Source organism: Gordionus sp. m RMFG-2023, chromosome 3 (genome assembly GCF_954871325.1).
Source record: "Gordionus sp. m RMFG-2023 chromosome 3, tfGorSpeb1-WG-v2, whole genome shotgun sequence".
Taxonomy (NCBI): Eukaryota; Metazoa; Nematomorpha; class Gordioida; order Chordodea; family Parachordodidae; genus Gordionus; species Gordionus sp. m RMFG-2023.
The window spans coordinates 45,308,102-45,431,333 of record NC_088777.1 but is presented as its reverse complement, the minus strand read 5'-3'; the positions used below and the strand labels follow the sequence as shown (position 1 = coordinate 45,431,333).

At 26.8% G+C, this 123,232-nt stretch overlaps 6 protein-coding genes across 10 annotated transcripts; 3 read left to right on the top strand and 3 right to left on the bottom strand.

Moving 5' to 3' along the window:
• Positions 1-2,304: 2,304 nt before the first annotated feature.
• On the top strand, positions 2,305-9,156 carry LOC135925820 (vesicle transport through interaction with t-SNAREs homolog 1A-like). 3 transcript variants are annotated; one of them, XM_065461319.1, is made up of 7 exons: positions 2,308-2,468; positions 2,508-2,569; positions 2,610-2,720; positions 2,763-2,828; positions 3,215-3,361; positions 7,357-7,418; positions 8,676-8,918. In XM_065461319.1, exons 1-7 carry the CDS (start codon positions 2,378-2,380, stop codon positions 8,764-8,766), a joined length of 630 nt encoding a protein of 209 aa, XP_065317391.1. In that variant the 5' UTR covers positions 2,308-2,377; the 3' UTR covers positions 8,767-8,918. The 3 variants fall into 3 exon arrangements, with proteins under 3 accessions (XP_065317390.1, XP_065317389.1, XP_065317391.1); XM_065461318.1 differs by lacking the exon at positions 7,357-7,418 and having other exon boundaries at positions 2,305-2,468; positions 2,766-2,828; positions 8,676-9,156; XM_065461317.1 differs by lacking the exon at positions 7,357-7,418 and having other exon boundaries at positions 2,306-2,468; positions 8,676-9,152.
• An 8,123-nt stretch (positions 9,157-17,279) lies between these two features.
• Positions 17,280-43,807, top strand: LOC135927033 (uncharacterized). The gene is made up of 22 exons (XM_065462969.1): positions 17,280-17,420; positions 21,645-21,696; positions 21,824-22,081; positions 28,478-28,619; positions 28,674-28,798; positions 29,118-29,909; positions 30,050-30,091; positions 30,167-30,346; positions 31,436-31,579; positions 31,822-32,170; positions 35,356-35,576; positions 36,296-36,526; positions 37,225-37,540; positions 37,934-38,142; positions 40,243-40,365; positions 40,473-40,543; positions 41,387-41,507; positions 41,645-41,758; positions 41,802-41,935; positions 42,017-42,121; positions 42,194-42,339; positions 43,756-43,807. The coding sequence occupies exons 1-22, from the start codon at positions 17,280-17,282 to the stop codon at positions 43,805-43,807; spliced, it is 4,068 nt and encodes a 1,355-aa protein (XP_065319041.1).
• A 1,534-nt stretch (positions 43,808-45,341) lies between these two features.
• Positions 45,342-49,833, top strand: LOC135927478 (tRNA pseudouridine(38/39) synthase-like). The gene is made up of 6 exons (XM_065463477.1): positions 45,342-45,459; positions 45,499-45,647; positions 45,687-45,812; positions 47,898-48,078; positions 48,163-48,832; positions 49,491-49,833. Exons 1-6 carry the CDS (start codon positions 45,416-45,418, stop codon positions 49,689-49,691), a joined length of 1,371 nt encoding a protein of 456 aa, XP_065319549.1. The 5' UTR covers positions 45,342-45,415; the 3' UTR covers positions 49,692-49,833.
• Positions 49,789-67,792, bottom strand: LOC135927477 (aldehyde dehydrogenase, cytosolic 1-like). 3 transcript variants are annotated; one of them, XM_065463474.1, is made up of 12 exons: positions 67,736-67,771; positions 66,273-66,377; positions 59,684-59,824; positions 59,512-59,638; positions 59,402-59,463; positions 59,120-59,248; positions 58,880-58,993; positions 57,007-57,109; positions 56,598-56,788; positions 55,983-56,150; positions 53,191-53,348; positions 49,789-50,116 (listed from the first exon to the last, which is right to left on the bottom strand). In XM_065463474.1, exons 1-12 carry the CDS (start codon positions 67,754-67,756, stop codon positions 49,969-49,971), a joined length of 1,467 nt encoding a protein of 488 aa, XP_065319546.1. In that variant the 5' UTR covers positions 67,757-67,771; the 3' UTR covers positions 49,789-49,968. The 3 variants fall into 3 exon arrangements, with proteins under 3 accessions (XP_065319546.1, XP_065319547.1, XP_065319548.1); XM_065463476.1 differs by having other exon boundaries at positions 49,988-50,116; positions 53,258-53,348; XM_065463475.1 differs by lacking the exon at positions 66,273-66,377 and having other exon boundaries at positions 67,736-67,792.
• Positions 67,793-70,084: 2,292 nt separating this feature from the next.
• LOC135927032 (basic proline-rich protein-like) lies at positions 70,085-71,144 on the bottom strand (the record flags this gene model as incomplete). Its single annotated transcript, XM_065462968.1, has 1 exon — positions 70,085-71,144. A coding segment is annotated over one exon (1,050 nt), but the record flags the coding sequence as incomplete, so codon positions are not given.
• Positions 71,145-74,270: 3,126 nt separating this feature from the next.
• LOC135927031 (uncharacterized) lies at positions 74,271-80,843 on the bottom strand. The gene is made up of 11 exons (XM_065462967.1): positions 80,717-80,843; positions 79,374-79,435; positions 78,077-78,233; positions 77,830-77,963; positions 77,592-77,769; positions 77,249-77,331; positions 77,020-77,177; positions 75,333-75,487; positions 75,007-75,098; positions 74,872-74,956; positions 74,271-74,317 (listed from the first exon to the last, which is right to left on the bottom strand). The coding sequence occupies exons 1-11, from the start codon at positions 80,841-80,843 to the stop codon at positions 74,271-74,273; spliced, it is 1,278 nt and encodes a 425-aa protein (XP_065319039.1).
• Between the last annotated feature and the right edge of the window lie 42,389 nt (positions 80,844-123,232).

Here is a 123,232-nt window from a genome sequence, read left to right as displayed (position 1 = left end):
AAAACAATTTTTATTAAAAAATAATTATAAATTATATTATAAAAAAATAAAATGTATATATTATTTTTAAAAAGTTTTCGTTAAACCCAAAAATGAAATAAAGAATTTATCAGGTTTCAATTAAGGACAAAGTGTACAATTTTGATAATACCCTTATTGTAGCCCATCTAACTCTTTAAATCCTATCTCTTTCTGCAGCAAATTGATCTCTAAAAAATTGGACTTTGATAATATAAGCGGTCCGGCTCGAATTTTGATGATATTATTTTTACTATCAATGCTTATTTTTCAACAAATTCTCGTGAAACATCTATCAGCGTCCCCTCCTAAAATTTACCCCATAGCTCATCTTCTATTCTCTTTACCTGTGATAAGGGAATTAACTGTCTGAAGTCTTTAAAAAAAGGACGACAGGTTGTTTAAACTGGTTCAGAGCAAGTTTTTGCTTATTTAATCCAATGATTTGATAATGGTTCTAGAAGAAAATCATTAACTGCATTTAGAATAATATGTTCATAAGCGAAGTGGTGCACGCCTTATTTCATTGACCAAGCTGGATAGTTGTATTTGAATAACCATTTGGTCATTCTTTCGTCGTTTACTTGCCAAGGTCATAGTGAGCTGCATTGGCTCTAAAGCCATCTTCCTCCTATTTCTTTCTCAGTCAGAGTTAGAGATGGTTGTAAAGTGCCCACTTTGTAAGTATATAAATAGGGTGGATAAAATATTTTGATATTTGTACATTAGACTTCAGAAAACCCTTCAACATTCATCAGGAGTTCATTCCTACATTCTTTTTAACAACATTTACCCAAATATAATTTTCTTAATTCCTAATATAAATTTCCATCGTTACTCAGATTTAAGGAGTTTTCCATATCTTCCCAAAAGGGTGTGTTGCAATCTATTCTCTAGAACTCTTGTTCTTTATTGTAAGTATTAAAAATTTGGTCAAAATCTAAAGCATGATTTCAAATTAGATTTAAATTTATGGTATCTTGACAATGGGTCTTTTGGTGGATCTATACCCAATGTCTTACGATGATAGAGTGTGGAAGCTACGAAAATTGGTCTTTCCTTAAATAGATAAAAAAGCGAGATATCCTTCATCAACAATTAAGATATTGTCCCTCCCTCAGACTTTAAAATCTTTCCTTACCTATGACTTTTAAGTTCTCCTATAGTCTTTTCAAATTCCTTTTGTCAAAATTTTTTTAAACGATAAAATTCCTTTTTAATTTGCTAAAAAAATTTCCTCACCTTCTCATGCAACGGTTTTTTTCCTCATCAAAAAGTGATTTTCATATCTAAATTCTTTATTTTTCCTTTCTTAAGCCCTTTGAATTGAAATTTAAACATTTCATCGAATTGCTTTTAGTCCTAAAGCTTTCTTAGTTTAATGGGAAATTTACCTCTATACCTGCTTACCAAATAGGACTTGGATTTTAAATCGTCATTTTATGCCTCCCTTTGTTTTAAATATCTTCTAACGCCTACTTCCTCGCTTATCGTTATGCGATCCACTTCTAGATTCGGACAAACAATATTGGCTGACTTTACTCCAAGGTTCCAACCATCCCCTTTTAAGAAATTTAAAGAGCTTTATAGTTCCCATGTTTCAACGTGCATTTCAAAAACTTTGTTTGCCTATTGATCGAATTAACCCAAATACTTAAAAACAAAAATATATTCTAACTGCCATGAATGGCTTTACACGATTTCGATTATGGGAAATGAGATGTTACCCACTTGCGAGTTCCAAGTTGCCATTGACTCTAGGCTAGGATGTCTTATTCCGTCCGACATATACCTAAAGCATATTGATATAATTTATAGGCATTATTTTTCTTCTCTTAAAGTTAACGGTCCAACCAGAATTGGTTGATCGGCAAATCTTTGATTTCCTTCGGTTTCCCCTTAAATTTATGCGTACGCGCTTGACTTAAGTATTACCTTCGTAAATTAAAATATAAAAAATTTATTTTAAAATGTAAACTAATTGGAAAAAAAGAAAAAAGAAAAAAGAAAAAACAAACAAACGATAATAAGCTTCTTAAGATAAAAGGTTTCAAGGACCAACTTTACATTTATAGGGAACCTAGATGCCTCTGGAACAGGACGCTTATAGACATAATGTTATCTTCCAAGGATATATTTACTGAACATAAGACTTATTTTTTTTTCTTAAATAATCTAACCAGGTGTCGGGTACATTATTATTAATAATAATATTGTTATTCACATGGCCTTCTGGACGCTACAACTCCTAATGTTTGATGAAAGCGTGGTAATGAATGAATGAATGAATTTTTTGATTGTTTATTTCGATATTTTGATTGCATCGAGATATTAATCTTTTAACAATGTAGTTTATAATATGCTCAGTGCAAATATAATACAAAGTCATATTAAAAATTTTGAAAATTTATTGCAAGTCATAAAAGAGCGTGTAAATAGATCAGCTTTAGGTAAATTTCTTAATATATTTATAAAATCATTTTATTCAGTTAACGAAAGATATGTAAATTTGCCTGAGGTATCTAAATTGTTAGAAGAAGGCCATGAACTTGTAATAGATGTTTCATTGTTATATTTAATATATTCTTTAGTTGGAACAAATTGATTTAGAATCAAATGATTTGCCTATGAATGAAAAACAACATATCAAATATTTAAGTGATCAATATAAAACACAATTAGATGGGCTAGACAAAACATATGTAAGTTTTACTATATGTGAAAATTTTTATATCATTATAAAGAAGGAATTAAAAATATCTCAGAAATCAAATGACTATTTAGAAGGAGATAATTGTAAAGATGAAGAAGTCAGTTTATTTTTTAATTATATTGCCATTATTTTAAATATGAAGCCATGAATTATATATTTAATGCTCAGTTTATTTTTAAATTATATTGCCATTATTTTGATTATAAAGCCATGAGATATTTAATGTTTGACATGTTGTTAAACATTTGCCAATGTGTCACAACATAACAAATCATATTAAAACTGTTAATAAGATTAAGAAACCTAGCATTTATTAAGGTATTAAATAATATGCTTTAAAATATAAGTAATAAATAAAAGTTAATGGAGTGTTTTGTGTGTTATCTGTATCCTATATTTTGCCTGTAAATTGATTAATATGACAATTTAATATTTGATTTAATCTCCTGTATATTCTTAAATATTTAATATTTTATTATATAGAAGCAAAGTCTTCTAGCCAATTTAGACAGATGTACAGATAACATTGATCATGGATATAGAGTGGCTTTGGAGTCAGAAAAAATTGGGGCAGAGATTTTGACAGACTTAAAATGGCAAAGGGAATCATTAGAGCGATCACATGATAGAGTAAATTATTACAAACTCAAATTGTATATGATTTTAAAGATGCAATACGAAAAATACATGTATATAATTTAATTATTGGCAAACCAATATAAGAGATTACAAAATCTCTATTAATTTTAAGTGAATTTAACTATAATTTTAAATTACTACTTTATTAAAGATACTAGAAATTTAAAGTACACATAATATCAATTTTGTATTATAAATTGGTTTTGACTTTGATAGGATTCATGATTATAGTAAAACTACTCTTGATACCATTGTATATGTATATATAACCCCTATAATTTGTATATTCTAAGTTTATAGTTTTTAAACTGAAGGAACTTAAAATTTTAATATATTAATGTTAGATTTGGTAAAGACACTTATTTCTGATATATGGATAAATATTGTATTTATGAAACTCATTGGGTGGAATCTCTAAAAAAAATGTTGTAATGATTACACCAACTATAATTAGGAAGAGACTGTAAGGAAATGGAATATGGTGTATTCTTAATTATTAAAAAATGATTTAATTAGTTTCATATTTAAGGTTTTTGATAGGAGGTTTTTTATCATCAAATCAAATTTATGTCCTATTATAAACCTATGAATATCATTAATATATGTGAATTATCTGGAAAATATGGAATTTTACTCTGTCCTGCACAATTATGAAAAGAAGCTTCAGAACATAACGATTTTATCATGACTGGCGATTTTAATTCTAGAGTTGATTTCTCCACTATTTCACAACATGATTGTCTAAGTATGGCAGCGTTTAATTAAATTTCTGACACTGGAAGTAAACTTCTCTTAAAATTATGTAATGATCTTGATTATTAGCAAACTTTTTCTTTTAACAATCCTATAACTCAATATAACTCCTGGTCCCAGATTGATTTTTTCATTTATTCTAAAAACACTCACAGACTGATGGACAATGTTAAAGTTTTAAATAGGTTTTAGCTCAGATCATAAAATATTCATAAGTATTTTATAAACATTGATACTATACTAAGCTCTGGTGCAGAAAAAACAGGAGATATGAAATCAAATAAAACTATAGTATAATATGGAATCACTGAGTGATCCTCAAATTAAGGAAAACTTATTAAGGACAACATTACAAATATCAATGGCTTGTAGGATCACACCAGGAGTCTATTTTCCAACTTGACATCACACTATATCTAAGGTGGTATTGCCCTGACTGGATTTCCTTTGATTCAAAAAATCACTAGACTAGTAAAGGCATGCTTCTATTGTAGTAATAAGATTAAATATAGATTACTTGATATAAGCCATGAGCTAAAACATGATAAATGAGCGTTACTTATAAAAAGGGCTACTAAATTCAGCATTCCTTCATGTCTAATGACTTCTTTAAAATTTTTAGTTGTTAAATCTTTCACATCCTATAAAGCAGGACAATATTCCAAGACTTTTTATCAATTAGAATAATAACCAATTAAAAGAAAGGACTCACTATTCAAACATGTTTTCAACATAACCCTTACCAGATCCTAGAACATTCTCATTTGATCTTACCTCCAAAAAGGACCACAATGCTGTAGGATTAGATGGCATTTGAAGTGAATTTTTGAAGATGGACCCCTTAGTGATTGTTATTCCTGCTATTGATAAAATATAGTTGGAAATAAAATATCTGGACAGATATTATCTTAATTAATTTTTTTTAGATTATAAACTCAAGAAGTTTGAAAATTGGACTTTCCCAACTATAAGTTATTAACTTACTTTTTTTCTTGACCTTGTAAATCTGTACACTGTACCTAATTATGTTGATTTTATTACCTCTTCCATGAAAAGCCACAACACTGTGGAAGCTATAATTGACCTATGCTTGAAATAGCCCTGATGTTAAAGAACCAACTTTACATTGTTGCATTAGACATTTAACCAGTTTTTGACTATATAATACAATTAATTTGGAAGTCGCCTGATATGACAAACGTTCCTGAACACCTTCTGATAAATATATACCAAAATAACATGATACCAATAATACATCTGGACTAAAATCTATAAAAATCCTGATAAAGATTGGCATGAAACAAGACTGTTCTCCGCCTGTACTGTTAAACGTCACCATTAATACTATTATACCAAAGTTGGTGTTATAGAAGTAGACAAAATAAACTTTCTTGCTTTCGCTGACCAATTTTGTATTATAGCGGCTTCTATGTAAGACCTTCAATACCTTTTTTATAAAATAGCTTCGAGGACAAGAGTATTTGGCCTTATACTGAATACTGACAAAACAGATATGATGTCCGAATTTACTAACTATAAATGGAATAACGTGGAGAAGTCATGTGCATTATATATTTAGGAGTTACCCTGGATAATAAAGGAAATACATAAGGATGTATCAAAAAAGATGACAGCAGATGGATTTAAATATTGCTCACTTAGGAAGATATGGTTATCAAACAAATATCGACTTTGCTAAAAATGAAGGTTATATAAAATTCTATTCTATACTCCCTATACTACCATGGCATTGAGGCATGGAACGAGGCAAAATCCAAGCTTTTACCAATATATACTTGATTGTACCTCACTCAATCCTACATTCCAAATTATTCAACCAACCTACTTTGGGAGAAATGTAGTTATCTTCCAATTACTTTAGTGTTGAAGTTCAGGAAGCTCAAACCTATGGGTCATATCCTAAGATATCCATCTAATAATTTGATTTAACAAGCCTTAGATAAAAAATATTCAGTCTATAACCTTTCCTGCTGTACAAGAGAAACTGGTTCAGCAACTAAAACTTTGGATTATGAAATGGGAAATACTTGACATTCCTTTAACGCTTCAGCTAAGAATAAATGCGTTTCCAAAAAGCTCTTTATTACGTAATACTGCCACTTAACAGCAAACAGGAAAAATTACAAATGCAAGTTTGGATTTCTTTATTCAAGTTTTATAAAATTGGTTTTGGTTTTTTTTCTCGATAATCAATTTCTTCACATCAAAATTTATTGATAAATTAATTTTTAGCAATATTATTGCTATTATTAGACATTTTAGATTAATTATTGATATTTAAAAAAGAAGAATCTTTTTTATTGGCTTACTCAACTCTTATTTTTTAAACTTAAAATTGCACAATACAATCGCATGATTTCCTCTTTATTAAAAAAATAAGCAATTTTTTATTTACTTTCCACATGTATATTTTTCTAACGTAGTAAAAATCATATTAATTTTTTAAGCTATTAAAATAATAACGTAGTAAAAATAGTATTTATTTTTTCAGTGTAGCATAAAAAATATATTAATTTTATTATTTTTTTAAAAAATTTTTAAGGAAAGCAATGCTTTCATTGCTTCTATGGACGCCCAGTTCTAAGTAGTACAAGGTTTTTTGGTATCCTTGATAAAAATAACCGGCATAATTATGCAGAGGTTAGGTCCATGTGTAATTCACGTTTGCTCATTTTTAGGCAAGTCACAGACCAACGTGTTTAGATTAGATCTGGTATAATTAATTTTGGGTTAAATTAAGGGGATATAAAATTTTTAGTTAAATATAAGGAAATATTCGAAGTCGGATCCTCTCTTTAAATCGATGTACAGAATAATATTAAGCGTAGCTATACTGTACTCATGAGATGGAGACTTAAGAAGGTCAAAATTAGTTTATAGTTATATTCTAATTTTTTTATAGTTATTTCTTAAAATTAACAAAAATAGATTCCATAGTCGTGCGTTAGTTTGCCAAAAATTAAACTGTTATAACATACCATGTTCTTCAGTTTCAATTAATAATTCACAAGATATTTGATATATTTTAAAAATATCTTTTTGATTCACTTATTCATTATAAAAAAAGTAGTATTAAATTTTTTAGATTTTTTTAAAATAACTATTATTCACTGTTTTATTTTAGATTATAATTATGACATTTGATAAACTTTTAATATTCTCCTTTTGGAAATTTTTTTAAAAATAAATATTATGTGAATATGGTAAAATAGTTAAGAGAAATGTCAAGTGATCTGGGGAAAAGTTCAAGGATATTATCTGGAATGATTAGGAGGTTACAAAAATGAATGTTAATAAATAATTTTAGTTGTATTGACGGATAATTTTTTAAAAATTATCGACTATAAAAGAATCTTTTTTTGGTCGGGCTATTTGGGGGATAAATAAAAAGAAATTGGATCAAGATTAATTTAAAATGTAGGCCCAATGCAGATCTCTAGCGTACGTTAGATTTGCAGTTTAATATGATATTTATTTAAATTATATATTTTCAACAATTAACCCTTTCGCGCCCGGAATATTTCCCATGAACAAAAAATACTTGTACTTTGATATAATAAAATAATGATTTTGACAGGTTAAGGATAAATAATAAATAATGTTTTATAAATTAATATCCTAAGTACCAACCATTAGTTTCTTTAAATATAAAAATTAATTGATTAAAAATTTTGATGACAAATGATCTCGCTGGGCGCGAAAGGGTTAAATTAAATTCTCGAAAATAAAGTGATCAATTTTGTTTAACTTTTTTAAAAAAAATTATTAACCAAAATTAAAATTAAGAAATGATATTTAGGATGAAAAATCCTATGAGGTTGAACAGGGATTTCAAGATTTCATATAAAACATTTTTCACCGCTGCAAGATCCTAAATTTTTTTAAATAACCCCACTAGGTTAGTACTAGATTCTATAAAAATAATTATTCGATAATATTTCGTTTTTATTCACCTAAAAATGATTTTTTGGGTGTAAAAGGGAAGATTTGGGCCTCCACTGATACCAGATCTGGTACATATTTATAGAAATCCTCATCTTTTAGGTTCTCTTGTTTTGCTCAATAATATCTTTATTTATTTTACACCTTGCTTCTTGCTAAACTTTTTATATATTTTGAGAGACTTATGCTTAGCCTTTTTTGGATATTTTGTTTAATAAGACTATGAATCGTTGGAATTAAAATATTAATTTGAAAAAAATAAACAAAAAGTTATAAATTAAATACCACAAGAGATTATTAGATTACATTCATTATTTAATAACATTTAATGGTGTTTAAAAATTGAGCTTATTTTGCTTTTGAGTCTATAAAAAAACATTATCGACTAAGACTCTAATATATATAGGTACTATAATTCCCATAAAATGGCGGTTTTACATATCATAATTTATTAATCCCCTCTTAATTTAAATTTCACATAAATCAAAAGTCATTAATAAAGTATTTGAGCAACATAAACTTAAGTATATATATATAATTTTTATATTTTAGTGTAAAATAATGGTTAATTATTTTATTTTAATCAAAGAATTTTACAAAATCGGTTTATAGTTGCCGGTGTCATCATCCTTATGATAATAGTGATAATAATAACCTTTTGGTACGCCAAAAAGAAATGAAAACAAAGACTATACGCAAAAAAATATTACTCCTCAGTAGAAGCTATATTTATAATAAATATATTATAATATAATTTAAAAATATTTATTTCAATGGACACTATTATTTATAAATGATGATATGTAAATTTAATCAAAACCATATTTTACTTTTAACATGTTTATGGGATGGACATGTTCATTTATTTTAGTCATTTAAATCGAATTTATTTATGTAATCTAATGTTTTTGTAATATTTTTATTTATATAATATATTTTAATTTTTAAAATGTTGTATATACTTATGTAATTTTTGTAATAATAAATGAACAAATAATTTTTGTAATAATAGTTCACAAAGAAAACCAGTAAATATTATAAAAAAGTTTATTTTTAGAGCAAGTTGACAATATTTACTGAAACTCATTAAATTTCATTAATAAATTAATGATGGGAACATTTATAAATTATAAAACTAAACTGTGTTACATACACTTAAATGTTAATATACCATCAAGAAGTTTATATTATAAAATACAAATTTATGAAATGCCATGGGAAAACTCATCGAATAATCATATTAAATTTATTGTTGGTTTACTTTAGTTACACTAGAACTACAAACAATGAGCGATTAAAAATCGCAACTCTGTTTAGAAATATATATTTGAAAATGAATATATATATGTATATATTATATGCATAAGAAATTTAAGAAATAATTATATATAGCAATTTCTATCTATTTGGATATCTGAACATTTCATTGAGGTTTTATTATTAATAAAAGGGCTTTATTTGAATGAAATTTTCCAGTCCAACATTTATGGTTAAAACAGAATTTTTAAATTTACAAAATCCTTTCGATAAGTTATTTAAAATGTAGAAATTCTTAATCCCCATTGAATCAATATTTTAATACGACATATATATATATTATAATATTAATTATTTTTAAAATTAGATTTCTACTTTCCAATAAATTTAAATAGAAAAGTTATGAATAGTATAAATATATTATAACATATTATTATTTTCAATTTGTTAGAACTTTAAATTTTCGTGAGATAAAATATTAATATATAAGAAATAAATATTTAAATTAATTTTAACTTTTTGCTAATATTTAGAATAGTATAATCTATATGAAATAAAAGCCTTTGCAATTCACAATTTATGAAGCCGTTTTATATTTTTCCAAAAATTTACTACTAAAGGGGGGGGCTCTCCCACCCCCAGCTGGCTACGTGCCCGAGCCCTTCTATATTTAAAAAAAAGGTGTAACCTAAAAAAATTTTATAATCATCATTTAGATATAAGATAATTTAAATTCTACAAAGAAATCATCCATTTTTATTTTAAAAAATGGTCTTGGTGATTTAGATAAGGAAAAATTTAGAAATATATACAATTAATTAATGTAAATACCAGGGATCCGATCCGTAGCGAACGTATTTAAAACCCGGTTCGAGCCTTATGCCATTTAATCAATGAAATTATAAGCATGGAGATGATAGCCGTTAAAATATATAGATATATTTTTATAAAATATATGTATCCAGATGATTTTTAGCGGTATCTATTTACAGACACATTTAATTGATATATTTTGATACAACCAGAGACCTGCAGGCCCTTCTCTGTTACCCGGATAGGGCCGTTTTTAAATATACTCGGGTCGGGCCGGGCATGTATTTTTTTTTAAAAAAATATCCGTGCAGGGCTGCTTATTTTAAAACCAAATACTTGAAATCGCCATTATTAGCTATAAAAATCAAAAATAAATATAATATATTTTAAAAAATGCCGGGCCGAAAAAAATATTTAAAAAAAATTCGGGCCGTGCAAATAGTATCTCTGCAGATCTCTGATTAATATGCTAAACATACATTTTTAGTTGATTTATATAAGTGTTATGGGTGAAAAAGAAACAATCACCACAGTACATTTTTCAAACTTGATTAGACTGATTCAAACACATCGACAATATTGAGTCATATAATTATATTTTAAACATTCTCTTTAGTTAAATTTTATCTATTTGGAGTGAACATAATTTTTTAGTAGCGAGCACTTCTATTACCTTTCAAAATATCTAAAAATGGCCAAAGAATCTTTAAATGGGATTTTAGCATTGCAGGGTAAAAATAGAAAAAGAAAGGAGTATGCGTTAAGTGAGTTGTAGTATTTTTTTTGATCCCCAAAAATTGTTAAAGGATTGTAATCATAAATCTCAAGAAAATTAAAAAAGTGAAGACTTGAAGTATTTTCTGACATAGTTACTAAACTGGGGGGGGGGGGGTTTAAGTTTACTAATAAATAATATTTAAAATATATTTCTTTCCCAAAGTTCCCAATATTAAAAAAAATCCGTTAATAATAAAAAGAAACATTAGTAAATTAATTTAAAATAACAAAAAAATAATTAAAGAATTGGCTAAATTAAGGTTAATTGAATTTTTAAATCTTACAAAAGTTAAAACATAAATTTTTTTAAACATATTCTGACATCTAATGTTGGCCGACTTATCCCATCCGAGAATTTATCTTTAAATATGAGCAGAATCTGATCTAAAAATTTAATTTAGAAATAAATAGGAGTCTAATCTCATCCGATTATTTGTTGAAAAAGTATTCAACGAAATCAAAAAAATTATAAGCCCCATAGTAATATTTTTAAAGCTGCTCAATTTTTAAAAAAGGCTAACCCAATTTTTTAGGCAAAGAACATTATGTAAGTCTGAAAATTTTCCTCACCACAGATATAGGAAATATATATATTAACGAAATCTCTAGGCGTAAAATTAGAATTTTAAAATTGGTTAAATTGAGCCATTTAACAATATACCCCAAAGATATTGGTTATTCGTTATTCCTAATAATAATTTACCACCACTTAGATTCGCGTGAACAAGTTAATTATTAACCGAATTTTTTATTTTATTTTCTAATTATTTAATTCCAAATATAATATTTATTTTTTTTTATACGAGAAACATTTTACTAAATTATTGATTCCAAATTTTATCTCCCCAATCTATAACAAAAAAAAAATGATCTATAATTTTATAAAGAAAACAAAAATTTTTTTTTTATTAAAATATATGTATATATATTTTTTTATCGTCCAAAAATCACAAATTAATAAATCAGCTATTTTATTTTGGAACCAATTATTACGATGCTAGGAATCAACGTCAGATTTTTATTATTTCTAATTACAAATAATGCAATTTTTAAAGAGTAAACTTATATACTAAACCTAAAAATATATCATTAGGTGGATATGTTATTTGATATGGATAAATTCTATCGAGTGAATCGATTATCATTATTTAATGTTATCAACATAAATTAATTCTATGGATATATACATCTCTTTGTTAACGATGATAATTCTACTTAATATAGGTAAAATATTTATTTATTTTTATTATAGAAATGTTTTAAAAATAAATAATGTTTTTAAATTTAAAATTTATACTTCTTTCCTATATTTATCGTGACGATTAGAGATTGATAAACATGATTTTTTTTAAAGTACTAAAGTCTTCCTTTATCAGTTTATTATCCTTCAACATTGATTATAGCTACTATATATTTTAGAACTCCATCGATTACCGATCATTACTGATGCAGCATGCTTTTATGCTAAAAACACGAATTGTACCCATAGCGCGGGTTACTTTGCTATACCATTATTCATAGGAAATGTAAGATTAACTGATTGCTTATAATAACTTGACTACTCAATTATGGCCAATTGCAATCATGAAAAAAGAAACACAAAATTAAAATTTTTGATAGTTATAGTGGTACAAAACGTGTACAGTTTATTTAAAATACTTTTATTTTAATTATTTGAACGTTTTAAATGTGGGCTTTTTTAAAAATAATGTATTATTTTGAAATATCTAATATAAATGAATATTAATTTATTTGTTAAATTTGATATTTGGGGTGTAGAAGATTGGATAAGAAATGTGTCGAAGAAAATATTATAATCATCTTGATTTTCAGGATGGTAGGTTATAAAAACAATCGTATAATATTAATTAAATAATTAACTAATCTAATTTAGACATAATTAATCTTTTTTTAAAATTTTGTCAAATAACCAAACATTTTAAAAATGATTAGATTGCTTATTTGATATTTTAATATTTTGTTATATACAATTAATTAATCCTCAGAAAAAAAGGTTAATTAAACCATATTTATCATTATCTAATTAAAGAACTAGTCTCTATTAAAAAAAAGAAGGAAAGAGAGAGAGCTTTAAATTTTTTTGGGACATACTAAACAATTGCCACAAAACTTATAATTATGATCATTTTAAATTAAGGGTATTAACTAGTGATGTTAAGGTAACTAGTTACTTGTAACTAGTTCTGTAACTAGTTACATTTTGGCTAAAAAATAACTGTAACTAGTTATATTTTTAAAATTGTAACTAGTAACTGTAACTATTAAAATTTTTGAAATGTAACTGCCAAAAGTAACTAGTTACTTTTAAAGATATATTCAAATAATTAATTTTATTTTTAATATGTTGTGATAATAAATTTTAAATTAAATTTATTTTTTAAATTAAATTTATTAATTTAAAATTTTGTGAAAATGTCTGATTGTTCCCAACAATAACACAAATACTTATGTGTATGGCAGATATGCAGGGATTAAAATATTGTCAACCTCTAAAGGATACTATATTAGCTAGTATTGAAAAAAATGTAACTAAAATCAAATAATTATTTATAAATTAATAATATTATGTTATAGGTTTAATAATCTTTATGATAATGATAACATCATTGCTGCAATTCTTCACCCTTTATTTAAAACTGACTGGCCTTGGATTAGGCAAGAAAGGAATAAAGCAAAAAAGGAGGAAATTTTAAATTTAATAAATACCTTAATACCTCAAAGTGAATCCCAGACGAATGTATCATGCTCAAAACCAACATCACTTGATGTAGTTGGATTTTTTGACCTAATGCACCAAAATATTCTGGATAATGAACTTATAGAAAACTTTATCAAATCCAATAACAACACTTTTTCTTTATATAACGATTTTCCAAAGTTAAAATTACTCTTTATTAAATATAATGTTGTTCTAACATCAAGTGCTCCCGTAGAGCGCTTATTCAGTCTAGGTAAGCTAATTTTTAGAGATAAACGAGCACGTCTCCTAGATAATAACTTTGAAATTAATTTGTTGTTAAAAGCAAATAAACATTTATTAGATTCTAATTTTAATGAAAAATAAATGTTTTTTTTTCAATGCAAATATATGTTTTTATATTCGATGTAAATATTCAATTTTGCGATATTTTTTTATATAAATAAATTGTATATTATTTTAAATAACTAATTATACTTTGTTTATCCTAATTTTTTTTGTATTAAATAAATGCATTCAATAAATAAATAATGCGCATATGAAGGATGTATAAAGTAAGTAACTAGTTACTTTTGAAAATAACTGTAACTAATAACTAGTTACTTTTGTAAAAATTTAACTAGTAACTGTAACTAGTTATGTTTCAAAAGTAACTTTTAACATCACTAGTATTAACGAATATTTTAAATTTGGCTAACACCAAATTAGGAAATAACGGTAGCTAAAATTAAAAATAATAAAATCAACTATTATTTTATTAATCAAAAAAAAAAAAATTTTGAATTTGATTTAACAGATTTATTTGGAGATATTCATAATAGTATTCGTTTAAGAAAATGAATGATTTTTTTCCGACTCACTGATATCGACTTGCACATATCGAAGTTTGATTGAAAGTCGGATTTTCATTTGACAAAATATCAAATTAGCTCATGACTTATCAATATATATTTTTTCAATTACCTGACCGGATCTCAAGCATTAGCTTTTTACCCAGTCTTAGGTCTCATTTATGGTAACCGTGAAATAAGGCGATGTCGCTCAAGAGATGCGCAGATTATAACTAAACGATAGCATAGCTGCTAAATTTATTAAAGATTAAATTATTGGTTTTCATAAAATAGCGAGAGCTCAACTTAAAATAAATGAATAATAGTAGTTTAATGCGCTAACTTTCAAAAGTATCTTTTAACAGTTCTATTATCGGCTCATCACTAAATTAAGATCAATACCCTTCTTTTTTTAACGCAATATTATAATTTTATTTATATATAATTTGATTTTTCTTACTTATTTATTCCCTCAATCAATATTAATACGATCTATATACCTCAAGTTTTAATAGATATTGTGATAAATAATAAATGAACCCCCCCCCCCCTCACCAAATTGATACCAAATAAAGTTTAATTTATTCAATTTTAAATATATTCTATTAAAATCACGTTAAAAAAGTATATAAAATAAGCAGCGGCATAGACGGAGAGGTTGGGCGGGAGGGAGTTTCACCATTCGGAAATTTGCCTATCGTCGTAAATACCATTATAAGCTTATAAAAAAATTTCCTTTAAACTTCTCCTATCCCACCATATGCCGCTACAAACAATAAATTAAAAGAAGAATAAATAGTTAATAATTTTTAGAAATAGCGGCTCTACTATAATTCCAAAATCTCAGGAAAAGAAGTGAAAAATCAAATCTTGGCGCCTATGTAAAAGAACCCGCAATAAAAGAAGCAATTTATATTCTCACTAATATAGAGTTTTTATTTATATTCATACTAGTGAAGGTCAACGGTCCGGTCCTATCGGTCTTAGACCGGACCGAACCGATTGTCGGACCGATCTTTTTTAAGGACCATGGTCCGGATCGGTCTTTTTATTTTTTACGGTTTAGACCGCGGTCCGGACCGGTCTTTTATTATTATTTAAGTTTGCTTTACTATTCAATTAATATAATTTTTTTTTATATTTTATTTTATGATATTTTTCTAGATGAGTTATTTTAGATTTTGTTAATTTTTATTTTACAATACGAAAACCATAAGTTTGTCCAAGAAACATTTTACTTATAGTCCCAATAAAAAACATAGATGTGTTCACTGCAGTACCAAATTTAATGTATCGTAGCAACAAATAACAAAATAATTGTTTATATTTTTTTAAGCAATAAATTAATCGAAATAAGCAGTATTATTATTAAAATATTTTGGTTATTATTTATATAGTTCTAATTTTTTTTAAGAAACTGTCTGAATAATTTATAGTCAAAATAACTTAACCTTATTCTTAATAAAATAATTAAGTATCTTAAGCAGACATCTGATAAAACATAAAATATATACTTATAATGATGAAAATGGAAATATCTCAAAAACACAATCTACTCTTAATTTTAATATGCCCTCCACAAGCACCAAATCACTTTCTTCAATACCATTGGATAAATTTTATTGTTTATATAATACTCTTATATTTAATAAAATGATAAAACAAATTAAATTAGGTTAAAAAAATGTGTTTTTTAAACAAATAAAAAGACCGGTCCCGGTTCGCTCTTTTTATTTAGGACCACGGTCTAAATCGATCTTTTTCTTAAGGACCGTAGTCCGGTCCGAGAGTATCGGTCCAGTCCGGACCAAAGACCGGATCGTGACCTTCACTAATTCATACCGAATCAATTAACCAGATAGTAATAAAACTATTGAAAGAAAGGGAGGGAGTCCCTCTTTTCCACTACCCACGTCTAATACGATATTTTCTTTGAATTTTACATATTTAAATATTGCAAAAAAATATTTTTATGACGATATTTTTGAATAAAATTTGTCATTTTTTCTCCAAATAAATGATTATTTAATGTTTTTTACAAATTTTATCAAATTCTATCAAAAGGGTCCAAAGTTATGCACATTCAAATTTGGACAAACAATATTCGATCTTTATTTAAAAATTTATTCTTTCAATTTATTCAACTTTTCCTTTAAGCAGACGATAATAAAACAAAATGGTTTTTAGTAAAGATTATTTGGGTTTGAATAAAATTTTAAGGCAGGAGAAACATTATTGAGCCAACATGTTTTTGAAGGAATTTCCTCAGTCTTATATCGATATGCCACCTGATCAACAGAACAATTTTTCAAGTATCCCGAGAAATTGACCCGAGAAACTGATATTTCACGAACTTCATTACATCTGAACCGATGGAATAAAATTGTCTTTGTAAGTACCAGGACTTCTACGAAAATACCCTCAAAGGTTAGTTAATTTCATGTAATTCACGGATAAAAAGTTATTAACAATAATTACACCAGTAAATCTGGAAAATGATATAGTTTACTTTGCAGTTACAACCTTATTGCAACTACGTCATGGTTTAGTCGGGGCAAGTTGGGCTGCACAGAGCTTATCTTTATGGATCCAAGGGTCAAAATTAATAGTGCATACTAGCATGACGTTTTACTCAGTGAGTACTTATTGCCTGCTATTTAAGAATTGTGAATTTTTCATATTCCAACAGAACATTGCTCCAGCTAGCCGTGCCTGAGAAACTATAGATCTGCTATGAGAAACACCAGATTTTGTTTTACCCACTCATTGGCCCCCAGATAGCCATGATCCTAATACGATGACTACAATATATGAAGCGATCTTCAAGAACGTGTTTATCAAACCTTCAAACACCACGTTGAACATCTCAAAAGCGACTTGTGGAGTATATAAACTTTTTAATAAAGGAAATGTTGATCGTGCAATCAATGAATCGCGAGTTCGTCTTAAAATATGTATTATAGTTAATGACGGGCATTATAAACATCAGCTTTGAAGAACAAAATTTGACTCAAATTAATTTTAAATGTTGTCGTTGTTATCATGTTTCTGCCGAATTGTAAAGTTAATATAAAATAAAAAAATGAATTTTTACATGTTGGAAAGTTTGAATTTTGTTTGTCCAGCTTTGTATGTATACATAATTTTAAAACTGCTGGTATAATTTGATAAAATTTACAGAAAATACTAATATCCCTCTTCTAATCTTTACAATTTTATAGAATCATTTAAAGATTGACGATTTATTGATAAAAAAAAAGGGTGTCAGCTCGATATGAATACAGTGTATAATGTATTTAACAATTTGAATAAATATTTATCATATTTTAGACTATTTATAATTTTGAACCTTCCCACCAAGAGCGAATATAGAATTTAATGCAGTCACATTGAAGAATACACTCATTAAATATTGGAATAAAGATTATATTATATACAAAAAAAAGTATATTGAAAGACTTCTCTCTACATCCTTTTAAAAACGAAATTAGCTAAATTAAAAAAAATTTTTAAATATTTATTATTCATTAATTTTTAATTGTTGAAATTATTAATTTAACATTTAATTTCAAACCATGAATATATTTTTTTTTTGTATACTAATTATAACGTTTATATTGTCAAATTATAATTTATTTTAATTTAACACTTTGTAATTTATTTATATCTTACAAACTTTTTAATTTTTAAACATAGTAATATAATATTTCTAAGGATACCAGTTTCCATGGTATGTGATATGATAAGCTGAGAAACTTGGTATAGCTATTCAGTGTCGATATAAAGGCAGTTTACATTAGTTATCTGCATCTAAAAAAATATTAGCGCCTTGTTTCTTGCGAGAATTTTAAAATATATTAAATTTGACAAAATGCAATCTCATATTTAAAAATATAAACCCGACACGACATGGCCCAAAAATTTTTTTAAAAAAATTAAAACCGAAATTATTATTTTTTATAGACCCAGTCCGGTTCGAAACCCGTTCGGGTACGGGCCGGGATTTGTAGATCTCTAGTGTAGATAACTTGTGCATTTTTTGAATAACCAACTAAGTGTGACCAAAATCGAATATTGGGACATCAAATTTAAGGTTTTTGTGATCTAGGATGAGGTGTCTTATAATTTTTGCTTCACCTTAATATTAACGTGATTCCAATATTGAATAAAGGTGGGTATAGAATAATAACTTGGTCTAACGGTGAGAGTAATAAATATTTTTATAGAATTATTGTTGATTAAAAGATTGTATTCTTTATTACGATTCTCAAATCAATATTTAAAATAAGAGATATGAAACTAAAATGACAAGATATATTAAAATCAATATGCCATTTCATTTGAATTAGGTTTTTTTTTTGATATAAGGTCTCATTTTTTTTTCACTGATTAGATTAATATTGTGTGTTCGCTAATATTTGTTTTTATAATAAATATTTTTACAAAAATTATTCAACTTATTATAACACATCCACACATGCTATCTCTTAGAACATTTAATTATTATATTAAGGAATATTTTAATTTGAAACTTTGAATTAATTGTAAATGCGAATTATTCAAATGAAATATTACAATAAATTTTATCGCTTTGATATTATATATATAAATCATGTTTTAACTAAGATTAACGAAGATTGCTCATACATATGGTTACCAGGTCAAAATTTTTATATAGAGGTAGAAATTTTTATTATATATAAATACAGAAGGGTGGCTGGGTTCCCAAGGGCTACTCAATGATATAAGTTTCAGTAATTGATCCTAAAGCCATTCCACTAGTTTCAAATTTTCACACTTTTCTTGTTTTGCTTATAATTCACTAACCCTAATTAAGCACTGTCGAACCGTGGCATTTATTATCAATATCTTCATTTAAACTCATTGCTTAAATGTGTGTATATAATAAATTTATTGACATAGATTAAGGTTACAAAAATATGGTTATCGAAAATATCTCAAAAATATGGATGAATTGCATAAGTAACAAATTTCTCTAAGCAATTAATTCATTATTCAGAAACCCTCAAAATAAATATTTAAAAAAAATAGCATGTCCAAAATATAGGTACAAAAGATTTTTAGGATACGCGGCCTGACTCCACCCACAGACCGGACTGAAAATGTTTTTTTTGTTATTTTGATAACATTTTTATATACATTTTTATCATTTTATTAATTATAAAAGTATTTTATGTCTACAATATCAAATAATATTACTAAAATAGAAAAGTATATACAAAGTATCAACAAAATAATTTTAATACATTTTAAAAATAGAAAACATATACTTTATTAATTTAATATAGTGTTTTAAAACAATAAAATATTGTAGAAAAACGCATTAAAATTATATATTATGTGGTTTTTAATTTTTTTTCCCCCTATAAATATAGAATATAAATTCAGGAAATAATTATAAATTTAATAAAATATATTGGCGATAAATATATATTATAGTCGTAAAATAGCTCTTCGAATATTATACCCAAATCAAATGGTAGGACAAGAAGACCAATATAATAATATCAGATGAAAATTTATAATTTCTATTTAAATATTGGTAGGTTGTTAGTTACCACATCATAGGATTAAATCTAGCTGAATGTATCTATTTTTAAGGTTTTTAGGATTCCTTGCCAATAAAATAATCTGCGCAGTTGTGCGAGAATGGGTCTCGTACAATTCACCGTTCTCGGGTTGTAGACCAACGCGCTAAATGTAGGAATGAATCATTTAATCAAATCTACAGTATTATAATTCAAAAATCTAAATTTAACCTAAAATATAGCAAATTATTAAACATTAAAGTTCATTTTCATCTTAAAAAATTAATGCTTTTTACGCAAAATAAATCAGCTTTGAACACCATAGGATTTATGTATAATTTTTTTTTTCAAAAACAAATTGCATTTTTTATAGCTATAGGGGGGAAGGAAGAGGGGTAGAAATGCTGGGGCAAATTTATTTTCTACCTCTCCGCTTCACCCATAATTGTACCTTTGTTTTTCTTTGAATTTTATGTTGACTTTTGACAAATACCAATCGGTTATTTATAAAACCAGATAATATAATCCATTTATTGCCTTGGCAAAATATCTTCACCATGATTTTCTAAAACTGTTATTCTTTTATTTCTAGATTAATTATTATTATATTTAATATTAGTCTATTTCCTTGGAGATTTGTAAATTATTCATATTTTGAATATTTAAAAAAAAAAAAATTATATTTTTTGGATTATAACTATAAAATATACTCTTATATAATACTAAAAAAAATTTAAAGTTTATTGATTGGATTTTAATAATAAATATTTAATATTATTTTAAAAGAGATAAAGTTGGAATTAAATTAATATAATATGAAAAAAAAGTGATTTAAATTTCAAAAAATATTTCACTATTTTTATGTAAGAATTATATATTAGGTTAAAATGGGTTATTAATAAGGAGGTAGTATTTAAGAAATTATATCTTAGTATCTTAAAATAATATTCACTTCACATATTAATAATTAATACGTACATAAATAAAACTCATATAAATAAAAGACGAGGTATTAAAAATATTTTTCATTAAATTGTTTATTTTTATTTATTAGGATCAAAGGAAAACTTTACATTTGCCTCTGATTGTCTAGATATCAAAGCAAAGTGTTTGGAACAGGTTAATTCTGTATGCTCAACCCTTCTATTATATTCTTTTAAAACGTGCAAAACAACTACAACAAGTAATAAATATAATGGAACTTTTAACATTTTAATCGTTAATAGCATTTTTCTAAAATTTAAAGACTTGATTTTACCAGAATTGTATCAAAACATAAGAATTTCAGATAATTTTGCCATAATATTTTGGGTTAACTTATAATAAAATTTATGAAAATTCTGAAATTCATGGGTATAATAAGCACATGCACCATTTTTTTTTATAAGTATGAAGATTAATCAATTTTTATTCCAAAAAATATCATCGTCCAATTAAAAATATCATTTTCCCATAAAAAATATAAAGTGTAATATTAAAATTATTTCACATAATTCCTTATTGATTGATGTATATATAAAAAGAAATTGCAAATCTGTAACGATAAGCACACGCTGAAATATAATTCTGATTAAATAAAAGCACTTTAAATCATATTATTTAATTTTTTTTAGATGTTAAAGGTTCCGGTATACATACCCCGAATTCCTGATACCTTACAACATTGTAAACTCAATATAATAAATTTTATAATCAAATAATTAATTTCCTCTCTTCCTCCCCCATCGCGAACTTTTGACTTATCTAATTTAATTCGCATGTTGATCTAAAAAAAACACACAAAATTTATAAGATTCCCAATGTTACTCAAATCGGATATCACATTGTCAAAAAGCTTTGAAAGCTTTGCATTCTAATTCTATCTTTGAGCCAGTTTGCAACTGTGACGATTTCAAACTTCATCGTAGGTATGTTAATAAAGAAGACGAATGGGAACCCAATCAATATTCGATCAACGATTACAAGGTTTATCAGGACTCTTGCTTAGACTTTAGGAATTTTATTTACAATCATCCTTGTCTGTACATGAAGTCAAAAAGGATTAGTCATGGTATATTTAATATATTTTTTAATAAATTCTTCAAAAAAAATTTTTCATATTTTTAGAATTAGGATTTATAAAAGTAAATATCTCTATATTTCTAAGAAATGCTTATTTGTTTTTATTTTCTAAATATTTTATTAACAAAGTAGACCGACCAAACCAATACTATACCATTAATATTGAAACAATATTAAAATTAATTAATATGAAAGGGGAAAAAAAGGAGTGAGTATGAACATTTCGTAATATTCTTTGGTGTATTGTTTCTTAAGATTTTAAAGAGTTTCGTCATGCCATCGAACTCAAACTTAAATGGAAATGCCCTACTATTGCACTTACTATTTAATACTGGTTAATTAGAAAGGCAGCCTCAATCTATGTAAAGTAAAATATATAAAAACTACAACAATGCCTTAAAATTCGTTACTATCCTATTAACATTTAAGCCCATCGGACTTTGTTATTGGGAAAGTAAAAGTTCAGATAGACATGATTCTTTGGAAGAATTGTTTTTTAATTTTATAAAATTTCGTGCGTTGTTCCTCCTAACACTTTTAACGCAATTCATGATGCTCTAGCCATGCTGATAAAAAATTTGCCAAGTACCTCTTAACGATGCCCGTCAATTTAAAAAGTTTATCTATATAGGGACCAAGCTAATCACGTTGGGTTCCCATCCCCTAGTCTTTTCCAAGGACTTAGAACAGAAAATAACTATCAGCGCCTAAGATCCAACAAGGAATTCTACCTTTAAATTCAAGTTTCTCTGCATAATATTGTCTCATCAACTTAAATTACAAATCCCATTTTCTCTAAATTTAATAAATTCAGCAATATTTTTTATAATAAGTATAAAATATATTTATTATCTGAAGAGATAGAAATAATGGGGGCACAGAATAGCTGCTGTTAAAAGAGTTAGTCTCTAAGATATACCTTTAAGATAAAGTTGCAGAGTGGTGGGTTATGTTATGACAAACCAATAAGCTGTCATTACTCTTCACTTTACCCTAGTGAAGGCCCACATAATCATAACCACACATTAATCTCTTCACTCTTCTCGTAATATCAGAATATTTTATAAAATAGTATGACAGAGTTATAATTGTCATGTCCCAGACGCTGATCCTGTTCTTTAACCTGCACTTATATCATATAAAAGGGACTAGAATATACTTGCATAGCATTTATTAAATCATTTCGAGTTTAGAGTAAAGTTTGAGTGATAATTCCAATTTTGTGTGTATTAATAACTTTCTGTTGTTGTTGTCAAGGACTTTTTTTCATTGGGAGGATGAGGGAGGGGTGGTATGAAGCCAGACCGTCATTGAAGTTGGGGTGGGGGGTAGTTGATCGAGTTACCATTTTTGCTAATTTTCATTTGAAATAGAATTGAATTGATAGAATCAAACCATTTTTTTTAACATTACATGCCGGCGTGGCCCGGATCGAACCGGTTAGTTAAAGTTTTTGAAAAGGATTTTCTACCCTGAAAAATAACTTTGTACAAGCCAGGTTTGTAAAAATATTTTGCACGAGTTGTCCATTCCGAGACTGTGCCGACATCTAACTAACATTACAAAAGAAATAATCAAAAATGATAAATTTTCAATTCCAAATTTTATTTTAAAATAATCCTCTATAATATCCCTCCCCTAACTCCCCTTTTTTTTCAACACCAATTCTTTTTTTTTTATCATTTAAAAAAGTTATTAATTCTCACTTGTGCTTCTCAAATATCAAAATAAACCCCAAGAAAATCAATAAGTATACACAATTTTAAATATTTAGATTAAAATGGAAATTTTTTCTTATGTAAATAACTATTTTTTTTTTACGAAAAATATATATTATTATAATTAATATTATTATATAAATAGAATATAGTAAATTTTAGGAATTATAATCAAATTTTATGAATATATTTTTTTAAAATATCCAGAAAATTATAATTCGTCGGCGGTGCCAGTTACTTAAAAAAAATATCTGAAGCCATATGGAAATTTTATTTTACAAAAATAAACCCAGACAGAATGGGTTATTAAGTATTAAATAATTTAATAAAATAATATTAAATATTAAACTTAGATAAATCGTTAAAAAAAATTAACACTTTTTAAATATTATATTTATAAAATCTTAAATTCTAACGATGTTATTAATTAAGGAGAACATTTTAGAGTAAATAGATAATAAATGCAAATATAAATGGGATAATTTGGAAACAATGTTAAAAAAATCCATAAGATCTTATCCATGTTCTCTATTCAATCCTATCTAAAATTTCTGACTATCATCATATTGCTCGAAGGTAAAAAAATATATATAATAAATAGATTTTATAAAATATTAATTAGAATATAGACTTCTTTTTTTTTGTATTAGAAAATCATAAATATAATTATTAATCAGAAATCTGAGGGGGTCAAAATTTTAGGCCCGTCCCAAAATTTTTTGGAAATATATTTGGCCTGGTTAGAATTATTTATAAACATTTTGGCAGCCCGGTTCCAGAATTTTTTGATTTTGAATATTTATAATTCTATTTTGCAAATTCTTTTTCAAAAATGATTTTGAATTTATGCGCAGCATTAACTGAATATCGAAATCTTCCATTATACGCTTTTCTAACATTTTCCAACTGAGAAATATCGCCACTCCCGATTTTTAAAATCTTGCTATTTTTGGACAGTTCAGGCTTGAGTTTTGGACCGTGAAGGTCTCTTTTAATATATCATTTATGGAGTGACAAAAAATAATAATTTTTTAAAATTAATGATTATTTATATATTTTATTGTTACATTTATACCCCCCCCCCCCCCCTCCTTGTTACTTATGTATGAAAAATAAAATAAGGAAATTTAACTTATATAGATAAAATAAGAAAAATAAAGGTTGAAAATCTTATTATTTATTATATAGACACAAATTTAAATATCTATTTTGAATATCGGGCACATATTCCCAAGATATCCAAGTTTCTTTTGGCTGCAATTTCTCCTGAGTCTTCTTTTATCTTTGACTAAAATCATTAATGTCACTACTCTCTGCCGGATTGAGATTGTTTCTGGAAAGAAGATTTTCTACTATTATAAATTTAAAATGTTTCGCTAATAGTTTACTGTGGATGGGAAAAACTATTTAAATTTACAAATACTTATGGCAAAAATATTGAATTTGTAATGGTTATGATTAACTCATAGTCGATCCAGAATTTTTCTAAGGTAGAGGCATGGCTACTATCATAAGTTTATTGGAGGACCTTAGGCCCAATATTTATGGCGCCCTTTAGCAGGGTTACATTTTAAAGTTTCACTTTTATATTTAAAGTTAAAATTTTCTTTTTCTTCTGACAATTATATTACACTAATTGTTTTTATAAAATATTTATATTTGTATCAAAATATCGCACCTTAACACATCATCATTTTACCATTTTTTTATATTTTTGTAAAATTTTCTATATTTTTTAATAAAAAAAATTAAAATTGTGAAATTGTGTGCACTTTAGCCTATTTAAAAAATCTAGTTTCCGCCAATCAAAGAGCTAGGGGGGGGCATAAAGTATAATATAAATAGGCAAAATTTTATACACGTCACTTATATCGGGGGCTCCTATCCCCCTTCCTACCAAACTTATGAAACAAAATACTAGCCTAGAATAAATCCTCCCCCCCCCCCTCCAATAATTATATAAAATTTGTTTACGCTTTTCCCGCCTCAAATTACATACTCAGAGAAATATAATAGAAAGTCGTTGATATTGCACAATTTAAAATAAAATATAATTAGAAATTCTGATTAGAAAAATTAATGTTGATGTAATTATATGAAATATAAAAATTAACTAAACAAGGTGTTCTGACTGTGCATAGTACCATCTGTGGGGGGGGGGGGTTGATTAAGAAGACCAAAACCCATTTTGAAGAGAACCCTGAGTTAGCATTTTAAGATTATGGTTTTTTTTAAATGTATTTTTTTTTGTTGCTAATTTTAGGGTAGAATTTTTTTTTATAGCTAACTAAGCCCTATCAAATTTTAAAAAGTTAGCAACACCACTGGAAACTAGTATTTGATATTTACTTTTACATTCAGAATAAACATATTGTGTTTTTATTCGTTATTGGTATTTGATGATATGCCAATTGACAGAATGATATTTGAAAGTGTTGTTAAGCCACTCGTTTTGAGCCGATTTTCAAAAACGGCGAACTTAATATTTCATTCAGAATAATATTACGTAAGCCTGAAGATTTTGTTTGTAGAAGGAACAAAGGTTTGGACATCTATTAGCAAAATCTCGAGGCCTAGGCATTATTTTTTTGAGTAAAATATTGAGTTAGCCGTTTTTAAAAATCGGCTCAAAACGAGCTGTGTAACAACACTATTTGACTGGTAATAAAAAATATTGTCCATTTAATTAAACGACTATTTTTGAATAAAATTATTTTTAAATTCTAAATTCAAAATACAAAAAAAAAATTTTTTCTACCTTTTTAATTACACAAAAATCTTAAAATGTTTTAATTTATTATCATACCTGAAGACTTTAAAACCTACAAGATTTCTGGGACTAACTGCAAGCGGCAAAGGATGCTTTTTTAAGGGGAGGAAGATTATTAATGAGGTGGGGAGGTGGTGGGTGTAGGTGGAGTGGGTTTTCGAATTTTTATATTTGGATTATCGATATTGGCAAATTATTTAATAACTTCAAAAAAAATAAAATAATTATAGATTATAATCTATATGAATAAACTTAACAATTTAATATTTTGTTTTAAAAAACAATTTTTTTTTCTATATTCGCACCCCGCTATCATATTTTTTTTTTATTTCGAATATAAAAAAAAGATTATCGATTCATAAATTTTTTTTTTAAAGTTAAATTGGAAGTTTTAATAATATACGATTTAATTATTAGAATTTTGATGAATACAAATAAAAAATTTAATTTGATATATATTTTTTTTTTAAATTAAAACGCAGAGAAAGAAGGCTGATTATGATAAGCCATTTTTTTTATTTAAAAACAACCAAAAACGCATTTATATAATAATTAATTATGACTTCCCAAAATTAAACGTTTATTTAATTAGCGTAAATGCAATAAAAAGTAATCATTTATTTTAATTATTGGTTCATTAACACGGATCTCAAATTTCGTTTAAAAAAAAAGGAGTAAAATGAATAGCGGCCTCAATATGATTAACTCAATATAAAAAGATTAAGCAAGCCTGAAGATTTTCGTCATGGATGGCACAAAGGTTTTGGGACATCTATTAGGGAAATGAGTCGAGGCTTAGGCGATATTTTTTTGGTTAAAATATTGAGTAAGCCATTTTTAAAAATCGGCTCAAATTCAGCCGTTTAACATCACTAATCTCGATTATGACTAAATAATCTCCCTAAATCTTATATACAGTAAGTAACACGGGTGGATTTCTCACAATAACGCCACTAAATTGATTGGAGATAGGGGGTATTTTAATGTAACGAAGGTAGACAGCATCTCAGATAAGCTGGAGACCTATTCTTAAAAGAAAACAATTTTAATATTTTAAAAATATAGACGATGAATGGGAATCACATTTAAAGTGTTGATAAATGAGTTAAACATTTTATCATAAACAATAATGTATTATTGGATGCACCTGTTCTATAGTTTTAGTTTGATCATCATTTCTTTATTGCATTATTGACTTTGGAAAAGTAAACCAGCCTTAAAGATAAACCTTAAAATAAAGGCATTTTAATAAAAAACATGTATATTGAAAAGACAAATATAAATTCGTAGCGAAGAATACCAAAAAAAGGACCTACAACCCGATATTTTAGTTTTTCTTCACTAGTCTTTATCGTCCCTTGTCTATGAGTTCAGATTTTGATTTTTTTCGCTCTCCTAATTTAAATAGAATTGTTGTTTATATATAACGGTTATAATTTGAACGTAGTTAAAAGTTTGAAGTTCAGAATTCTGTATATTTAGGCACATAACATCTAGTTTATTATTTAGTGTACGGTTAGAACCATGTTAAATGAAACTTTAATTAAACTAAATTTATACTCGTTTTCTCAGTGGCGTGACTAAACCTTTTAGTTTGCCGTCAATAGATGCTCAAAATCTAAAAATATTTAAAACCAACATTTTTTCCTGCAAAATGTGTATTTTCAAAAGAAAATTGAGAGGGGATTCCCCAATAACAGCTACGGAGAAAAATAGCATTTCCCAATGACCAAATATAAATCTTTGCGAAATTATAATTGATGGAAAATACTAATTTTTTGTTAAACAGCGAAACCCTCGAATAATTAAAAAGTCCATGTCCTATGATTGTATATAATCCAATTTCTTTGATTTAAAATAAATAAACTATCTAAAACATTATTATTTTTTATTAAAGATAGGTTATTATCTGCCAAAGATCTTTCTTGCACGGTAGCCTACGAAGCCTGTTTCCAGAAAGCTTCTTGCAAAAGCTTATTCTTCGATTATCAGTATAACTGTAGAATGTTGGATTCCGCTATTTGTGAAATGGAAAGCAGGTTCAAAAATTTGTAAAATATTAACGTTGTTTTCATTTATTTTCTCTCTTCTAGCCAGGATTGTTGGTATTCTTGGCTCGAAATCAAATCAACTACGCTATATAACTGCACGTGTATCGGCAATTTGGACATCGCTTGCGACAAAATAAATAAATTGTTGCACGCTAATCCATGTATAAGTAAATATTATTATATACCATATATTATGATAAAACATTTTTGCGTTTGAAACCTTTTTTGTATATATTTTACTAGTGTAGTTAAAACAACTAACTAAATAACATCATTACCTATTAATTTCTGTATTATTGTAATTTTATTTGGATTTTTACTTTGATTGAAATTTGTTAGTAAAAAAAATTATATTAAAAATGATTAGTATATAAATAATTTTTAGAATATAGCTATAATTAATAACAGGTTCCTTTAAAAAAAAATATAAATAGTTACCTTTTCAAGGATGAATAATATACTTTTTTATATTTATATTATATAAAGAAAGGCTACAAAATATAATGAATTTCAATAAATCGTCACTGTTAAATTCGATTATGGTACACTCAGCCAACTTATCTCACCCAATTTCTTTATTTTCTCCGATATCCTTTGACGATATTTTAACGAGTTATTTTATGAATACCGACTTTATCCCCGGTAATTATTCCACGTTATCAAATGCAACCTTTTTATTACGAAAAGCCTTTAGAAATCAGCATAATATGTTTAGCCAAAACGTGTCAGATTCCGTTTTAATAGATAAATTAAGAAGGCAGGAAGATATCATATGGATCTCATACATGATAGCTTTGTACTTAAAAAATTTGACTATCAATTTCAAATGGCCTACGACTGAATTTAAGGCTTCAAATATTTCTACATCATTTTTATCCAGCGATTCTAGATTACTCAAGGCCAACACGCTAATTCCAAATTATACTCTACCATCCTACCCCGACATGAATGATACTATTTATTATGTTAATGATAATCTGTCATCCTATAATGGAACTAATGTTATTGATAGTTTGGGCGAATTTTCTTTGGAATATCCGTACTCGGGGTTTAACAATGATTCAAAGATAAGGATCAAGCACGCCACTACGACGAGAAACGCCAATTTGATTAATTCCACTCATATATCCTTGTTCGAAAAATTGATAAATTTGACACTCAGCACGCGTTCCTATTTAAATGAGATTTACGGGAATGATACGATTAACGTTTGTTCATCTTCAGCGTTAGGAAAAAATAAATTTGATGTATCATGTATGATGCATAACTATTCTTATAGTAAGTCAAATTATATATATATATATATATTATAATTATGCAGATATGAGTTATTTATTATATATATTTGATAAATTGATTTTGTGTTCGGATCAGAGTTTATTTTGATAAATTTAAATTTTTTCTATTTAAAAAAAAAGGAAATCCCGTTTACTTTCACACTACACCCATTCCGGATGAAGGTAAAATACGGCAATAAAATTTTTCTGCGAAAATAAAAATGTTTATAAATTTCCTAATTTGAAAAAAAAAACAAGACATAAAATGCAGCAGCGTATTTCTAAAATGCAATACTGACTCTAAATGTGTTACCGCAATGTCGGACATCATATCAGCTTGTGCTTATTCCAAAAATTTAGAAAATTTGAAAGAAGATGTTGAAAATTATGAGAATAAAGTTCCCGCGATTTTGAGACGAGCATTGAATGAGAAACAAGGTATTTATTATAGTAATATTAATGTTTCTTAATTTTTAATTATTTTTGTTAAACGATATATTTTATTCTTAAATTGTTTTGGGCAGTATACCATTTTAATCATCCAGATTTTAAAATAAATCGTTAGATACACTCTAATGCTATATAAATATGGGGTATGTTAATAACTTCTGTCATAATGAGAGCACAAGAGTTGCTCACTGCCAAGGAGTTAATATTTGTGGATTCTACATCTTGTTGTGATCTAATGCTTACTATATATATATATAATGATGATAATGGATAAAAGTTACCCATTATAAATTTTTTTCCGAATATAATGAATGATACACTCCTCTAATTAATTAAATGGTTTGCGGTTTACAATTTCGAACAAAATAAACATTCTAAAAACCTTTTCCCTCCTGACCTCCTGACTTATTCAAAAATGAATAAAAATCTGATAGTGGCCATATTCGTATTCGATTCGTTTATTCTTACGAATAATAAATTTTACTATTTGTATTCGATATACGGAAATATATTGACCAGAAATTTAAAAAAAATTTTTTTTTTTACTGCACGTCGTCTAATTTTTAAAATTAAATTATTATAATAATATGGTGATAAAGAATCATGTTATGAAAGTGTAATTAAAACTTAGAATGCGTATTAATTAAATTTATAAACTCAAGCCAATTTTTAAGGCAAAGAGTTTTTTTTCTTTTTATAAGACATTATGTAGTGTTACCGCCCGATTTAGATCGATTCTTAAAAACATTAAGATTTAAGCCAAAATAATATCATGCAAGCCTCACGATTTGGCAAATAGAGGTCTAAACCTTTCTGCCATCTATGTTCAAAATCTCCAGGCTTATTTCTTTATCATGCATAATCACAAAACTAGTTGGGGTCATGACCGGTCATAAGCCCGGTTGAGAAAGGAAGAAAGTTTGCGTCTACTGATAACAGGCAGCAAAAAACTTCACCGCCAAAAATGACAAGTCTTAAACATTTGAACATTATCTTCATATATTATCAAAATTTGTATTGCTATTTCAATTTCAAATATCTCCTTTTCATCAAAAACAAATTATTATTTTTTATCAGATATTACGAGGAAAAATAGAAATACTAGTGATAAGATACAAGACAGAAACATTTTAAACAAGCCTTCTGTTGGAAACGAAGCCGGGAAAATTATTAGAAAGAAGTTAAAAAATAAGGATCCCATCACCACTGAAAAGATTACAGGTACAAAAAGTAACTTTTATTATAATATGTTTTTTCCTCAATGTCAAAATAAATTTGGTAATTTTTTTTTCTTTAAATTATTTTGTTTATCGAGATAGGCTAATTTAATTATACATTATTTTAAGAGATAAAAGACGACCATTTTTTTATTCGCTTTTAACCTTAGCAGATAAGTTTTAATAAAACAATTTTCCCAACTAACGACTTACAAACTAAGAATAATCTTCATAACCTATTATTAGATGGAAAAATCGAGTCGGTTACAAAAATTAAATTGTCCACAAAAAAACGCCCTCTTTCGGCATTACAATGCGACAAAGTTGTGTGCATGGGAGCTATACGAAACTTTTATCAACAAATTGACCCTTATTTTACTCATCCCCTCGTATTCTGCACGTGCGAATCTAATGATGTAAAATGTTTAAGAATAAGGGAAGCCATATATCCTCCATGCGTGTCCGATAATATAAAGAACAAAGCCGACAGTGATATGAAAGACGCGGACTCGGAAAAAAGTGGGGAAAGCAACGAGTTCGGATTACCCTCATGTCTTGAAGTCAAAAGATTGTGCGAATTCGACTTTTTTTGCAAGTTTTCTTAAAATATAAAATGTTTAAAAAAATTATCATATTTCTTTTATCACATCATAGTAGGGCTGGGAACCAATAGTAAAAACCCAATATTAACAAAATATTGTATTGGTATTGGTATTGGGTCTAAAATATTGGTATTGGTTTAAACAATATTTTCTATTTCTTGTATTGGTATTGCTATTGGTATTGGTTTATATTGGTAACTATTGGTTTATATTGGTATTGGTTTATATTCAAATTACTAATTAAAAGAATAGAAATAGTGATTATAAAACCCTTAATTTCTAATTTTAGATAAACATGGGGAAAAAAATCATGATACCATAAAATCAGGGCTAAGAACCAACTCTCAAAATTTTACTGAATTCAAATTCTTTTTTAAACTAGGAATTTATTAGGTGATGTGAATATAAAAAATTTTAATTTAATCATGTATTTTTTGTATCAACAATAATAAACGTATTGATTTTGAACCATTTTATTTATCACAAAGAACATAGCAAAATAAGTAAACTAAAAATGTAACATAACTGTCTATTTATATAAAATATAATGCAAAAGAATGATATAATTTTAATATAAGAGGAAATAATTTTATGTATTTAAGAAGAATCTTGCATGCGCATCCAACTTTTTAGGCACAGGCAAGGTTGTATAGTATGCTCATCTAGTGAACAACGTTGGTCTGTTATAACACCGTCCTTCTGAAAAAGCCCTTTCAGAGCTAGATGAGGTGGCCTGAATTGCTAGATAATCTCTGGCAATATTTGATAATACTGGATATCTATTTTTATTTAATTTCCACCAATCTAATGGATTTGTATCATTGGAAATTGTGGCTTCATCTACGTATTTACTTATTTCTAAGTTGTTATTATTATGATGTTTCACCTGATAAATTTTGTCATAAAAGGACAATTTTTTGTTATTTTGTGCTTCATTTGTAAGTTCCGCTGAATTGTTATTATTTATTTTATAAATATTGTATTCATTAGTAAGATATCCAATAAGAGTTTCCATATTATTATGCTTTAATAAATGACTTGATAGTTTAAATCTTGGGTCAATCATTGTTGAAATAATAAAGAGGTGTTTATTAAAATTATAGTATTTATTAAGTTTTGTTAAGGCAGCTAAAGAAGCTGTCTTTAAAATAGCATTAGGATTATTATTATAACTCTCCACATGCTCAAAAATACTGGAATATAAAGGAATAATTGTTGAAATTGTTGGAGTATTAGCACATGAGGCCATCTCTGTAGCAAAATTAAATGGTTCCAGAAATTCTCGGATTATTTCTATATTATTCCAGGCTAAGGCACTAATATAATTTTCTTGATTGGTATTTTGTAAATGATTGGTATATGTTGTCAAATAGGGTTTGAGCAATATTGTTCTTTCAAGCATTTGGTATGTTGAATTCCAACGTGTTGGTACTTGGTATATCCAAAATTGGGTGAGGAAATTTTAAGTGTGGATTTTTTTCAAGATATATTTTTTCGAGTTTATTAGAAAGTTTAAAAATTTTTTAAAAATTTCTTATTTTTTTTAAAGTTGTATTTAAGGGTTCCAATGCAGCCATGACAGCCAAATGTATAATATGGCAAAAGCATTTGCACACATTATCAAAATTATCTTTTTGTTTTAAAATTTTTAGAAATGCTAAATTATTACTTGCATTGTCTGATGTAATGCAAAAAAAATTTCAAATTTTACTTTTAATACAGAATTAAAAATATTAATAGAATTATGTGCTGATTTAAAAGGAATAAAATCTAATAAATGATTATTTAATTTAAAATCATTATCAATATAATGAATTGTTATGCCCAAAAGGGTATTTTATTTGGAGAGGACCAAATGTCCATTGTTAAGGAAAATTTAGATGTAATGTTAGAAAGTACAGATTTTAAATTGATAAAAGAACTATGATAATGTTTCATAATTTCTATTTTTAGCGTTTTTCTAGAAACTAATGTTAGTATGCTATTAAATTTTTAAAAGTGATATCCTCAACTATTGAAAAGGCTAAATTATTTTGAATGAAAAAGTTTATAATTAAATTAGCTTTATTATTTATATTATTAAGTAAAAATGATTTTATTGTCTTGATTTTTTTACTGCCAATATTTATTTGCTCACATTTCTTATATAATGTTGGGTGGATGGATTTAAGATGTGTCCATAATCCTGAGGTTCCAAAATTAAGAAGTGATATTTTTTTTTACATTTATTACAAATTGCCTTTTTTTATTATCACAAGTAGTATAAAATTCCCAGATTTTTGCTGAATTTCGTCTTTTATTAGATATTGATAATTCTTCTTGTTCATTATCGCTATTATTATTAGTACCAACAGCATCATTATTTATTAACTCTATTTGGTCTTCATTTATTATAATATCCTAAATAAATAAATAAAATTGATAGATATCATGTAAAAAATTTACTTCCATAATAAAAATAAACTATAATTATAAATAAAAGAAATATTGATATCACAGTAGTATTTGGAAGAAATAACAGATGTAATCAGTTTTTGCAATGAAAGTAAAAAAAATACCACGATATAATTATTCACGATAAACCCAAATAATTATGTTATTTTTAATATTGGTATTGGTATTGGTTAAAATTGTATTTAAACAATATATCAAAACCAATATATTTAGGTAATTGGTATTGGTATTGGTTGTAAAAGCAATACCAATATTTATATATATATTGGTTTATATTGGTATTGGTATTGTAAACCAATATTATATTGGTATTGGTCCCACCCCTACATCATAGCAGAGTTTTAATAATAAATTTTGAGCAAAAATCTTTGAAAATTTAATTTTTACATCTTTGATTTCATATTGAAAGTTTTTTTTTTATATGCGTGAAAATTACAAAAGATCTACTCATAAAAGAGACATTTTTTTAGGTAGAATTCAAGAATATCTCTTTTTTTTAAAAAAAAATTCTTCAAAGATTCTTACTCAAAATTTAATTTTTTGAAGTTTTTTTTTCAAACTCTATATCTTAGTGTGGGGTTTAGTTTATGTTTTAGAAGAAGAAAAAAATTATCACTACTGTTAAATGACATTCTATATGTCGAAAACATTTTTTTTTAAGAAAATCATATTGTTTAGATTTAAAAATTTAAATAACTATTTTTAAAAAAATTATGGAAAATAGAGATAATTTCGCAAATTATCGTCAATATTGCAAGATGTCAAGCACCGATGGTAAATGTAAAGAAGATTCAAGTAAATGCCGAGAAGCGAGAGTAGGTTTAATGGGCACCGAATTAATGGTTAAAAATTGTACCTGTGATTTGCCTTCCATTAATCTTGACGAAAGCATCAAATCGAGTTGCTTGGATATTTATCAGATTATATTCGAAAACACTTGCTTAGGTAATTTACTTCATAATATTTATTTTTTTTATTACTAGAATTTCATTTTTAAACCTTTTAAGTATAATTTTGTATATTTAAAAACTCGTAACTTGTGAAATGATATTTTTACAAATTTTTAAATGAACATATATTTTGTTTGAAATTTACAAGTTTGAGAAATAATACTTTATGAGGCAAATAAAATGTTTAAAAAAATGTCACAGTTTGGAACTTATATTTTAATTAAATATACTTCAAAATAAATATTTTCCAAAAAAAGGAAAATTGTCTCAGAAACCCATTACATAAATACCGGTTGCACCTAAAAATCTCATGGAATTATAAAAAAAATGAAAATAATTGAATATATTTGATTTTGTGGTTCCTATTTAATGGCTTTAAATAAAAACGGAAATTCTAAGAATATAAATTTGTAAAAAACACCCTCCCCCCCCCCCCCCGCATTTTTTCACCATTACTTTTCATGACATTTCCCACCTCCTTTAGCGTGATATTTAATATTTTAATAAAAAATTTAATGAAAAGGCTTATAATACATTATATATAAAAAAAATTTTTTTTTGCCCGTATCTTTTTCTCAACAGCAAATAAAGATCAAAATTTGTATAAAATTTAAAAATATTTTTGTAAATAATAAATAACGAAACGCTAAATTTTGCCAGTAATATTTTCTATTAAATTAACAATTTTCAAAATGAACCGCAACATAATTTTAGAAGAAGCAGCCTTAGATTACGTGAAGAACCCCGTACAAACGACTAGCACTACAATAAAAATAACGACCACGACTGTCTCTTCTACTGCTAATGTAGGCGTAAACGTTAGTGACATTAAAAATGTTCCAAGTTTAAGCGATGTTTCAACCAAAATGACAACCATTTTTGATATAAAAGAAACTACTACTGCTAAGGCTATATCAGATATCGTCATCAATGAACCCTTGAAAAGTATTCATTTTAATATTTAATGCTAAATTTCAATGTGCTTAATTATAGATCATTGTGACAAGTCACTTGATCAAAATAATTTTTATAATTTTAATATTTTATACCTTTTTAAAAAAATGTTCGTAACTAAATTTATATTATACTAGAATAAATAAAATTTGTTTTATACAAAGTCAAAATGGTGATTTTTTTTAGTAGGTCGGGTGGGTTGTTATCTCAGAAGTTATTATCTTTATAAATTTTTGGGTAAAATTTTTTGTTTTAATTTTAAACGAATTTAATATTATACTCGGAGTAGTCTCATCTATTCTAAACGTATTTTTCTTACTGATTCTCGATGATTTGACCCTATCAACTAATCCCACTAAAACACTTATGAATGGGATAGCACTAGTTTATATAATATATTTTTTTAAAAATAGGTTTATTTTATAAATAATATAACCGCTTTTATTTTAAGCAAATTTTTTAAAAAAAAATGAGTATTAAATATAAATATTGTTATTTATCGATCAAGTGGCCTGTAATAAATTTTTCAGATTATATTCATACCATATATCTAGTGTTGTTAAACGGCTCGTTTTGAGCCGATTTTTAAAAACGGCTTGCGTATACTATCCTGGATGAAATACTGGTTGCGTAAAATCGGTAAAACGGCCTTTAACAACACTATATATCTCACTCAAATTTAATAATAGAAGAGATAGATTGCAGTCAAATGCATTCAGAATGCATCGCAGATACCGAATGCAAAACTAAATTGAATGAAATGTTATCGGAATGTTCAACTATCGGTTCATGCGACCCCAAAATTTGTAAAGAAAAGACGGCCACATTTTATCACCAAATAGATCCTTATTTTACTTATGCCATGGCATTTTGTCATTGTTCACCTAAGGATACCGCCTGCAACACTTTTAAGGAGGAATTAGATTTCAAATGTGGTTTCATAACATCTATTAAAATCACTTGCACCCAAATGTACGAGAGTTGTGCCAATTCTTCCGCTTGCAAGTTTAAAATTGATATAGTTATTTAGCATATATGTTTTAGGAAGTTTTAACATAATGAAATACTTGATTTGTCTGAAACATATTTCAGCAGGGTATAGAGTAACTCCATGTAAATTTCCCACAATCTTAAATTCCTAAATTAATATAAATTAAGGAGTGGCCTAAATGCTCACCACAAAAGTGTCTGAAATTACGATTCCGGCAAATTGATCGTTCAAAAATATTTTTTAAATAAACACGTGCTGTAAATAATTTAAGTTTTAAAAATTTGCTAAAAAATACGAAGATTTGTTAAACACCTTACCAAAAACATTATACTATATTTATTTATATTATACTTTAATCATATAATTAAATTTGTTATGTTATATGTGATGATGTACTAAATCGGAAGAAAACTATTGGCTGAGTTGGAGGTCGGCTGCAAGGTTAATCCAGATAAGGGTCAGTGCATGCAGGACGAGAGATTATGTCAAAAGACTTTAATCAAAATTAAAGGGAGCGACTTGATGCTCAGAAAATGTTCCTGCGAGGAATACACTGGAACCGCAAAAATTCGGTGTATGGATTATTTTAGCGTTATGGTTAATAACTCATGCATAGGTTTTTTTTATAACCCTTAATTTAATGTTGTATAATTAATCATTGAATGACTAAGATATTTTTGAATATTACGAATATTAAAAAGTTTATACGTGTGGTACTGGAATACTATGAGGATTAGGAGTACCAATTTCTTTTTTTTCTGGAATGTTAAAAATCATGAGGATTTAAAATGATTATAAAGGCGGCATTTTAGACTGATCATTCGTTAGGCTTTATTGATTCAATGAAAATCATAATCTTTGAATGAACCTGGACAATTATTTTATTTAAAAAATGGTTATCAAATTATTATTTTAAATATAAATTTAGAGTTGTTAAATCTTAATTGACATAATTTTTTTAGTTTATGACCTGAATATAAAAAGTTGTCTATAACATGTTAACGTTAGGTGGCGCTGAAACGCTTTTAAAATGTAAAAAATTTTAATAAATTTAATTTTGGATCGGATAAATGTTTGTCACTAGATCAATGTTAAAAAAATCTTTTAATATAGTTTGAAATCCATAGTGAGAATTTTTATTACTCCACGTTTGGCCAGTTTTGGTTAGAAGATAAGTATTACAAAGCCCATCTAGAGTAGTTTGAAATGAATAGAATTAATCTTCTTTACTTTAAGAGTGGAAAAAAGTTATTTTAAACAAACTGAATTTTTTTAGTCCAATGACAAATTGTTTAAAATAAATTCCATTAATGGACTAAAGAAAATTGGCACTATCAATTTCAAACTATCCTAAAAATAATTTACTAACTAAGAAATTATATCCTATCTAAAACCAAATTTATCAAACTATTTCCAATTTTAAAAGCGTTACAGCATTACTTTGAGTTAAATTTTATCTAATAAAATATAAAAACCATTTTTTGTATTTTTTATTTTGAGGATTTAAATATTTTTTAAAAAGGTATATAAAAAAGCATACATATCTTTATTATCAATCCAGTGGCGAGATGAAGTTTAATAATGTGATCGGAAATGTTTTTGGCAAGCTTTGTAGTAGGTAGTAATCTTCACATGGTTTATCTGTTTTCTCAGTGATGTAACTTGAGAATTTCCCTAATTAGTTCAAGAATATTCATATCAAACATCACGAGAATAGATTTGAATGTATTTATTGGTTTGTAATATTAAAGTTGCGAAGAGTGAGTCTTTATTTATGTTAGATGAGGAGAGTCCTAATTTAAGAATTAACCACTGGTCCATATGTGATTATGTGTCGGGGTGTTTTCCATAAATCCTAAGGAGCCCATTAGGCTTTGGAAGGAATCCTTGTAGAATAAGTTATAAGTTAAAGCCCTTTTAATACTTTTTATGCACTGAGAATGCCGAGGGAAATGGTCTAGGAATTGGCAATAAAGACTATATCGGCAATTTTTTCATGTGTGGTATCACAATCTTACAGCTAAGTCTTAGGCCTATTATCTATCAAATTTTTTCATCAGATAAAAGAAGGACTAAATTTTTGAAGGGAATTTTCTTAGAAATTTGTAGTCATTACCGCTCCTCAAATGAGAAAATATAACATCAATCTCCAGAAGACTCAACTTAAAGTCATCGACGGAGCTTTAATGAGAGTATCTCAATCTCTTTGGCGAATAGAGGAATCTAAAATAATCTTGTATGCGTTACGCTCTATCGCCATCTTTAAATTACCAAAGGCCTAAAAATAAAATCTCGAAAATAAAGTTCGGCGTTTTCCGGGAAATTTCTCAATTTATTTGGCGACAGTTTTTTGACACAAGCAAGCCTCACACATACTGGAAGAATCAACCTACGGTCTTCAATGGCCCTCCCAATAAGTAGATTCTCATCTTCACGACTTGCCAGTCAATAATCAATCATCTAACTAATACCTTAACCGATCATAATATAGATGAAGCAGCAATCATTTAAAACCACTTAATTCTTCCCAACACCCTCCGTCAAAAATTCCGCATCCAATTCCACATGGTTTTTAACAGATTCCAAACTTTGGGATTTGAAATTCCGAATTTCCTCGTTGTGATTCTGTATCCCGTTATGATATAAATTATTCTATATAAAAACTCTATTGAGATCTATAATATATAGTCATATATATATATATATGTTAATCTAGATCACACCGTAAAATCCTATCATTTAAATCCGATAAAGACTACAAAAACATTTCCATTAGTATTTCAAAGCCAAACCACTCCATTCACGACTAAATTAACTCAAGTTACTCAAGAAATGATACGTAATTTATTTCTTAAAACGTTGAACCATAAATTAATATATTATAATTTAATCAAATAAAAAATATTTGACATTATGAAAATATTTTATCTCTATTATTTACATTAGCTCATAATTGTTCACTCAAAATTCACCCAGATAGTGAAACTATTTACATTCCTGTTGACGCAAAAGTTCGGGTAATATGAATTTAATATTTATTACATCTATAGAATATTAAACATCTTTTGCGCAATTTTATTTACGTTTTAAAACGCAATTTTATGGCACAATCTAAATACAGTTAATATATCATTAAATAAAAATTTTATAAATTTATTGATAAAATATTTCAAGAAATATTTTGAAGTGGGGATTCAGTATAAACAGTTTATTAATAAAAATAACAAATCATCTATGATCAATTTTTACATATTTGTGCACGTTTTAAAATGGATTTGTTCCAAAATCAATAGGTAAAAAAAAATATTTATTTTTCATAATAAATGCTATCTTTTTTAAACGTAGTTATTTTGCTCTCAGGTGAAAGGTAAAATCTTCGTTGCACAATGAGTTACAAGATATATTGTTTGATCATTTTTTTAAACTAAATTCTTAATATACGTACTATACACAGATAATTATAAAGACTTTTAATTATAATATACGGTTATAAGAACGGAGAAATATGAAGGTTTCTCTCATCCTCAGCCTTACTCTTTTAATTTAGCTCCTATTTCTATCATCAATAAAAAAACAAGTTTATCTCGCCTAATTTATAAATTATATATGTAGGCAAATTATTAAAGGTACATTATAAAAAATGACGAGATATCTTTTTTATTATTAATTTGGATATAAATTTTTATTTTTAAATATAAATTATTATTTTTAAATATAAATTATTATTTTTAAATATAAATTATTATTTTTAAATATAAATTATTATTATTTTTTCCATTAAATTTAAATATTTCAAATATTCCAAAAACGTAAAGATAAAATTTTATATCTATCTATTTGTGTGTTTATTACTGTAATAGGTTTATGCTCAAAAACGTGATTGTTCCAAATTGTGTCATTGTGAGAGAGAAAATTATATTCAATGCATCATAATCCCCTGCTTACCAGCTACACCCTGCATAAGAAAATTTGCAATTTATGGTAATATTTAGAAATATGTTTGGCAATGACATAACCAAAATTATTTCCTTTTATTTATTTTTTAAATATTTGACAATTTAATGAATTTTTCTTTATATGAGAACAAATATAGAAAATAATATTTTGTCATTTAATAGGGCACGGTGCCCCTACATATGTAGCCTTTCGTGGATATTGTTTATGTTTTATGGGGAAAATTTTATGTGTTAAACCAGATCCCGATAAATTCGCTTTTCAGCAAAATGATACAGGTGAAATACAAAATTATAGCCCTATACAAACAATTAAAATTAGGGTTATTCATCTCCGTCGGATTTAGTAGTCAAGAATTTTCTTTATTGGAGAGAGTTACACATGACAATTATGATGATTTAATTCCGAGACTGCAAAAAAATCTCGTAACAGGATCTGGAAACCATTATAATAATGTAGGTATATAATGAAATAATACAAATTAAATAATTATCTTAAAACTGTAATTTCAATATATATATATAATATTTAAATAGACTCGTTGCCATTTAGAAATTTTCCAAAAGTTTACTGACAATGTTGTTATAGAGGCCAAACTAGCCATGCAAATAAATTCCAAGGGACTACGATATAGAGATAAAGTAGTTTATTTAATATTCAAAGAGATAATTTCTTTTTTAAAAAATTTTTTTTATTCATAAATACGAAAATAGGACTGTTTAAAATCAATTGAAAGATTGTCTGAACAAATTAATAATCAAGACCTCATTTTAATGAAGGATCCTTTGTTGTCTGTACTTAAGTTATCAGAAGTATTTATGCGACTCCCGGAAGATGATATATCTCTAGCACATACCACGTATCATTCTATAACATTTCGAATTTTATTATCAAATATATTTATATTTTATTTTGTTATTATATAACGGAATATAATGTAAGGATTAAAATGCAATATATAACATTGTAAAATTGTGATATGACAATGGTAAAAATTATATTTAATAAAAAAAAATTGAACACAATAAATAGATTAATATCGTTGGATTGGTATTATGAATCATGAAGTGTTATGTAGCTATATCTTTAAAAATTATTTAATAGCTTATAATAATTTTATATAATTATAAATATATATATCGTGGTGTAATGTAAACACACTTAGAGTTTAAATATTATTTTAAATATATGATATTAAAAGCGTAAGGAATTATAGAGGTAATTGCTTAAGTTTTGGAGCATTAGAAATCTTGAAAAATAATTGACTTTTAAAACTTAAAAAGTAATTAGATGGTAAGCAATAACATAACTTAAAATGGTTTTTAGAATATTAATAATAATTAAAAACATGCTTATTTTGTTAGTAAATCAATTATATAGACCAATTAATAAGATATCTTAATAAAGCCTAAATAATGCTAATATTATTACTTCCAATTTTTCAGTTTGGAACCCGAACGAAAAAAAAATTCTACTCTAAATGTTTTAAAACGTCGGTTCTGGAATTCTTTGGTCACTAATAATTTTTGTTGAGGTGCTGATTTTTAGATTTGATAATCCCAAAAGTTCTTAGTTATCAACTTTTGTTAAAAACAATAAATAAACCCTCTAAAATGAATATGGGGGTATTTTGAACAATATTATTACATAACTTATTTATTATATATGTAGTGCGCATGATCATCTCAACTCACCAATCAACAGGTTTTACTTGACTGGATTATATCGGTTTTTTTCCATATTATTAGGAGATATATTTTTTATAAAAAAGTTGTATAACAGAATTATATTTTTATCATTGTGTTGTTAAAATTATTGGGGGTTTTTTTAAAGGGGGGGGGGGGGGGGTATCTATTAAACAAGGCTTAAATATTATTTGGAATTATATATTTTTTAAGTAACGCACGTAATTTCCATAAAGAGACCTCTATTGAATATAATAATCATTTTAAAGAAATATCTTTATTTTATCTCTCATTTCAACGAATCTTGGTGGTAGAAAACAACCCTAATATAAAGGATCCTATGAAAATCTATAGCTTAGTCCAAAGACACTTTCTTGAAGTGCAGATAAAATTGCATTTCCATTAAAAAATTCCACGCCAAGCTAATATTTTTTACTGTAAATTATTTTATATATTTGTTATTTTATTCTGATGTTTATGAAAAATTAATTGAATAACTAGTAAATTAATATTGCCCTTTCTTTTTATATAATTATTTTAATAATGGTTATTAATTTATTTATAAAGAAATAAAAAATTTACACATAAAGGTCTTGCGCTTCGGTGAGTTTTTTTCTGAGACAAACCTCGTGTATAGGTTGATGGTAGGCCCAAAAAAAGGATAGTTGAAGGAAGATAAGGAGGAGAAGGTGTTAGAAGCGCACTTTCTAATTTTGAAAATTTGATTGTTTCGTAAATATCATATATGCCCGTCAGCCTAAAATTATTCGTTCAATTCAGCAAATAAATTGTGAATGAAAAATAATATAGTTTAGTAATTTTTTAAAATAATGAACATAAATTATTCGAAAAAATGCATTTTAATATTTAAAATTATATTTATTCGATATGTGAAATTTTCTGCAATAAATGGGTCTAAGCATAAACCAATTATGTATATATTACTTGGCGATTCATTCATTTAAACATTTTAAAGGAACATAGATAGGAGTCAGTTGAAGCGCGATTTAGTGGTTAGGCCAATTAATATGCATCATATAATGATAATTGACGTGCAAACCGCAAAATAGCGGAGCTGACTCAGTTATATGTAAACATTTAATAGTATATATACAAAATTGGCTTAAACCTCTTCGATAATATATATAGACAGAAAAGCCGAACAAAAATAATTTTATTCTCTACTGAGTGCTACAGTAAATATATTCTTATTTCTTTTTTTAAATCTACATTTAAGTTACAAAATATAATATTAAATTTTTTAAAAAAATTGGCCTTAATAAATTTTTATAAGACGAATAAGGTTTATATACTTTTACATTTTATAAATTTAAACCTTTTCTTAATTTACCGGGTTCAGGATTGGGTTCAAGTTTAGATTTTAATAAGGGACGGGTTCAGGTTTGGTAAAAAATGGGTTCTGAGCGGGTTCAGTTCAAATAAATTGAATTAGTTTTGAGTGTTTATTATATATATAAAAATTAGCAAATAAAATCATTATTTCAAAATTTAAACAAATTTAGTTTTATAGTTTGTCTTTATAGTAAATTATATAAAATAAATATATACAAATTAATATATGCATCTATTGAAAAAAGCTTATTCAAGCTTATAATTAATATAATTTCTGATAAAATATTGTTTATTCTAGATCTATATGGTGATAGCATAAATTTTATTGAAGGAAATCTTTCCATGCTGACCTATTTGGCTGAGAACACTTGCGTAAGTTTAGAAATTTTAGGTTGAGTTTTCTAATCCTTCCAATATTGAAGTGTATCCTGGTATTCAACCTTAATCTAAAATATCAAATAGAGGCAAGCATAAGTTATTATATTGAAGTTAATTTATTTAGGCTATGACACATCCATAATTTCTTTCATCATTTTGTTGGCCAGAAATCTTATAGAATCTTGTTTTCGCGCTCAATAACCTTTCTATTTCATAAGTAGGGAATGATATTTTAACATCAATATCTACATCTATAATATTAATAACATCCTCGATGTTCTGTATTCTCCATAAATTTAATTAAATGCCGTTTTGCCAAAATGTATCTTCTACGATATTAAAATTTGGTATCCATATAGGGCAGGTTTCTAAGAGAGTCGCGTTCCCGGATTTCCAAGCTAGTTGCTATCGTTTGATTTCTTCAAAAATTTACATGCCTTCATCTTAGAAATTGACATGCTGTTTAAAATGCATAAATAGGCTGTCATTTTTAATTAATTGATATTATAAAAAAACCAAATGGAAAAATATGAAAGATGGAATAAAATTGACTTGATTAAAAAGTATCATGTATAATTAACTTTCCTAACAAAAATATTTAGAATATTAGAACTTGAGACAGAATTAATCACGCTCAGAACTAAGAATGATAGTAAGAATACTAAAATCAGTCAAAAAGATATCAATTTTAGGAACTATACCAAGCGACATATTTTTTTAAAGATTCTTTATTTTGGATGGGCTTATAAAGGTAAATTACTTTATATATTAATTATATATTTTTATTTAGGATTTGTTGTGCAGGATAATATTGAAGATACAATTGAAAATCAAATATTTAATGCTTTGTTAAAAACTAAACTAATTGAATCACGTCAGAATTCAAATTATCATAGATGTGGTAGAACTGATAAAGGTAGCTATATTTGATAAGGTATTATTATATAAGAACTATGATATATATTTTGATATATTTATATGAAATATTATTTATTATACCTTTTGACATGGCCTATAAGTATTTTGACTCTGCCATTAATAATTATTTTTTTTTAAAATTACATAAATTTATCTAACTAAATTTAAAACTTTAGTCCTCAAAATATTTTATTCAATTTGTATGGTCTGGCCTAAAAATCTTTTTGGCTAAGCTGACCTTATACTTTTATTTATAAATTTAGATAAATGTAACATTCTATTTATAAAGTAGTGTTTATTTTTTATAATTTAGGAGAATTTCTTATAAAAAAATAAGATATATTCAGTAGCATACACAAGGAGTATGTTTCATAATGCTTTTAGATAATTATATAAATGAAACGGAAAGAGGGTATGATTGGAGATTTACTAAATATAAAATATCAATCTTTTTTGGAAAAATCACACTTCTCCCAAAACTTTAACTTGAACAGGATATATTCTAAAAAGGCAAATATCTGAAATTTGGCACTTCTAACCATATGGAATGGAAGTTTCCAAGCAACACTTAATATAGTTATTAATCACTCAACCCTGTTTTTATCGTAACAAATTTTGCCTTACAAAACAATCACCCCACCTTGGGGCTTGTATAAAATCAGCTATTGTAATTGTTTTCATTTTCATCATCAAATCCCTCTTCTTAGGGCATCAGATTTTATCAAAAGCTAGAAATATATTTAACTATTTTATTTAAGTTCTTGTGCCCAAATTATAAAAGAATTAAAGCTATTGCCAAACAAAAGAAAGGCATTGCTATATTTCTCAAGATAAAAAGTTCTTTTTTGAAGAAGGTAACATGATCAATATGATTTTTGTAATGGATAACGTTCTATTTCATTATAACTATACAATTAGGGAACTGATAGAAAGAAGAGGGCATACAATAAAATATTTACCACCCTACAGTTCTTTTCTTAATTCCATTGGAAATGTGTTTTTTCTATGGAATAATTTTGTCCGTCAAAATCCCAATAACGAGGAGAAATTAATTCGTTTAATAGAGCATGTAGAGAGAGGTATATCTGAGGAAAATGCAAAGAATTATTTTAGAAATATAAAGACCTATATTCCAAAATGTAGAAGAGGGGAAATCATTAATGATATAAATTTTTATTTCTTACTATATTATAAATCATATAATTGTAATTAAATTGTCTGCCAATGAGAAATAAAAATTAAAAATAAATAAATTATTTTAAAAATGCGAAAAATAATGATCAAAAATGAGAAGTTAAAATAAATTGAAAAAGGATAAGAAATATAAATATTAAAAATGACTTAAAGAGTTTGAAAAAGTTAGAAATATGTAAAAGATAACAATATAAGGAGAAAAAATCAAAATATTGTTATGTAGGATGAAAAAAAGAGGAAAGAATTGTTAACGGAAAATTATAAATTATTTTTTAAAAGACAAAAATGAATTATCAAAAATGAGAAGAAAAATAAAGATAATAAATAAAGATGAAAGAAATCGCAAAAAGTTATAAATAAAATTAGAAGGAATAGTAAAAATTAAAATTATATAAAAAAATAACAATTTTCCTTTTTTTGAATGAGAACTTTTCTTTGTTGATTGGATCTTTCCTTTTTTGTTTGACACTTTCACTTTTTTGATAGGACTCTTTCCTAAGATTTTGGGACTTTTCCTTTTTTGATTGACACTTTTATTTTTGATCGAATATTTACCTTTTATGATTAACATTTTCCCATTTTGATCTGACTTTTATTTTATGATTGACACTTTTCTTTCTTTGTGAAATTTTGTTAATTCTAACTGTGCATCATGAAATTAGTCAAAATGCCATTTGACACTAGAAATCATTTTAAAACGTAAACTGATTTGCTTTTTTTATAACTTTTTATAATTTAAGGCAAAACATTTTTTTCTAACAAACTCCATTTTTTTATAAAATCAAAAATCCTGCTTAATTCAAACAAGATGTTACGTTTTTTTATTAAGAAAATACAGCAAAACACAAACTCAATTTGTGCGCACTATTATATTTAATAATATTTTCAGGTGTAAGTGCTTATTCTCAAGTAATTTCTATTGATGTGAGAAGTAATTTGCCGTGTGGAACTGATATATATTCATGGGATGGTGAAAATCTAAATAATATATCATCAGAACAAAATCAAGTGAAAATCAAAGAAATTGATTATTGCAATGTACTTAACAAAGTTTTGCCATATGATATCAGGTAATATTATATATTTTATTAGGCATAGGCCTGCAACATCTCTAATTTTAAAATGTTACTCTAAAATTTTATTAATTTTTTTAGAGTATATTCCTGGGCATCTGTCCCTTCTAAGACAAGTGCTAGATTTGATTGCACTGAAAGAATATATAGATATATTTTCCCAATCACGGGTATACACAATCATTGGGATTTAGATATAGCCGCAATGAAGTTAGCATCAAAAAAATTGATAGGACTCTACGATTTTAGTCGATTATGTAAAATGGATACTAGAAATGGGGTGACTAATTTCTTGAGACACATTCGAGAGATTGAAATCTACGAATTCAACGATATAATACGATATTTTAAAAGAAAGGGGGAACATGTTGGAAATACAGCTAGTCTAATGATATGTGAAATAAAAGCGCCATCCTTTCTCTGGCACCAAGTTAGATGCGTTATGGGCGCCTTACTAACCATAGGATCGGAAAGAAAAAATGCCGATTATATTGAATCCTTGATTCTATCCCCGAATTTTGACCAAACATTGATAGTTAAAGGCAACTTAGAACCACCTAATTCGATTAAATGTACAAAAAATAAATGTGATAACGATAAAAATGTAAAGGTTTTAAAGTTGATTAATGAAGAGTATGCCATGGCACCCGATTACCCGTTAATTTTATGGGAAACGGAATATGAAGGTTTGACTGATTTGAAATGGAGTTACGACAAAAGGACATTGACCGATGTGGTGGCCCATCTTAGCGTATAATTAAAACTTTCTTTTTGATGTTTTATAAAATTAATGATTATTTTTGTTTAAAAATTGACTTTTACTAAAAACTCCTTATTTATATATGCTCATATTTAAATTGCTGGTGATATAGTTGGCTAATTGTTAAAACCGACGTAGTGAAGGATACTCGCTAGAACTGAGATGTGGAGTTAATTTAATCATTATTCAAAATAAGTATTTAAAAAATAAATTTAAGTTAAGTGTAACCAACTAAGATAAAGTAATTATCCAACAATATAATTGTTTCGATCGTGAGATAAATATCGAGTAGTTGTTAAATCACCTAACCTTAGCTAACTTCAATAGGGTTTAGCCAAGCCTTTACCCTAAAAAATTGAGACCTATAAGTCGAGTCTCAACCTTGACTTTTTTAGGATACAAACTTTGCTAAACCATTTTCGAGAATGAGCTAAAGATAGTTGATTTAACAAAGCTAGTATTGAGACTTACTTTGATTTTTACGATATTCCTCGATCTATTTTTATGTAATAGTCTTCAGCAAATCTTCGCAGCTCATAACTCTCCTCAAAACAAGTTAAAATGGGAGTATTACTTATTATCCTATCGTAGTGTTGTTTTACTGTTCGATATATAATTTTTAAAATATTATTTTATGACAATATCAAAGGAGGTATGGATTAACTATTGCGTCAAGGCTAATATGATTAAAATGGTGATCGATGATTTGCTCTGCAAATACGAATTAGTAAAAGACAAAAGCAATCAAGACAAATCTACTCAAACCGAAAAGAAAATGCGTCGACTTATAAACCAACCACTGCTAATTGATCCTTATCAGCTTTTATTTCGACGACGTATCAAAACATGATTTAAATAATTCTCTCACGATTTTTAAAGTTTCTGTTAAATGTAAATAAATATGTTTTATATTATATACTATATTTAAAATACAAACAAAGTTTATAGCACAATTATAATTTTTATAAAATACAAAACATTTTTTAAAATTTTAATATGACACAGACTAAATCTACATTAAATAATATATGATATATAAATCTATATTAAAGTAACATTTAAAAAAGACAAAAATCAGTTTTCAATAAAAAAAATATAAGTGGGTAAATAAATCCAAAATCCTATATTTAAGGCAATTTTTTATTAGTTTTGATAATCACCGTTTTAACTTCGGTGTAAGTGTTTAAACAATCTTCTCCCAACTCTCTTCCGAACCCGGATTCCTTATATCCCCCAAACGGAGCTTGAACCTTGATTTCCTGGTAACAATTCACCCTTGGTTAAATATTTTTTTATAAGGAAAAATAGAAAGAGTATTACGAAAAATAATTCGTGAAAAAATATCGAAAAAAACAAGTTTTTATTCTGTTTTAAAATATTATTCGCCATCACAGTCGCTTTTATAATATATAATACAGTTAGCGTCTACATGACAAGATTTTCACTAGATGCAAACCCACTAAAAACCCCTGCCTAATTCTCCTAAAAAATTTCGGCCGTCTTTGGTGCCGATGTTTTCCCATTATTAATTATACCTTTTTAATTTATATTAGCACTCTTTTTATAAATTTTAAAAAGAATAACGAATATTATTTTAGCTTTACTACCAACTATCAAAATATTGCGAATATAAAAGTTATTCTTTAAATCATAAATTCAATTTAAAACCCCCTCATTTACAATGTGCATTATTATAGCATATTGTTTGGCATGAATATGAGTTTACTGAGAATGTCTAAAGAGTTTTATTTGCAAAATAATGTCTATGATTGTTTCAATATTTGGTAGATTATCATCAGTATTATTTATTTTTACAGCAATATATTTTGTCCTATTTAATCTAAAAATTTTATAGATAACCCCCCCCCCCCCCGATAAATTAATCCTATCCTTCTTAAAGTACCCTACCCCCTCAAGAAAAATTGGATGTCTAAAGAGTTTTATTAGCAAAATAATGTCTATGATTGTTTCAATATTTGGTAGATTATCATCAGTATTATTTATTTTTACAGCAATATATTTTGTCCTATTTAATCTAAAAATTTTATAGATAACCCCCCCCCCCCCGATAAATTAATCCTATCCTTCTTAAAGTACCCTACCCCCTCAAGAAAAATTGGATGTCTAAAGAGTTTTATTAGCAAAATAATGTCTATGATTGTTTCAATATTTGGTAGATTATCATCAGTATTATTTATTTTTACAGCAATATATTTTGTCCTATTTAATCTAAAAATTTTATAGATACCCCCCCCCCCCCATAAATTAATCCTATCTTTCTTAAAGTACCCTACCCCCTCAAGAAAAATTGGATGCAAACTGTTCCTACCCCCCCCCCCCCCCCCATGTAAACGCTGAATACAGTTAAACCTGTCGGCAATTATTTGACCAAAATTTTGAGCCTCAATCAAATTCCTATTAACTATCATTAGATTATGTCTTGATAAATGGTCTATTTTAAAAGTGGGCAAATTTTTGATATTTGCCCATCTTTATAAGACCTCTAAGTAGGCATTTGTTATTTTTTGTTTTTATATGGAAAAATTTTATCATCTTAAAACTGTTTGTGATCAAATAACGAAAACAAACGAGTTATTGTTAATTAAAAAAATTAGGTTATTAAATTTCTAAATCATCATACTCAAAAAGAATGCACTAAAAGATTTAATATTTCTAAAAGGACTGTTCATAAGATTAAATCCAAAGAAGATATTATCAAAAGCCATGCAAATAAAACATATTACACCATACCAATAAACAAATCTTATTTTATTTCATATAATTTTTTATCGTTTTTGTATGCAACCATTTTAAAATAATTTTACTCGTGATTTTGATGAATTAATAAAAAGAAATATTTGAAAACAAGATCTCACTTTTAGTTAAATTAAGAATATAACAGATGGTATAATGCGTTTTGTTTTATTATGCAAATTTAGTTTAAAAAATAATTGTACTGATATTTGTTATATGCAAAGATAGATTTTACATTTTTATATTTTATGGAATAACATTAATTTAAATGATGAATTTTTATTTTATATGTTTATTTCTTCGAAAAATTATTATGTTTAATATTCAAATGATTATAATGAATATATATATTGTTCAATTATTTCAATAAAAATACAGTTGGAATTTCATAGAAAAAAGAAATTGTTTTGTGTTTATTATAGAGTCCTAATTTATTGATAGAAAGAAAAGATTCAGTGTCTTCTACCAAAAAAAAGAAGGTTATACCGTTATTTAATAAAAATAAATTAATTAAAGGAGTTTATATCATATTATTTTAGGTTCGGTGAATAGTAAGTGTTTATTAATTAAATTATTATTAAGATTAATCCTTTGTTTATTTTATATAGATTTTATTTATCTTGATTCCTGTTACGCTCTCCCAAATAACATTAAGCCCCTGAGCAAGTTCGGATTTGTAACACGTTTTTTTAAAGTAAAAAGTCTTGGTAAATTGGGCAAATCTTGGTCCAAGCAGTGCCCAAATTAAACAGGTTTGACTGTATAATATGTTTTAATGAATATGCTGATAGAGTAAATTATTTTTAATAATATCTTAACATTTATTAATAGAATTAATTGTACATTAATAACATGCATAAAAAACATTTAATTAGGGATGTAACCTTTTTATAGGATCGTGCTAAAATTTCAATCTTTTTAAAATATCGGTTATCGGTCGATATAAAATTTTTCGATCCGATAAAATGGCGTCTTAATTTAAAAGAAAAATTATTTCAAATTATTATGTTAATAGATTGATGTTATTATATAAATAAGTGATTTATCAATAGAAATATTTTATACTCATGAATATAATGAACTGTAATTGATCATTATAATTTTTGAATACTTGTGTTATCAAAAAGTATAAGAGATGATGTATGTAGTGATGCAAAATCGCTCCATTTGAGAAAAATTTTAAAAACGGTTAACTCAATATTTTAGCCAGAAAAATGTTGCCCAAACCTCGAGATTTCGTTATGTCCAAACCTTTGTGCTATCATCTATGAACAAAATCTTCAAACTTGCGTAATATTTTTCTGGATAAAATACTGAGTTTAACCGTTTTTAAAAATCAGCTCAAATGGAGCGATTATGCAATATTAGATGTATAATTAATAATTAAAACGATTAGTGGGTTTACAGAAGTACAAAATCAAGATATGATGTCGGATCGGTCTCCAAAAAATGTATCGGTACACCCCTAAAATAAATATGTTAAAAAAATAAGAATATAGTTTTTTTTATTTCACATATGTTTTCTAAAAACCCCTTGTTTTTATATTATTTAAATATATATTAATTTAAGAAGATAAAATAATTATTAGAAATACCAAACGGTGCCAGCCCTGAGTGCTGAAGATATGTAAAGCATATTGTCCAAATCATTAGTAATTATACCGGAAGCTAGTCCGTAATTTGTATTGTTAGCACGTCGGATTACCTCCTCTATAGTATCGAATTTCAGAATTTGTTGAACTGGACCGAAAATCTAATCATTTATATAAATTAATTTTGTAGGCTTAAATTTTATCAATTTTAGGAATCCAGATATTTTTATTGGATCGGGTCGATATTTTTTAAAATATTGGTTATCGGGCAATAATATAAAATTTTACTATCCGATCCGATAAAATGGCGTCTTAATTTAAAAAAAAATTATTTCAATTTCATAATATATTTGTTTGTTAATTATTATGTAAATAGATTAACGTTCAATATAAAATTTTTTATATAGTTATAGAGTCATGAATATAAACTAAACTGATCATTATAATATATTTATGACTTATGTTAATGTGGTAGTTGGGAGAAAATATTATATATATTACATTAGTGATAATATTAGTTTTTATACGTATTGCTTTGTTGTTAAAGAAAAATCCATAATTATATTTTTCTTGTATATTATTTATTTTTTTTTGTTTATATATTATTTATTTTTTCAAGTATATATAATCAAATGAAAAGAAAAATAAAGCATTCATTTTCGTTTATTCATTCATTTTTGTTTTATTAATTTTCGTTTATTATTTTCCATGGGATTTTCTATAAGTTAATTTATTTAATTTTTAAATATAAAATTATTTATTATAATTTTCTGAGTTCGATGGTTCGATTTTAATTTAATTTCAGAAATTTAAATATATTTATTATTTTGCTTTTACTTGATATTCACCTTTTATTTTTTCCTTTTTTTCAAGCTCAACAACTTTCTTTTATTTTTTTCTTTTTTTCAAGCTCTAACAATTTTAATGAAAAAAATCCCACTAAAAATAATAAAACAAAAATGAATGAATAAACGAAAATGAATGCTTTATATTTTTTTTCCTTTGATTATATATACTTGAAAAAATATATAAATAAAAATAAATAATAACAAAGCAATACATATAAAAACTAATATCATCACTAATGTAATGTAATATAAGATTTTCTCCCAACTATGACACGCCATCCCTGAAGCTGTCATTCCACCGCCCCCTCCGATTCGGGGCCCAATACGATCTCCAATTCCGCATTACTCACATTGCACTGGAGCCAATCCATGAACTCTGGTGTCAAGTACTCTTCTAACATTCTTGATGCCTCTTGATTTGCCTCCTCCGTCGCACCATCTTCTTCCTCTCCAGGCTCGTTGCCCCCTCGGTTTCCCCCACCTCTTCATGGACTTGCTCCACCTCCCCATTTTCCCCCACGCTCCGCTCGTCTTTGGGCCACTTGATCTCCCCCACACGTATTGCGTGTTCGGGCAGAGAGCACCGATCCAAGTGGAGAAACGGAGGTGTTATAGCTGTCGAAGAAGGAGATATCTAGCTCATCAGTGTCCTCATTTGGCTAGCTAGGGTCCGACATGGGAACAATCCGTCTGAGAAAATGAGCTAGCGGAAGACAGCCTGCCATCGATGGGGGAGACCGCAATACGTTTGGGGGAGATCAAGTGGCCCAAAGATGCGGAGCGTGGGGGGAAAATGGGATGATGGGGAGGTGGAGCAAGTCCATAAAGAGGCGGGGGAACGAATTCGAGGGGCAACGAGCCTGGAGAGGAAGAAGATGGTGCGACGGAGGAGGCAAGTCAAGAGGAATCAAGAATGTTGGAAGAGTACTACCAGAGTTCATGGATTGGCTCCAATGCAATGTGAGTAATGAGGAATTGGAGTCCGTATTAGGCCCCGATCCGGATGGGGCAGTGGAATGACAGCTTGAGGGATGGCGTGCCATAGTTGGGAGAAAATATTATTATATTACTTTAGTGATAATATTAGTTTTTATATGTCGTAGTTGGGAGTAAATATTATATTATATTACATTAGTGATGATATTAGTTTTTATACGTATTGCTTTGTTTTGTTATTTATTTTTTTTATTTATATATTATATATTTTTTCAAGTATACATAATCAAAGGAAAAAAAAATAAAGCATTCATTTTCGTTTATTATTTTTCGTTAAAATTGTTTGAGCTTGAAAATAAAAGAAAGTTGTTGAGCTTGAAAAAAAGGAAAAAATAAAAGGTCAATATCAAGTAAAAGAAAAATAATAAATATATTTTTGAAATTATATTAAAATCGAACTCAGCTCAACAGTTAAGTTATAGATTTTATACTATAAAAATATATAAAATGGGTAGATGTATGTAGTGATGCAAAATCGCTCCATTTGTACCGATTTTTAAAAATGACTAACAATATTTTAGCCAAAAAATTACAAAGTCTCGAGATTTCGCTAATAAATGTCCAAACTTTTGTATCATCTATTAGCAAAATCTTCAGGCTTGCGTAATATTTTTCTGAATAAAATAGTGAGTTAGCCTTTTTTTAAAAAAAAATCTTATCTACTTAAATTAAACGATTTTGCATCACTAAATGTATGCATATAAAATAAAAACGAATAGTATATTTACAGTATACAAAATCAGATATGATATCAGATCAGTAATCGTCCGATATCAATTTAATATCGGATCGGCCTCCAAAAGAAAGTATCGGTACACCCCTAATAATTTTTATTTTAGTAATATCTCTTTTTTGTAGATGCGTATTCATAATTTTACTAAAAGCTAATATAAAAATCTAGCAATTTAATTTCTTTAGATATACAGATATTTTATTTATTATAAAAATCACTTCATCAGTCGCGATTTTCATATCATCTTCAACGCCAGAAAAAAGTGTAGGCTCCATATAAAAACCTTTAGAGCCTCCTTTCCTCTTGCCACCAACTTCTAATTTTGCACCTTCTTTAATACCCTGTTTAATCATTTCCAAAATTTTCTTTAATTGCTTTTCACTGATCTGTGTCAAAATAATTTTGTTTTAATAAAATTATTGATAGAAGACTAATTTTAAAAATATTATTAAATGAAAACCAATTTTTTTCAAAATCATCAAAAATAAATTTAATGTTTTAAATCCTCTTATATTTGCTAACTCCAAAACGGCTTAATCAAGTTTTAATCATAAAATATTTATCGAAGGGTTCAAGTTGAGTTTGCCTAGAAGTTAAGTGGTAAAATATTTGGGCTAATAGCTTGGCAAACAATATTGGTGATAACCAAAATTCCACTTTATTAATTTTACAAACAAGGCCTTTTGGCAAGAAAATATGATTTAGACAATAAGATTTTTCTTATTTTCCAGGAAACTCAAAGAGAAAACTAACAATAGCATGCAAAAAAATAAGCATTTTATTAGAAAAAATATTTTTAATAGTGTTTTTTTTCGTTTAGTATATAAGGAAACTTGAGGTCCATATTTAGTGCTCTTGTTAAAGGGGTCCCCAAAGACTTGTGCAAGCTTGCGCGCTCTCTCAGCTGATTTTTGGACGAATTCTTCATATATTTCTGTTTGAACAAAGGTTCGAGTACCAGCAGAGCAGCATTCACCCATATTACTATAACAGGCATCTTGGGCAATTTCGACAGCGACGTTGACTTGATTTTTTTACATAATAATGAAAAAATATATATTAAGATGATTAAAAATAAGAGATATAAACTGATTATACTTATATGAAAGGTTCAAAAATAAAGCTTATAGATAAATAAGCTATAGAAGGATACGAATATATTCTGATGTTTTAAAATATTTTGGCGATATTTTTGTATGTATAAAAAAACGAAACTATAAAAAAATGTTATTAAGAATTCACCATTAACGTCATCCAAAACTATAGTGGGACTTTTTCCGCCCAGTTCAAGAGTCACTCTCTTGAGATTTGATTTAGCACTTGCTTCCATTATCTTTTTTCCTACCTGAAAAAAGATTTGCATTAGAAAGTTAGAGAAATTTTTTTTAATATAGTTTAATTTCAACATTATATAATATTTTATTTAAATTCTATAACATTCATACTCATATTATGAAGCCCAATTAATAAAGAATATATTATATTGGAAATTACTATGCAAATGATCAAATGAATGTCAATAACTAGTGTTGTTAAATAGTAAAGTTCATTCGACTCCAATTCAGAGTCTCTATGTTTCGTCTCTTTAGTCGACCAATAAGTTCTAGAGTCAAGAACTCTACTTATGAACTCGAGGACGAGTAATTGGTAATTTACCCTAAATTAAAGAGGGATTATTAATTTTTATTTTTTTAGAGATAAATAAAATTAAAAATTTGGGAAGGCTCACAGCTAATTTTTTTTATATTAAGACCTTCGTTTTTCTGTATAAACCCAGTTTTTTGATAAAATCCTTGATTTTTATTGTGAAATCGAGTTATTTAATTCAGCATTAAAAAATGAAAATATATAACTTTTATATATTACTTTATTTAATCAATCGTTTTGCTTTGCCCAAATGTACAAATACTGTTTATTTTGACTTTACCCCATAAAAATATTGGATAATGGCTCTTACCCCTTATCATTTAGATGATGCCCAGGTGTAGTGTTATTAAACGGCTAGTTTTGAGTCTATTTTTTAAAACGGCTAACTCAATATTTCATCCATAAAAATATTAAGCAAGCCTGAAGATTTTGTTCATAGTAAGAACAAAGGTCTAGACATATATTATCGAAATCTCTAGGCCTTAGGCAATATTTTTCTGACTAAATTATTGAGTTAGCCGTTTTTAAAAATCTGCTCAAAACGAGCCGTTTAACAAAACTACCCAGGTGTATTTCCTTATTATAAAAAATTTTACAACAAAATCTGGGAAGTTGCTGCTTCACTTCTGGAAATATAGAAAACCCTCATTGCTTCTGTATTTTCGTTCTATCTTAAATTTTGAAGCTAATTATAAAAATTTTATAAATTTGTTATAAATTTATATCCAAACTGTCTACTAAAGGGATTGAATTAAACATTACATAGTGAATAATAAGTGCCTTCTGTTGCATTTTTGCGTTACAAAAAAATGCATTATTCAAATCGTTAACAAAAATAATGTTTTATTAAAATTATTAAGTTATTATTTAGATCCCCGTCTATGTAAATGAGAAAAAAACGCGTGATAATTGTAGATTTTTTCATACTTACAAATTTTCAAAAGCTATAACAAAGGAAATTTTTAAATTATTCTTTTTATTTAGTATGATGTAAGTCTTGAATTAGATTCCCAAAGAATTCCAAAAAAGTAAAAAAGGGTCTAAATTGAATGGACCTGAAATAGATATTCCAAAGAATTCTCATAAAAGTAGAACAATTAAACAAAACTAAATAGTCAAAATTCGACCAAACGTTTATTTTATTTCATTTCTACTCCAAATATATATATCGTATTAATATAAAAATAAACATAATTATATATTATCCCATAATACACATAAAAAACATTATAATACATATATTTCTTATTTTTTATGTTTAAAATTAGAATTGCATTAAAAAAAATTCTGTCAATATCTCGAATAGTAAATTTTATTATTCACGTGAATACTTAATTATAAAACTAATAATGCACAATCAAATTTGTATTAATTTTTGAATATGCCCACTAATTACTTACAATAATGACTAAAACATAATATATTTAATAATTTTTTATATTAATAATAAAAAAAATGCATCTTGTACCTCAGTGGAACCAGTGAAAGAAATTTTATCAACTTTCGGATGCATTGCCAGGGCTGTACCAGCCTCGGTTCCTTTACCAGGCACAACATTTATTACTCCAGAAGGAAATCCCACCTAAAAATTAAATGAATAAAACAATGAAGAAAAAAAGGCTTCAAATTTTGCTATTAAATTCAATAAAAAACAATTCTTATGTTAAAATTAATTATTATAAGCCATATATCATAAAAATAAATAAACCTCTTTGCAGAAAAATGCTATGTAAAGAGCCGTTAATGGGGTCTGATATGCTGGCTTAAACACGATTGTACAACCAGTGGCAAGTGCAGGAGCCAGTTTATATATCATTAGAAGTAAAGGGTAATTCCACTGTTTTATTTTATGTCAAAAAAAATATTACATTTATAATTATGATTTATGTTAATAAATGTAATGAACAAAATATACTCAATTATTAAGGTTAAACATACAATCATGCAAAAAGTAAATATTGTGTTAAATAATTATATCAATTATTTTTACCGGAACTATAGCACCAATCACACCAACCGGTTCCCTTCTCGTATAAGTGAAGAATTTACCATCTAAGAAAAAAATGTAGTAATAATAAATATAATGTGAATTTTTTTTACCAACTGGTATAGTTCGTCCACATATTTTGTCACTCCATCCAGCAAAATACCTCAACACCTTACAAGATAATATAACATCTTCAATCGAGGTTTTAAATGGTTTGCCAGTATCTAAGGATTCTAGGGTCTAGCCAAATTAAATAAAATAACTAATAATATTTTTTCCAATTACTGAAATCAATGATAAATTTTGCATTATTAGATCAGCCAATTTGTTAATCATAATTGCTCTTGAGGTAGCATCAGTTTCTCTCCATTCAGATCCCATTTCAAAAGCTTTGTTAGCTGATTCAACTGCAGAATTAATATCATCCTATCAAAATTATATGGAGGGAAGAAGAAATAAAATTGTATAAATACTTATTAAACAATTTTTTATTTTACAAAACAACTTTAAGTAGTTTAAGAGCCGGGTTATTAAACGGCTCAATTTGGGATGATTTTTAGAAATGGTTAACTAAATATTTTACCTGGAAAAATATTATACAAGCCTAAAGATTTTGTATAGATGACACAAATGTTTGAACATCTATAGCAAAACTTTGGCGTTTAGGGAATATTTTTCTGGCTGAAATATCGAGTTAACTATTTCTAGTGTTGTTAAAAGTTACTTTGAAATATAACTAGTTACAGTTATATTTTAAAAGTAACTAGTTACATAATAAGTTACTTTATATATCATTTATAAAAACATTTTTCATTTAATATAAAAAAATATGGATAATAATTATAATCAATTATTTGAAAATGTACAATTTATTTATATAAAATAATTAAATCGAAAAAAAATATCGGAAAATAGAATATATTTATTACAGACCTGCAGGCCCGGCCCTAAGCCCGGGTACACAGGCCGGGACTTTTTTAATTTTTTTTAAAATATACTGCCGGGCCTGAAATTTTTTTTAAAAAAAATATCCAGGGTAGGCCGTATATTTTAAAACCCAATATTTGAAAATCGCTATTATTAGCTATAAAAATCAAAAATAAATAATATATTTATAAAAAATCCGGGCTGGGTCTGAAAATTTTTCTTATTAGTAAGTAATGATTACTAATTTAGTAGTTTATTCAAAAAATATTTAATTTTTAAATAATCTAAGTCTTTGTCGTTCCTTATACTAAGTTCTATGATGTAATTTAGTTAAATTTAAAAAAAAAATACATTTATATGTAATTCCATAAATATTACCATCAACTTGAGGGCATAAAATATGAAATATAATGTGCTAAATAGGTAATGAAATATAATATTAAAAAATAGGTTTATTAAAGCAATGTAACAATTTAAGAAAAGAAAATCTATTTGGACGGGAAATTATATTATTGTTGCATATCCTTTTTAAACAAAATTTTAAATGAATAAATTTAAAAAAAAATTATTTTTGAACCGGACTGCCCACCTGGAAATTTTATTGTAGTCGACAAAACTAGCTTTACCCACCTAGGTTCACCCATTGGAGGTGAAGTGTTATATTTCATTTCAGAGATGAATTTCTTGTCAAATTCAATAGAATGAAAAATATTTTAAAACATTTACCTGCTCATCAGGCTTTTCATTTATATAAATATTTTTTATTCATTCCAAAAATTTTACATGCCTTTCGTTCATCAACAATTTTCATGTCCCTTGAAATATTATTTTGAGGTTTATTATAAAAAATACCCTCGAATCTAAATATCAAATTCTCTTCGCTCTTCAGCATGCAAGCTGCCCTTCAACCAAAGCTAGGTGGTATAGGTATCCATGCCCCCATATCTTGAAGCCATTCAGCCTTTTTATCCTAAGTTGCTAAATTTCCATATACACTGGATATTATCGAATCCACATCATATGGCAACATTAAACCTCTGGAGCAAAGATTTTCCAAGCCACTCATATACAAATTTAAGACAAAGAGACTGGAATTTACCATTGATATAGCATTGCGTTGAATACCTACACTTCAAAGCTGTTCAAAAAAAATCTCCATGGCCTTTTCTCCCCTTAAACGCAACTTCGAGTACACAGAATGACAAAAATACGACTCTATTGAATTCCAGAATCAGTCATATGCCACCCTGGCTACAAATGGTTAGAAACTATACCTAGTTCTAATTTAGGCTTGTATATTAACCAATGAAGAACTTAGAATAGCTATAGGTCTTTGTTTTGTGAACAGGGTTGCCATGTCTTCCCCTATCAGCGGGAGACTTTCGCAATTTTTTAATTACACGCAGACATCTCTCTCCCGCAAAACTACCGCAATTGGAAATCTCCCGCAAAAATCTACCGCAATTTTTTTTAAAAGTTTTTATACGTTTTTAATATATAAATAATAATTTTGAGAGACAGTAATTGATTATTTTTATATTTTTTAAATAAATTTTAAATATTTATTCGAAAAACATGTATAGTTTGTAAATTTCTTTCTATCCTATTTTATTTTTATCCATAATAAATCAACATCATTTCATTCATCAGTACAGGGGAGTATATCAACATCGATTGCAATACATAAATATTCTCCAAAAATAATAAATAATACAGATGCAACTACAGTTGCGGAAATCGTATACACCTATCTTGCAGTTAAACATTCACAGAGGTATATTATCACGTGGGTCGAATCTTTTTTCCATGATATTTAACGACTCCAATATAAGTGCAAACCTTACTTGTGGTAAAACAAAAATGAGCAAGGCTATCACAAGTGTTTTAGTACCTGAATCCTAGAAGTCAATTCTAGACGATTTGAAAGATGGGCATCCATATGCAATTCTGACAGATGCATCTAATAAGGGAAATATTAAAACATTTTCCTTAATCTTTCGCTCTTTCAGTAAGAATAAGAACATTTTAATAAAACTGTTTAATTTTTTTCCTCGGAGAGTGAAAAATCCAACGATGTAGCTAACCACATAATGTAAATGTAGCTGATTCAGGGTTATCAATGAATTGCATACCAGCTTTCTGCGCTGATAATGCCTTTGTAAATTTTGGCAAAAACCAAAGTGTATTTACCGAATTGAGGCAGCACAATAATGAATTAATACCAATTGACTAGATATGCCATATACTACATGATTCTTGCAAGAAGGCAATGAATGTACTATCTGTGGATGTCGAAATAATTATGATGAGATGTTTTAACAAATTTAATTCAGCAACTAAAAGAGTTAATGAATTAAAAGAGTTGGTGGAGTGGTCTGACTTGGAATGTTGTGAGTTGTTGCGATATGTACCTGTCAGGTGCTTATAGTTAATACTTACCATCGATAGAATTTTAAAATTTTACAAACCCTTAAAAAAATGCTTTTTAGATAAAGATTTTAAAAGCTGTCCTAAAATTTTGAAAATTTTTTACAAGTATGAAATGGCAGAAGCATATTTGGGATTAGTTTCACATGTAGGAAATCTACTTCATGAAGTTAATATTCAGTTGCAATCAGAATATTCTTTATTAATAAAGATTCACAAAATCATGCTACAACTCTATTCATCTCTACAGTTAAAAATTGATAATAAATTTTATGACGCTATTGCTAAAAATTTTAAATGTTCAAATAATACTCTAATTAATACATTTTTAAATGAAGCAGATATTTTTATTAAGACAATCTTAGAATATTTACGATCAAAATTTGATTTTAATAACTCTATTTACAAATGTATAAATATTACGACCTTGAAACAGAAACCGACAATTGATGGTTTATGTCATTTAATAAATATATTGAAAATACCGAACGTTGATGTCTTGTTTGAGGACATTGTAATTCTCTCTATTTTTTATGATTCGCCAAAATACTTAAAGTTAGATGGTCTAAAAGCAGAGGAGAAATGGGTAGAATTTTTTCTTAATAACAATAAATCCCCATGCTTGGAAAAAAATTAAGAGTATGTCTTCTACCTTATTCTAATGCCTCATCCGAGCGCATTTTTAACCTGATGAGGACTGCCTGGAAAAAGGATTGCTTTAACAACATTAGAGGCCGAGCTAATGGTTAAACAAATTTATAATATGTCATGCCTGGAATTCTATTAATATCTCAATAACGACGGTAAGCGTTTAGTTCCATTATTTAAATCTCAAATAATATATAATTAACATTATATTTAATTTTCCATATTTTTTTATTTATACATTAGCATAAAATAAATATATTTTTTACATTGTAAATCTAAAATAGAGAGCATTATAATATCCTCAAACAAGTCATCAATGTCTATCGGTATTTATTTTAATATAGTTTTAGCAATGGCGCCATAAAATTTATTGTCAATTTTTAAATGTAAAGATTAACACATCTGCAGCTAAATTTTGTGAATCTTTGTTAAGATTCTTCTGATTGCAACTGCACATTAACAGTATGTAGTAGATTTCCGACATGTGAAATCATTCCTAAATATACCTCTGCCATTCATTACTGAAAAAAAATTTCAAAATGTTAGGACAGCTTTTATAATCTTTATTTAAGAAATATTTAAAGGTTTATAAAATTTTAAAATTCTATAGATGGCGGGTATTAGGAACATATCGCAACCAACATTGTGCTGACTCAATTCTGTAAATACACTCTGGTTTTTTCCAAATTCACTGAGGCATTATCAGATCAGAAAGTTGACATATAATTTATTGATAATCCCGAATCTGCTATATTCACCATTATATGGTTAGCTATGTCTTTGGATTTTTCACTATTTGAGGGGAAAAAATTTAATAGTTTTCTTGAAACGTCCTTAATTTTGTTGAAATAGCGAAGGATCAAAAGAAATATTTTAATATTTCCCTTGTTAGATGCATTTGTTAGAATTGCATATGTATGCCCATCTTAAATCGTCAAGAATTGACCCCCTGAATTCAGGTTCTAAAACATTGATGATATCCTTGCTCATTTTTGTTCTACAAGTAATGTTTTCATTTATCTCGGAGTCGTTAAATATTATATGGAAAGATTCTACCTACATTGTACTGATAAGTAGCTCTGTGAATGTTGTACTACAAGATAAGTGATTACAATTGCTGCAACCGTAGTTGCATCTGTATTATTTCTTATTTTTGGAGAATATTTTTGTTTTGCAATGGATGTAGATACACTCTCCTGCACTGATTATAATAATGTGATTGAACAATAATAAATAAAATAATATTGAAATGAGTACAATATTACCTTATTATATATTTAAATGTGATACGTGATAATTAAGCGCCAATCCCTATAATATTATACACACACACACAAGGTAGATTTCCAATTGCAGGATGTTTTGCGGGACATTTGCATAAAATATATTTTTTACATTGTAAAAATAAAATCGTTTGTTTTTTTTATAAAATTTTATCTTGTTTACATTCTTTTTTATAAATTAATATATTTTAATAAATCAAGATGTTATTTTATTTAAAAAATAGTTACCGCATTTGTATTTATATAAACTAATTATAAAAAATAATAGGCGGATAATTAAGTCAATTCAAAAACCCGGCCCGGCCAGGATTTTGCGGGCTTTTTTAGCAAATTTTTTATTTCTACCGCAATTTTCATATTTCTCCCGCAAAATATCAAATTTCTCCCGCAATTTGAAAATTTTGACCTGGCAACCCTGTTTGTGAAATCGTAACGCCGATATCATGTGTCCCTTGTGATTACTAATATCGATAGCCTTAGACACTCCCCCCCCCATACTGCATTTTTCAAATAGCAAATTATCCAGGCACTATACCATCAATTCGATATCAATAGAAACTTGAAATCTGCAAATATTCTCTGGAACCCTCTGGCTTAAGCCCTAATGGAATTACCCTAGTCTCATGGAATCAATGTATACCCCTCGCTTGGGATTATACATGTGTAGATTGTTTTGCCAGATCTTTTTATTTCAACTCTATCACAAATCTGAAAATACAAAAACAAATAAATATAACCACCTTAATAATCTTTTGTTTGTTCTGGTAGTCTCAGACACCTGTGGATCATTGGGACCCCAAGCCCTAAAATTATTCAAAACAATGCAAAGGTTACGTTTAATCACACGTGATCCAAAAAAGGCTTCTACCTATGACAAAGAATATCAATCAAAATTTGTCGATCCAAATGTATATCTATACATGGGTCATTAAGCACTGCCGACCAAACCTAAATACATTATTTTATTTTTATATTTTTACATAGAATATAGATATAGTATAATAATTTTAATAAATAGTTATATTATTTTTAAAAAAACATATTTAAAATAAAATTAATTACTGGAATATATTATTTAGATTTATACATATATATTTTTAAAAGTAATTAGTTACTTTTGACAGTTACATTTCAAAAAATATAACTAGTTATAGTTATTTTTTAGCAAAAATGTAATTACAGGTAACTAGTTACTTTAACAACATTGCTATTTCTAACAATTGGCTCAAATCGAGCCATTTAACAAAACTACTTAACAGATATTAAATGTGGTATCTAGTAGGTGAAAATCAATTAAATAAGAACTAACAATTAATGAGACACTAAGGTTGGCATAATTAAATCAATTAAAATTCACTTTTTTCTTTTGCTTGGGCTAAGACAATGTGCATTATAACAAATTTTTAAAATAATTATAATTCAAACCATTATTTAAATAAGTATAAGCCAATCAAAAAAATTTGGACCAAGAAATGTATATACCCCACTGAAAATATTATATAATTTTAACTATAGTTCAGGTAGTAGATATAATTTTAGTGTTATGATTTGATTTTGGATTATATTTAATTTATGATTAATTTAAATACCTTATCACCTTCCTGAATATCAGCTATAACTTCTTCATTGGCCGGATTAATATTTTTATAGGTTTTACCACTTTTTGCATTATGCCATTCATTGCAATAAAAAATCTACATAATATAAAACCAAGTAAAATAATATAATTTAGCACCTTAGTAAAGGGTTTAGCATCTAATACGGGCTTTAAAGAATCCATTAATTATATAACTGCCAACTAATTTTATTGGAAAACTGATTATTAAATAGCAAGGTGAAAGTTTTAGCTGATTCATAATGATCATCGTTTAAAAATAATTTCAAATAAAAAAATTACTAAACCCCAGAAAAAGAAAAGTGAGTGACGGTGAGTTATAATTGAATTTATGGTGTCTGCTTTAATCGATGATTATATATCATTAATGGAAGCTTCCTACTGAAATATTTTTATTTTTTAGATTAATTTTTATAGATATTTAGTTTTTTTAATATAAATAAAACTGATATCCTCTTTGAGAAAAATTTTTCTCAATGCGCTTTTTAATTTTTTTTATTCATTGTTAATTCAATTAATTGTATATTGATATAAATAAAAAAATATACCTTTACCAACGAGCGTTTATGTGGAGCGCTTGTGTAATAACGATAAATATGTTCTGTTCTTAATGAAAGACATGGATGTTTGTATGATAATAATTTCTCATTCTTTATTATTATTTAATTTAAAGGCTAATTTTTGATTAAATAAATATAATATTCTTATATTATTCTATTACAATAAATTTACACTATATTTAATTTATTTTTATATTTGTTAATTTTGCATTGGAAATAAACTTTCTTCAGAAATTAATAAAATATGAATAAATCGTGATCATTTTGAAAAGATCGTGATCGAAATTCGATCCTTTTTATAAGGATTGCTGAACAAGCCTTACTTTACTTAAATGTCTTTGATTATATTTTTATAATTTCTATTTTTGTGGGAATCATTCTATGTTGTTTTAATATAATTCTTTTTTTAGGAAATATTTTGAAAATTACCTTTTTAAAATATTTTTGGAGCTAGAAAATATTTATTATTCATTTACATATTATTGCTTTGCTGAATATTTAAATTTATTGCAACATTAAATGAATAATAAAAATATTTTGAGTTTGCCCTATATACTAACATAATAATTTTTTTCCAAAGTAGTATACTTGAAGCCTAATCACTAATTCTAATAAACTGTTTTGATATGTTTCTAGTAGAGCAAGGCTCCTATCCGACAAAATATTTACTTTTCAAATTTTTTTTTCATGATTACGATATATTAAGATAATATCTCAACTCAGTGAATATTCAACTAAGGGAGACTTTTTAATTGGATTAAATATATTTAAAATGAAACAAGTATCGGTTATTGAGAAATGGGTTAAGGTTATTTAAAGGCATGAAATATATGGGTTATGGTTAAAATAAATTAAAAATGTATTTTTATTAATAAACCTGTAAAATCTGACAGGTCATGCGAGTATAAACAGACGAATATAAATTAAAATAAATCAGCTGTTGTAACTTTAACGAAGATAGAACCATTATTTACATTCATTTATTTCTATAATTCATTCCCAATAAGTATCAGTTTTCATTGACACTTTATTCAGTATAAATCATAAGGTGTAACTTAATTATTAATGGCGATATATAATTACACGTTAATGGATGGGTGTGTACCTAATACATTTGGAAGTTAAACAACACCTATTATATTAATCGTAAATATATATATATAATCATATCTAACTGGCAAATATAATATATAATATGATAAAATATTATAATAGATTACTTCTTTACTACAGTAACGACCATTTCCTTGAGTTGAATTATAATCACTAAATGAATGTCAATAATATCAAAGCCTAATACAGAAATTTCAGGTTAGATATAATCGTTTTAAAAAGAGTGAGTGTCAATTAATGACATATAATATTACTTCGACTAACGATTCAATTTATTTAAATATGTGTCAATAATAAATCCGCTGGTGCCACGCCATTTTGGTTTCCACCAGCATTTTTAAACTCCTCATCCCACTCTTTGTATTATTATTAGTTTCGAATATTTTCTACTATTTCTTTAAAAAAAATTAAATTTTTGAATTTTTCATACGACGCATTTCTTTTACTAAATGTCTTTCTTTTCTCAAAAATCTCCTAGAAATTATTCCTTAAATATTTACATATAACATATTTTTATAAGATTAATTTATTTATAATGCATAAAATCGCGAAAATATAATTATAATTTTTATTTTCTTAATTGATTTTGTTCTACCATTCTGATTGAATCTTCTAAATACTTCAGTTTTTATTTGAAGATTAAGAGGACTGACTGTATCTATTAATAGCTGAAAATATTGTTCAATCAATTGGGTTTAACATACATAAATAGGGATTCATACTTCCATAAAATTATATGAGATTATTATTTCACTAATCCATATTTGAAGAAATTTATTGATGTAATCTTTAAATGTGTTAGAACATGATTAATTATCCTTCAGTTATATTGTAGTGTGTCTCTTAATTATTTTTAAATGATATTAATGTATTGCTATCTCTAATTGTAGAAAGTTTCAAACTAGATTAAGCTGGGCTTTAACCTCCTTTCGATATTCTTTCGATGCTTTTTTCAAAAAACATATTATTTTGCACGTTAGAGACATTTTCACAAAATATTTTGCAGATACTTTTTTACGAAGCTTTAGAGTACTTTCCAGATTTGCGAGGTTCAATTATTTTACAAAAAATTTTTTAAATGTGAATTTACCTTATGGATAAATGTTATGAATAAGAAATCTGGCTTAATTTAATAAGAAAATCTTATTTTAACATTTATAATTAACACAACATTATTACAATTCAGATATTAATAAATTTATTTTAGTGTTTCTAAGTCTGAATTCAACTATTAGGTAAAGTTTGAGTTATGTTTTTTTATGAGCATATATTTATAATTTGTCTCGCATTACTTAATTAATATCTAAATAAATCTTCAGCAGTGCCTTTGATCGTTTTACCATTTTTATGATTAATTTTAAATAATTTTTTTTCTCCTCGTCTGTTATTTTTTTGAATCTTCGATCATTAGACACACCTTTAAAAAAAAATTTTTCTATTAATTATTTACAAACATTTAATAAATAAAATAAATCAGAACCCAAACCTAAATACTCAAATATTATCAAAAAGAATCCAAATATAATGTTAAAGAGTTAAATCACTTTAGGTAGTCAGTCTAAATACCTCATTTATAGAAAGCGCAATAGCGATATATTATTTACTCTGCATTAAATAATTAGGCCTACGATTCGATATCATCCTATTATAGCAATTACATAAGGTTTGATAAACAGCTATGCAATTTAGTTAAATACAAGAAATAAGACCTTTTAAAAGTTCTTAAGTGCATAGTTAGTGTCATGCGTAAACTAAAAAAAATACCTAGTTTTATTTTTTGCCGCTCTTAAAATAAAAATCTATACGCGACCCATGGGAAATATCCACACAATACCTGCTTATTGTATGCCCGGTTCATTGATTATATATTTTTTATAATATATTTGTCAAGTTAGATAACTTTTCAAAATACGGTGATAATAAAAATCTGAAATCAAATTATGCAATGAACCAAAATAATTATATTAAATTTATAAATGATTACTTTATACTAATTAAATCATAATTTATAATAAAATCATAAAAAAAAATGGTACCATAAAAATGATAGTAACATTAAAAGTTATAGACTATACAATAAAAATAAACATCAGAATGTTTCGGAATTCATCGTGATAATCGCTTTAAGGCCTGATAGGTGGGGGTGGTGGACCTCTAACCATTCCTGGAGGTGGCTGCGGTCTCACTCCAGGCGGGGCTCCTCCAGGCGGAGCTCCTCCAGGCGGGGCTCCTCCAGGCATAGGGGGGCCCCCTGGGCGTGCAGGGGCGCCCGGTGGTCCAGCCGGACCTGGAGGTCTCGCCCCGGGAGGCACTCCAGGCGGGCCAGGAGGTCTAGCTAATGGTGGTGCACCAGGTGGTCCGGGAGGACCAGCCCCTGGTAAAGGTGGGGCTCGTGGAGGTCCTGGCGCGGCTCCAGGGGCTCCAGGTGGGCCAGGAGGTCTTGCTCCAGGAGGGCCAGTAGGCATTCCAGGTGGGCCAGGAGGTCTTGCTCCAGGAGGGCCAGGAGGCATTCCAGGTGGGCCAGGAGGTCTTGCTCCAGGTGGGCCAGGAGGCATTCCAGGTTGGCCAGGAGGTCTCGCTCCAGGTGGGCCAGGAGGCATTCCAGGAGAACCAGGGGGCATTCCAGGTGGTGGCATTCTTGCTCCAGGAGGGCCAGGAGGGCCTGGCGGGCCAGGAGGGCCTCCAGGTGGGCCTGGTCGAGCACCAGGCGGCATACCGGGTGGTCCTGGTATTCCAGGTCCTGGAGGTCTTGGTGGGGCTCCAGGTGGACCAGGTCTGGGACTTCCTACGGCACCCGGAGGCCCAGGCGGGGGTGCTCCAGGTAGACCTGGTCTAGGACCTTCCAAAGTTCTCGGAGGAGAGGGAACTCCAGGTGGACTCGGTCTAGGACTTCCTACAGTTCTCGGAGGAGGCGGAACTCCAGGTGGACCTGGTCTAGGACCTTCTAGAAGGCCGGGTGAAACTCCAGGTGGACCTGGTCTAGGGCTTCCTAATTGTCCCGGTGGAGGAGGTACTTGAGGAGGTCCTCTAGGCAAGCCCACAGGTGGAATTCCTGATGCAGGGGGTGCAGGGGGTCTAGGAGAGCCAGCTATTGCTCCAGGAGGTGAAGGCTGGCTTGGGCTATCCGGAGTTACTCCTATCTTTGGAGGAGGAGCTTTATCTTTAGAGGCATCTTTATCCTTGTCTTTATCCTTTCCTTCTTCTTCCTTTTTTTTCCCATCAGATTTATCTTTTTCCTTGTCATCTTTATCTTTATCTTTGCCTTTCTTATTTTTATCTTTGTCTTTTGACTTATCTTTATCGGTATCTGTGTCGCTCTTATCCTTGCCCTTGCCATCTTTCTTCTTCTTTTTGCTTCCTTTACTGGGAGCCGAACTTTCAGCTTTAATTTAATACAATATAATTTGATAAAATGTTTTTTTAATTTACATTTTATTTTAGTATATATTCTAACATCTTTAATTATTTTTAGAATCATTCCCATCAGCTATTAAGTAAGGCCAATTTTATTCAATGATAGGTTTGAGGGAGTGCTCCTCAGAAGTATCTAAATCGTTTTAAACATGTAAATATTACTTATTTAATACTAATATTTAAATAAAATAATTTTGCATGTATTTACATATTTTTGTAAAAGAACATAAAATAACATATTGTAGACTGAGAATTAGACTATTCTGTATCCACTTTTTAAAATATTTTTTACATATTTTTTTATAATTATACCATTCAATTTTCGTTAAAAAAATACCAAATATTTATAAAATAAATAAAATTAAATTAAATCCGATATTAGGTTAACCATCCTATTGAAAACTATAGCAACATAATTTATTAAATTGCTCTCCTGTGTACGATTTTTAAAAACGGCTAATCCAATATTTTTGTCAAAAAATATTACGCCATTCTCAAGATTTTGTTAGATGTCCAAACCTTTTTACCTTCTATATGCAAGATCTCCAGGTTTGCATGATAGTTTTGGCTAAAATTGGGTTAGCCGTTAAAAATGGAACCGCTTAAAAACGCGAATCCTGTAAAATTACAAAAAGTGGAGATAGAATATTCAAATTCTTAGGCGACGATATTATTTATCAGACCTGCATAGGTCAAAATTATAAGCCTAGTCAGATGTTAGTTTAAATTTTCCAGATATTTTTGGCCCCACCAAAACATTTATTTTTCTAATCCTTTTCGGATTTTTAAAATTTAGATATAATTTAAATTTTGTTTGTTATTTTGAATAATTTTGGACAGTCTTTTATAAATTGTTTCAGTGGAAAATTGAAATATTAAACAACTTCATTGATTTATTAAAATATTTCCGCAACTGAATTGTTGATTTAATAATTTTTTTTAGAACAATCGGACCGGCCTAGGTTCTCTAAACACTGTTGAGTTTCTGATTTTTTAAAGGTTGGTACCAGAAGATAGAGTTTTGGAACTCGGCTTGCAGGTCTCTCATATTTAGCACAATTATGTTTATTTTTGGCATTCTTTACAAAAATTTCTTTTAAAAATCTTATTTATTTGCTTATATAATTTTTATTTATTTTTTGTTTATAATATAAAAGGTTAACTTAATTAAAATATACTATGTAAAAATGAGATTTAATCGTCCAAATAGGAAGTTAATTAGTAGGAGAGGTGCCCCGACAGGCATTTTTAATCATGCCAAAAACGTCACCGTTTGTCAAAATCAGGCTGACGTGAGCTATAAATTTTTTAAAATATTTCTTAGATTTTTAGATTATTAGTTTAACGTTACTATTGTAAATATATAGTATTTATCAGGGTTTTGATGACTTTATTTATCACCTATTTTAACATAATTATAATTTTGATTTTCACTTTAAAATTCAATCAATCAAAAATCTAAAATTACAAAAAGATACCATAATTTTAAATATTTTGTAAAATTGTCAACAAATCTAAATAAAATATATATGACAACTATAAAATTACAAAATTGAATTTAAATTTATAATTAGTTTTCTTTTCAATAAAAAATCTAAAAATATACCACAAATATCTGTAATGTATATTTTTTATTTAATTTAGCTTGTATTTTTATTAGAAATTCACATAATTGAATATATTATTATAAAAAATTTATGCCACTATGCCAACACGCTACACATGATGAAGGTGGCTAATAAGCCGCCGCCGCCGGTCATCAATTTGAATTTTTAAAACTCTCAGATGTTGTCGATAGTTTTGTCGGAGCACATCTAACTACACCCCATCAAACCTCCCATATTTTTTATCCAATTAACCTCTCAAAGGTAATGAGTAATCAACACCATAGGCCGTGATAAACAAATGGATGGACAAGCCAATTTTTTTATGAACTAAATTTAACTAATATCTATGTTTTGATCGGATCAAACATAGGGAGAATCAGAGAAGTGAGATCAATCTCTGGCGCCCCACTCCCCTGTTGAAAATCAAACAAATTTTTATGGCTGCTTCGCGCTGTACCACAAGTCAAAATCAACAATTTAATAGACAAATTTGATCCAGAAATGACCAAACAAAATGGGTCTACCTCAGCCAATTTTGATATTTTAAAATAATGGCAATTATGTTTTCCATATATTGTGAAGTTAAACTATGGTGACTATGACTGTAACTATCCATTCGCTCATTTTCCTTAAGGTAATGTTCAAAATAATTCATAGTCAAAATTTAAGAAAATGAGTATTTTATAAGTTTAATAATGCTCGATATTTTTAGATTTTTTTATAATATAAACATATAGTTCAATAAAAGATTTTATAGGCTCAGAAACCAGTTGTTTTTTTTTAAAAAAGGAATATATAAAGCACTTTTTTAACCTTCCGAGGTCCCACTTGACTCTTTCTCTGATTCGGAAACATCGCTTTCAGAAGGTCCTTCAGTGCTAGATCCACCCTTTGATTTATCTTTCTTTTTATCTTTTTTGCTATCTTTTTTGCCTTTTTTGCTATCTTTTTTACTGTCTTTTTTGTCCTTTTTAGGTTTTTCCTCTTTTGCATTTTTATCTTATCCACGAAATAAAAAAAAATATAATAATGTATCGATAAAATTAGAGTTTCTCATTAATTATGTCGGGGAGACAAGGGCATGACGGTAACTAAAATAACAAATCAAACCCCAATAACTTTTTAATAATTTAAGGTAGATAGCTCAAATTAATTTGGCCAATATTTTGATTGTATAATTAAATACTTTTAATCTAAGCCCTTAGAATTGTTTTATTGCAAATCGGAAAATTAGTCTCCCCTATCGAAAAATTGGCAGTAAAAAATCAAAAAATTAATTTACATACCTTTTGGGTCCTTCTTTAAACATTTTGATATTTGGAAACCTAATTGAATATAAAGTAATAAATCATGCTAAAGTAAATTGTTTTGATGATACTTAATCATTCATTTTTATAAAAATATATATTTATTTTTTTTTTTTGACACATTTCGATATAACTAATTTTGTTATCTGTCAATTAGTGTTGTTAAATGGCCCAATTTGGGTCGATTTTTAAAAACGGTTCATTATTATTATGCAAGCCTAGAAATTTTTCTCATAGGTGACAGAAGAATTTAAACCTCTATATGCCAAATCTTGAGGCTTACATTATTATTTTAGTTAAAATCTTAATCGGGCTGTTTTTAATTTATTGAAAATATTGAAATATCTCAAAAATAAAAATAATTATCAATTCATGAATTCCCCATATCATTATATAGAAGAAAAAATAAGTGAGTAAGTGAGTAAATTAACGATGACTTGATTAATACTATAAATTTCGTATAATATTATAGGATATTACGCATATTGACGAAAGCAATACACAATCCACATTCATGCTTATTTTTTTTGAGATGCTTAAAGGGTTAAAATATTTGAAAATAATTTATATACCTTTCTTCTTCTCTTTTTCCTTTTCTTTAGGTTTTGCATCCGCTTTCTTCGCCGCTAATTTACCCTGTTCTTTTGCAAGCTCCATCTTAAATACAATTTAAAAATATAAAATCGAGTTTTAATGGTCATATGTACCTGTAACCGTGCTTTTTCAGTCTCCTGTCGCATCTTTTCTAAATCAGGGGATGGTGGACCCGAGACCAGAGCTGCTTCAATTAACTTAATATCTACATGTAAATAAGATTAATCGTATAAAATATTACCTTATGGAAGTTACTATAGGCTAAAAAAAATGGAAGAAGTGAATTTATATCAAATAAATCTCATTATGTTTCAATTTTAATAAAAAACTCCAGAAATCTTGAATCATTTCGAAACTGATATAGAATTCGTAAAAATTTTAATTGACCCTGGTTTGTATGTTATATAATATATATTGTTTACTACTAAATACAATTAACCTTCTGCTGTGCTTCTAAGGTTATGAATTCCATCTTTAATAGAGGATACGGCATGCATGATCTCTTGCGAAACTTCCGTCATATCATCGTTCATCTCCATAGGCTTTTCCATAATCTGATTTACCATGGGTTGTCTAAAGTAAGGATCTGGTTGCCTTTTTCAAAATGAGAATATATAAAATTGTATTACTTTACAGAGGCTAGAAGATACATGCATCAATAATAAAATTAAATTATGCATATCATATGTCCTAACACAAAAAAAAATCTATCTACAAGTTTTCTTGCCTAATTTCGGAATTTATGTTTATTTAACAAAAAATTGATCACTAATTTAAATAATGTATGGATTTGCTATAATGTGATGACATTAATTCTCAAATTTGGCTAGAAAAAAAAACTCGTGGCTAATTATGAACTAGGTGTGTATTTTGATTATATCTTTCTTATTTTGTATGAATATGATAGAGGCTTCTTTATCCCTATTTTTAGACAATCTAAATTCGTCCTGCGATTTGTTATTTTATCAAAAATATACTCTGTCGAATTTGTTGATTTTTCGATATAAATAATAGTAAGATTATATTCACTATCAATTTAATAATACCCTTAAGTAGTTTATTTTCCAATATCCGATTGTTTGTATTTTAAAAAAATTGCGAGTTTATATATAAAAAATTTGCTATGCAAAAAACAAAACATTTTCTATGCAAAATAACAATAATCTATAATATTATTCGTACATAGACGTTCGTTAATAATCATGGGTTTTTATGTTCAAATAAAAAAAATTTGTTTATGCAAAATTTAACAAAAATGTAAGTTCATTACAGATAACTTAAATATTCATCTATCATTTAAATATTCAAATCATAACATAAAAAAAATATATCTTTTTTTTTAATAACTTCAACATACTCCATTTAAAATTTTTACTATTTAAATTAGAGTCGCTCTCATGTGTTAAAAATAGAATTAAATAAGTCTGATAGAAAAAAATTGACCTTGATATTTTTTTTTGTAACAGCATCAGGTACGAATATGGAAATATGAAAATGTATGATTTAATTGCAAAAGAAATAAAAGATTCCAAAATAAATATTCAATAATGCAGACACTTTTAGATTGTCTAAACTATCTCCTTTACAAATTATTTGCATGAAACTCGTTAGGGATAATTTTTTAACAATGTGTGGCTATAGAATTATCATTTTCAAACAAAATGATTATCCAATATAACCAAATGGCTGATAATGAAAGAAAAAATGTATTGTTTCAATCAAAAATTTTTAATATTAAACACTAATCAATATGTGCAGACTTTAGAATCCGAATACTAAACTAGAATCTGTAACCGTCTTTTAAAATTTAGGCGAATTAGAACAGAACATATTTTTAAAATTTCGGCACACGTATGATTCATATTTTTTTTAATTTGATTACTACTTTGACAGAAACTAACCAAAAACTTGGATCCTTGGGCCTAAAAATCTGTGACTGGAAACAGCGAAAACTAGCTGTTTAAAATTTTAGAAATGAACCGAATATTCAGAACTCGAACTGATACAGGTCCAGGCTAGTATTTATATGTTAATTTAATATATTGAATAAGGAAATGAATAAACACGGATGTTAACTCATTTTATTAAAGTCGTTCAATTTAAATTTAAATAAAACATTGTTTTACGAGATAGATCCTAAAGGCGCAGGTATTTCCATGCTCCAATCTTGAAAGGTTCTTTCCCCATTCGCTAGACTATTGTAAATTGAATTGATTTTAAACAATATGTCTTCTTTTGGCCAGTCTGGGTGCATTTTTTTTAATCTGGTCAAAAGGCGCACTGTCTAAAATTATTAAAATTTGAAGGATCATTTTAATTAAGACATGTGCAAAGGAGTAATTATAAGAAAATTACTTTGCATAGGGCATCCATATTTACTGATCTTCCCTTCAGATCGACGCCTAGGGGATTAGCGAAATCATCTCTAACATTGAAATCTTTTTTTGGAAGGGAAACATTGATATAAAATAAAAATAGTTAATATGTTGAAAATATTGTATTTTATTATTAGTACATCTATCTTACAATCCTTGTTAAAATTTTGGAAAATTAAAGATTGTGATTCGGACCTATTGTATCAGAATACACATTAACCTTGCAATAGACTAAATTTTATGAGTTTTTTTTTGCTATGCATGTTTAACGCCTTATCCCATTTATTATTATATAGGCTTTCTCAATTGATAAAATCTAAAACCTGCATCAAAAATTGCAGAGGCTTTCATATTAGAAGAAGAAGCTGATTTGAATGCTCCTGGGGCTTTTCCTTCTTCATCCATTATTTTTTCGCATAGATCGTATATTAAACACAGCAAGGTTTGTCGGGTCATGGCAGGATAATTGGCCTTGATTTCCAGCGCTTTTTGCATAGCTTTCTATTTAAATTTTTTAAAAAAAAAATGAAATAGGTTATGCGAGAGAGATCAATTTAAAACTTTTATCACTTCTCCACCGTAAGATTTCGAAAAATCACCCACTAATTTGTCAAACCCCTTTCTTTCAGGCGATTTTCCTTTGATTTTTCCCAATTCCAAATCTCTAAGCACGCTTTCTACTATGTTTCGGTTTGCTATTTTATTAGATAATAAAATGTATATAGTTGAAAAATAAATTTTTTTTTTCATTATGATGAATCATTTTTTAAAAATAAAAATCTTTAAAAAATAAATACGATTGTTTTACATGGGTCTTCTCTTATTTTGTCATACAAATCATGTGCTAAAGCGTTGATTTCCGCATTATTCATATCGGGTCTGGCCCCTTTAATCCTGGCCGCTATTTTATTTACTTCAGCGAGATTATCAATTGATTTACCAATACCGACATTTTCAATATCATGCTAATTATTTTATTTTTTTTTAAATTATAGTTTGAAAATCATGATCAGATGCAATTTATTTTAGAATCGATTACTAATTTATTTCTCAACGAATACATGATCTTATACTCTATATTTCCATTTTAGCTAAATAGAGCTTATAAACTTAAAACAATTTTACGTGATGGGGGGATAATGAAGTAGTTTTTCCTCGAAATCTTTGGAGGGTATTAGGGACTTAGGACCCTTTAGAATGGGGGGAGTTTCTGAAACAGTTTTTTTATTGATATATTAATGAGGTTAGGAGGTAGTTTATAGTAATAAAATCTATTTTTGATAATTTTGAGGATTATTTTCTTCTATAAAACTATAACATCATAATTTATATCCATGCTACATTCAAATTTAATTATAAATAATTAGTTAGAATAGATTTAAATGATAAAATTTTTATATTTTTTCTTTATTAATATTTGTTATGCCGAAGCAATATGATTAGGTGAGAACATATCCAAGAATATAGGTTTGATAAATGGATCAAGCCTTTAAAATCAATACATTTTAAAGCCTAAATATTGATCTTATTAAAATAAATTCATCAAATGACTTTTTTTAGATTTAGATATCAGAAGATTCTATATTACAGGAAATTTGTTGGAGGCACTCCCCCACCCCCAAAGAATTTGCAATGACTACTATTTATTTACCATTCTATAAAACCATAACAAAATTATTTCAGGCATTATAATTGATATGAATATCAAATAAAAATAGTTAGCGATTGTTTTTAATAATAAACTGGTTTTTTACTAACTGTATAAAAATTATTTCTAAGCGGGCAGCATTTTTTGCTTCCTCATTTTTTTTAAATAAAAAACTAAATATTTTGATTTATTATTTTTTATGACCAGAAGCCTATATTGGTTGGTTTTAATGAGTATTCGTTTATCCCTCGATAAATACTGCAGATAGAAATCCTGAAATTTCTGTTTCCCAACCTCGAATTTTCCATGGTAAGCTTATCATTCTTTTCAGTCGACAATATTTTATATAATGAAAATAAACACCCAAATTGTTACAAGACTTTGTTACAAGCATAGTGATAATTCCTTATTATAATTTATAAATTATTTTTAATAATATATGATCGTTATAATTCACCTTTAAACTTTCCCTCAAATGTGTGCGGATGGCATTTAAGTCGTTCTTTTCGGGTGATAGCCCTGTGAAAAATAAATAATGGAATAGATAATTAAAAATGATCCAATCCAATATTGTATTATTTTAAATCATAATATAGACTAATTTTGAAGGTTAGTAATATAAATTATACAATATCTCGTATAGTATAAAGAATTTAGTTTAATTTGGTATTGTACTAGGGAGGTATCTTTGAAATTATAACGTAAATTGCTTAAATTATTTGATTTTTTCTGAATAATATTTGACCATGTGTATAGTATTTACTCTAGGATTTTCAGACAATATGGCAAGAAATTTTGAAAAAAAATATTTAATTCAAATATTCAGTAGATTTAATTATTATTATCGATTAAAGTTAGCCCGAAATGGCTTAGTAAAATTTTTTGAAATTCATGTGGTTAAGTAGATATGGGTAGGTGCCATATATGGTAGATTATAATTCTGACCAAGCTTAGATATTTCAAGATTAAAAACGCATCATATTAATGATTTCAATTTCCTCTATTCGCTAACATGTATATAATAGCACAGAAAACAAAGTTAGAAATAAATTATGAAACTTTCTTTCCTTCTTTCTTGCCAATTTTTGGTCCTACTTTTTCTATCTAAATCTATCGCTCATAATTGAAGAGAAAAAAAGAAGCAATTTATTCCAATTACATGTAAATTTTTCTTAAGATAGTCATTTTTTTAAAACTTATAAAAATTTAATAATGATTTTGTATTTTTATTTTTGATTTATCCCAATTCTAAAAGGAATTAAATTATTTTAATACGATTTCAGTTAATTTTTTTAAAAAAAAGATTAATAAAGCTCATAATTGTATTATCTAAAACCTCTATTAGGGCTATTTTATATATATAAAAAAGCGACGAAATCAAGATTTTAGCCATATTATTATGCCTTGAATTTCTGCTCATTTATACACAAAATCTTGAGTTTAAAAAACGGTTATTTAGAGGTTTTCAATAAAGCTATATAGCTTCCATTCATATTGATTAAGCATATGATTGTTAAATTAGATCTAAATTTAAAAAAAGGGACATAGAAGCATAAATCAATAAATTATACAAGATATTGTAAAACGGCTCCATTTTATCCGATTTTTAAAAATGACTAACTCACCAGAAAAATATTACGTATGCCTGTGGATTTCACACGTAGATGACACAAAGATTTGGACATCAGTTGGCAGAATCAGGCTTAGGTAAAAATTTTCTGGCAAACATTTTTAAAAATCGACTCAAATCAAGTCGTTTAAACAACACTATATTCTTGAAAAGTAAACTATTTTTAATACTCTGAGTAGGGTTTGTCAATTGATTGAGTGCTTGAACCGCGCTACGAATAACAAGGACACTTTGATTTATATCCGTTACCGCGTCTTTGATAACTCTTGGGTCTCTTATCAAATCTACAGCTGCCATTTTTTAAAAAATCGTAATCTCCCCTAAAATTGAAAAAGTAATTTATTTTATTATATAAAGCTCGATTTAAGGGTTAGGCTGTATTCATAGTGACATCTGATTGTTGAAAATCTGATCTGTTGAGATCAATTTTTCTTTATTAATATCAATACTTAGATTATTATCATGAATAAAAGCAAAATTGATTTTAAAATCTATCAGCTGTTATCGGATCGTATCCCACGATGAATCCGGCCTTAATATTATGTTATATTATAAAAAAAAATAGTCATACCTTATGGAGTAAAAACTTTAATATGATTATCGAATAAACAAATAACTTAAAACATTTACTAAAACAAAAACATAAAATGAAAATTAGAACTCGTTTGACATCTGCCAACAAGTTTACGATGATAACAAATACGTAATCGTTATTTATAGCTTTTACGTTGTACGAAATTCTTCCGTATTGTATTGTTTAAAAAAATAAATAATATTATACATTTAATGTTTAATTTTAATCCTACTAAAAAGCTTTAACTAAAGTATAACATTATATAGATTATCCTTCTTCAGATATTTTTTAGCCACCTAAATTGCCTATGGTGAGTTGAGAAAGGTATGAGTATTAGCTACCTAGCCATAGAATGGAATATGCTTAGATCGCCACCAAAATTTGATTTTTGGTAGGTTTGTGAACATGAATTTAGGTTCAGGAATTTTAAATTCTATTTATCTGAAATTTTGATAACAGGAACTTAATCACCGATTTTCTAAAAGATTTCTGAACTAGCCCTAGGTTTATGTTACCCCGGGGGTTTGATGGGTTGCCCATAAATAGGACTCTGTTAGGTCCGTGGTTTCAAAATGCCCAACTAAACAATTTTAAAATTCTGAACCCGAATTTGTTCACAACCCTAATTTTTGAGGGCGCCAAATTAAAAAAGGTTATTTTATTAGATTTGAAAATATTCTTTAAAAAAAAAATAACAAAATAGACGCTTAAAAGAGCTAGTTTTTATATTTTTAGAGACTATAGAATTGTCACCACACTTAGCAAATATCTAGTATATTTTAATTTGTGCATGTAGAGAATTATAAAAAATTCTCAATTAATTTGCACAATAATAGTATGATATAAAATGTTAAATAAAATTAATAATAAAATCCTCGACTGACGAAAATAAAAATGATTTGAAGAATTAAATGAGACTATTAATTTTGTTGTTAAAATTGATAATCAAAATATCCTGTTCAATAAATGAAACAAATGTTTGACTAAGAATCTGAAGATTGCCCTATTGTTAATTCTTAAGAAAAATTAAAATTAGAAATCTATTTTATCTCACAGATGCTGCAAAAAATCAAATTTGAGATTTTGAAATTTATACATATTAGATTATAAATTAATGCGAAAGGAAGCTTTGTAAAATAATAAAAAATCTAAGGAAATTTTATAACTATAAATCATTGGTGAAATGAATATTGTAGCAAATGGTAATTTATCAGATGTAATTTAATGTGCCACCCATTGATATCATAAATTTTATAAGTAATAATCTGTGCCTAAACTTTGCACTAGAATTAAGGAGAATGACCAATCCCTTTATCAGGGTTCAAAAAAGAAAAATGATTTTATAAAATGAAACTGATAAAAAGTTATTTGAGATTATCATATTCTCTCTAATTTGAAAAATAATAATAGATTAAATTTTTTTTATAATATTCAAATTTAAAAGCTAGATAATTTTTAAAACTAAAATAAAAATGTGTATATATAATTTCTATTCTTGTCATAGTAAAGTAACTAGTTGTATTTTTGTGGGAAATAATTGTATCTAGTTACATAGTAAAATTATAAATAGTAACTGCAACTAGCTAACTAGCTATATTTTATTTTTGAAATGTAAGTCAAATTATCTCATGATGTTTTACCAAAATCAAAATTACTTTTTAATTAAATGTAAATAAAAACCCTCCACATGTTTGTTTGCTCGTTAGAGATGGCCTATTAAAAATCGAATCGAATATTGGTTTAAAATAATACGAAACGGAATGATAACGAATACAAATAGTAAATTATTTGTTTTGTTCGAATAACATTCGAATAAAAGGTGTAACACGAATATTCATCAAATTATTTGAATAATTTGTTTATTCGGCAAATAAATCGAATAATTTATTTTTATTCGAATGGAATTGTTTGAATAATTTGATCGATATTCTGAATAATTTTTAATCTAATTTAATTCATTTGTCATTTCTATTGATAACCTATCAAATCAGACAGATGATTTTATTAATAATGTCATGAATAAACTGCTCGTAAAAGGCTGTCATTAGTACTAATTTGCTGTCAAAAAAGGGCATGTCTTAAAAAGAATACTTTCTTAAAAATTGGTTTGGTATTATTAACTTATGCATTTTTAATTTCGTTTATTACTTAATACGTTCTTTATTATCAGATTATTATAATAATTTTTTAAGTTTAAATTTGAGGTATAATGAAAATATAATTTTTTCCCAAAGATACTACAAGTCTATTTGACTTATTTTTTTTATGCTACCACTACTAAATTTACAGAGTATCTATCAATACAATTGGAGTAAGTGAACCTCATAATTTCTTTAGTGCTTCTAGATTCTTTGAATTTTGGTAATTTTTATTTTGGTAACCTTTATTTATACTATTTATACCAAACTGATTGAAGATTATACTGTATAATATATACATTTTGGCCTAAGCTTTAAAATTAGTGCTTTTAAAATTTGGAAAATTTCATGCACTGCGTCTTATTATGAGCCAGATTGATAAATTAGTATAACTCGATTTTAAAATAATGATATTTAGACTATTTTTCTTCTATAATCTATTAAATAAACCGAAAAGGAAAATATATATAGAGATCATAAAAATCACGAGATTCAAAAATATTTTTATTAGGAGAAAAAGAAACCTTAATGTATTTATTACGTAGTTAAGATTCCTTGTTTCGCAATCCTATTCTTGAGAGCAATCTAAGGCGTGTTGTTATTTTTATTTAATTTATAATGGATTTTTATTTATTGAAAAACGGATAGATGAATATAAATAATAATAAGGTATTACATATTTGCTCACCCAGATATTCATTTGTATCATTTTTTTAAGCTTAATGTTTTGGCAAAATTTTATTGCCAATAATATGTTTTTTTAAACTAGCTATTAAATGAGTTGCAGCCCTAGAGTTTGCTTGCAGAAATTTGGCTAACTTCACGCTAAAGGCGTGATATCATAGTAAAGAAGACCATTAGAATTTTTCAGATGTTTCATGTGCCTAAAATTATCAATATATAACATCGACAAATAATTACCGATAGGTATCTATTTTCCTTTTTAGAAACTTTGACAAATTTTCATATATTATCGATAATATGTGTGACTTAAATTAAGATTTAATAGGCTTTAGGAATAGGATATATAAATCCTGCGAATGAAAACGATTTATTATAAAGATTCTCGCGTTAGATTGATGTCCGAATTCATTCTATTGTTTGATCTTATCATTACTATGAATTATAATAAAATCTAAATAAGGGATTTTCTTTTTTAGATTTCTATGGAACAAAAAATAAGATATTTACCTAATAAACAATTTTATTTTTTAATTGTATAATGTTTTAGTCATATTTAACTTTAAACATGGCTACTGAGTCAATAATAAATTAGATTTAATCATATACATAGCACTTAAGTGAACTCTATTGTATTTCTAAACTCAATATAAAATATTATTAACCTCTTACTCCCCTTTAATATTTTTAAAATTTTCGTACTCATAAAAAGCAAGAGATGACACTCAATTATTTTCAAAATGAATAATAAGTTTGTGTAATTAGCTAGTTTTATCCAGTATTTTAAATTTTTTTTTTATCATCAAATTATTCCATTCGAATTTAAACAAATAAGAAATTAGCTATTTCTTTATTCAATAGCAAATAATAAGTTATAAATGTGAAAAATTTTTTTAACCCGGTCTTTCTTTTAGCTCCATTTTTAAGAATAGATGATACCTACACTTTTTGTATTTTTTTTTCTTTTTTTTTATACCTCATGAAAGTAGAACGAAAGCATAAATTGTAAAATGATTGCTGACAAAAATAAAATATTTTAATTTTAATAATTTTTATTATAATTAAGACTTGAAGGTTAATGTGAATAACTTCAACTAAATTTAATTCTTAAATAGGAGAAAGAAAAAGTATAAATTTGAAATATGTTACACCAAAATCGTTTTTAGGTTGGACAATATAACTGCAAGCCCTGATAATATTTATTATAAATTAAAACAAAAAATAAATTTAAAATGTAAAACTAATTTTAAATAATGTTATCCCGTTTGGGGCATAATGTTAAACGAGTTTTGTTTATGCCATTTTCATTTGATAATATTTACCTACTTCTTATAGAGAAGTCAAATATAGGTGATATTGGGTCATATTATTAGAAATATACCTACAAAATCTAGATTAAACTTGATAATTAATTATTAGCGATAAAATAGTAAAAGGGTCAATATATATATATTTTTTAAATTTAGAATCCATATAGGACTAATTTTATAGTTATGATAATAAAATATCGTTCAAATCAAGCTATTTAAATAAACATTTTAAAATTTATTTTGAACAATTGTATAAACATTTTTATAAGTATACGGGATATTCTATTTTATTTGGATTGATTTTTTATTTATGTATTTCGTTATTTAGTGTTGTTAAACAGCTCGAGAACCGAATTTAAATGGCTCACTCACAGAAAAATATTGCTCACTCATGTCTCGAGATTAATAAATGTCCAAACCTTTAGTACCATCTAAGTTTGACTAAAATCTCCAGGCTTGCTTATAATATATTTCCGAATAAAATATTAAGTTAGCCGCTTTTAAAAATCGGCTCGTTTCGAGCCGTTTAACAACATTACCCTTATTTATATTTTTCAATAATTCTTAGCAAGGAAAGATGTGATTAACACTTTCGATCCCAACGTATCAATTTCAGGATTCATAAATCCAGTGTAACATTAAACTCTAAATTGGATAAAATTAGTTTCCTATTTAAAATTCGTATTATTTCATCAAAGAATTTTAAAAATCCATCAAGGATATTGATCACTTTACACTACTAAGTTTACCAATTTCCGTTAAAATTATCTTATTCCTTAAAATTTTTATTTTTGACTAAAAAAGCTTAAATTTAAAAAAAAAGGACCATTATAGACATTAGTCCTTATTTACGGTAAAATTTTCCAATTCATATTTAAGATTTATACTTTCGCCAGAAAATACATATTAATAAAAATAAACCATTAAAAATATTTATAACCTTTTAACATTATCTTATTCCTATATAAAATGTATATTTTCCAACATAAAATAACAACTTGTACATACTAATAGGTAGCTATAAAAGCAATATAAATCAGGGCTACGAACCCAGCCTAGAACCCACAGAACATATTTTAGAACGAAGTTTCATAGCTCTGATTAAAATATCTTCTCTCACAATAAAATGACTCATATGAGTTAATCCTATAAACCACCCTTCAAAACATAGAGTAAATATTGTGAAAAAATTTTTATAAAAAAAAAGCATTCCCATTATTGGCAAACTTAGCTTTTTTGATAAAAATATGTTTCATAATGTGATTTGACATTGATTGATCTGATGGTCACACTCACAATAGCGCATAAATTTTAGAAGAAAAAAATCATATGAGTAAATCTAGGTTAAAGATGCTTACTATCATAAGGTATTAACTATTAAATTTGTATTTTGTTTATTTTTCATATGGATAGGCACTACCAAATATATTTATAATATATATTTGTAAAATCGTGATTTTTGGAAAGCGTCTGTGGCTTAGTCGGCAAGAGAGTTACCAATCGGATAGTTATGGGTTCGAATCATGATCATATTTTTTTCCTTAATCTAACTTGGTGGTTTCGTCCTTGGGGGATGATATATAGGAGGCCGGACTCGCCCACGTGATTCCATAATAATATAAGTTAAATAGGGTCTTATTACATTTTGATAAATTTTGGTATTTGGTAGTATGTATCAAATAAAAATTGTAAAATCACGATATGCTCGGTATTGCTTTTGGTAGTAAGCATCATTAACCGTAAACCTAAGAGTGAGACATAGAGTAATGGAGATTAAAAGTAAGAACATATATTATGCAAACCAAAAATTTTCTAAGAGGAGAGGAGGGATAATTTTTTAAAATATTGAAACGGTTTTTTTTAAAAACGGCAAAAATTTATTTAACTAATCATCATAAAATAATTTATTAGAACTAATCAGTGACCTAGCTAGAAATTTTTCCAAGGGGGATCCACAACTATATAAGCCAGGTGGGGGGGCTTCACACTCTCCCATCCCATCCTATATTAATACGCCTTCGATAAATATATTTATAAAATGTTGATTTTATTTAAAATGTTATTGTGTAAAAAAGATATAAGATTCAAGAAAGATAAGAATTATATTTTAACAATTATAAAAATATACATTAATGAATAAAATTTTACCTTCATATCAACTTAATTTTTTTTTGTACAATATTATTTGCATTACCTTTTCCCTAAAGAAATATAAACCTTGGCTATTAAATTAATATTTTCTATATCCATTGACTTTTCAAAAATTTATTTTTATAAAAAAATTATTAGTAAAAATGTGAAAAATTAAAAAATTATATTAGAAGTTTTAAAATTTAAATTTTCTTTTAAAGTTTTACATGAACATAATTTTTGCAGAACATTTTTAAAACCAATGAAGCATATAATTAAGACACATTTATAGCTAAAACTTAAAATATCTGGGCATACAAAATTATTTTGTAAGGAAATTCCTGTCCCGGGATAACATTATTCTAGCTCTCCCCTATTTACATTTTGATATATATGCTTAATTTAGTTGGCAATAATATAAAAATTTAGATGAGACTGTAGTAAAACGATTGGTATTTATCATTTTTACAATAAAATTTAAAAAAAACAATGGAAAAAATGATAGATTTATAAGTAGCTAAATCGTTTATCTAATAAAAAAAACGTGTAGCTCTCTACCTATTATACTTTAAGGGCTATGACTATTTATGTGAAGTATGTCATTGATTTCTAAGAAGTTTCTTCATTCAATTAATTGTAGCAGTTACCGTAAAAATTTTTCTACTTGCTCCAAAAATTATTCCTGATGTTAATAACAAAGCATAGAATATAGGTCGTTTAAATTTTTTTAAGGTTGCTTTTGTTAGAAATAAAGGCAAATGAGCTGGTTGTTTATTTTAACAAGCTAATATTTATGGAATACCGTCCTATATATCTACTAATTGATATTTAAAGCTAAAATTAACCTTTATACTTGTCTTTTCTTATTAAGTTTATTTGGTTTGGCTAAATATTTGCATTCCTTGCAGGAGTTAATTAAATACTAAATAATATCATGTCTTTAAATTTTAATAAATCAGGCTTATAATTAAATAATCATATTATATTTATTAAATTATTACAAAAATTTTCAATTGAAAAATTTAGACACTTCTTTTCCTTTAAAAAATGAAAATTTTTATTGCTATAGTTTATTTTATAATAAACATTTTCAGAGTCGATGGTGGTTTTATGCAACTTCCTGACATCGAGGCCTCTGGTAAAATTATACCTTTTTTTTTAGATCATCATAAAATTTCTTGAAGTTGACATCAAACTTTTGGATATTATAATACTTTATAAAAAATAAAATAATATATTTTTACTGTATAAAAATAAGATAAATGATTTATACTAACCATCCATATAAAATTAAAGTAATAGAATAATTTATGATTGTATTCGTATGTTATTTATTTTATTTTATTATGCATAAACTAAACTCTCAAAAGATTTGAAAACATATTTTAGAATATACCATTTTTAATAATTGTTTAAAATCAGTAAATTTATTAATTTAAATAATCCTACCCTCATTTTAGAATGGATCCTAAAAAAAGAATATTCATGAGCTTATATCTTTCTAAGTCTTCTGTTTAATTTACATTAAAACTCCCATAAAGCGCTATCAAGAGGAGCAGAAATTTATTCCGTTTCCATCCCCAAATGTCACCTTATAATAATCACTACTCCCCTACGACATACAAATTTTATGGCATATCTATATTTATAATCAAGTTTTTAAATTTTGCATCTAAGATTGAAATTTTAAACAAGACTATTTGTGTTGTCACCGTTTTTGGTTTTCAGCCAGAAGGAATTATATATTTTTTTGAGATGATTAATTTTTTATAAAAGTTTTAATATATTTTTATATGTTAGCAACAATGTGTTTTTCAGTCAATGTATTAAATTTTCCTCTTTAAATCATTTTTTAAGCGCAATTAAAATTCTATCATTTTTTTAATTTAAAAAAAGGCGTTCAAAAAATTGAATTAAAGTTGAAAAATTAACACATTGACTAAAAAAGACACATTGACGCTAAATTTACATTTCGGATTTTATATTCAATAATATTAATAATAATTTTTTAAATAATTTTATAGAAACGCATCCCTTCTCTGTTCAAGACGTTAAAATTTTTCCAGTAGATTTAGAACACACTGTATCTAAGGGTAACTTTCATAGACTGTATTCAGTGAAAGTAACTTTTTCTAATCCTCGAGCCTCTCATGAATTAAATGATAAATATCCTAATCACTTATTTTCATACAGAGTTTATGAAGTAACTAGTGGAGAAGCTTATTGTGTCAGTGGAAATATTATATCTGGGGTTTATTATATTTTTTTTTTGGTTTATAATAATAATTTCTTTTTTCTTAGAATAATTTTTTAGTACACCACTTGGAAGAAACAAAACACTATTTTATTAGAATATTAACTTTGACTACATTTCAAGCTTCGGAAGATCATTCAATTCTAAAATTTTTTATAAGTAAAATAATATATTTTTTTTTATTTTATTTATTTCGAATATAAATTAATTCGTTAGAAACATCTCAGTCAAAATTAATTTAATATGCTTAAAAAAAGAACAATTTTTAATGAAAAAAAAATAGAGGGAGAGGTAGATATTGTATTATGGCTTTCATTTTGGAAATTTTTATATTTATATTTCGCGAAATCCTAAAATTGTTGATAAAAAATAAAGAATTTGAATTTTATTTTATCATAACTTTGGTTCACATAAAATAAAAATTAAATCTTTATATCATTAACATAAAATTTTGTCAATAACTATATTAAATAATATAAGCCATATTTTATATTCTATGATAATTTGATTCTTAAATAGCTTCTAAGGAATTACATTTATTTTCTAAAAACGGGATATATATTTTTATGACGGTAGAAATTCAGGAGAATCCTATGGTTTATAATTTATCATGTCTTAAAATATTTATTACGTTACTATTTTAAAAAGAATGTAAAAATGTAATAGTGCCAATCTAGAATATTATTGAGAGCATATTAATTTTTCTAAATTCAAATAATCATAAGATTTTTATTTAAAAATGCACACACCTACATGTTTCACATAAAAGATAAAATATTTCGATGTGTAGGAGAGAGCATGGTATAACAGACCCGATTTTGTAAAAACTCTCATATAATCTGTAAATATTAACAAAAGAATTAGCTCCCCAGCCTCATAATAAAGCTACATCTGTCTAATAGTAATTTTAAAATAATATCCTGATACGTCTTCTTATTGTACCAGTCCGATGCTCCTTCAGCCAATTATTTTGATAAATGTAGAAAAATACCAATAGTTATTCTAATATAAATTCACTCATATTTAATTAGTTTTTATATAAATTGGGTTGGGCTCATGTACCCTCTGGTCCAATGTATTTAAGGTATGTAAGGAATAAAATATTTATAATTAAGACGTATAATACTCAAAAAATTTCCAATATTTTTACAATAAAATTAAAATAAGATATCTGCAAAGCCCAGCTCAAGCCAGTCCATTTCAGTTCCGTTAATAATTTTTGTGCAAGTTGTCCGATCCGTAATTTTTGTTGGCCCGCTTTAATATTTTTGATTAAATTTTACCAAAAATGCTTGACACGGACCGTTAAAATTACATAAAAGTGCACCCTGGCCTGTTAAAAATATTTTAATGAATTTTCCGGCTATCACATATGAATTTCTATATCTAATTTTTCTTCTTCTTTCCATGTGTTTGATATAATGTTTTTGTATTGTTTATTTGCAATCTGATCATAGATAAATTGTTTAATTATTTGTGTATTATTTATATTTAGTATTTTAGTTAGACCATTTATGTTCAGATGGTATTAATCAAAATCAAAATATTAACTTGATAATTAAAAAAATATATCAAAATCTTAATGCCCGAAATGGCCAGTTAAAATTTTTAAAAAATCAAAGATTAGCTATCTTGTTTTTTATACATGTCTGAATTATTAATAATTAGCTGGAAAATTTCTAATAAATAGGCACTAACGTTTATAATGTATGTTATTTATAGTTTTGAAATTTGAAATATAAGTTTTTTTAGAATTTAATAAAATTGGCATTTTATTTATAATTATTTTAATCATGTAATTCTATATATTAAACGCATTTGTTAATTAATAATAGATAATGGACAAAACGATTTTAAAGTAATAGGTAATAATAATTTAATAAAGATTTGTAAGTTTATTTCTTTTCTTCTATAGACCATTACCCATCCATTCCAGCTATTCAATTGCAAACATTGATGAAATTGCCGAACTTAACTTATTCGTTGGCTTTGAACTTGGATACGACCACATCTAGGAATGAAATTAAATCTATTCAATTTATTGTGGAAAAAAACAATGAAATAATTGAAGCAAAATATTTCGATAAGGTTTAATGAATGGAAAAAAATTGAATTAAAGAAATGTATTGACCAATATAAAGCCTTTTTAATAATTCTATAGCCTTTTATTTCTTTTAATTTTTATTTCATGTAAATGAGATTGCATAATGTAATATAAATACTAGGCGAATGTGTATTTAAAAATAATTCAATAGTCTAACCCCTCATTCATAAAGAATATTGTTGTTTTTTTTAAAAAATATATTCAATATTTATGATAATAATATACATTATATAAAAAAAAACATTCTATAGAATATCACTAGAATTAACTTCAATGTGGCATTCAAATATATGGCAGAATACGTTATCAGAGTTTACACCGTGTTCAAAAATAAGCCCGGCTTAAGAAGTCAAAATTCTAACCGTATATTTTTCCAATTTTCTAAAAATATGAGTTACCCTGTTGAACACTCTCCTAGAGGCCGGCAAGTTTCAGGCTCGGGCATAAATTTTTTTTAATAATATTGCTGCTCAGATTGGGCTTTAAAAAAAATTTTTTTTTTAAATATAAAATATTTAAATCATGTTTTTTAATTTTATTGTTAAAATAAAACGATAATTAATATTTTTCTGGTATTAGGACAAAAGCATTTATTTTTTTTATAAATTTTATTTAATTTTTAGAAAAATATGTTTAATTATAATTTAAGACCGGGCCTGGTTTAGGTCGCAAAATATAAATTTGCTTGTTTTACACTATCGCCCTTATAATCTTTAAATATTAATCATTTTACATATTTTTTTTTTGTATAACACATTTTTAATTTAAATTTATGATGTATATCTGGAAAAGGGATATCGCTATTTTTTTTTCTTTCTTCCGTTCTTTTATTGTTTTATTCCTTCTTTTTTTCATAAATATGAAAATGTTGTCAACTTTATTAAATTTTTATTTTTTAAAAAGAATTATTGGATATATTTTTAATAGGATAATTTTGGGTGAAAATAACTTTAATAATTTATATTTATGTCAGTTGTTTGTTATTATAAGTTATACCTATTTTTTTAAAAAAACAAATTGAAAATTAGATTTGAATAATTTAATATGCCAATAATAAATTATTTGATTTATTATAATCCGAATAAACAACTATATTCGAATTCAAATAATTGATTTTCAATACCAATAAAAATGAATAATTATATAAAAATAAACATTATAATGTTCATTTATATAAAATCCTTTTTTCAAAATGTCGTCGCTTTTATCTTCAAAAAATTATTTAAATAAAAAATTAAAAGAAAAAAACGTATTTTTAAAATCCCATAAAATTTAATAAATGTAAAAGGCCTGCAATATATTATTGCGTTTGGGTAAAAACTAACCTAATAATGACCCCCCCCCCCTCTTAATTCTGGGTATGCTAATGATCATAGCTATATAATAATAAGATATTATTAAACAAATCATTCCCTCAAGCCATATTCTTATTATATAACAAACCTACTCAATATTATTTTAAAATAAAAATATCCCCACTCCAAATTCTACTAATCCTATATAGTCAGCTTATAGCTCTCAGAAAAAGTTGATCAGAATCGCATGGGTCTATCTTTCGTCTAATTATATCTATAATTATATGTTCCAGGATTAAAGACTCCTCTTATTTTTTAAAACCCAATCAAATGAGATTTGATATCATTATAGATCCCATGATATTTGAATTTGTCTTTCTTGTTGAATTGCGAAGTTTGTAGTGTCATTGCAATCTAAATTAAAATGATAATCAAATAATTATGAACACATTAACATAAATTATGGTTTCATTTATTCATAACTATTATTTATACATTAATAAATTATATAATAAAAACATTATAAAATTAAAGTTAAAATAAAAATTAAAAGAACTAAAAAAAGTGATATAACTAAAAAGTGAAATTATATAACTTCTGAAATATTCTATTGATCTTTTTACATTCATTCTTAAATTTGAAATATATAGTCCAAATATACCAATAAATATAACTTCAATGTCAAGTTATCTCCTCTAATCTATTCAATTGCTTAACTTCTATCCCAATTCCTCAAATATTTGCTCACCTTTTTCTTTCAATTAAATATTAAAATTATAATACATGTCAAATTCTACCACCCAATTACCCTTAATGAAGCCTAGACCCACATCTTTATTGAACCGTTTGCATGTAGTTGTCCTTTAGCTATCAAACTGATTATCCTGCCTCTAAAAATTTCTTAATTCTAAATTTATACAGTAAAATATATATACATTTTTAAAAAAATATTGCGCTTTTATTTCATCATAGTTAAGCATTTTTTGGACTCTCAGTTTTTAAAGAGAAACATAATATCTATTTATTTTCTTCTTCTCTATACATCTTACACCGGTTGTTAAAAAAAATTCCTGAAATATATATCTCTTTTCGCCCATACTTTGTTGAAAAACCAGCATCGATTTCGCACTCACGTTGTTGAACAACCACTGAACTCCAATCCCTCTGGTTTTCATACCCACGTTTTTGAATAACCAATGAAATCTAATCATTATAGTTTTTCACACACACGTTGTTGAAAAGTAACTGACATATATATTTCTAAAGCATGTTATTCTTTCTGCTATTATTAGAATAATGGCATAATTGATCTCAAATCTTAATAACTAGTAGATAGCCCGTCAAAAATGACGGGGAATGAGAATTTTCTTCTTACTTTTATGATAGTTATTACCTGTTATTTGAAAATAATATCCAATTTTTATTCTTTTTACCCCCTCCCCTTTCAAGCCACTTTCAATCCATTAAAACTAAGTGTAAATACTATGGTTTGAGTAAAAATAAATTTAAAGCTATTACTTGATAATACCAATATTATTTGTTAAATAAAATATTACTGATCACTTATACCTAATATTTAATATTTTAAAAAAAATGGCAAAGTACAAAGCCATAATAATTTTAAAAAATTCTTCCAAGCCAAATGAAAGATCATATAATTTTGGTAGTTGAGAACTTAAATAAAACATTTAAATAATCATACTTAATATAAAAATACAATTAAAATATTTTGATTGACCTTGGTTTTTTGATCAGGCCGAGCCCAGGCCTGGAAAAAAATAGTTAATAATAAAAAAATTCTCAAGCATCCACATAATTTTGAAAAATTTTCCCCAACATCCCAATATAATTTATATAAATACCAAGCCCAGCCCAGCTCAACCATAATAATTTTATAAAAAAAATTTCTCAAGCTAATTTTTAAAATTTTTTCCCAAACCTGGAGATAGGTAAATCTCTAAAAACCATATCTATTTTTTATTCTGTTTTCTCCCCGCTCACCCCTACTTCAGACAAAGGCCAACCCATTAAGACTGAGAGTGGATACTATTTTTTTGAATAAAAATATATTTAAATTAGCTTTTACCTGAGGGCCTTATAAATATTCTGTGTTAAATATTACACCTATGCCTAATATTAAAAATATTCCCAAGCCATGTTCATGCACTTGGGAAAATTTTCTCAAACCCGCCAAAGTCCATAATAATTTTGATAGTTGTGAACTGAAATTAAATATATAAAAAGTCACAATGCATTTAAATATACAATCATAATATGAAAGTTGCATGGGCCTTAATTTTTGATCAGGCCTTCAGGCTGATTTCTAGCCCATATTTAAAATTAAAAATTTTCCAGGAATCTAAGACTATATTAATTTTGAAAAATGTTTCTCAAGCTATGTCCAAGTCCATATTAATTGTGAAAAATATTTTCGCCCAGGAAAACCCAGAATTTATTTTTTTAGATCCAGAAAAATAGGCCTGATGCAAGGGGTTTATAAGAATTAAATCTTTCTAATATGTACATATTTTTTTGCCATTTTATATTATTGGAAAAATTTTTTAAAATTATCATCAAATGAAGGTGAAATATCTGATTTACCTATCATTCTACTGGTTAGCTCCTGGTATTTATATAAAATTCATGTATACATATTAAAGTAACATGCTGAAAATATGTTTATCCTTTAAACTAACCACCCTTCCAAATGATTTATTACTTAGTTACAAAATATAAAATTAAATTTAAGACATTGTTATTAAATTACAATAGAAAAAATAAAAAGTTTTTCTAAGCTAACAAATAATAGGAGGTTAATTTCAATCATAGTCAAATTATATATAAGTAAAACGAAAAGGTTATTCATTTAATGAAAAATGTTATAATAAGTTATGAATAACATACATTCTACAATTTTATGAGAAAATTTACAACACTATGGAATGCATGTAGAAAGGCCAAATTTTCAGAAAAGATTAGAGAGATGCAAGTATTTACTTATGCATAAAAATTACCTAATTAAGAGATATAAATTGATTTAAAAGGATCTAATTTCGCAGGACTATTTATTTTTATGTGCTTACCCTCTAATGAGACAAGGCAGTTTGGAAATCCATGTTTCTCAAAATATAAAATGTTAGATTTTCTAACTCTAAAATAATTAAACCATCTAATGAGCCAAGGCAGTTTGAAAATCCAGTTTCTCAAAATATTCTTGTGCAATCTAAAATGTTTGATTTTCTAACTCTAAAATAATTAAAAATTATATTAATATTAAAAATTTACTTTGATATAAACTACTATTTCTGAAAGTGGCATCATCACATTTATATAATTAAATCTATAATTGCTATCAGCTAAACCAAGCCATAGATTGAAGAAATTCGCCATATTAAAATCACATGGGAATTACTATTGGCTTAAAATTGCTATGATAATTATAATTGGACTCATATTTTATAAAAGAACACTATAGGTTAAATTTGATTGACGTTTTTTAAGGATATAATAGATGATCCAAAATAAAAATTATATCTAATTTAGCTCGATTGCGGGATGAATTTTCTTATGATAAAAGCCGATTCTCTTTACAAAGAATTTGGTTAATCAACTACCAAAAATATTACTAAATATTATCAACCTCTGCGTATATTACTCACATATCAGATCATTGAGGCTGTTCTCGCAGCCCTTAGAATAAAAGTTAAACGTAAAATTTTTTATAAGAATTTTATTACAATATCAACATATTTTCTAAGAAGAATTGTATATTCTTCTATTTAAATTATTATATCTTTTCACTACTATTTGTATTCGAGTCTTTAATCTTAATCTCGCATATTTTAAATTATACTATATTTTTAAAAATAAATTTATTTAATCTTCCCAATTTATGTTCCTTTTTCTTTGTCATAGTTATCTCTAGTAATCAATTCTTTAATAACTTATAATAACTTCTAAAATCTGAAACATCTTATAGTTTCAATTATATTCAGTTGGTTTCTAAGTTCACCAATAACTTCTGTTAATTTCATAAATTATCACCTGAAAATAACTATAACACAAACCTCTTTGTATCTTATCTACTATGAATGCTACCTTTATTATTCTTTGTTTTTCATTTAAGATTTATCTTCATATACAATTTGTATATTAATCAACAATATTTAAAATAAATAGTCCGAAGAGCTACCGTAAAATAATTTCTTTCTTTTTCCTCCTACATCTTTAAATTTTGACTTAAATCAATCTAAATATTTCTTATCCAAAGTATTTTAAACGATAAATTTTCTCTTTTTTTCAAAAAAAAAACGTCCTTTTTACCTTTACCCTTTTCCTTTTAGAATTTTTGCATTAGAATACAGTTTGACATCACTCCTTGTTCCCATGTAACAATTGCCTGGCATTAGATTGAAATTTCCTAAATTGGCCACGGAACGCGTCCGCTCTTCAACACCAATGTTTGATTGCTAAGTTTGGGGTATCATTGCAATCTAAATAAAAATGATAATAAAATAATTAATATGAAATTTAATAAAATAACATAAATTACGGTTTCCTTTATTTATAATTATTAATTATACAATAATAAATTATACAATAAAAACATTATAAAATTAAAGTTAAAAATAAAAATTAAAAGAACTAAAAAAATTTTAAAAAAGTAATAAAACCAAAAAATGAAATCATATCCACAAAATCTCAAATATTTATCTTTCTTTCATTTACATAGTCTATAATAATATCATAATAAATTTTCTAATTTGAATAAAACATTTTTCTTTAACATCTAAGTATTACAATATTTCTAATGAAACCCAACCAACTATTTTTAAGACTTAAAAAACACCTTCAAATGAAACTATGTTGTTCTTTTTATTTATTCATAATACTCTGAATATTCAAACTATATTTATAATAGACTTGACAGGATTATACATTCTCAGGAGAGGGAATCCAACAAGTAGACTTCTTAGGTCTAGCCTTTAATGCTGATACATGGTTTTATTTCTGCAAACATAAATTTAATTCATTTTAATTCTTGGTATTTAGATGGTGGAATTGTCTTTCGGTATATATTTGCTATCTTATCTATCCCAAAAATAATTTAATACTTGTACCCTATCTTGGCTATATAACACAGTAACATAATATAAATGTGATAAAAAATAATAGGAAAATCAAAATCCTCACACTTTTAGAATTTTTGGGGACGTGATTTTACTATTAATTAAAGATCACGGGTAAAAATAATTTTAGACACAGGAAATCCAAGTGATGAATTTTTATCTTATAGATCACAGAGGATCTGAGATTTTTCAATCTAACTTCCTAAGCGTTTACTACTCTTAAGGATGACCTCACTCTTTTTAAAAAAAAATGATTTTATTTATTGAGTTTATTTTTTTTATAATCCTTTATATTCATTTCTTTGGCCATTTTTTTGGAGAAATTTATTTAGTCTTTCTTTTTATATAAATTTTTTTATATGCCCAAAATTATACAATATATATTTTTTAAATATGTAATGTTTCGGTTATTATTTATCATAGTGTTATTATACGGCTCGATTTGAGCCGATTTTATTTTATCCAAAACAATATTAAAACCTAGATATTTTAGTCATGGATGGGAGAAAGGTTTGGACATCTATTAGCATTGAGACTTATTTTTCTGGGCATAATATGAGTTAGCCGTTTCCAAAAATCAGCTCAAATCAAGCCATTTAACAACACTAATATAAATATGTACATTACAAATCTTTTTATATTGAAATCATTTTAATCAAGTATTCACCGTCATCAACTTATAAAAAATAAAATAAACTTATTATTTTAACATATATTTTTAATTATAAAAGGATATGAATTCTAATCAAATTTTTAAATTTTTCATTATAAAATAAATATTTTACAGTGAAATTTTTGTATGAGTAGAATATATTTTGCTTAATCTAGAATAATTAATTATAAAATAAATAACTATACAATCAAATTCGTGTATTATTGTAATTATTAATTTGTGTATAATATGTAGTGAATACTGAGATGATTAAATCCTTAAATTTTATAGTTAAATTAGCATATCTCACTGTAAATTATTCTGAACATTTATAAGGGTATTCCTAGTACATAAGGATATATTTAGATATATCTAAAAATATAATACAATTTCATTCTTACTTTATAGGGTATTGCAAGCATAATTAATTATAAAATAAGGATTAACAATCAGATACTTTATGCAAAAAATTTGGCTTAATCTATGTTAAGATATTGGGACTGATTTTATTATTTTTTTTATTTTACATTATACTAACTAATTTTACTTTATATAATATTAATTTAATAGTTTCTTATTACCTTGGTCGTTTAAATGATTGTTATTTTATATTAACCGATTAAGTAAATTGTTAAATTAAATAGATATAAAATTTACTAGATTTAGTTAGTTATATTTTTGAATTAATAAAATCAAAATAAATATAATTTTGTTTTCCTATTTGTTTTTAACCATCTACCTCATCATCATGGGGGCAAATGGAGGGATTCTACACTACTTATAGTGATTAACCAAAAAAAAATAAAATGAAAGATGTAAAATATTAAATTTAGATTAACTTCTTAAAAAAACTATATAAAATCCAATACTGTAAAATAAAAAAATTCCCCAAAATAATGCCTATCTGACCTTTGCTGGGAAGGGGTTAGCTACCCATGGCACCATGTCAAGTCAGTCTGCAGATACTATCTAAAAAATATATAAAATGAGAATGCTGGTTTATTAAAAAGAAGGTCAATATAAAAATAGTTCAAAGTATAAGGTCGATGAACTTGAATTTAAAAAAAATAAAAATAATAAAAAGGATATACTGTTAATTTAAGCAAAGAGAAATACATGTATATGTCGTAATTTTTAAAGGGATCATGACTATCCGGGATCTTCACGGGATTTAAAGGGATAACTAAAAAATTAGGGTTGATAATTAAGGAATGATAATATGGGATTATCACGTTTTAATCGTGATAAAGAAAAATCTTATTTTAAAAGCGTTTTCCAAGAGTTTCGTTGTTTTTAATTTTCAATTTTGTTTTTTTTGGCCTTATGATATAAGATATGTCTAGTATAGGGTATCATTCGATAGCTAATCAAAAGATTTATTCAACTGGAGGTCAATCTCTGCCCCAGTGATAATACCGTATAGTTCTTTATCCTTAAAAAATTGAAATTTTAAAGGGATCCCTTTAAATCCCTTGAAGATCCCGGATAGCATGATCCCTTTAAAAATTACAACATATATAAAATAAAAATAAATAAATAATGCGCACAACGATGCGATAAATGAATTAAAACAATTATAGAAATGATGAAATTATTATAGAATTTCCCAAATAATTAAAACTTTTACACAATTATAATATGCGTTGACGAATAAATAAATAAATAATAATAAAAAAATATATAATAACATTAAGATATAAATATTTTTGTTTAACAATGTCCTAAGTAAAGGACTATGGAATTGCTTTTCCAAAATTCTTAGGTAACATTGGCCTTTACATTAATAAAATAACTAGATACATAAAAAAATAAAATAACCGACAAAGCTTATATTTTAAAGCAAAATCTTCCCGATAACATTTACTTATAACTAAAATTTATAAGCTCAGAGGCTGAATTCAATTATTTTGATTCATTAATAAAAAACTTAAACCATTATATCCTAAATAAAAATGTTAATGGGAAAATTCTAGAATTCTATGAAGCAAGTCAATCTAAGGAAAAAATTTATAGAGTGGGCAATAAAAATTTGCCATTTGAGTAAAGAATGTATTATTTCCGATGATATAGTTATAAAAAAATTAAAATCTGAGGATATTAAGTTTAAAATAAAAGATTTAGATAAAATTGATGAGATAATAAAAACTGGATGTGAGGCATAAGACATCGATACTAACATTACTTTTGATAAAGTTATCAATCTAGATACTTTAGGTTTGGAGGATAAACTAAAAGATTAATTCGAGATAAAACGTATTTCAGACACAAAAAAAAGTCAGACGATAATGAATCGATACCACATAATAACAACTTTGCTCAGCAGTGGGCTCCACTACCACATTTTTCGACACTGAAAGATTTTATGGCCAAAACCACAACTTTTTATTACCTTACCAGAACTACAACAAAATTTAAAATCAAAGCAAATTCGACACTTATTACAGACTTACCTATTATGATCATCAAAGGCACAAAATAAATTATGGTAGTTTCTACATAACAACAGCTACAATACCCACAGAAATCGAAACAACAAAAGAATCATACACTAGATGGCAGCAAGATAAACACTATTAATAACGAAGAACTGAAAATTGATAAAAGTGACGACATAAACAAAGATTATGATTTACTAAACATAAGTGTAAATAATTTGAGTGAAGGTCTCGACGACAAAAAGAATAACGCTTATGAGGTGATACTTAAACTCAGTGGCATAGTGACGACGATGCAGGTAGATACAGATATGATATGCACAATCATATCATATTTTGTATCTAACAAAGTAGGCATCAAAAACATAAAGAAATCCCACATCAAATTAACGGATTATGACGGGAACACCATTAAAGTTCTGGGCATCGCACACATTGATGTTAATTACTAAGGCACATTAAAAAATTTAGAAGCCTACATTGTGGAGAGTTAAAGGCTCGTTGCTTGGCAGGGAATGGCTCAACGCGTTTAAAGTATCTTAAAAATTAGTAGGGAATAATGATAATAACTATAATAAACCTGTGTAACCATTGATATGTGAGAAAATGGAAGGAGAAACTTCGTGTGATAAACATATTTCGGAAGTCATAGTCAATAAAAGAATAGGCGATGTTATAAAAAATAAAACTCATATAAAAAGGATTGATAAAATAACAGAAAATGAACCAAATGTATTAAATGATTGCCTTTTCAAATCATACAAAGTTATTTAAAAACCACTAAAAAAACAATACTAGATGAACAGGCTAGACATCTGATAGCAGATAAAGCCAAAGTATTGGCAAAAGATCATGCGAGGTGGCCTGGAAACAATCCTGAAACAGATTTGAACATAGATAATGCCAAAAATTTTTGAGAAGGGGAAAAGGTAGTGTAAATATTCAAACACCGAGAACCGTTAGAGTATTAAAAAAAACCTGTGAAGTTCAGAGATTTTATCATGTCCATCGATGAGGCATTTAAAAGATATCCTTAGAAAAATACATAATAAACAGTAATTTCATTAAAAATAAAAACATTAATTTATAAATAAAATATAACAATTTTCCTGCTTAATATTTAATAATAAAACGCGAAATATAAACATAAAATTAAAACTCTATAAAAGACATGTATTGAATTCGAAATTAAAATAAATATAAAACGCGATCAATTAAAACATAATAGGTCATAAAATAAATAAAAAAGCAACATATAAAACGAAATTTATTCTATTTCAATTATTTTTGATCAATTCAATATTTGACAAATTTATTAAATATCTTGATTTTTATTCTATTCAATATTCGATAAATTTATTCCATTTCATTTATTCTATTTTATTTAATATTCAATACAATTCTTTCAATATTCAATAAATTATACTGATTCTATTTGCTAAATTACAATTATACAAATGATAATAATTAACCTTGATAATTTGAAGGGCTTATCCTAATGATAACAGTTCGAAGATAACGGGATCGACGAGGAACATTGAAAAGTCGAAGAAAGAAAACAGAGAGGAGAGTGTTAAGATATTTCGGACTGATTTTATTATTTCTTTTATTTTATATTATACTAACTTAATTTACCTTACTGACTGATTTTATTATTTCTTTCACTTTATATAATATTAATTTAATAGTTTCTTAATACCTTGGTCGTTTAAATGATTGTTATTTTATATTAACCGATTAAGTAATTTATTAAATTGAATTTTAAAAAGTATATATAGATATAAAATTTATTAGATTTTAGTTATATTATTAAATTAATAAAATCAAAATAAATACCCTATTATTTTCCTATTCTTGTTTTACCATCTACTACCTCTTCATCAATCTATAATTTTAACTAATAGAAACAAAATTTATGCTGCTGTTAAAGGTATTTCTTGACTATTTTTAGTCATTACTTCTAGGAATTATGGACCTGTAAAATCCATTCCCTTTGGTCCCCGTCAGTTTTATATCAATCAGGTAAAACTTTTAATCATCGACAAATCTCACGGTTCGAGTTGTGCTGGAACCGTAACTCCTTATAGTGCTTACTATTTTAATAATTATTGCATGCATGATTATATATTTATACATTTACTTCTATTTAAAATACAATGGAAAGGATATCTTACTTTTTGGTTAACTTATACCCTGCATGTTGATATTTAATGTATTAAGATATATCTACCTCTAGTTTAATTTCCATTGAGTACCTGAATTTATACCATATTTCATAGTATAAACACATGTGGAATCAGCTGTCAAACAAACTGCGGTGTTTATTCTTTCTCTCTAAATAATTGTTATATTAACAATAGGAATAATAAGTTTTATTACCTGGTATATTATTTTATTGTTTAATCGTATGTTATTATCATATTTTGGGTTTGGGCCCATCACATTTTAAAATCAGAAATTAATTTTAGACGACAAAATTAATTCTCAAAAATTTTCTTTTTTCAAAATATAATTTTAACTTTGGAGGCACCCTTAGTCTTAATAACTTTTATAAAAAAATTATTAGTAAAAATGTGAAAAATTAAAAAATTGCCTTTGACGTGATAAAATTAGATTAATATATTTCTGCGAAACATTTTAAAAACTAATGAAGCATCTAATTAAGATACATTGATTGTTAAAATTTAAAATATCAAGGTATACAAGCAAGGAAATTCCCCCGGTTTCGCCTATTTACATTTTGATTTATATGCTTAATTTAGTTGGCAATAATATAAATATTTAGGTGAGACTGGAGTAATACGATTGGTATTTTGCATTTTTACAATAAAATTTTGGGAAAAAACTATGGAACAAATGATAGATTTATATATACCTAAATCCTTTATCTAATAAAAAAAGTGTATCTCTCTACCTATAATACTTTAAAAGCTATGACTATTTATGTGAAGTATGTCATTGATTTCTAAAAAGTCCATTCATTCAAATAGCCGTAGCAGTTACAGTAAATTTTTTTCTACTTGCCCTCACAAAAGCTATACCTGATGTTTACAACAAACAATAGAATATAGGTCGTTTAAATTTTATTAAGGTTGTTTTTGTTAGGAATAAAGCAAATGTAATGGTTGTTTATTTTAATAGGCTAATATTGATTGAATACTGACCTATATATCAAACTAAATGATATTTAAAGCTAAAATTAACCTTTATAGTTGTTTTTTCTAATTAGGTTTATTTGGTTTGGCATACTATTTACATTCCTCGCAGAAGTTAATTAAATACTCAAAAAATATCTTATCGTTAAATTTAAATAAATTAGGCATTTAAATAATCATATTATATTTATCATATTATTACAAAAATTTTCAATTGAAAAATTTAGTTTTACTCTTCAAAAAAATGAAAATTTTTATTGCTATAGTTTATTATATAATAAACATTTTCAGAATTGATGGTGGTTATATGCAACTTCCTGACATCGATGCATTTGGTAAAAAGATATATAATTTATCCCTTTTTTCAGATCGCTATTTTATTTAAAGTTATTTGAAGTTGAAATTAGACTTTTGGATATTATAAAACCATATCTACCAATTTTATAACTGAAATCATGTTTTAGTATATATCATTTTTAATAATTGTTTAAAATCAGTAAATGACTAATTTATATAATATAACCCTCATTTTAGAATGGATCCTAAAAAAGGAATATTCATGAGCTTATATCTTTCTAACTCTTCTGTTTAAATTACATTAAATATAATTAAGCTCTAGCCAGGGGCAGATTTATTTTGTTTCTAACCCCAAATGTCACCTTATAATAACTGCTACATCTCTGTGACAATGGTATCCATATATATATTCATATTTTTAAAATCTAAATTTAAGGTTAAATTTAAAAAATTAATTTGAGCGTTTATGAAAAATAAAATATCCAAATAAGTATTAATGAGTTCTTATCTCAATCCACAAACTCAAGTGTTTTGATTATAAAAAGGAATTTTGAAATAAGAGCCACCCAGCTTATATCTACTTTATAAACTTCATACACTGACGTTAATATTTAAGTTTAAATGTTCATAACAAAAATTTCTAAAAAATCACACAGTAGTTTTTCCTAAATATTATGGAATAATATATATTTCTGAAAAAAATCAGATTTTTTAATTTAAAAAAAAACGCTCTCAGAAAAAAATTTAAATTTGAAAAAATAAATGACGCTAAATTTACAATTCGGATATTTATTTTAATAATTTTATAGAAACACATCGTTGGTCAGTTCAAGACGTTAAAATTATTCCGGTCGATTTAGAACACATTGTATCTAAGAGTAACTTACCTAGACTGTACTCAGTAAAAGTCACTTTTACAAATCCTAGAGCCTATCAAGAATTAATCGATAAATATCCTAATCATACCTTTTCATACAAAGTTTATGAAGTAACTAATGGAGATGCTTATTATGTCAGTGGAAATATTATATCGGGGGTTTGTTATATTTTATTTTTGGTTTATAATAATAATTTATTTTTTCTTAGAATGAATTTCTAGTGCACCACTTGGAAGAAACAAAACATTATTTTATTAGAATATTTACTTTGATTCGAGTTGATGATTCGGAATATTATTCAATTCTAAAATTTTTTATTAGTAAAATAATATTTTTATTTAATTTTATTTATTTCGATTATAAATTATTCGTTAAAAATATTACAGTCAAAATTAATTTAATATGCTTATAAGAACTATTTTTAAAATAAAAAAAATAGAGGGAGAGGTAGATAATGTATTATGGCTTTCATTTTAGAAATTTTTATATTTACATTTTGCTAATTTCTAAAATTTTTGATATAAAATAAGGATTTTAAATTTTATTTCATAACTTTCGTGCATGTATAATAAAATAAGATTAAATCATTATATAACTGGCATAATATTTTATGAATAACTAGAGGAAATAATATAAGCGATATTTTATATTAACATGCTGATTTTTGTAAAGATCTTCTTCGGCATAATATTATTGGGATAGCTTTAAAAATCAAATGTACTTCCTAAAAATGGGGCATCTATTTTTATGACTGCAACAATTCAGGAGAATCCTATTGTTTATAATTTATCATTTCGTAAAATAATTATCACATTAAGATTTTAAAAAGAATGTATAATAAAATGTAATAATGCCATCTAGAATATTAATAAGAATGTATTAATTTTTCTAAATTTAAATATTCATAAGATGTTCATTTAATAGCAAAAGTAAATCCTTGACAAATGCATACAGCTACATGTTTCACAGCAAAAATAAATATTTTCGATGTGTATGGAAAAGCAGTGTAAAGCATACCCAGTTTTGTAAAAACTCAATTAGAATCTGTAGATACTAACAAATATATTAGCTAGCCTCAAAATTAAAGCTAGAGCTAGCATTTAGTAATTTTAAAATAAAAGCGTCTTCTTGTTGAACTGGTCCGATACTTTTTCAGCCATCCCAATCCATTTCAGTCAGTAATAATTTTTGTACAAGTTGTTCGGCCCATTAAATTTTTAGGCCCGCCCGCTATAATTTTTTTAAATTAAATTTACCAAAATTCAGGCCTAATTATTTTTTTTCTTCCCCAACGTCATGGTGCTTATATCATTCCACTTTGGCTATATTATAATTTCTACAAAAACCGTTTTAAAATCAATGGTGTTTGATATAATGTTTCTCTATTTTGTAATTTGCAATCTGATCATAAATAAATTGTTTAATGTTTTTGTGAATCTAGTATTATTATATATATTTAGTATTTTAGTTAGACAATTTATGTTCAAAGGTATTAATCAAAATCAAAATATTAGCTTGATATTCAAAATAAAATGGATTAAAATTTTATTGCCCGAAATGTCCAATTAAAATTTAAAAAAAAAATTAAAAACTTGCAAGGCCCTATTTGCTTATTTATGCATAATTTGTTAAGTCCGAAACAGCCAAATTTTTAATAATTGGATGACAGATCTCTGATAAATATGCATTAAATTAATTAATATATTTTATGTATGGTGTGGAAATCGGAAATATTAAATTTCTTAGAATTCAATAAAATTGTAATTTTATTTTAATTATGTAATTCTATAACGCAAATTTATTAATTAATATTAGATAACGGACAAAATGATTTCAAAGTATTAGGTATTAATAGTTTAATAAAGATTTATAAGTTTATTTCTTTTCCTTTCTAGACCATTACCCATCCATTCCATCAATTAAATTGCAAACATTGGTGAAATTGCCGAACTTATTTTATTTATTGGCTGTGAACTTGGATACCACCACATCTAGGAATGAAATTGTTTCTTTTGAATTACATTTGGAAAAGAACAATGAAATAATTGAAACAAAATATTTCGATAAGGTTTGTTGAGTGGGAAAAAATAAAGAATTATTGAATTAAAAAAATTATAATACCTTGACCAATATAAAACCTTAGTAATAATTCTAAAAAAATTTAACCTTTTATTTTAAATTTTCATGTTTATTGAGATTGATATATACTTAATACTAGGCGAATGTTAATTGAAAAATAATTTAATAGTCTAATCCCTCACTCTTATTAGCGCGAAATCGCGGCGAATTATAAAAAAAACTGTATTTTTTGTATTCTCCGCTGCGAATTTGAGCTGACGAATTGACGGATTAATTTACTAAATATGCTGTATTTTTGTATATTTTATATACTTCTCTGGGAATCGCTCGTAAAAGAATATTATTGTTTTATTAATAAACATATTTATTATTTATGATAATAATATATATTTTATAAAAATTATTTCTTTAGAATACCAAAAGAATTAACATAAATGTACCATTCGAATATATGGCTGAATACGTTATCAGAGTTTACACCATGTTCAAAAATAAGCCCGGGTTAAGAAGCGAAAATTCGAACCTTATATATTTTCAATTTTCAAAAAATATGAGTCATCCTGATGAACACTTTCCGCTAGTCAAATCGGGCTCCGGCAATAATATTTTGAGGTATCCTCTTTAACACTAACCAAGAGCCCTACAAGTTTTGGGTTCGGGCATAAATTTTAAAAATAATATTGGGTCGGATTCGAGGTTGATGTATATTTTTTAAAACCTCTTCACCCATTAATTATAGGTCAAGATATAATAATTGTCACCTCCTATGCCCTAGTTATAGTTTTTTTGCTATTATACCTATTATGGTATGTGGATTTTTAATCGTGTTTTTTACGTTTATTGTTGAAATAAAAAGATAATTAAAATTTTTGTGGGATTAGGGCAAAAGCAATAAGTAATTTCTTTTATATTTTATTAATTTTAATTTTGAATAATAATTCAGGTAGGTCAGGGCCGGGTTGGTCTTAGGTCGCAAAAAAATTAATTTGTAGGGTTTTACACTATCGTTATCTATAAATATTATAAATCATTTAGCATATTTTTTTTGTAAATTTTTAATTTTAAATTTATGATGTATTGGAACGGTGGGTCTATTTATCGCTCGGCTGAATCGCTCGGCTAGGAAATATCACTCGGCTAACCACATAATAAATCATTTTATTACTAAATATAGTTCGGCTAGGGAATATCGTTCGGCTAACCATATAATAAATCATTTTATTACTAAATATCGCTCGGCTGAGAAATTTCGCTGGGCTAACCACACTATAAATAATTTATTACTAAATATCGCTCGGCTAAAAAATGTCGCTCGGCTAACCACACAATAAATCATTTATTACTAAATATCGTTCGGCTGAAAAATGTGGCTAGGCTGATAAATGTCGCTCGGCTAATGACATACTAAATCATTTATTACTATTTATCGCTCAGCTGAGAAATATAGTTTGGCTATAAATAATTCTTTATTTATATATTATATTTACGATCATATTCTAAGTGAGCTTTCATTTTAATATTAATTGAGAATTATTAATTTTAATAAATAAAATAAGTGTTTATATAGGAAAAAATAATTTTCTATTAGATATTTTATCTTTAATACTTTTATAAAATTAAATTTAATCATTATAAAAGTAAAAAAAAAATAATCTGTCCGCTAGATGGCGTCAATATTAATTTTTACCAAAAATATAAAAATAATGAATGTGTTTAATAAATTTTCTTAATGACATAAATTCTAATACTAATACAAACATTAAAATTTAATTGAAATTTTATAATATTTTCAAAATTCCATAATATTTTAAACAACATCTTAGTTCATTTACGCCATTTTTCAAATTTACTTTCAAAGATTCCTATTGGAGTATTTATCAATTTTAAACAATTAAATTCATTTAGGCCATTTATTTTTAATTTTTAACTTATTCTAAAATAATATAAAAAAAGAAAAGTAAAAAGATCGAAAATCGGTTTTTCTAATCCGAAATTTTTGGAAAACGCTAAATATCTGTGCCGATCCTATCCGATATTTAATATCGGCACAGCCCTATTAATGATTTATGTTTTCCCCATAATTTTGTTAAATGAGCTTTGGCAACCTGTTCCTAATTAATGGTTAATAGGATTTTATATCTGGGTTCGAGTATTATTTAAATAAGTATTATCCACTTTATCATATGCCCTAATATTTCATTGGAAATATCATGGTCATTAAATCTTTTATTAATGAATATTGTATTTTTTTTAAATTAAACAAAAATTATTTTAAAAAAGTTTGGACCCTTAACCTAAATTTTAAAATAGGTTTTTTCCGCGAAATATCGAGTTGTTTTTATATAAAAAAAATAATAAAAATTTTTCAGGAAATAAGGCTAATTCTCGGAATGAGATAAATAATTTTCAGAAAAACTTAAAATAAAATATATCAATTGAAATAACAGTGACAGATGCATCAAGCAAGTTTATTTCAAAATAAAATCATTTATGACACAGCACCAATTTTCCAAAAAATTTAAAACAAATTTATAACTTAAATTAAGCTTAAAAAAGAAACAAAAGTACGTCTAAATTTCGCGCATAATATTTTACACATTACTAATGATCTACATATTTCGCCATTTATCCAATCAATCATTCATATCAAAGACAAAACACCATCGATAATTTGCTATACTCATTTTATTATTAAAACCATAAAGTTTTTGTCAAACCAAGCTGACTTCTGTATATTAGACGTTGATTAAACATTTAATTTGGGTGATCTATACCTTACTGCTATAGTATTTAAACATATAGCAGTTAAGGGATATAAAACAGACGAATCCCCAATATTTTTAGGACCAATATATATGCATGGAGATTCTAATATGACCACATATATTTTTTTTTCTCATTTACATTCTGCATTTTTCAAAAATAAAATAAATATTAAAAATATCATATTTGGTAGTGACCAAGAAAAGGCTATAGTAAAACCTATTCGGTAAATATTTAAATTTAATACTCATTTAATATGCACGCGTCATTTAAAAGACAATATAAGAAAATATTTGTCGGAAAAACAAGGTGTAAATGCTGTTATGTCTAAAAAAATTATACAGGATATTTTTTCTTTTAATGGGCTTGTATTTTCTCGGAACGACCAAATATATAATGAAAAAATAAATGATTTATATAATTATTGTAATAATAAAATTTAAATATATTTTTGCCATATATAAAAAATAAATTTCAAAAAGTAATTTATCAACATGTTTACATTCCCCTAAAAAATAAAATAATAAATTGTTTATGGTTAAATAACAACTGTGAATCTATGAATCACGTTTTAAAATCATATATAAACTGGAAACAACGTGCTTTAAAAGAATTAATCGAAAAAATTAAAGATATAACAATGTTACAAGAAAAAGAATTTGAAAGATCCTTCTCAGGAACAGGAGAATTTTTCCGAATCGATAGAATGTCATGATACTTAATAGTAAAAACAAAGATAAATTACATTCATTAGAATTTATCAAACACATTCATTATTTTTATATTTTTGGTAAAAATCAATAATATTGTCACCATCTAGCGGACAGAATATTATTTTATTTACTTTTATAAAAAAGGGATTATGATAAAATTTAATTTTATAAAAGTATTGAAGCTAAAATATCTAATAGAAAATTTTTTATACCTATACTAACACTTGTTTTATTTATAAAAATTAATAATTCTCAATTAATATTAAGAAAATGAAAGCTCACTTAGAATATGATCGTAAATATAATATATAAATAAAGGATTATTTATAGCCGAGCTATATTTATCAGCCGAGCTATATATAGTTATAAATTATTTATTATGTCATTAGTCGAAAGATATTTCTCAGCCGAGCGATATTTAGTAATAAATGATTTATTATGTGGTGAGCTAAATTTAGTAATAAAATGATTTATAGTGTGGTTTGCCGAGCGACATTTCTAAGCCGAGCGATATTTAGTAATAAAATGTTTTATTACGTGGTTAGCTGGGCGATATTTCCTAGCCGAGCGATAAATAGACCCACCCGTGAATGCTTAAAAAATTGAACCGGCAGATTTCGGAAATCTGCTGATGAATGTAAAATCCTTCATTGGGGTCCCCTGAGATCTGCCTCATTTTTTTCCTATAGTTTTGATGAAATTGAGAGCATCATTTCCGAACATGCCTAGGGTATTGGTAACGATTGCGATAAACACGGGAGCCAAGCATATTTGTTTTTTTTTAGGATTTCGGCCTTTTCGATGGCAGAAAATGAGAGGCTGGACTTGGCGGCAAAATCGACACAGGTATAGTCCCAAGCTAGGGGAAGACCATTAGTCCAGGGAATGAGAGATATTTTTCGTTTGAAAGGCCCACTGGTTCGAGGGTGGATGGGATACTAACTTTTTTAAGAGCAGCTAGGAGGATGTTGTTAATAGCTTTATGGCGCGGTTGTCGTCCATGGGAGATCTTGCAGGGCAAGGGATGGTAAGCTTTCGATTCGATGGGATGGCCACAGTCGATGCAAATGGAGGGAACCAAGGCATTACAGCCAAGGCGGAGGGCTATTTGAATAATTTGATTCGAATAACAAATGCCAATAGGAAATAATTTAATTTATTATTCGAATAAAAAACTATATTCGAATTCAATTAATCGATTTTAAATACCAATAAAATGGATAATTATATAAAAAGAAATTATTATAATTGTTCATTTTAAAATCCTTTCTCAAATTTCGTCGCTTTTATATAAAAAACGTATTTTTATATTAAAAATAATGAAAATCTAAAATTATTATTTTAAAAAAGTAAAATAGCCAAAGGCCTGCAATATAAATTCTTCCTTTCTGAAGGAAAACACATTTAATAGTGCCCCTCCCTCCAATTCAGCGTAGGTATATGATCAGAGTATAACTCTAAGATATTATTAAACAAAACATTCCATCAAGCTATTTTCTTATTAAAAATGTAAAAAAATTTCTCAATATCAGCTTAAATAAAAATATTTCCACTCTAAATTCTCCTAATCTTATATGGTGCCAAGCTTATAGCTCTCAGAAAAAGTTGGTGGCATCAGACTCATCTGAATTTTACCTATCTTTCTTCGAGAATTATAGATTTTTTTCATATTTTTTAAAACCAATCAAATGAGATTTGTCTCAATCGAGATCCCATGACCAATTATTTTTAAAAGTCGACTAACGCATTTAATATCAAAGGAAACCATGTTTTTCCTTTTTTTATTCAAAGTACCCTGAATATGACTATATTTATAATAGTTTTGCCAGGATTTGATTTTAAAGTTGTCCCATTCTCGGGGGTGGTCAAACAAGTAGACCTCTTCGGTCCAGCCCTATATTGCTTAAGGATAAATAGTTTTATTTCTGACATTAAACATAAATTTAACATCTACTTCTTAATTCTTGATATTTAGATGGTATAGGAATAATAACTTTTATTATCTGATAGATATTATTTTATTTATCGTGTGCTATTTTATATTTTGAGTTTGGAATCACATTTTAAAATGAAAAATTAACCTTAGACGACAAAATAAATCTCAAAAATCTAATTTTTTGAAAATATAATTTTGACTTTGGCGGCACCCTATTATTATAAATTCTCAATAGAAAAATTTAGTTTTACTCTTCTATCCCTCAAAAAAATTCAAAATTTTTATTGCTATAGTTTATTATAATAAACATTTTCAGAGCTGATGATGGTTATTTGCAACTTCCTAACATCGATGCATATGGTAAAAATAAATATTCTTAATTATACACCTTTTTTTTAGATCGATATTTTATTTAAAGTTATTTGTAGTTGACATTAGACCTTTGGATATTATAATACCTATCTACCAAAAGATTTATACTAACCCGTATAAAATTAAAATAAATGATTTGTACTAACAACCCATAATTAAAATAATAGAATAATTTATGATTATATTCTTATGTAATTTATTATACATAAACTCTCAAATGATTTGAAATCATATTTTAGAATATATCATTTTATATAATTTTTTGACTTTATATATTAAATACTACCATCATTTTAAATGGATCCTAATAGATTTTTAAAAAATAATAAGTGTTTATAGAAAATAAAATATACATAAGTATAAATGAGTTCTTATATCAGTTTATTTCAGTGCTCAAACTCAAGTGTTCTGTTTGTAAAGAAGCATACATCAACATTATAAACTTCATATACTGCCTTTAATATTTAAGTTTAAATGTTCATATTAAAAATTTCTAAAAAATTGCACAGTAGTTTTTCCTAAATATTATGGAATATATATTTCAGGAAAAATCAGATGTTTTAATATATAAAACGCCCTCAAAAAATAATTTAAATTTGAAAAATTAACACATTGACTAAAAAAATTTACGCTAAATTTACATTTCGGATATTAATAATAATTTTTTAAATAATTTTATAGAAACACATCGCTTTTCTGTTCAAGACGTTGAAATTGTTCCGGTCGATTTAGAATACGATGAATCTAAGGGTAACTTTCATAGACTGTATTCAGTAAAAGTCACTTTTACTAATCCTCGAGCCTATCATGAATTAAATGATAAATATCCCAATCACGCCTTTTCATACACAGTTTATGAAGTAACTAATGGAGATGCTAATTATGTCAGTAGAAATATTATATCGGGGGTTTATTATATTTTATTTTTGGTTTATAATAATTATTTATTTTTTCTTAGAATGGATTTCTAGTACACCACTTGGAAGAAACAAAACATTATTTTATTAGAATAATTACTTTGACTCGACAAGTTGATGATTCCGAAGATTATTCAATTCTAAAATTTTTTATTAGTAAAATAATATTTTTATTTAATTTTATTTATTTCGATTATAAATTATTCGTTAGAAATATATCAGTCAAAATTAATTTAATAAGCTTAAAAAAGGATATTTTTTTTAAATTGAAAAAAATAGAGGAAGAGGTAGATATTGTATTATTGCTTTCGTTTTGGAAAAAATTTTATATTTACATTTGGCTAATTTTTAAAATTTTTGATATTAAATAAGGATTTAAATTTTATTTTATCATAACTTTCGTGGATATAAAATTAAATCATTATATCCTGGCATAATTTTTATGAATAACTTGAGGAAATAATATAAGCGATATTTTTTATTAGCATGCTGATTTTTGAAAAGATCATCTTCGGCATAATATTCTTGGAATAGCTTTAAAGAATCAAATTTTCTAAAAACGGGATATATGACTATAACAAATCAGGAGATTCTTATTGTTTATGATTTATCATTTCTTAAAATATTTCTTAAATTAATATTTTAAAAAGAATATATAATATGCCATCTGGAATATTACTAAGAGTGATTTTTTCTAAATTCAAATAATCATAAGATGTTCATTAAATTCTTTAGCAAAAGTAAATCCTTGATGCACACACCTCTATATTTCATAGCAAAAATAAATATGTTCGAAGTGTAGGGGAAAGCAGGGTATAGCAGACCCGCTTTTGAAAAACTCTAATATAATCTATAAATACTAACAAATATATTAGCTAGCCAACCTCAAAATTAAAGCTAAAGCTAGCAAATAATAATTTTAAAATAATATCCTGAGGCGTCTTCTTGTTGTACCGGTCCGATGCTTTCAGCCAATTATCAGCCCAGTCCATTTCAGTCTGCTAATAATCTTTGTACAAGTTGTTCGGCCCATTAAATTTTTTCTCGGCCCGGCCCGCTATAATATCTTTATTAAATTTTACCTAAAGTCAAGCCTGGTCCGGCACGTTAAAATTTTATTAAAGTGGATGGCCTGTTAAAGTTTTTTTATGAATTTTCCGGCAATCACATATAAAATATCTATGTCTAATATTTTTTTTATTCCCCAATTTCATTCTAGACGCTTATATCTCTTCTCTATAGCTATCATTCTTTTTCCTACAACTTTTTTATAAATCAATTGTGCTTGATATAATGTTATATTGTGCATTTGTAATTGGATCAAATAAATTGTTAATTTTTTGTGAATTTATATTATTTATATTCAGTATCGCCGGGGTGGCCTAATGGGTAAGATGTAGGCTTGGAAACACGAGCATGAACAAGGACGCGGGTTCAATCCTGGTAAACCATAAAAACTTTCAAGTTTTTCTTCGATGACTGATGTGTAAAGACATATGGTATGATGAATTTCGGAGCTTAGAGATGACACCCCGGTCACCGACAGGCCTGGACAGCCGGGTGCTAAGGATACCTGTCCAATAAACAAAATGAAGGACACAAATGAAAATATGAATATGAAAGCTAGGGCGTTCCCTCCATGCGACGCGCAGGGTGTAGACCTCCATCCTGTGAAAAATAAAGTAAAGGTCAAAGCAAAGAAGACAAGACTGGCAAGTTTGAATATTGGGACGCTTAAAGGTAAGACGAGAGAATTGGCATCAATGTTGAACAAGAGAAAAGTTGATATAGCGTGTATACAAGAGACGAAATGGAAAGGACAGAAGACTTTGATGATTGGAGATGGGTATAAATTGTACTATAATGGACTTGTTAGCAATAGGAACGGTGTCGGCATCATCCTCAGTCAAGATCTAACCTCCTCAGTTGTAGAAGTCAACAGGATCTCTGATAGACTAATGAAGATAAAACTCTGCATTGGTCAATCAATACTACACATCCTATCAGTATATGCTCCTCAAACGGGTTGCAAGGAAGAAGAGAAAGATGACTTTAGAGCTATCCTTGATGTAGCTGTAATGGAAATCCCTAAGGATGACCTAGTCATAATTGGTGGTGACTTAAATGCGCATGTGGGGAAAGCAAGAGATAGCTACAAAAGGCATCATGGTGGTTTTGGATACGGAGAAAGAAATGATGAAGGAGAGCACGTACTGAAATTTGCGCAAGCCTTCGACCTTGCCTTAACCAACACCTACTATAGGAAAAAAGATAGTCATTTAATAACATATGAAAGTGGTACTAGGAAAACACAGATAGATTACATGACATGCTAATCTCTCGTAGAAGATTAAAAGATGTAATAGACTGCAAAGTCATCCCAGGAGAAGATATCGCCGCGCAACACAAGCTACTAATCATGGATTTACAAATCTCAAATAAATCCACTCAAAATAAGATAAAACTGGAACCATGCATCAAATGGGGCAAATTAAAAACAATGACAGATGCCTTTGCAATCAATGCAAACATTGAAACAATAAATTGCTCACAAGTCAGTGAAAAAATATGGACAGACCTTTCATCCAGATTAATAGACACTGCAAAATCGACGCTAGGCTTGACAAGAGGAGGCAACAAATCACACAAAGAACTATGGTGGTGGAATCAAGAGGTACAAACCACTATACAGGAGAAAAAAGCCCTTTATAAAATATGGTACAAATCCAAAAATGCAGATGACAAGTCAAGATACAAAAAATCCAAGAGATTAGCTACAAAGGCGGTGGCTAGGGCCAAATCTATGGCATACGATGACATGTACGAAGATCTACATACCAAAGAAGGGCAAAATAAAATATACAGATTAGCCAAACAGCGAGAAAAGAACTCTAGGGATATAAACGGAGCTCCGAAAGTAATCAAAAATAAAGATGGGAAATTGATAATAAAGGAAAAAGAAATAATGAATAGATGGAAAGAATATTTTCAGGAGCTTCTCAACTTTAATTCCCACATATTGCATCTCGACGAACACTCCCCTTGTCAGAACCTTGTACAACCTATAACAGAACAAGAAATAATCACATGCCTCAAGCATATGAAAAACAACAAAGCTAGGGGTCCAGACGATATTCCAATAGAAAGCCTTAAAGCACTAGGAGATGATGGAATACATCTCCTCACAAATCTGTACAATAAAATACTTGGAAATGAAGAGGTCCCCCAAAAATGGAGGCAGAGCTATCTAGTTCCTATCTTCAAAAATAAAGGGGATCCACACAATTGTCAAAATTACAGGGGCATAAAACTAATGTCACACTGTCTAAAACTATACGAAAAAATAATAGAAAAAAGATTAAGAGATATAATCGAAATAGGAGAGACACAGTTTGGCTTTATGCCTGGAAGATCAACAACCGATGCTATCCATGCAATTAGGCAAATGAGTGAAAAATACAGGGAAAAGAACAAAAAGCTACACATGGTCTTTCTCGATCTAGAAAAGGCCTTTGATAGAATCCCAAGAAAACTTATCTGGTGGGCGCTACGCCACAAAAAAGTTCCCGAAAAATATATAAGAATAATAGAGGATATGTATATGGGACATACAACAATGGTCCGTAGCACAACAGGTACTTCAGCAGGCTTTACAATAGCCGAAGGAGTTCATCAAGGGTCGGCTCTCAGCCCACTTCTCTTCATTACAGTAATAGATGTATTAGCACAGTCTATACCTCAAACAGTCCCGTGGAATATGATATTTGCAGATGATATTGTGATACTTGCCGAATCCAAGGATGAAATGAAAGAAAGGTTAGTGAATTGGATAAATATCCTAGAAACGCACGGATTAAAAGTAAATAGGGAAAAGACGGAGTATATGGTGATAGGAGGAGATGAAACGGAGAGTATTGATATAAATGATTGGCAGATATCCGCAATTGAAAGCTGCAAATATTTGGGCTCCACTATACAAACAAACGGCACAATAGAAAAAGAGATAAAGAATAAGATTAATCAAGGGTGGTTAAAGTGGAGATCTTTATCTGGAGTGCTATTTGACAAAAGAATCCCACACAAATTAAAGGGAAAAATTTACAGTTCCATAGTACAACCAACTATTCTATATAGTTCGGAAACATGGCCAACCAAAGAATCAGACGAGAGAAGTCTACAAACTATGGAGATGAGAATGCTGAGGATGATTGCTGGGGTAACAAGAAAGGATAAGGTGCGCAGTACAAGAATACTAAATAGTTTAAAGGTAGTGCCCATTAAGACTAAGTTAATGGTAAACAGACTTAGGTGGTATGGGCACACAATGAGAAGGCCTATGAACTACATAGGAAATAAAGTTGAAAGATTGGAAGTGATGGGCAAACGTAAAAGAGGAAGGCCAAAACTTCAATGGGGCCATAAAGTTAGAGCCAATATAAAGAAGTATAAAATAGATAAAAGAGATTGTACGAATAACATAAAGTGGAGAGAGATGTTGAAGGAGCTTACCACCAGAAAAGGTGAAAGCTAAAGAGAAAAAAAAAAAAAAAAAAAATATTATTTATATTCAGTATTTTAGTTTGACAATATATTTTTAAGTGGTATTAATTAAAATCAAAATATTTTAGCTTGATATTCTAATTAAAATGGATGCCCGAAATGTCTAATTAAAATTTTCCTAAAAATCAAAGATTTGCAAGGTCCTATCTGGTTTTTTATGCATCTATTGTTCTGCCCGACATAGTCAGCCCAAAATTTTTTAATAATTGCCCGGCATATCTCTAATAAATATGCATCAACGTTTCTTAATATATATTATTTATGGATCCGAAATATTAAATTTCTTAGAATTCAATAAAATTGACATTTTGTTTCTAATTATGTATTAACGCAAATTTATTAATTAATATTAGATAATGGACAAAATGATTTCAAAGTATTAGGTATTAATAGTTTAATAAAGATTTATAAGTTTATTTCTTTTCCTTTCTAGACCATTACCCATCCATTCCATCAATTAAATTGCAAACATTGATGAAATTGCCGAACTTATCTTATTCATTGGCTGTGAACTTGGATACCACCACATCTAGGAATGAAATTGTTTCCTTTGAATTTCAATTGGAAAAGAACAATGAAACAATTGAAACAAAATATTTCGATAAGGTTTGTTGAGTGAAAAAAAAATAAAGAATTATTGTTTTTTAAAAAAAATACATATTAATAATTCTAAAAAAAATTTAACCTTTTATTCTTTTAATTTATGTTTATTGTTATTGCATAATATAATATACATAATACTAGGCGAATGTATATTCAAAAATAATTTAATAGTCTAATCCCTCATTCTTAGTTAGCGCGAATTCGCGGCGAATTATAAAAAATGCAATGCAATTTTGGGTTCTACGCGGTAAATTTACACTAACGAATTCACTGCGAAATATACAAAATATGCCGTATTTTTGTGTATTTTATATAATTCTCCGTGAATTCGCGCTAATCTGTTTATACAAAGTAAATGAATATTGTTTTTTTTTAAATATATTTATTATTTATGATAATAATAACATTTAAAAAAAATAATAATAATTCAATAGAATACCAACAGAATATACTTCAATGTACCATTCAAATATATGACTGAATACGTTATCAGAGTTTACACCATGTTAAAAAATAAGCCCGGGTTAAGAAGCGAAAATTCGAACCGCATATTTTTCCAATTTTCAAAAAATATAGTCGTGTCAGGATCCGGCGAAAATATCTAGAGGGCGACAAGTTTTGGGTTCGGAATTAAATCTTAAAAATAAATATTGGGTCGGATATGTGATTAAAATATATTTTTTTAAAATATAAAATGTATAAATCATGTTTTTTACTTTTATTGTTAAAGTAAAATGATAATTAAAATTTTTCTGGGATTAGACAAAATTAATTAGTAATTTTTTTTTATATTTAATCTAATTTTAAAAAAATATATATGCTGAATTATAATTTAAAATTAAAATTTATATCTGGGCCAGGAAATGGGATATCGCGATTTTTTTCTTTCTTTCGTTCTTTTTATGTTCTATTCCTACTTTATTTTCATAAATATGGAAATGTTAACTTTATTAAATTTATATTTTCTAAGAAGAAATATTGGATATATTTTTATTAGGATTTTTTGCGGGAAAATAAACTTTCAATAATTTATTTTATTTCAGTTGTTTATTAATATAGGTTATACTATTCTTTTTTCAAAAACAAATTGAAAGTTATTGAATAATTATTTGAATAACAAATGCCAATAGTAGTCATTGGTTAATAATAAATTATTTGAAATCGAATATAATTGTTTATTCGGATTTGAATAAATCAAATAATTTATAACTCTCAGAAAAAGTTGGTGTCATCAGACCTATCACAATTGGATTTATCTTTCGAATTATATCTATAATCATATGTTCTAGAATTAAAATTTTTCTTTTCTTATTTTTTAAAACCCAATCAAATGAGATTTGGTATCAATGAAGGTCCCATGAGACTTGAATTTGCCTTTCTAATGAATCCCTACCAACTAAAAATAGTTGAACGCATTTAATACCTTCAAACTAAACCATGTTGTTCTTTTTTTTTATTCAAAGTACCCTGAATATTCAAACTATATTTATAATAGCTATGATAGAATTTGATTTTTAAAGTTCTATATTTCATTCTTGGGAGAGGGAATTCAACAAGTAAGATCCCTTCGGTCCAGTATATTGCTTATTTCTGATATTAAGCACAAATCTAATATACTTCTTAATTCTTGGTATTTAGATGGTGGAATTGTCTCTCGGTATATATTTGCTATCTTATCTATCCCCAAAATAATTGAAAACTTGTACCCAATCTTTTCTAAACATCTCCAAAAGTGAGATTTGTTTACCCTCCGATTATCATCTCCCTTTTCCTCACAAATTTCAGGCTATACTCGTAAATGATTTCACTCATCTAGGCTCGCCTATAGGAAATAAAGGGATCTTTGGCACCTTAGTTGTTCCACTTAACACCATAAACAACCTAGCCTTATATAATTCCGTTCCTGTTTATCAATCATTTTATCCTAATAAAAAACTTCGTCGAGAATCACGCACCAACTTAAATAATAGGCTTGGAATTGCTTTTATGTTTAAGTTTCTCGACTTTGCCTGGTTTGCCTATATTCAGATTGATGGCATCCGCTCACATTGTTTTTATTTTATCTAATATTTCCTCCCATTTATTTCTTAATCTCTTCCATCCCAGACGACATGATCTTAGCCCTCAACATTTGTTATAAAAAAAGTCAGTCCTCACATACCTCCAACACATAAAAAGCTGGATATATTCACTTGTTACCTGTTCCGTTAATTCTACGAACGGTTACCATGTGTCAATCCCAACACAATTATTTTTAAAGCTAAACCTGGCTATGAATGGCTTAAAATAAAATCCAGCTCTAACCTTGGGTTGCACTCGTGCAGAACAACTTAGGGTCTCTATCTCTCCTCCTAGGCTATAACACAGTTAAACAATCTAATTATGATAAAAAATAATAGACAAATCAAAATCCCCAACACTTTGGGAATCTTTCGGGACATTACTTTACTATTAATTAAAGGTCACGGAGAAAAAGAATTGTAGACACAGAAGATCCAAGTGAGGAATTTTTATCTTAGCGATAACAGAGAATCTGAGATCTTTCAATCTAACTTCCTAAGTATCCAACTCTTTTGGATGACCCCACTAAAAAAAAAATCATTTTATTATTTAGTTTTATTTTTTTAATAATCCTCTACTTATTCATTTCTTTGGCCATTTTTTGGAAAAATTTATTTAATCATTCATTTTATATAAATTCTTTTTTAATATATAATATTTCTGTTATTATTTATCCGAGATAAAAATATTTATTTTACAAATCTTTTTATATTGAAATCGTTTTAAAGAATTTACATACATTACCTCCAGTGTTGATCCCAATTTAGATCGCTCTTTAGATTAGATCGATTATATTTTTCATTTAAATAAATTCTCAATAAAATCCATTGACTGCCTATTAGATTTTCTCGCCACCAAATCATTTTCTTATGGGATCCCTATTAACACATCGTTTCCCTCTTTTTCAGCAAAAAATTATCCACTGATTTAAAATTTGGATCGGATGGTGAAAAAAGACTGGATTGAAAAATGATTGGAAGTAGATATCTAGGCCTTGAGAACACAGAAGTAAAATTTGATAAAGGTAATCAGGTAAAAGATATGAGAAATGCCGATTGATGATACATACTCAGGATAGGAGATGAAACAGAGTGATTAGGGCATAACGTACCCTGTATGTCTAAAGTAAGCCAAAGCAGTCTCTCATCTTAAATAAGTGTTTTTCCTGTTTTTTTTAAGTAAGATAGAAGGATTAAATAAATATTCTAGGTTCCCTTCTAGATATCAAATGAGAACGTTTATTTAGAGGGTTTAGTTCCACCATGTCTCCCTTATTTATGCATAAATTTCCCACATTTCGAAAATTTGCAGTTTTTAGGAATTTAATATAAAATAAAGTATTATATATAAATTTTTGTAATAATATAATATCCTTATCATTAACTTCTATATTTCTGAATAAATTTCATATATATAAAATATAGTATATAATAAAAAATCTCGAATATTTTCACTCTACAACTTTAGTCTCACATGTCCATTCAAATTGGTAACTATAAGAAAATTTTATTTTTCAATTTATAAACATTCGGTTTAGCGTAAACACTAATATAGCTATTATTTATTCGACCTTAAAAACAGATTTTACACAGTATTTGCAGATATATCCAAACAATTTATATTATGTTTTATTCCCCAAAATAAAAGTAA

Bases quoted from the DNA above. Each gene is read 5' to 3' on its own strand.
- LOC135925820 (XM_065461317.1), top strand. From the start codon at position 2,378: ATGCTCAGTGCAAATATAATACAAAGTCATATTAAAAATTTTGAAAAT. The intron at 2,570-2,609 runs GTAATAGATGTT...TATATTCTTTAG, and splicing joins TAGAAGAAGGCCATGAACTT to TTGGAACAAATTGATTTAGA. The intron at 2,829-3,214 runs GTCAGTTTATTT...TTTATTATATAG, and splicing joins ATAATTGTAAAGATGAAGAA to AAGCAAAGTCTTCTAGCCAA.
- LOC135927031 (XM_065462967.1), bottom strand. From the start codon at position 80,843: ATGGCAGCTGTAGATTTGATAAGAGACCCAAGAGTTATCAAAGACGCG. The intron at 77,964-78,076 runs GTAAAACAATCG...CTAATAAAATAG, and splicing joins CAAAATAAGAGAAGACCCAT to CAAACCGAAACATAGTAGAA. The intron at 77,332-77,591 runs GTTTTAGATTTT...TTCCAAAAAAAG, and splicing joins CTCTGCAATTTTTGATGCAG to ATTTCAATGTTAGAGATGAT.
- LOC135927477 (XM_065463474.1), bottom strand. From the start codon at position 67,756: ATGACCTGTCAGATTTTACAG. The intron at 59,639-59,683 runs GTAATTGGAAAA...TAATTTGGCTAG, and splicing joins AAAATTTATCATTGATTTCA to ACCCTAGAATCCTTAGATAC. The intron at 59,464-59,511 runs GTAAAAAAAATT...TTTTTTTCTTAG, and splicing joins TGGACGAACTATACCAGTTG to ATGGTAAATTCTTCACTTAT.
- LOC135927478 (XM_065463477.1), top strand. From the start codon at position 45,416: ATGGAAAAATATGAAAGATGGAATAAAATTGACTTGATTAAAAA. The intron at 45,813-47,897 runs GTAGCTATATTT...TAATATTTTCAG, and splicing joins ATGTGGTAGAACTGATAAAG to GTGTAAGTGCTTATTCTCAA. The intron at 48,079-48,162 runs GTAATATTATAT...TAATTTTTTTAG, and splicing joins GTTTTGCCATATGATATCAG to AGTATATTCCTGGGCATCTG.
- LOC135927033 (XM_065462969.1), top strand. From the start codon at position 17,280: ATGACTACAATATATGAAGCGATCTTCAAGAACGTGTTTATCAAACCT. The intron at 28,620-28,673 runs GTTCAAAAATTT...TCTCTCTTCTAG, and splicing joins ATTTGTGAAATGGAAAGCAG to CCAGGATTGTTGGTATTCTT. The intron at 29,910-30,049 runs GTAAGTCAAATT...TTAAAAAAAAAG, and splicing joins GATGCATAACTATTCTTATA to GAAATCCCGTTTACTTTCAC.